The 141,996-nt window shown below is 45.8% G+C and overlaps 3 protein-coding genes across 11 annotated transcripts; 1 reads left to right on the forward strand and 2 right to left on the reverse strand.

Moving 5' to 3' along the window:
- Nucleotides 1-3,088: 3,088 nt before the first annotated feature.
- LOC139682095 (uncharacterized) lies at nt 3,089-4,013 on the reverse strand. The gene is made up of 2 exons (XM_071576074.1): nt 3,850-4,013; nt 3,089-3,659 (listed from the first exon to the last, which is right to left on the reverse strand). Exons 1-2 carry the CDS (start codon nt 4,011-4,013, stop codon nt 3,089-3,091), a joined length of 735 nt encoding a protein of 244 aa, XP_071432175.1.
- PKNOX2 (PBX/knotted 1 homeobox 2) lies at nt 3,628-87,386 on the forward strand. Of its 6 annotated transcripts, none has more exons than XM_071576091.1 (14): nt 3,628-3,699; nt 43,879-43,940; nt 52,554-52,705; nt 53,021-53,106; nt 61,171-61,279; nt 66,976-67,112; nt 71,385-71,556; nt 74,719-74,907; nt 80,283-80,415; nt 80,494-80,591; nt 82,434-82,553; nt 84,158-84,234; nt 84,731-84,909; nt 85,713-87,386. In XM_071576091.1, the coding sequence occupies exons 5-14, from the start codon at nt 61,196-61,198 to the stop codon at nt 85,961-85,963; spliced, it is 1,440 nt and encodes a 479-aa protein (XP_071432192.1). In that variant the 5' UTR covers nt 3,628-3,699; nt 43,879-43,940; nt 52,554-52,705; nt 53,021-53,106; nt 61,171-61,195; the 3' UTR covers nt 85,964-87,386. The 6 variants fall into 6 exon arrangements, with proteins under 6 accessions (XP_071432192.1, XP_071432195.1, XP_071432191.1 ...); XM_071576092.1 differs by lacking the exon at nt 3,628-3,699 and adding an exon at nt 24,095-24,158; XM_071576094.1 differs by lacking the exon at nt 52,554-52,705.
- Nucleotides 87,387-88,710: 1,324 nt separating this feature from the next.
- On the reverse strand, nt 88,711-102,891 carry FEZ1 (fasciculation and elongation protein zeta 1). Of its 4 annotated transcripts, none has more exons than XM_071576269.1 (10): nt 102,846-102,891; nt 99,255-99,557; nt 95,383-95,479; nt 94,126-94,215; nt 93,093-93,228; nt 91,623-91,894; nt 90,938-91,036; nt 90,486-90,561; nt 89,935-90,000; nt 88,711-88,885 (listed from the first exon to the last, which is right to left on the reverse strand). In XM_071576269.1, exons 2-10 carry the CDS (start codon nt 99,527-99,529, stop codon nt 88,869-88,871), a joined length of 1,128 nt encoding a protein of 375 aa, XP_071432370.1. In that variant the 5' UTR covers nt 99,530-99,557; nt 102,846-102,891; the 3' UTR covers nt 88,711-88,868. The 4 variants fall into 4 exon arrangements, with proteins under 4 accessions (XP_071432370.1, XP_071432367.1, XP_071432368.1 ...); XM_071576266.1 differs by having other exon boundaries at nt 88,712-88,885; nt 93,009-93,228; XM_071576267.1 differs by lacking the exon at nt 102,846-102,891 and adding an exon at nt 102,627-102,648 and having other exon boundaries at nt 88,712-88,885; nt 93,009-93,228.
- Nucleotides 102,892-141,996: the final 39,105 nt, after the last annotated feature.

The following is a 141,996-nucleotide window of genomic DNA, read 5'->3' on the forward strand; positions in this document are numbered from 1 at the left end:
ATCGTTGAATAATTTACTTGGCTTTGCTCTTATGTGTCTTGTGGAGAATCCCGTCAAGTTTTCTCAGAGAAATCCAACACAGGCAATAATGCAATCTTGGAAAGAGAATTGAATTATTTATGGAGGAGCAGTCAAATGACGGAGAATAAACCACTATATTTTATGTAATTTGTTTTCTCCTGAAGCCCGTTATGTAAAAATGTAAATATTGCTGGTTATATATGTTGCTGCTGTTTAATATTTTAGCAAACCTGCTCCGAGTACTCATTGCTTTTCAAAAGGAACAGTCTGTGTCCTCTTGAATACGCGCTGATGAGTTTGTGGCAATTACATATTGATGTCACTTACTTTACACATGCAAAAAATGTACCCCTGGGGTGTCCATGCCCCAGCCTGGGGCAGGGAAATGGCATGACCCCCAGAATTTGGGAGATTAATTAGGCAGAGAGGGTTTAATTTCAGGGAGGTTTTCCAGCAATCTGGGCCAGGATAAGGATGGAATAAGGTGTCTGATACAGGGCTTTCTAGTTTAGGGGTTTGGACATCCCTTCCAGCTGCAGTCACTTGAGGGTGGCCCAGGGTGGGAAGAAATACCCAAACTCTGTTCAAGTAGGAATGTTGCTGAGCATCCTCAGTCCTGGAGATCTGCAGAACCAGGGCTGGTGGGATGAGACATGACCATAAAAAGATCATCCAGGGGTGACCTGTTGCAGCACAAAAATACCTTTTTTTCTGGGGAAAAGAACTCCAGGACTGAGTGTGAGAGAATTTTAATTTACCATCAAAAAAAATTCCAGCAAGCTCCCATGGCTGGATGATGAAGCAGCCAATCCAACTGGGAAATAAGACACCATGTTTTTTTTAATCAGGGATAATAATTAACCTCTGGAAAAACTCTCCAAAGAAGCTTTTGCATTTATGAAGGAAAAACCCGGGCCTGGATACTTTTCCTGGAGTTTGAGCATGAGATTCCAAAACTGGTGGAGGAATCTCTTTGGTGATTGACAATGGGAAATGGGGAAGAGGAATGAGGGATGCTCGAGGAATGAATGTGGGATATTCAAGGAACAAATGTGGGATGCTTGAGGAATGAAATTGGGATGCTTGAGGAGTGAACATGAGGTGCTCACTGCTACTGGCTCCAGAAGAAATATCCCTGCACCAGGAGAACCCTAAAATTCTGAGCACTTGGATATTTTTGGCAATGATGCAGTGTAAAATATGCCCCATGTGTGCCTTCTGTCTTTACATCCCTGTTTTCCAAGATGACGTATAAGCAACATGAGAGGCCACGCACAAATGATTGCGTGGTCCTTTGACACCACAGCGATGGAGTTTCCATCTGCCTCCCCTTTGCTCCTCCATTCCAATTCTCCAGCTTCTGAAAAACCCCAAATATTTTCTGCCCAGCATCTCCAGCTGGCTGAAACACCCAGCGACAGCTTTATGGCTCCTCGTCTTTGCTTGCTTCTGTGGAATAGTAATGAGGGAGGGGAAAAATGTCCCGTTGGCTGATTTACAAGGCACGGCAAGAAATTCCTATAAATCATTCCAACATCTCCACGGGACTGGAGGGATGCTCTGAGTTCTTGCTTGTTGTCCCAGCAATGCAATGCAGTGATGCTTTTTCATTGGAGCTGGTGGGTGGGATGCATCCCAACCACTCACTGCATTTCTCCATTATTTTATTGATGGATTCCAAATGGAAGCCATCTATTTTCTGTTGTTTTCCAATGACCAGTCCAAGGACATCGACATATGTTAGAAGTTGCTCCCAAGTAGGAAGCGCAAAATATTTCCTGGATGGACTTTTTTTGGGATAAGCTGGAAATCAGGATTTAGGAATGGGAATTTGCAAGCACTTGCCTGTCCTGGGAAACTGAAGAGGAAAAATTAGGGGTGTTTTGGGTTCCTGGACTATAAATTTAAGCTCATTTTTCCATCTTTTCCATGGCATCCCTGGCCCTACAGCCATTCCTTATGCACCATTTAGTGCTGCTGCCTTGTCCATCCTGCTGTAAGACTTTGGAGCCAGTTTTAACCCATCCCAAAGGAATTCCAGGGCTGTTTTGAGTGACTCTCTTCCCCACTCAATATTCCTTCGGAATTGGGTAGAAATTCAGCATTTCTTATTAAACCCATTTTTGATGGCATTTTTTATCAGGGAAGGGATTGGAAATTTGGGAGAAACCAAACTGTGGCTGGGCTAATCCAGAAAAATGCTTCCCTGTGGCTTTTACAATAAAATATGGGAAAATTTGGCTGCAGGACCCAGTTCTCCCAGTTCACCCAGTGCTACCAGTGAAAGTGACTCCAGGGAAACCTCATCTTTGTGAGAGAGGAGTGTGGTTAATGTCTCATGAGGACCAAAATTTGAGTGGCGGGAGCTTGGTCAGAAAGCCTTTACACCAAATTAACAATAATTAGTAGATGCTTCCAAAATATGAGTGTTTTACCTGGGTGATAATCCCACAGGAAGGGCTTGGTGTGGGATACTATGGGGTGCCTTAAATGTTAAGGTTGGGGGGCAGATGGAGGGGGCTTGTGACCCCCTGCAGGGCGTTGGTGAGCTGGATTGGGGGGGCGCTCTGAGGGAGCCCAGGGCGGGGATCAGAGGCCACTGAGGTTGGCTCTGAAGGTGTCTGGGGAGCAAAAGCGCTGCAGGTGGAAATATGGGGGGGCTCAAATGCTGTTGGGGTGGCAAATGCGTTTGGGGGCAATACAGCTGTGAGGGGGCAAAGCCCCTGGGGGGGGAAGGGCAGACGGGGGAGGTCTGAGCCATGCCCTGGGGGGCACCAGGTGACGAGGGGTCCTCACAGAGTCTGGGGGGATAGGTCGGTGCGAGGGGCAGTCAGTTCGGGGACGGTCAGTTCGGGGGTCGGTCAGTTCGGGGGTCGGTCGGGTCGGGGGCGGTCGGTTCGGAGGCTGTCGGTTCGGGGATCGGTCGGTTCGGGGGCCGTTGGTTTGGGGGTCGGTCCGTTCGGGGGTCGGTCGGTTCGGGGATAGGTCAGTTCGGGGGTCGGTCAGTTCGGGGGTCGGTCAGTTCGGGGTCGGTCGGTTCGGGTCGGTCGGTTCGGGGTCGGTCGGTTCAGGGGTCGGTCGGTTCGGGGGCGGTCGGTTCGGGGTCGGTCGGTTCGGGGTCGGTCGGTTCGTGGGTCGGTCGGTTCAGGGGTCGGTCGGTTCGGGGGCGGTCGGTTCGTGGGTCGGTCGGTTCAGGGGTCGGTCGGTTCGGGTCGGTCGGTTCGGGGTCGGTCGGTTCGGGGGTCGGTCGGTTCGGGTCGGTCGGTTCGGGGGTCGGTCGGCTCGGGGGCGGTCGGTTCAGGGGGCGGTCGGTTCGGGGGTCGGTCGGTTCGGGAGCGGTCGGTTCAGGGGGCGGTCGGTTCGGGGTCGGTCGGTTCAGGGGTCGGTCGGTTCGGGGGTCGGTCGGTTCGGGGGTCGGTCGGTTCGGGGGTCCCCGAAGCGGGGGCCAGCAGGGGGCGCTGCGGGGCACGGCGAGGGGGCGTGGCCGGAGCGGACAAAGGGGCGGGACTTCGCTCGTGGGCGTGTCCAGGGCGGTGGGCGTGGCCGGCGGTGGGCGTGGCCGCGCGGCGGCGCGGGGCGGGGCGTGTCGGCGGCGCGGCGGGGCCGGGCGGGCGGGCGGGCGGCGAGCGGCGGCCGCGCTGTCAGGCCGGTGTCGGTGTGATGAAGATTGGCGGGCAGGTAGGGCTGTCACTCACGGCGGGGCCGCCGCGCGGGGGCGGGCGGAGCCGCGGAGCCCGGCGGACAAAGCGGCGCGGGCGGCGGGGCACGTGCGGCGGCGGCGGGGACAGGGACACCTCCCCTCCCATCCCCTCCGGTGAGGGAACTAACTTGCCGTTCCCGCCGCCTCCCCGCCAGTGCGGGGCCGGGGCAGCGCGGCTGTCCGTGTCCGGTTCCCCCTCCGGGCTGACCTCCGGCTCCCGCCGTGCCCCCCGGCCGGGCGCGGGGACGGACTCGGGGGCTGCGGCGGCTCGGGGGGAGCGTCCCCTCCCCATCGGCCCGCGGTCCCAGCGCTGCGGGGGCGGCTCGCAGCCCCCCGATGGGTCACAGCCCTGCCGGGGCTGCAGCCCCCGCTGCTCGGCCGCACAGCCCCCCGGGGGCTGCGGTGCTTTTAGAGGGGCTGCAGCCACTGCCCCCTCCCCGAGCGGTGCCCGCGCCCCTCCGGCGGCCGCAGCCCCCTGGGGCAGCTGCAGTGCCCTCGGACTGGCTGCCGACCTCCAAGCGCTTGGATTGCCCCCCACCCGGGGGTGGTTCCCGCCCCCCCCAGCCGGCTGGAGCCCCCCTGGGGGGTTTGGAGCCCTCCCAGCGCAGGGGCCTCCCCGTCCCCTCCCAAGGCTGCAGCGGCTCCCGGGGGAGCTTTGCAGCCCCCCAGCTCATCGCATTTGGCAGCTGGGAAGTTGCCCCCCGTGCAGCCGCGTTGGGGGCTGCTGCTGGCACGGGGGGAAGGGGGGCACTTTACCTGCAACCGAGCAGCTTTGCCAAGCATCCAGTCACCTCGGGGTGCCCCCGCAGGGCACCCTCCGGGGCCGGGGGGCACCGTAGCCGCCCCTCGGGGCCCCAGGCGGGCTCAGCGCCAGAGCGCGGCCCTCGCCGGGAATGCCGCACCCGGCACCTCTCCCGGGATAACCCCCCGGGATAACCCCCCGGGCACCCCCAGTGCCCCGTTCTGCCCCATCTCCCGGTGCCCCTCATTTTCCTCAGGGCACACAGTTTTCTCCAAAACACTTCATGGGACCCTCTGGTTTATCCTTCCCATCCCGCAGGGTTGGATGAATACTCCACACTTTTAGTGGCTCTGCAGCGATGCAGAGTGGGCTTTTTATTAATAATAATTATTATTTTTAATTTACCCTCGAATTTTTAGCGCATTTCCATCTGTGGGAGGGTGGCTCTGTCGGCAGCATTGTGCAACTCAGAAAGTTTTGATGAGGGATTGGGGTGTCCCCCAACTTCATCCCGATCTTTGCTGGGCGTCAAAGCTCAGCTTGGGCTCCGGCTCTTTGTTTGGGCTCTTCCCGGTTTTTCTCACTCCCAAGGATCTTTTTTCCCCACTATCTCGCTGCCCGACGGGTAACGGGAAACCTTAAACCCGGCAGGATATTTTCAAACTCCCAGCCGGGGAGATTAGATTGAGGAGAGGGGGGGATGGATTATTTTTGGCTGAGATGCAGGGCAGCTGTCTGTTGGGGAAAAGCAGAAAATAGGAGAGGAAATGGCTTAAATTGTCTGTTTTTTTGACTTATTTTACCTTTAAATCGTCAGAGATTTTGGGGTTGGAGAGGGGAGAAGTGGTGCTTGGCTCGGTGGACCCGGCGTCGGTGAAACTTTCGGGAGTTGCGCCTCCAAAAGTGCTGACTCGATGTGTTTGGCATCATCCCACGTCAGAAAAGTGTGTGTTCCCCCCCAAAAAAACCCCAAATCTTTGGGGTCTGATATTTAGGGGGCTGCTTCTGGCCTCTTGTGTATGGGGAGAGGGATTTGAGTGACTTAATTGGATTTTGGGTGATTTTGGGGAAAAAATAACACTGTGTTTTGTGTTTAAGTCATTTGGAGCAGAAGGATGATGGGATCAGGATTTCCCCTTATTTTCCCCCCTTCTCCCCCCCGCCTTCTATTTTATGTAAATCCCCACACTGAGATCCCTTCGTTGGGGGCAAAAGTTAATTGTTTGAGGCTAATTACGGGAGAGGTTAATAAAGGAACTGGCAGTGTCGGGAAGGGGAAGAAATGCTGTGTTCCTCAGCATCCCAAAATTGGGCTTTTTAAGGCATTTTGCAGCCCTGGCCTCCCAAATTAGCACTGGGGTCCTGTGACCCCCTGCATTTTAACTTGAGATCCATACATTATATAATATATATGTGTAAGATTAAACACCCCCCTGATATCATGGGGAAAGGGAAAAAACACGGGAGAGGAGTGATGCTGAACTGCCCCACTGCGCTTGCAGAAACATATTCCATTCTCCTTCCATCATTTTTGGGAGAGGGAAATAAAAGAAATCTCATTTTTTAGAGAAATCTCCCTTTCATTATGGAAATTGCCTTTTTTTTTAAGAGAAGTTACCCCTTTGTAAGGGAAATATCTTGTTTAGGTAATAGTGGGTTTTTTTTAAAGGAAATCACCTTTATTTTAAAGAAATCTCTTTTTTTTTTTTTTTAAGGAAATTTTCTTTTTTGAATTCAATGCATAAAGTTGTATGGGGAGAAGAAAGTTTTATCCCACTGGCACATCAGGAAGAACTTTTGCTTAACTCAGGGATAAATGAGTCCCTCAAGGGACAGGTTTAGATTTTGGATGATTTTGGCTTTTCCGGTGAACTTCTGAATTACTTCATGTCTTTTTTTCCAAGCTGATTGAGGACATCAGTAAGTCTCTGAGCAATAATAGAGCATTTTTGTCCTCCCAGAAAACTTAAATATTGGCCTGGTCCTGCTGGGAAAAGCATCCTTCACCCATCTATCCTCATCCTCAGGGATGCAGGGGCTGGACCTCTGGGTACCATCCTCATCCTGCTTGGGTTTGAGATATGTGATGGATTCCTGGGATATTTCCGAAGGATATGGAGAAAATTAACCTGGGATGTTGGGACACCTCACTTTTGCAGAATTTATTTTCCTGGGAGCTGCTCTGGCTGAAAGTAGTAAAATGAGTCAGAGACATGGGATGGGGTGGCTGACAAGTGGATGGGCAGGATGCAGGGAGCAAGGAGCTGTGCTTCCCGAAGTCAGGAGGAAACTTCTGCCACAATTAAGTTTAAATTAAGAGAGAGCTGACATCCCCAGTCATGGTGGGAAAGCTGGACTGAGCATAAATACCATCTTTATTTTAGGTGGGGGGTACCCCTGATGTATCTCAGCATTCTGTCTCCAGTTATTCCCCATCCTTATTTTACTCCAGCATGTGGAAAGCTGCTTTTGTTGGGTGTTAGAGTGATTATTTACTTAATCCAGACAATTCCCAGTTGCATTTAATATCCCACACACTATCGAATAACTTGATTCCCGAATAATTTTTGCTGCCACAGAAGAGGGTGTTAACAAATGCCCTCTAATTAGCCCAAAAATAAATTAATTCCCAGCGTCGTTAGTCGCATCGTTAAGATGCCAGCTCCAAATAATAATCTGGAGGGATGGGAATTAATCCTCAACTAAATTTAAACTCGAGTTTATCCCTGCCTCCAGCCTTGGAAGGACTGAGGTGACGTTCCACGTGATCCCCATGGGAAAACCTCCCCAGCCGGGATGGAATGGAGCTGTGATCCTGGCGGGATGGAGCTGTGATCCTGGCGGGATGAGGTGGCCTTTGCCCAGCTGTGATTTGCAGCTGTATAAATAAGATGGGAATTTGGCCTCAGTTCTTCCCAACTGCTTGATTATATCCTATTTTTTTGGCTTTTCTTCTTCCAAATGGGAACACAAACCATGGGTAGTCCTCGCTCCGATTAATTGGTGTCTGTTTAGTACTTGGGTTGGAAAAGACCTTTAAGACCAATTGCCAAATCCACAACTAAGTCATATCCCAAAGCACTGTGTCTGCACATTATTTATTACTTATTTATTACTTATTTTAATTTTATTTTTATTTTAATTTAGTTTATTTTTATATTATTTATTATTTAATATTTTATCTTTTTCCTTTTCTTCTAGATCACATGTTTTATTTTTGGTTTATTGTTGAATTTTTTCTTTAATTTTTATTTTTTATTTTATTTTCTCTGCATTATCACTATTTTTATTTTTTTTACCTTGACTCTCATTTTCCATGCCATGCTTCCTCCATCTTTCAGCATCTTGTGCCACCTGTTCCTTCCCATCTATACCAAATATAATCCAGGCAGGAAAATCCCAAATATCCAGATTGTCACACCAGAAGGCCATAAAACATCAGGTTTAGGGATACAGCACTGCTGATGCTCCCCAAAAACAGGTTATTTTGGTGCAGGTGGAGGAAAAAGTGAAACCCAGTTTGGGAGAGAGAAGGAAAAACTTTCCCATTAATGTTCAATCTGGAGCTTTCAGCTTTAACAAGGTGTTACAAAAACTATGAAAAAAGTTATAACTGAACCCACAGTTTTTGGCCAGGTTTTCCCTTCCCCGGCTGTGCTGTCTGGTTGGATCCCTGCCAGAAATCCCAGAAAGCCAATTACAAATAATCCCAATTTTGGACCAGTTTTGGGAGGCTTCTATTTTATTTCTTCTGCTGTTTTGTGGTTTTTTGAAGTTGTGTTTGGGAATGGAATTTGGAGTGGGAAAATCCCATCCCGTCCCATCAGGGAGCAGGAACAGCTGCCGCAGGACCCAGGAACTTCTTCAGGCTTCCAGTTTGGGTTAGAGCTTGAGCCCCCTGGAAATATTTCCATTTTGGGAAAAGCTGCTCTTGTTTTCCTTTTTTCCACCCTTTCCTGCCTTTCTTCCCCATTTTTCTACCTTTTTTCCTTTTTCCTTTTTTTCCCTTTTTTTCCATTCTTTCTCCCTTTCTTTTTCATTTCTTTTCTCCTTTTTTTTCCCTCCATTTCTTTCCTCCTTTTTTTCTTTTAATATTTTCCTTTTTCTTTTTTCCTTTATTTTCCTGGGTTTTATTTTTTGTTTTAATTTTTTTTCTTTTTCCATTTTCCCCTTGTTTTTAATTTTTACCTTTTTATCCCTTCCCCACTAAAAAGCACTTTTCCCCTTGATCTATCTTTCTTTCTTTCTTTCTTTCTTTCTTTCTTTCTTTCTTTCTTTCTTTCTTTCTTTCTTTCTTTCTTTCTTTCTTTCTTTCTTTCTTTCTTTCTTTCTTTCTTTCTTTCTTTCTTTCTTTCTTTCTTTCTTTCTTTCCTTCTTTCTTTCTTCCTTTCTTTCTTTCTTTCTTTCTTTCTTTCTTTCTTTCTTTCTTTCTTTCTTTCTTTCTTTCTTTCTTTCTTTCTTTCTTTCTTTCTTTCTTTCTTTCTTTCTTTCTTTCTTTCTTTCTTTCTTTCTTTCTTTCTTTCTTTCTTTCTTTCTTTCTTTCTTTCTTTCTTTCTTTCTTTCTTTCTTCTCTCTTTCTCTCTCTCTTTCTCTCTCTTCTTTTTCTTTTCTTTTTCTTTCTTTCTCCATTTTCCCCCCTTTTTTATTTTCTTTTTGTCCTTTTCCCCCTTCCCTTTTCTCTTTCCCTTCTCTTTCCCCTTCTTCTTTTTCCTTTTTTCTTCTCTTTTTTATTTCTTTTGTTTTTGTTTATTTGTTTGTTTGTTTAATTACTATATTTTCCCATTTCCCCCACCATTTTTGGTGCCCAGCCCTGTCCTGGCAGCAAACGGGCCTGTGCTCTCTGGGCTCCCTCTCCAGTGCTCCCCCCGAAGCACCACGAAGCCAAACTGCCACCCCCAGCCCAGCAGTGAGACAAAACTTGTCCAAATAATTGAAAATAATTTAGAATATTTAATTGTAGCAGTTTCCTTTCCCATTATTGGATCAGCAGTGTGTTATTCCTGGGATTATTTGATGGAGGCAGGACGAGCCTCTCCCAGCTCTGTCACTCCGAGGTACATTGAAGGCACTTTATGGCTTTATAAAGCCCTTAAAATGTTTGGGTTTTTTTTTTTTAAACACTACTCGAAGCTTCCAAGGCAAGTTTGAGAATAGCAATTACCAGCTCCTGGATCCCTGGGCAAATTCCCATGGTGATGGTGGATGTAAACCACTTTAGACATTTTTAATGCTCCCAAGCAATAAATTTAGAAGGGAATTTATTGTTCCAAGCTGCTAATTTCTTCATACAAATGCCACTGCCTGTTGCTGGTGCTGATTCTGAGGACAGCCAGGAGCTGGGTTGGAGATTTTAGTGCTATCCCAAAACAAAAAGTCTTGTACCTGCTTGATTTTTCTCCTTTCCTCCCTATTTTCTATATTCCCTCTATTTCCACTATTTTTCTGCTGCCTTTTTCCAAAGAGAAGGCCCCTGGTGAGCGAGACTGATGAGCTGAGCACTCTCCAGGTCCTGTATTTTATTTTCCTTGTGATCATCTCATAATAAATAATTATAAATAATCAGCTTGGAGATGGTGGTTGGGGGTCTCCCCTCCGGAGCATCCTACGCTCTCCATCTCTCCTCTTGCATCCTGCATCCCCTCCCTGACCCTGCTCATCCTATTGGCTCACCCAATTGAGGTAAAATTATTTAAAAAAACCCAAAATCTGGGTTGTGAGGAGATGAACTTTTCTGGAGGAGTTAAAAAACAATAAATAAGTTATTATTAATATTATTATTGCTACTACTACTACTATTTATTATCTCAATCACAAAGAAAGTAGTGCCTGGAAAGGTCCTTTAATGCATTGCTCTAAAACAAAAATAATGAAGTGAGGTACTTTGTCAGTGGGATAGCAAAGAACAAACTTAACTATCATAAAAATGAACAATAAAAATTAAATAATAATAAATACTCAGTAAACAGTAAAAAGTAAATAATAATTGATTAAAGATAATAATATGAAATAAATACTAAAGGGTGCTGTAGGTTTATTTTCCTATGAGGTTTCAGTGTGTAATATGATGGGTAAAATAAACCAGGATTAAGAGATTTCGAGGCAGAGTCTTAACGGAATTTAATCTCTCTCAAATCTTAGGCCTGACTTTATTTTCTAGGTTCAGGCCGTTTCAGTAACACAAGTGGTGCATAGTGGGATGAGGATGCTGAACTATCCACATTCTGACATACATTTAAGAAAAATCCATTTTTATATATGTGTTCTCCAGGAGATGTGCGACTTCCTTCTCCTCCATCCATAGCTTTTCCCAGGATAGGAACTGGGAAATCCTTGGCTGGTGGCCACCTTCCCTTCTTGCTGTGGTGATCGGGGGTGTTCCCGCCGGGTCCCGCTGGGTGTGGGTTCAGCTCCCTCCCGGACTGCAGCGATGCTCGGCTGGCTGAAGCTCCATCCCATAAGGGCACTGTTCCTAACGAGCCTGTGATTAACACCCGTCTCGCTGCCGCAGCCGCCCCCACCGTCACATTTCCCGCTTGCCCCTCGATCCAGGGATGCTGGGACAGCTTTAGGAATGTTTCTGCAGTTTGGAAGTTAGCGGTGGAATTTTTAGGGATGGTGGTGCAGTTTTAGTGATGCTGGTGCGATTTTAGGGATGGTGATCGAATTTTAGGGATGCTGGTGTGATTTTAGTGATGCTCATCCAACTTCAGGGTTGCTGGTGCCGTTTTAGGAATGCTGGTACTGTTCTTAGAGATGCTGGTTCAACTTTGGGCATGCTGACACAATTTTGGGGATGCTCATCCACTTCTAGTGTTGCTCATCCAATTTTAGTGATGCTGGTGCAGTTTTAGGGATGCTCATGTGATATTAGTGATGCTCATCCAGTTTTGGTGAGACTCATCCAGTTCTGGGGCCGCTCAGGGAACTGGTGCATTTTTAATCCTGCCCGTCTCTTTCTAGCAATGCTCTTCCAGCTCCTGGCTGGGACTCCCCCCAGACCAGTCCCCATCATGGGACATATTCCCTGTTCCCACTATTTTCCCCCATGCAAACTTGAACCCTCCAACCCTGCTGTCTAAACCGTCACTTTTTGTCGAGTTGTCTTTCACTCTTTTTGAGCATTTCAGCATTTTTACCTCCTCTCAGGAGCCACCTCTCACTGTTGGGGTCCTTTTCCTTCTTTTCAACATGACCTTTGCCATCTTAATCCCATCCTACACTGTGATAAATTATTCTTCCTTTCCTAAACATCCTCCAAAAGCTTAAGGTTTTTTTTTTTTTAACTCTTCTTCCCCTTTTAAATTTAACACCCCAAACAGTGGAGCTGAAGGACGCGGGGAGAATATTTATGCTAAATCCACTAAATAAAGTGATTTAGTAGTATCTTTAATAGCTGAGCACCTGGCAAGTGGCCAAGGTTATCTCAAGGTAGAAACATCGGGGGGTTTTATTTTCCCTGCAACCACTTATATTGGGATTTGGCTCGACAGGAGGAAAGCCAGAGAAATTCCCAGTGCTGTTATCCCTGCAGGAACTACCCGGAGTGTTTTCACCCTGAATTAATCGTGCTCGGAGAGGAGCTCGGTGCAGCAGTTCCCTCGCTCTCCTGGGATGAGTTAGGAAGGGCTCAGGGATTGGGAAGTGGCTCAGTCGGCATCCCGACCTCTGGTTTGGGTGTGCTGCGAGTGAATCTGGGAAGTGATGAGGCCGAGACCCGCCCCAAGGTGGGATTTGCAGAACTCCCTAAGCAAGACCTCCATCCCCCGGTACCCAGCGCCGCGCTAGGGGGCTCTTCCCCCGTGCGGTGGCATCGCTGTCACGGTGCGGGGACACCCCCGGCCCCGCTCCCGCGCCTGGCGGGACACACAGCACCCTTGAGCCAAGCAGACAGAATTCCACCCTTTGTTTCCTGTTCGCCGGCTCGACTTCGGGAGGCTGGAGCTCTCAACAAGCCCCTCTTTGTGCTAATTTAATTAATCGCCGGGGCCGAGGGCGGTGGGGATGAGACGCGCGGCTATAAATACCTGCCTGGGGGGATGCAGGGCGGCCTCGAGCCCAGCGGCGACTGAACCCAAACCTAATTAAACTCAATTTAATTCAAATTGACGTAGAATAAAACCCTATTGATTGATTGATTTATACTAGAAAGTCGTGGGTTGATTGGCTTATAATAAATTATTGACTGATTTGGGATAGAAAATCATGGGTTGATTGATTTCTCATGGAAAATTATTGATTGATTCATAATAGAAAAGAATGGGTTGATTGGTTAATAATGAAAAATTATAGATTATTTTATACTAGAAAATTATTAATGGGTTCATAGCAGAAAATCGTGGGTTGAGTAGTTTATAATAGCAAATTATTGATTGATTGATCTATAATAGAAAAACATTGATTGATTTATAATAGAAAATTATCAATGAGTTGATTGATAATAGGGAATTATTAAGCTGGAGAGCAGCACAAGTGCTGGGTATGTCTTATCCTCCCCACCACAGTTTTGTAGGAGGAAAATCATCGTGTCCCTCATGAGCAAAGTGCAGCTGGTACCTACTCAGGTACTCCCAAAGGAAAATGACTTTTCCGATGTGAATTAAATATCCCAGTGGCGATTTCCAGGGAAAAACACTGCTTGGATACACGTGCATACACTCCTGGTGCACCTCCATCCAGTGTTCAAGTGCATGAGGGTGGTGGGTGCTCAACATCCTGGAAAATTCCTTGTCCTTTGGTTACAACCCGAATTTCAAACTTTACATCTCATTGGCAAGCGAGGAAAGGGATGTGGGTTCCCTAAAGCTGCAGAAGGAGAGTCTAAAAGAACTTTGAGACTTGCTGCCAGGTGAATTTTAGCTGCCAGAAATGATGTTAATCTTGTATGGGAGATGCAGGTGATTTTTCCAGATGATAAACGGTAGTTTTCAATCAAGAGATTGGGATATTTTAGCAAAATTCTGTAATATAATATAGTATAATATATAGAATATAAGAATAAAGACAATACATAATAAATACAATTAATAGAAATATAAATAATACAAGAAATTAAGCAGGGATATGGCTGCAAGAATGGAGATAATCTGAAATCAGAGATTTTTGGCCCCAAACACACAAAAATCCCCATTGGACTCATTGCATAATAAAACAAAATCAGTGAACAATAATTTTACCCAAAATTTTTTGCTACTTTAGTACATTGGAACATCCATCTTCACTGTGGCTCTGGGTAAGGAGACCTGAGCGTGCCACTGTCAAGCATCATGTGATGATTATTATCTATTTATTTTTCATGTCCGTGGGAAAGCTCCCCAAATACAATAGGTACATCCACCAACTCTCTCCACAATCCCAAGCTCTGGATCTCAGCTGCATCTGTGTGTGCACTGCACCTTTAATTAACGGGATTTCCAATTATTTGCTGAAATCCAAAGTGCTTTTTGCCCTCAGCATGCTTTTTTATTCCTTCATAAAAATAACTTTAAATAAGACAAGTCATTAACACCAAGGTTAAACATTTCTATTTCTCTTTCCTTTAAGATGGGGAGCGGTCCTGGTTTATTTTAGGGATGCTGGGCCCATGTCACATGAAACTGAGAGAAATTGTTGGTGAAATGATATCCCCATCTCAAAATAGCTGCATTCCAGCTCGGCCGTCATCCCCTCCGCGAGGCTGGATCCTGCAACACGAGCGCTGGAGTGCGACCAGGCCAGTGTATCCCTTGGTCATATCCCAGGTTTATTTACATGAGCCTGCTCCTCCTTTGGCTTTGGGGGAATCAGAACATCTTATGCCTCCAATCCTGGTTGAGCTTTCCGTATGAATAGCCTGAATCCATGCAGGAAATATCTGGGAGTTGAGTATATCCATGTTTGGTGCTTAATTTCCCCCCTGTGTACAGGGAGCTGCAGCATCCCTGAGCATCCCTGAGCATTCCTGATCCAGCCTGGGATGATCCCTGTGTCCTTGCTTGCGCTGTGTACAGGAAGCTGGACTATCCCTGAGCATCCCTGGTCCAGCCAGTATGATCCCTGTATCCTTTCTCACTGTGTGCACAGGGAGCTGCACCGTCCCTGGTCCAGCCTGGGATGATCCATCATTCCCATCCTTTTCAGCCCTGGAGTGGCTTCTGAACAACAGGAGCATTTTTTGAATAATTATTCCCCTACTTGGCATTTTTAGGGGAAAAAATTGGGATTTTCACATAGGAAAAAGCTCTCCAGCCTCCGGTGGGATTTGGCATCATTGGAGGGAACCATTCCAAATGGGAGATGGGAGTGGAGCCTGTCTGCGGGATGTTGGTGGAGTGGCCACCTCACATTCCCAGTGTGACCTGGGACATTAAGACAAACCATTGGGTCTTACTGGGGTTATATTGGGGCTTTTTTGACTCGAGGTGGGGCATTTTGATTGGAAAACACAGATCTTTCTTGTTACATAGTTTAGGTTTTTCCAAGTGCTGGTGACATCTGCTGCGACTTGTATTTGTACAACTTCATAGAAATACTCCCCATCCACTTTTAATCCCAGTTTTCTGAGAATGAAGACTTTTGCTCTTTCTCAAACTTTTCTGGGTGGAAGTTTTTTGTGTAGTTTTTTTTCAGTCTAAAGGGAAGGTCTGGGATGAGTGTCCTCTCCATCCTTCTCTGCCAGGAATGGGGATATTTGTACACTTGGGCTTTTGTCCCAGGGCAAGTGAAAATCCCCAAATAATTAAATTTCTATGGGGATGAAGCAGGGCTGGGTAAAAGAATTGGATGGGAAGTACTGAAAACAGGGATTGGGAATCCCTAGGCACTGTCCCACACCAGCATCCATACCTTGCTGTGGATGCTTGTGGGTTAGATGTTTAGGTGGGGCTTTCCCTGCTATGTGGTGTGAGAATTGTTTTTTATTTTCTTCAGGGGAAAATAAAAAGAAAAAAATGTTTAAAAAAGAAATAAAAAGAAAGAAAAAGGGTAATGAAAACATGGGGAAAAAAGAAGACAATAGAAGTGAAAGGAAAATTGGTAAAAAAAGAAAAATTGGGGAAAAAGATAAAAGGAAATACAAAGAAAATGGAAAATAGGAAGGAAAAGGAAAATTAGTTAAAAACAAAGATGATAATAAAGGAAAATTGGAATAAAGAAAAAAACAAAAAGGGAAAATGGGAAAAAAAAGGAAAAGAAAACTTAGTGAGAAAAGGAAATACACAGAAAAGGGAAAATGGGGTAAAAAGGAAAAGGAAAATTGGTTAAAAAGAAAATAGATAATTAAGGAAAATCAGACTAAAGAAAAACAGATTAAAAAGAAAAGGGAATATGGGGGAAAAAGAAAAAATAAAAAAAGAAAAAATTGCTAAAAGAAAAGCAAACTGGAAAAATAAAAAATAAAAAATTATTAAGAAAAGAGAAAATTGGAAAGGAGAAAATGGAAATAAGAGTGAAATTGAAAAAAATAATTTAAAAAAGGAGATAAAAAGCGGATGCCCCCTAGTTTCAGAGCTCCAGGAAGATGTTTCCCAGCAGCGTTGCCCCTTCTCCTCCGATGGAAGTTATCCCTCCCTCCTGCTGCCTGCCACATTCCCAGGCACTGGACAGATGCTCCTGCTCTCTCCTCTTGCCTCCCCAAATCCTGCTGCCCTGGGGCTGGGGCAGAGTGCGCTGCTCCGTGTCTGACAGGCGGCCCAGGAGCGACCCCGGGATGGAGCAGCCCCCCTCGGTGTTCCATGATTCTATTAGAGTTCCAGAGCTGGGATTAAGTGGACATGATTTCTTCCCACGGCCCATTAATTTTGGTTTATTGCTGGCCTGATGGCCATTACCCTTTTTTTCCCTGCCAGCTCCTTCCCCCATTAGGTTTGTACAATTAGCACAGTATGAGCCGTGGGCGCGGGGCGGGGGCTGCACACGGGAGCTTGGGATGCTCTGATGTCCCATGAGCTGCCCCCGCAAGGATGTGCATTATGTGCTCCTCACAGGACTTCAGGGTGCAAAGCCATCCCTTTTGGTGAGGGAAGGATGCAGCTGCATCCTGCCTGGTGCTATGCTTGCCCAGGGAACATTCTGGAATGAGGCAGGAGCGATGCCACCTCTGTAGCATCTTTCTGTGTCACCTGCTGCTCGTGACACAGAGAGCAAAGGTGCCACCAGGTACCCAAAATCAGCCAAGATCCCTTCAGGGAAGGACTTCAACAGAGCACCCAAACTGGCAGAGATCATGGGATGGCACCCAAATTAGCAAAGACCCTTACAGGACATCCTAATTAGCAAAGATGCTTACAGGACACCCAAAATAAAGACCCCAGCAGGGTACCCAAATCAGCAAAACTAATTAGCAAAGACCGTGGTGTGACACCTGCATTGGCGAGATGGTGGGATAGGACCCGAATTAGTGAAGATACTCTCAGGGTGTGCAGATCAGGCAAGGTCCTTACAGGGCACCCAAATTAATGAGCTGAATGGGGCACCCAAATTTAAAAAGCTCTTTGCAGAGCACTCTATTTAGCAAAGACCCTAATGTGTCACCCAGCTTAGCTACAACCCTGGTGTGGCATCTCAGTTGGCAAAGACCATGGGGTGGGACCCAAACTTACTGAAGATGCTCATAGGGCATCCAAGTCTAATGCCTGAGCAGGGCACCCTAATTAGCAGATCCTAATGGAGTGCCCTAATTAACAGAGACCCTGGCATCCCACCATAATTGCAAAGACTGTGGGTTGGTACCCAGATCATCAAAGGTGCTCGCAGGGCACCCAAATTAAAGACTCCAGCTGGGCACCCTAATTAGCAAAGTCACTTTTAGGGCCCCCAATTTAGCCATGGTCCTGATGGAGCATTTTAATTAGCAAAGGTGCTCACAGGGCACCTGAATTAAAGCCCCCAGCAGTGCACCCACATCAGCCAAGGCCAGGGTGGGACACCTGAATTCAGACCCCAGTAGCTGCATTCTCACTTTTAGCATGGAAATTCCCCAAAACCCGTCCAAAAGGCTCCTCTCCACAAGTGCCAAACTTCCTGTGCTGTTGAGCTGGTTGGTCCCATCTCATCTGCAAATGGATTTTGGGATGTCTGATGCCCAAGGGCCATAGTCCTCATCCATGCTTGGTGCCTGTCAATGGTTTTCATTAAAAACAGAGCTTTTCAATGCAATCCATCTTTCCAATGAAACCAGGTCTCAAATAAAAGCACATTTTTCAATGTTTTTTTGTGTCACAAGAGTGGGACCTGGTGAGCATCATTAAAGGATAAAACCCCTCTTGCCTGAAAACAAAAATAATGGGATTTTGCTAAAAACTCTTGGCAAATATGGGACAGAAATGGGACAACAGTGAGCTGAGCTCAAGAGGTGGAAAAAATTGATGGATATGGCAAAAAAATTCAAATAATTGCATTAATTGCAGCTGCTGAGTCACTTCAAAATTAAGAGCAGTGGAAATAATGTAATATTGTATTATGCAGATAGATAGATAGAGAGATAGATAGATATGGGAATATAAAATAGATAATACTGGGGAATATATTGAGAATATAAAAATTTGGGGACTATTATATGTATTGAAGAATATTAGATAATATTAGAAAATAGTCCCGTGTATATTGAGAAACAGAGTATTGGGGAATACAGTGGTACAATGTATTTGGAATGTCATATATAGGGGAATATATATATTGGGCTCTGCCAGCAAGGATTTAATTGGGATTTCTTAGTTATCTTGCTCTGTCTGACATCAGGTGGGGCATTCCTTCAGTACCCATTGTCACCCTGCTCCACTGTCTTGCTCCTCCTGGGGTAGATTTTGATGAGCTCATCTTCACCTCACATCTAAAAAAACCCCAAATCTCCCAATTTTTTGGATGGTGATGGCAATATTGTGTCTTTCTTCCAGGTGTCACTTGGGAACTGATGAGGGTGGGAAGCATCATTTTAGGGATGCTCAAACGTGGAGTTGGAGAATTCTACTGGGGGGAGGTTCCCAGTGGAACTGAAGTCCCCAGGGAATCCTCTTGAACAGGAGATATATAAATACAGTTATAGGGCAAAAGCCATGAGTGTTCACTGGGTACTGATTTTACGAGGTTTTGGCTTTTCCCCCCCAGTTTTTAAGGCATCCTGGAACACTTCTTGGCAATGGGAAGACTTCCCTTGACCTTAATTGATTTTTTATAGGTGGCTCTATGATATCCTATGAAATCAAAAGGTTAAAAGAACAGTGGGTTCCTGCTGCTCCTGTGGCTGGTTGTTATCACCTCCAAGGTTCAATCCCAGGGAATTCTGAGCTGCAGCAGCCTGTGCTGTCAGCAGTTTTAGCTGTCCCTGTAGGTTCATGCTGCCTCAATGAAGGCGGTGAGCTTCGGCACCTGGAGGCCTCGGTGCTCCCGGGTGTCACTCGAGACTGGTGTGAACACGCCTGCAGCCTTAGGGTGAAAACGCCCTGTGTAACAGGTGGAAGTAACAGCAAAATAACTTACAAAAATTGCATTTGATCACTTAGTGCTCAGCAGTGGGATGTGGGCTCATCATCATATGGGTACCAATCTGATCCCTCCAAATTTTGGGGCTTGCTGTGCCTGCACCTCCAAAATATGGGTTTTTTTGCTCTTTTCTGGGGTGATGAAACAAAAAAACTAATTGCAATTTGCATGATGCAATCAAGGTGTGCTGATGAGATGTTCAAGGGCTTCTCAGTGAGCACGGGGAGGGAGTGTGTGGGCCTCCCCCAAAGAAGGATCCCCCCCTGCAGCCAAACTGCCTGTTGGAGCACTGCTCTCGATTAATGGCTCTGGTTAATCACCCCCCCTGTCCAGAGCAGGATTGTCTTACGGATAATTTCGTTTGCCTAACGACATTTTCGCTAATTAAATCTCCCTTCGGTTGGTGCCATTCTCCCTGCTGGATAAGGGGAAATGTTTGTGAAGCCAGTGCTGCTCCTGGCTAAATAAACCTTTCCACTTGGCTACCGAAAAATTCCCACTGGGAATGCAAGATGCAAACATTGCTTTGGCAAATTAATTAATTCTTTCAACCCTAAAAACGCTTTTCCTTCCCCCAAAAATATAGGGGAGTTGCTCCCTACATCCCCTTTTTTGAGCATGCATAGGGATGCTCACCCATCAAAAATTAGTTGGATTTCTAGTGCGAAGTACCAAATTCAGAAAGGTTTTGGCTTATCTGAGTCATTGAAAGGTGGATTTATTGAAGAATAAATTGGATTTTCTCCAAAGAGCCACAGTGCCAGGATAGTGAAATCCTGCACAATCAGGAAATTTAAGAACATGAAACCAGGAAATTCAGGAAAATTTATTCAGGAAAATAATGAAATTCAGGAAAATAAATTGAGGAAATTCAGGCAGGAAGTTCTTCCAAGTTCTGGAAAATCCCATTCACTCCCAAGTTGCACATCTCAATAGTGTCAGTTTTTCTCCTAAAAATCCCTATTTCTGCTGGCCTTCATGGGAATCTCTGAGGAAATTGCCTTTGAATTAAATAGAGTACAATGGAATAGAATAGATTCTTGTAAATGGCATATTCCCAAATACTTCAAATATTCTTTTTTCTCAATAAGTGTTGCTTGAGGTCTGAAATGGAGATCTATTCCATTCCAAATATTATTCTGAATTTTTGGCCAATCAGAAATGGTCCCTCAGTTTTTTTTTTTTTGCAGCTTTTTGGGTGTCTTTAGAGGTTGAAATTAAAATATATAAAATTATATTAATTTTATATAAAGTAGTGGTGGAACCAGGGTTTTTCACAAAATACATATTTTACATGTATTTACGTAATAATATAATATGATATATGATGTGGCATAAAATATCTGTGATATAGGATGTAATATATAATTTATGATGATATAGATTATAATAGGTTATGTAAAATATGTGAGAGCTATAGGATATATAATAGGTATGATGATAGGTGGTGCTAATAGATATATCTGTTATATATAATAGAGTATACATTATAGGATAAGATATATTGTCTTTGTATATTTAGTATATATAATAAAATATAAATAACAATTATATCATGTGTATATAGAAAAAGAAACTATGCTATATTTATAATGTATAGGATATATAGTTAAAACATATAATATAGGTAATATATTTAAATATTATAAATACAGAGTTTTTAATATATATAATATATACTTTATATATTTATAATTTTATACTTAAATATAATATATTATTAAGTGAATTTTCCCAATTCCAGCAAATCTAATGGGTTTTGAATGGGAGGGAGACACACAAGCTCCCTTGCTCAGCCCTGGGCACACTCCCAGCTCCCATGCACGCTCCCTGTGTGTATCTTGTAAGCTCCTGAGCACATTCTTGGCACTCTCCCTGCACTCTCTCCCTGCACACTCCCTTGCACTGTTCTGCTCATCCTTCCACGCATGTCCCCCTGCACTCTGCCCTGCTCGCTTCAGGATCCTGCTCATCCTGCCGTGCGCTCTCTGCTCGCTTCCTGGGCACTTCTTTGACAGCTCAGGCTCCCGTTCGTTCTCCTGTGTGTGTTCCCCCTCGGCGCTCCCAGCACACTTCCCTCACACCGCAGGCTCCTGTTCATCCTCCCGTGCACCCCTCCATGCTCACTCCATGCCCTTTCCCTGCTCATTCCCTGCACACTCCCCATACACTTTCTTGCGTGCTTCCAGCTCCTGTTCCTCGTTCCATGCACTCTCCCTGCTCACTCCCTTTCACGGCCCATTCTCCCATGCACTCTCTGTGCTTACTCCCTTCACACTCATTTTCACACTGCCTCTTACACCCCATCTCCCATTCATCCTCCCACACACTGACCCACACAGGCTCCCACCACACTCCACAGCTGCCTCCCTCTTCGTCCTCCACCAGCAGTGAGATTGTATTTTTGTATGGCCAGACTTCACGAATGAAGATTTGGGCAGGGCTCTCCCCACATGGTGTGCCCTTCCAGCCTGGATTTGGGAAGGGCTCTCCCCACATGGTGTGCCCTTCCAGCCTGGATTTGGGAAGGGCTCTCCCCACATGCTGTGCCCTTCCAGCCTGGATTTGGGAAGGGCTCTCCCCACATGGTGTGCCCTTCCAGCCTGGATTTGGGAAGGGCTCTCCCCACATGCTGTGCCCTTCCAGCCTGGATTTGGGAAGGGCTCTCCCCACATGGTGTGCCCTTCCAGCCTGGATTTGGGCAGGGCTCTCCCCACATGGTGAGCCCTTCCAGCCTGGATTTGGGAAGGGCTCTCCCCACATGGTGTGCCCTTCCAGCCTGGATTTGGGAAGGGCTCTCCCCAGATGGTGTGCCCTTCCAGCCTGGATTTGGGAAGGGCTTTCCCCACATGGTGTGCCCTTCCAGCCTGGATTTGGGAAGGGCTCTCCCCACATGGTGTGCCCTTCCAGCCTGGGCAGTGGATGTTTTAGGTGAGGCTCAGCGTGCACAGAACTGGCCCCACCGTTTCAGTCCTGAGGTCCATCTGCCATGGCCGAGCGAGCTTGGACAGTGACAGGGAAGTCGTCGGGACTGTCACAGCACCCGGTACCAACCGGAGCTGACCCCGCTGAGAATCCGAGATCTGACAGGATTGGATGGCAGGGAGGGATTGAACTGCCAGAGGATGATCCCTACACTGAGACTTGAACTCAGGTCCCTGGGATTTGGAGTCCAGAGTGCTCTCCATTACACCACAGGAGTGCCCTACCAGCAGTGATATAAAACACTCCAAAATAGCACAGTTTTCCCCCAGTTTTCCAGAGCTTTGCCCAACACCTTCCCATCAGGACTCAGCCCGCTGGTACCCAGTGCAGCATCCCAGCCCAGTGACGGAGGCATTTCACAGCTCCTAAATATTTGTGCATGTGGCTTTGCAGTACATTGAATAAGATCGAATAATATCTTATACTATTCAATGATATTGAACGGATTTCAAAGAATTTAAAATAATTTATTATTTTTTAGTATTATTTAATAACGCATTATTGTGGCGTGAGCATCACCTGTGGCTTATGGAAGGCACTGAGGCTAACAAAGTTACAGGGAGGAGAATTGTAATAATCCCTTTGGGAGCACAATAATTGGTGACTGAGGACAAATATGGAAAAGTAAAATAAAGTAAAATAAATTAACAAAAAAACTGTGTATTAACGAAACATTAACTCCCAACATGAGCTGACTTCCATGGGAGCTGGAGGAGGGGATGCACCGCTAAAAAATTGCACTAGAAGGAAAAGAAAAGAAAATAAAAATGTTTTATCTCCGCTCTCATTCTGTGATAATGATCTTAACGGAGTTGGGAACTGGCAAGGAAAAAAACGTGCATGGTTTTTAAATGAAAGTTGCCTCTGCTCCAGAGGGCTGGGGCAGAGGTTTGGGGTATTTCATACTTTATGGGCATTTTCTTATTTATTTGGGAGTATTTTATTATGTTTTGGGGTATTTTTATTATTGGGGATGTATTTTATGAATTTGGGGGCTATTTTATTATTTTGGGAGCATTCCTGTCAGGGCTTGGGATGCTCCCAGCATTGTTTGCTTATCCCACCTGCCCCAGTAGGATTACAGAGACCCCAAGTAAGAATGAAATTATAAAAAGAAATAGAATTCCCTTGGGGGTATTTCACTTGTCTTCGGGAAAACACTTGCTGTGATGAGCCAGGGATTTAATCCAACCCTTTGGAACACTCTCATCACCTGCCAGAGATGGATTTTGGGACAAATATTGCATGCCCAGAGAATGGGAGCAGAGAGGGAAGATGCTGAGGGAGCTTCTTGCTTGCAGTCCCTGGTTTAAGTCCTTTTTAAAGGTGCAAACACCTGTTTGAAAGCCCATTTTGGCTATAACCCCCCGTTTAAAGTGGGGTTTGGTGCTAAGCTGGTTGTTTGGAGGGCTGTTTTGGTGCAAGCACCCATTTAAAGGATATTTTATGGTGGAAAAGCTGTTTGAAGGACTGTGTTTGATGCAAACCCCCTGCTTTAAGGGCTTTTATTTTTTTTCTGCAAACCTGTTCTTGAAGGACGTTTTTTGGGGTGCAAACCCCTGCACTAAGACACTGTCTGAAGGACATTTTTTCTGCAAAGCTCTGTTTTAAGGACTAGTTTTTCCTGAAAACCCCTGTTAAGAGTACATTTTTCGATGCAAGCTCCTGTTTTAAGGACTTTTTTGAGTACAACGCCCTGCTTGAAGGACCTTTTTGGCTTCAAATCCTTGCTTGAATGGCTTTACCCCCCAATTTAAAGGCCTTTTTTGCTGCAAACTGTTTTGAAGAAGTTGCTAAAGCAACACTGGAGTGGGATGAGGATGGGGACAGAGCATGGATGTTTGTGCTGGGGACTGGACTTACTTAGGGGGAAACCCCAGAATTTTAGGACCAAGGAAGGAAGCCACCAACAGCTGCTTGTGTTGGGTTTTCAATGTGATTTAACCCTTTTTCATAAGGAAAATACCCTCCAAATCCCCACCCACAATGCTTTTTGTTCTTAAGGATAATGTAAATAGTAGAGGTTTTGCAAAGATAATTGTATTTGCCATGTAAAATAACCCCCTCTGATGCAGAAAAATTCCTGTTACCCAATGATGCTCCTCAATGACATCCTGTGAGCAAAACCATCTCCCATTTAAGCTTTTATTTGGCTTTAATTCCAGCCTGGACCAGGTGATGGAGGAGCATCACAGGCATCCCTGTGGACAGCATCTCCCATTCCAGCCAGTTTTTGCTCCTGTTGGCTGCGTACAGGTGGGAAAAATACTTTTCCTGCTGTTTTTTGGGTAAAAAATGAAGTTTTCTCCACTTTCCCCCCTCTCCTCCGTGCCGAGCGCTTGCCACCCCGCTGTCTGTTTTTCCTCGCTGAGGTTCAGTTCTAATTATGTTGATTTTCTCCAGCCCACCCCCCTCCTGGCAAGCTTATTAGGGGGAATATTTTTATTTATTATCATTTCGCCCAACTCCCGCCAGCATTTCCAATTACTCTCGCCGCTTCCTTGTAATTGTCTTTCCGTAATGGCTGCGAAACAATTGCGCTAAATGAGGTGGCTCCGGCAAGATGAGGGTTTCACTTCATTAAAGGCTAATGGATTCCCAGCTCCAGCTCTGTGGGCAAAAAAAGAAGGAAAAAAAAAGAGATTTAAACAACTTCTTTTATCTTATTGGGATAACTTGCCCTGGTGTGGTGGGGTTTGAGTGGGTATGGGCTTGGGTGCGTGTTGATGGCCCCTCTGTTTGCAGCATTGCTGAGCTGTAAGTGGGTTTTCCACAAAATATTTTGGGAGTTTTGGGGACTTAAAAATATTATTTTCTCTAAATTCCTGATGGATTGCAAAAACTGGCTTCCACCTTTTTTTTTTTCCTGTGTGTATATAGATACACTGTATTTATTGTCATAAATATACATTTATTTATTATAGAAATGATACATAGCAATAGAATAACATTGATACGTAATATGTGAATAGAATGCACATGTACTTTCAAATAATTAAATAACTACATTACATAATCCTATATTATAGAAGTATGTAATATACTGATTGATATATTCACATTGATAGATTGGTTTATAATGCTTGATATATAGTGATATACTGATTATAGAATATATTACATTGATCTTTATGGATCTGTTGATTACAGAATATATATTAGATTGATATATAATGCTTGATATCTAGTGATATACTGCTATGTATTATATAGTGTATATTATTTATAAGGGCATTAATCATATTGCTATGTATATATAGCTATATATATGTATCTGTACCCTCTGTGTATTGCTATAAGATACCATTTGTGCTACTGGAACTTGGCCCCACAGGCAGGGGTAGAGACCAAGCTTTTGGAGATTTTGGTGGAATTTTGAAATCTTGTTGGGTAGTAGGTTTGCTCCTCAAGCAGATATTATTTCAGTGTTATTTTCATTTGGGAAAATCTTTTAAGTGTGAGATTTCTCCCATTTTCCCCATCCTTCCACTGGCTTTTTCCTTCTTTTGCTGGATGTGGAAGTGCTCCAGGTGCTGGGACAGAGCTGGGTTCCATCCTGGTACCCTGTGGAGTCAGGTGTCATAGCTCAGGAAAAGAACCTATTTTATTTTTTTAAAAAAATCAATTCCCACAAGGATTTTATTTATTTATTTATGTATGTATGTATGTATGTATGTATGTATTTATTTATTTATTTTCCTGAAAAGGAGAAAAAGCAAAACCAAACTCTTGGCCACAGTGTGATGCTTGGGGCTGAAGTGCCCTGACACGGACAATGGAGTGGGTCTTCACAACAAGGGAAAATTCACTTGGGAACTTATGAAAAACCCTTAATTAAAGTAAAATTCCCAGAGAGGTGCAATACTCAGAGCCAGATTCACCCTCACAATTAGCAGGTGCTTGGGTAGATGTCTAAAAATGGGTAAACCCCAGGTTGGAATGGCCAGTTTGATTTCTTAAACGTCATGCTGGGTGCTTCTCCAGAAAAAGCTAATTTTGGCAACAAGGTGCACCCCAAAATGGAGGGGAAAATATTTCAATCTGAGAATTGCCTGTCACAGGAAATTATCCCCATTGTGGGCGAGGGGGAAAGCAAAAATTTTTGAGAAAAGTTTTTTTTTTTTTGAGAAAACAAAGTTTCATAAATAGATTAAAAGCAGTAGCAGAAAGAGTTAATTCTTATGGAAGGTGGGATGTATGTATTAGATATACAGGTTATAGTATCTATATTACATTATATCTGTCCACTGGATCTTTATATTGGATGAATTTGTTGGATGTTATATTTGGGTACACATTGGATACACATTGAATGTTTTTGAATGTATACAATATAAATATACAATGTACACATTGAATGTATATTACATTGTATCCATCCATTGGATATATTATATTGGATTGGATATAGTGTAGCCATATAATGTAGCCGTTAATGCATCAATGGATATATACAGTCTAATATATTTGATATATTAATCCAATAGATACATATATTTTTTATAAATATCCTCTCTTCCTCCCTATAGCTTCTCTCTTTATATATATAGGATGGATATATAAATGTTCTTTTAATGTCAAATATATGTAGGACTTCATGCACATTATCCAGTTATATCCATGAAATATATATATAAAATGATCCTATTATTGATGTCTTGGATGGATTTAATTGGATAATGTGGATGAAGGTATGTATATGTATCTAACAGATATCTCTAATATATGTATACTATTTGAGCAATCTGTCTGTTGAATTATTGGATGGATGTGATTGGCTAATGTGAATGCAGACACACACGTGTACATATATAGTCATCCAGTTGTCTATAAATGTAGTAATCCAGTATCCAATTATAGTTGGATAAGGCAGATGAAAACATATATATTTAATGCACACACAAAGTGGAAGGTGTCTGTGGCTGTTGGGGATCGGTGGCTGGATGGGAAGGGCAGCACAGGGGCTCCCACTGGTCCTTTGGGCACCAGGATGCTCTTTGCATATTCATTGTGCCAGAGAGCTCTGACTCTTCTGAGTGTTAAACCACTGGAATATGGACTTACCCACCAAACCAGGGGAGCAAATCTTGTAATATCTCAGGGAAATCCCTTTTTTATTTAAAATGCCACTGGACACCTCTTCGCCACCACCACATCCTTCATCAGTCATCACATCCCATGGTTTTGTTTAGCTCCATCTTGAACACGTCCAGTGTCTCCATCAGAAACAACCTGTAGAAAGGGGGGGATAATAATTTTGGACACATGTTTCTCTTTCTGCATAAGAGTGTAAATACTGACCTATCCATCTTCCAGGATCTCTGAGAGACTCCCTTGTGCCATCCCCACCCCTGAGCCCGTCACTCTTATTCCACCTAAGAAACATAAGGAAAGAAAATGCACTGAAATGCTGCAAAATATATCTTTTAAAGAAACTACCTGACCTCCAATCCTTACCTTCCAGCACAGTGCATGTGGAATGATTTGTCTTAGAAAGATGGCACTTAAAGACACTTCTTGAAACTGTGTTAAGGTACCAACTGGCTTTGCAAAACTGGGGTGGCTTCTGATGAGGGTACCTTAGATTTGATTTAACCAACTGGAGGTTCAGAGAGCAGAAAGGCACATACAACTGGGATGGCAAAAATGGGGGCAGTGGCGGTGGTGGCAGCTGCACCAGATGATGCTGAAGCTATGTCTTTTTGCATCTCACTTGGGGCAAAATCCCGGATTTTTCACCAAAGCAGCTGCCAGCTGCTTCTGCAGAGCTCCATTAACCCAGCGCTGGATGCCACCAGACCTCCGTTTCAGTTACTTGATGACTCGTGCTAATTTTCGCCCTGTCCTTTCGGGGCTCCTCGCCATGTGGCACCCAGCCAGGATGGATGCATGCCATTGCCTTCATCCTTATTTTTCAAGCATCCTCATCCTCATCATATTTAACATCTGAGCTTGAGAGATGCATCCCTCTAAGCTTTCAGCCCTCCTTTATTTCCAAGGATTTTAAGAGCATCTGTATTTTTCCACGTGCTTTTCTTTCCCTGGAAATGCCAGTTTGTTCGTCAGAATAATTCAGGATGTTGTTTGGGATTGTTTCAGCACAGAGCCCTGATGGGGCCAGGCTGGTGCAACCCGATGAGCTGAAATCCTTAATTATTGCAGATGTGACCTTGTTGGGATGAGCAACCAGACGGCCAGGGATGTTCACTTCCCAAAAAAACCTAGGGCAGACTTGACACAGGGTCTCCTGACAAAGTCAGCACTCCCTGACTTTAATTAGGTGCCCCTCATTAAGCACAGATCTCATATAACTGTGGCCCAAACTTCCCCAGCGCTGGACTGTGACATTATGGCACTTAAATGCATGGAGGAAAAGGCCAAAGTGGTTGCAGAGCATCACATCTCACCCTACCAGAGCTGCATCCTTATTAAAGTAATTAGAAAACCATTTTGCAATTAATATTTTTTTAGGATGCAGCATTGAATGGGGCTTCAGTGACACTCAGGGCTTAATTTATCTTCATCGTAGTGCAGAAAAATGTTGTGATGTGGCTTCCTTGGCTTCAAAGCTCAGCAGAGAATTATTTGCTGCCCTGTTTGGAAACTGGGTGTAATTTGGGCAGGTGGCTGGGGACTGGGTTTTTCCTCCAGCTGTTGTATTGCTATTAGGTTTGCAGGAAAACCACCATTTTTTGCAGCTTTCTCTGTCCTGGTGTTCTGGGGATTAGCTCTGTTGTGCTGAGAGAGTAATGAAAAATCTTACGTTTCTAGGAAAAATCACTTTTTTTGTAAAAAATGCAAAAGAGAAATAAAAAAGCAGTGAACTGAATTGCAAACCATGAGGTTTATTTATTTTAAATTTTGAGACTGAGTCAATAACTGGATTACTCTGCACTTTGGACAGCTGATTTACCAGTGCAAACAGGTGTCAAAAAACCCCTCCAAAATGCAAAAAAACACCCAAATCTTGAGGTTTTCTCATGAGCTTGGGAACAAAATACAGAGTTTGAGGAAGAATTTGGTTGGTTTGGGGTTGTTGCAAGCCTTAGTTAAAAGCTGAATATCCCTTAATAGAAGCATCACCATTTAACAGCCAAGCCCTGTGCTTGGTGCAGAAGCTATTGGATGTGTGCTTTGCAAGAAATATTTGACAGAGAGCATTTTTAAGCAAAATATCACTGAATTTGTGTGCTGAGGCACTGTCATGAGTTAAACAGCAGCAGCAAATGATTTTTGCAGAAAAAACACACCATAGTTAGTAATAGCCCATGGGCTTTTGGGGACTTGAATGGACTTCCAGGCATGCCTGTACCATGCAGGCAGTGGGATGCAGACAGCCCCAGGCTGCCCTTGGCTCTGGGATCCAAACTGTGCCAGGCAGTGTCTCTTTTTCCCAACTAGTTTAGTCAGGTTAATAAAAAACACCATCGCTGCCTCACCAGAGGGGCTTTGGAGTGGTGCAGAGTGTTGCTGGGCTTCTGGCAGCCTGGGAGATGTCAAAATTAGCATTTTTAAGAGATGGCTGAAAGTGGAATGTGGCTAAGCTTTGCTTTTAGCCACTGTCTTTGCTTTGGTCCTGGCCAACATCTTCACTTTGCTCTGTTAGTGGCCTCAGTTCATTTCGTGCCAGCATCCCTGGTTTGATTCCAGCTGCCATCCCTGGTTTGGTCTCAGCCGGGATCTTTGGTTTGATTTTAGCCATCATAGAATCCCATAATGGTTTCGGTTGGAAGGGATCCTAAAGACCATCTCATTCCACTCCCCTACCATGGGCAGGGCACCTTCCACTAGACCAGGTTGCTCCAAGCCCGGAACACTCCAGGTGTGGGGCAACCACAGCTTCTCTGGGCAACCTGTGCCAGGGCCTCACCATCCTCACAGGGAAGACTTTCTCTCCAGTATCCCATCCAGCCCTGCCAAACCCAGTGGCAAACCATTCCCCCTTGTTCTGTCCCTTCAGATCCTGTTCCAAGTCTCCCTCTAGCTCTCTTGGAGCCTCTTTAGGCACTGGAAGGGGCTTTAAGGTCTCCCCAGAGCCTTCTCCAGGCCAAACACCCCCAGCTGTCCCAGCCTGTCTCCAGAGCAGAGCTGCTTCAGCCCTCGAAACATCTCTATGGTCTCCTCTGGACTTGCTGCAGCAGCTCCACGTCCTTCCTGTGCTGGCCCCCAGGGCTGGAGGCAGCTCTGCAGGGGGGTCTCACCTGAGCAGACAGAGGGACAGAGTCCCCCCTGCCCTGCTGCCCACGCTGTGGGATCAGCCCAAGACGTGGGGGGTTTCTGGGTGCCATTGCACACAGGTGGGGCATGTGCAGCTTCTTACCCACCTGCACCCCAACATCCTTCTCTTCTGGTTATACTTCTCCTTTTCCATTGAGTGGGAACTTTGCAGGACTGCCACTTCTCAAATATGATGGATAGTGGCTCAACCTCAGGACCAGAAAATGCATCTCATCAGGTCCCATGGACTTGTGTACCTTCAGGTTCCCTGGATGTGCTTGACTCTGGTCTTTTACAGCAAGCAGTTGGCATCCTGGTGCAATCTTAGCCAGATCCTTGCTTTGGCTCTTCTGAGCATCCCTGGTTTGTGCTCAGGTAGAAGTCTTAGTTTGGTAGAAGCAGCATCCATGTCATGATCCTAGTATCCTTGAGCTTATCCTACCTAGCATCCTTGATTTGGTCTTTTCCAGCATCCCTGACTCGATCCTCACCATCCCCCCACTTTGATTTCAAACTTATTTGGCTCCTTATCAGCATCCTCTGTTTAAATTAATGCAATTTTCAGCTTATATATGCAAATACGTAAATAGCTATATAGGGGCAATTTTTCTGCCCATTCCCATATTTTTTCAGCAATTTTTTCAGAGGGATCATCCCAGTGAGTGATAGGTGGCAGCTCCCAGCTGGTCCTAAAGCGGGGGGGGATGATGGTCACATGTGTGGTGAGACCTGACCAGGTTAAGTCAAGAGTTTGTTTTTCTTAAATGTCAGAGATAAAAATTACCAAAAAGTTGCATTTTACCCAGGTGAATCAGGGTGGGCATCCCAAACCCCATGGCAGTGCTGCCACATTTCAACACTTGACTGAAAATTCAAGGAAAACTTGGCAAAAAGAGTCTTTTTTTCTGTTTTTTTTTGGATGCTCTAGCTTCAACGTGGGAATGTTGGCACATCTCCATTCCTGCATCCCTGGAAAGCTGCACCAGCCAGTTACGTACTTGGGTTGTAAAGATAATTAAGTTGCATTTCTGTGTGTTGTTTACTGTTCCTCTGATCCAACAGTTCCCCCGAGACTTCAGCTCAGGGTTCGTTTTTGTTTTGCAAACCTCCTCCTGCTTCAGGAACAATTTTAATTTTACTATTATTAAACCATCCCAGACGTTGCCTTATTATGTGCCTTGGAGCTGAAATTCCTGAAGGGGCGGGGGAACACGACTCACATCTGGGCTTGTTCTGCAGATGTTTGCTCTGCTGGAGAAAGGAGCAGACATTCAAACCCGATGTCAGACTAATTTTGCCCCAGGATGGGTTTGCAAAGGTCAGCATGGGATGGGAATGGCTTTGGTACAAAGAGGAACCCCAAAACTTAGTTCATCCCTTGCAGGAGACAGGTGTGAGAAGAGCTTGTCTTGGCTTTTTTGAAAATAAATTAATAATTTTAAGCCTGGGGGGAAAAATAAAAAGGGAATAATAATAAATAAAATTATTAGGAGCATTCTGCACTGCTCACCTGCTGAGCCAAAAACTGTAATTTTGGCACCACTCTGTGATCAAACCCTATTCTGCACTTTTTAAACTCTGATGTGGGAGCCCAAGGTCACCCCAGGTGCCTGGGAATGCCACGTGGGGCCTGGACAGCTTGGGATGCAGGAAGGGTGGATGTTGCCAGGAGGACTCCATGGGGCTGCAGGGGCGTGTTTGTGTGGCCAGACTCATCTTTACACGTGCATGCACAAGTTCCCACGTGCGTTTGCATGTTTGCCTGTGTTTGCGTGTGCACACGTGCCCATGTGTGTTGCATTTGCCTGTGCCTGTTGCATTTGCATGTTCACAGTGTGCTCTTGCCTGTTCCAGTGCGGGTTTGTGTGTTTGCACGAGGCTGTGCCCATTGCCACGTGCGTTTGCAGGTGCGTGTTTGCACATCACACACATTTCCAGTTTTCCCTGTGCATTTGCACATTTCCATGTACACACACATTTGTGTATATGCAAACACATACACAGGCGCATAAGACTGCATGGGAAAATATATCCTTGTTTTGCCCACTAAGACCCAGCAAGGCAGGGCCGTGTGCTCTGAGCAGTCTCACACAGAGCTCTGACCTCCACACGCTGCTCTCCCAATTTACACACTCTCAATAACTTTGTTCCCATTATCCCTAACCCATAGACTCTGGGAAGTTTAATTTCTTCTCTCTAGTAATCACCATTAAATAGAAATTGTCTTTTTCTGTGTAAACATGTCATTAGTGAAGCTGCTTTCTGCAGGGTCCAGATTTCATTTTTATTAAAATGAAACATTTTTCCGACTCCTCACTGTGTCCGGAGATGAAGAGGATAATTTTAACCCATTGGGTTGGCCACAGATAATTGCGCCAGTGTTTGATTGGGGCGATTAGGGAAATATCCTTTTTTCATGCAGAATTTGCATTTTCCCCCCTTGCTTCTCAGGAGCAGAGTCGTGCTTTTCTACCCAGCCAGTTTTAATGAGCGTTGTCAGTCCTAACAAATAGCTTTTCATCTCACTTTGTTGACTTGTTTTTGAGCTAGGTTGGGCTGAAAAAAAAGACGAGATGAAAACTCAGAGTGGGGAAAGGCACCAAAGTTCAGCTCCTCTTGGGAGGTTGGTGCTCAGTGAGGAAAATCTCTTTTTTCTGCCGCTGAAATGATGCAATGAGGTTTTGGGTGAGAAGAGAGGTGAATTTTGTGCCAGGGGTTGCAAACAGCTGTCAGCACCTTCCCCTGCCTGTTGTGCAAGGGGCACGTTTGCCCTAAATGTACTTTCTGCAGCACATTTTTGGTGGTCCTGGTGGGCTACCTCTGCAGGCACCACTGGGAAAAGACCTTTTCCCCACTAAATACCCAAGAAAGTACGGAAGCTCACACGTAAATAAATCTGTCTATATGATACATCTGGCATCACATATATAATGTAATATATGGGGATAATATATATTAGAATAATACATAATATATGTTATTCCCATCAGATCATGGGAAGAAGATACATATAAGGATTTAATAGGAAATAGATAATTTGTTGTTCCCATATATTATAATAAGTATTGTATCAAATTGATTGGATTAATGTATATTATTGGAATGATAACTAATACATATTATTCAATATCTTAGGTAACCTGTATATATAGATACCTGTATATATAGATAACATTTAGCATCTGTAACATGTAATATTAGAGAACACCTGTAACTTCTACAAATGTAATATATAACATAAAACATACATAACATGATACGTGATATATAATGGCAGTAAGTGATGGGTTGCCCTCCCCCCTGTCCCTCTGCCATAACCAGATCTCGAATTTCCAACTGGATTACTAAAATAAGAGAACTTAGTTCTGAATATACATATGTGTCCCATGTACAGTCCATTCACTCCCTTTGCCTTTGAAAACCAAACTTCCCCTTCCCGTGCTACCTGGAAAATTGTATTTTCAGACATGGGGAAGGAATAGATCCCTCCACTGAGGGGGCACCTCTCAGTGTCCCCAAAAAGCAGATTCCCTGCTGGGATGGGGTCCAGGCTCTCCCCCTGCCCTCGCTTGCAGCTGATTTCCCATATTTATTTAAGATCCCAGCTCGGGGGAGCGTGGCTGGAGTTGGCCGTGCTGTTGCGATGCTGTTTGCACAAGCCCACTGGGGGCCAGCGAGGGATTATGGGGCGGGAAAGCTGCTCTGCAAGGCTCATTCCAAGCTCTTTTTCCCCAACTGCTCCAACGAGCTTGCTTTTTGTGGGCCTTTTTTTTGTGGGCCTTTCCTTGCTTTTCTTGATTTTTCACTTTTTTTTTTTTTGCTTTGTTTTTCATCCCTTTTTCCTGCCTTTCTTTTGCTTTTTCACACCCTTTTCTTTTCTTTTTTTTTTTTTTTTTTGTGGAGGCATGTGAGCAGCCAGGCCCACTCTCCCAGCTAGGGATTTGAGGTGAAAAATGCCCTTTTGGAGCACAAAGGCTTGTTTTCCCCCCAGTTTGTGGGGGCTTGGGGGCACATTGCCAAAGGAAAGCGTCACCTGGGTAAGTAAATTCCCACGATTAGTTCTGCCCCAAACCAGAGATTTTCTCCTCCAAATGCTTCAGGCTTGGTTCTTTAGAGAAATGAAATTACTTTGAACCTATTTTGGGAAAAGGGACAGTGGGAATAGTTATTTGTGGGAGCACCAGGGTGCCACGTTGTCTCTGTCACCTGGAGTTTTGCAGCAGGGACTAGTGGGGGTTTCCAAAGCATCAGCCTGAGTGGTGCAGGACATTTAACTCGTGTTACACAGATGGATGAACTGATTCAGCACTTGAAAAGCTGCAAACACGTTGGATTCTGTTGGAAAAACGTGAGCCAAACCCCTATTTCCCAAGGCAAACCCTTCCAACCCACACTGCTCCTCTGGTTCTGGGGTAGAGTCATTTTCTTGCTGTTGCAAACAAATTAGTTCCAGTAATTCCATGTTTTTCTGATACCAGAAATGAATTCCCTCTTTTGTTTTTCCTTTGGAAGCTCGAGTTTAATGATGGAAATCTTCCTTTGTGTTGAGTATTATTCATTCCCCCTCTTAACTCATCATCCTTTTATTACCACTTAACTTTTCCTAGGTGACTGATCCCTTGCTTGTGATCCCAAATTTGCTCCTTATGAATAAGTAAAATATTTATTTTCCTTTGAGTGTGGCTTTTCCATCATTGGGCTGAGCAGTTTCGCTCAACACCAGCTCCAAAAGTTGCTTTAAGCTGTTGGAAGCTCTTGGTGCCACCAAACAGAGGATGCTCTGCCCGGGCATTATTAGCACTGGGGCTTGATTATAAAAATTTCATATTTCTTGAGTGATTGCAATGTATTTTGAGCAAATGAAATTAAGTCTCAGAAGTGTTTTGTGTTTTTTTGAATAAGGTGCAGAAATGTGCCTGTTAGCCCTGTATACTCAACCTCATGCCCCAAGGCCAGGAAGTGTCTGTGGGGCCGATTCAAGGCTGGATGGTGAGAGGGAATTCCACAAGATGGGATTAATCCTTATTTTTAATTTAAAAATTACCTAGGTTATTAAGTCATAAAACAATTGATATTATTAAAATATAATTTTTATTAAAGTACAAAATAATTTATACTTTAAATTTAATTCCAAATTTTAATTTTAAAATGTGTGAGTTTATTCCTAGTTTGGGATGCATCCAGCTGTCAGAAACATCTGTAAGGTTGGTAAACCTTTGCGGAATTCTTGGAATTTAGGGTTGTCTGCCCTCAAACCCTCAGACCCATCAAAACATGGATGCAAAAACTGGGATTTAAGGACCAAAATTAGTGTAAGGTTTAATTCTGGTATTTTCAGACTCTAGAGTTTATGTTCCCATGGCAACCAGTATTTTTATCCTCTTGGTTTGGCGCCTTGCGAGATGGAGCCATTGGGAAATATCTTCCCTCCTGGGAGCCACAAAGGTGTTGGGGTCGGGTCAGAAGGAAAACAAATCCACAACTGCCAATGAAAAGAGTATGCAGGAATGATGACATTGTCCCTCTCTCAACAAGCCAAACCCCCCCAGTTTTGGGGATGTTTCAACCAACAGGGCACAGGTCCTTGTGCTGCTCTTCAAAACCCACCAAACCCCCCAAAATTCTTCTGGAAAAACCTCATTTTTCCATCTCTCTATCATTTTTACATGCTCTGATCTGGGATGATCTTTATGGGCTGAATTGAAACTTAAGGAATTGAAAAAAGTGAGGGAAAATGGAGTAGCACTATCTAGACCCAAAAGAATCTTTATCTGTGAAAAGTTACTTACATTGAGCATCTTTTACTTGGTCAAATCTCATCACCACTTTATTACCCAACATTGTTTGCTTGATGCATATTATATTAATAAGGTTTTTTTGAGTTTGGGTCTGGTATTCATTATCTTAATTATCTTTTTTTTTCTTTTTTTTTCCCCATTGGAGATGACCTACTTGCTGGAATTCCCTAAAAATCAGTGAAAATGGAAAAAATATTGGGAGTCTGACTTCTCCATAATTGGACTTTTTGTTAGGAACTGATACCAGTGGGTTATGTTGGCAGGATGAGATGGAGCAGGAGAAAGAAATGCATGTATTAAGATGAAAAGGACCTTAAAATGGTAAGATTTTGCTCCTAAACACCAAAACAAGGGGAATTTCACCCAAAAACCAATTCCAGGAGTTTAGGCAAAATATAAACTGGGTCAAGGTTACTGTGCTCTCCCTTAATATTCAAATCCTAGACATTATTAATTTTAATACTATTTTTTTCCTATGATGAGAGTGTTTCTAGCATCATCTGGCTCCTGACCATGGGTGAAAATTTCGAATTAAGGAAAAATTACAGATTATTGTGCTGTATTTTTTCTCTTGCCTGACTCAAACAATGCTGTTGGCATAGAAACAGCCTTTTGTGGAAAGGTCACCTGCAAGGAGGGTGGTTGAGGTGTAATTCAAAGAGATTACAGGGGATTAGGCTACGCTTATATATATTTTTTTTTGTAGAGAGGGTATGTGCATATCCCAGTGTCCATATGTATATTCATGGCGCTTGCATAGCTGCACATAAATATATATATTTATATATATATTTTAAAAGGAAATGTGATAAAGGAGCAATATCTGGGAAGGTTTACTGAATTAAAAAGTGGATGATGAAGGTTTTATTTTTCCCTGTTTTTTGGCCCCTCCCCACCGCATGCAGTGGGGTGATATCGGAACCCAGCGCTGCTCCTCTGTGTTTTTCACTTGGCTTTAATTAAACCTCGGGCAGAGCTGGAAAAATGTGGCGAGACGAGATAATTGCGCTTATTCCCTGCGCGGGGCTGTAGCCTGGGCTCAGAAAAAAATGAGAAAAAGAGGAATTTGGAGGAGATGTAAAGGTGCTGGAGGATGGCTCAGCTGCGCCGTCAAGGGTGATGGAGCTACAAGATTTGGGAAAAGAAACTTGGCCAGTCATGATTCCAAAACTTCCGGTTTTCATCTCATTTTGCAATGCTGCATGTTTACACTCTGCTCCTGGGACCAGAAAAATTAGTACAATTCTTTATTTTTACTGCAACTGCCCTGAATTGCTTGCCTGTTATTTGCTTTCTTTTCGCATTTTTTTTCTGTTTGTTTTTCTGGCAATGCATGAACAAGGCAGGAATTTAAAAGGTGAGATCACTGGATAATTGAATATATATTGGCTAATAATCCCACACCCCATGCACGTGTTCCCTGCAGACAGCACAATCACAGTAAAAACCTCACAGTTCCACTTCTTCCCCAGTTCCCCCAAACTGATAGGGGTGAGGTGTCATCAAAGCAAAATATGAAGAAAATTCCCCCCAAATTCAAATGTTTCCTTTTTAAAGGAGAAAATAATTTTTGGAGGCTTTTTTCTCCACTATTAAGGAAAATCAGTGTGTGGGAAATGGTTCTAGATGGTAGAAAAAGCTTCCTGCACCCTGGAAATAACTGGTGAAAAAAGGGTTCAGAGGGCCTAAAATACCAAAAATCCCTTTCTCTTCTCTTCCCATGGAGCTATAACAGACCATGATAGCAAATATTTGGCTCAGATTGCTTTTTGTGATTACAGTTTGTCAGAAAATATTGTTTGCATCCTGGAGGAAATATTTTAGCTTTGTTTTCATTACAAGAAGTCAAAATATTGATTTTCTATATTTATATATATATTTTTTTAATTTTTTTTTATTCCATGATAAAGTTCCAAAGGCATTTTCTGTTTGGACACATGGAAGCAAAAAAAATATCAGCACCGTCTGCAGATTTGAAATGTTTTGACATTTTAAAATGTTAGTTTCCAATTGACATTTCAACATAAAATAGCATTAAAATGGCACCGAGTGAAGCTGTTGATTCAAACCAAAAATTAAATTTCATTGAGGCATTTCAAAACTGAATGTTTTTCTCCATTCTGAACTAGCACTTTGGGAAAAGGAGTACTTATTGCTGAAGAAATAAAATATTTCCTGCCAGTTTTGGTATTAAACAGTCCTGACCCACTTTGCTGTGGGATGGTGCTCACTGCACTGGACGACCTTGAGCTGCTCACTTAGGTGGGGATGAAGCAGCAAAGAAAGAGTTTTTCCATGTAATTGCAGTTTGGGATAAATCACCACGTATGCCTCAGCCAAAAAGAAAAAATCCCCAGATAATTCACATCATCTGAAAAACAAACCAAACTTGTATTTGTTCCTCCACTGGTTGATGGCCAGCGGCACTGGAGGTGGAATGTGTCTGTTCAGCAGGGAGCAGCTGTGTAGGACATCCGCCAGTAATATCTCATCAGGGAGCTGAAAAGTTACAGTGACCCTCAATATCCCTTTTATTTCTCTCAGTCCTTGCAGCTCCCATTTCTTGGGAAATTAATGGGGGCAAATGTGGAGCACCAGTAAACCAACCATGTCCAGCATAGGCGGCCAAATGGCAAGCTGGTTTTGTGGCATGTTGACTTGCCGTGGCTCCCAGTTTACTAATTAGTTGTGTTTCTCATTGATTTCAGGGTTTTTTTGCAGGTCATGATTTTGGGCAGGTTTTGGGCATCTTGGAGGATCCTCCAGGGAAAGGGGAAAGCCAGAGAGGCATGTGCAAATTGCGGTGATTTGGGCGTTTTCTCTGGTGCTGATGAAAGGGTGGAGGCAAGGTGCTCTCTTTTCACTCATCATCGTTGGAAGTGGTGGTGAGGAGTCTTCTTGTGGTTTGGCAGCATTTTGGTTGGAGAAACAGCATTTCTGAATGCCCAAAAGGTGGTGAGATCTACATCTGGAGTAGACGGAAGAAGGTATTGCTTCCTCTCATGGTCCTTCTTCCATCAGTCCAGCAAAGAAAGACAAAGTCCTCCTTTTGTAGGGTTTGTCTTTGGGTCCTCCAGTGGTGCCAATCAGCATCTCTTGAGTGGAAATCCTCCTATTTTTTCCCTGAGAAGTTTTTGCTCTCTGATTTCATCTCACAAGCTACTCCTCTTGGAATAGACTTTGTGGCCTCTTTCCACAAGTCAGAACAAAGAAGTATTTAATAAAGAGGTGATTTAAGCTTTGGGAGAATTTCCATATGAAAAATTGCCACTTTCACTTTGTCATGCAATGGCTCTTTAGAAAGATCTTGAATTTGACCAGAATTGATGGCCAGGGCTAAAACTGCAGAATGCTCTTTTCACCCGAATTGCCAAATGGGGTTATAATTAGTCTCTTTCTGGAGACTTCTTGCAGTATCTGAAGTCACTTCACTATGAAGTCACTGTAGTGGCATTTGATTCTTATGGCATCTTTAGGCAGTTGGCTTGAGTCCTGCTTCTGTGTAGCTTTGTCATCAACTTGGGGCTGGGGCTTCTCTTTAGGATCAACACTTTGCTCGTTGCCATTGTCATCATCAGTGCAGGGTTGGGTCTTCTTTGAAGGGTTACTCTGTTACCTGCTGCTGTTGTAAGTCATCAACCCAGCCGAGTCTTCTCTGAAGGGTCAATGTGTTGCTCGTTGTGTTGCTCATTGATGTTGTTTAATAACTGCTCAAATTGTATGAGTAAAGGCTTCACAACCATCGTTTCTTGGGGAAGCAGAGCATCTGCTTACAAGTTCTTTCCACAGTTTGCCCTTTTGTTGCTTGGAATTTGATTAAAAGTAGGGAAATTCTCAAATTGCTTGGAAATGAAAGTATCAAAACACAGTTATCTGGGAACATCCAGCTGTTGCATTCTTGGACATGAACTTTTTGGTTTCCATTCATTTTCTTTCAATATTAATCAACATAAGTTAATGAGTCAATGGTGTGGGTTGACACCTCACCGAACAGTCCACAAGGTAAATGCCACATCCACACTTGCTCTCAAACTGCCAGCTTTCATTTTGATGGAAAAAATCCTGAAAAGATGCATCTTTCCACGAGAAACACCAGATTTTGTGGAACCTGCCTTTTTTATAGAAAACCTCTGTGATTTTTTTCCAGGTGCATTGAATGTGGACATTGGTAATAAAACCTGTACCGAGGGGCACAGATCACATGCAGCTCAAATCTATCATAGCCTTCCTGCAGGCTATTAATAGTTTATTAACTCCATTTAAACTCTGCCTTAATGCTCCTGGTGTGCCAAGTGTCTCTGTGTAGAAATTATTAAGAAAAGATGGTTTTAATTGAATTATGGAGTGGTGTTGGGGCACATTTGCAACCTGTGCTGTGCCCTGCATAGCCACATTTCTGCAAATACTCTGTACATTTGCGTGCAATATAATATTGGTGAATCTGAAGGGATGTGTTCCCTGGTCACATAGGGATCAAGCCATCCCTGGAAAAAGGTGCTTCTCAGGAGATTGTTTCCAGCAGCATTTCTTGCTGAGCCAACCCCAAGCCTGGGGTTTTGCACGAGCAGCCAAAAGTGGGATGAAGTTTGCAGGCATGAATATTTGAAGCCTTGGAGTAATTCTGGTAAGGGGAAAGCCCTAAGCTTTAGAAATCTATTCCCATCACAAGAAAAGAAGAATTTTTCCAGTCTGTTCCTACCTGCGGGGAACCTCAAAGTTTGAGGAAGGGCATATGGATGGTGAAAAATTCTGCACTGCTGGAAGATTTAATGCCTCAGAGATGGGAACTTACAATTTATATTTGCTCTTATTGCTGATCCTCTCATTTAGTCTCAAGCACTCCCTTCCTGCCCAAACACAGAAAAATACTTTTAAAATTCATTTTCTGCCCCTCTTTTCACTTTGCTGTGATGTTTCTTTGTCTCTCGTTGGTCCCCGGGTACTGAGAGTCAAGCCGGGACATTAATATTGATGCCAACCTCAGTTATTAGGAGCTGCATTTCCGAGTGTGCCGGCAGCATATAAATACTATTACTGGGTAATTAGTGAGCATCAAGCTGAGGTTGGATTGAGCTTGGCTTGGTGTCCTACTTCTGTTTTTTTTTAATTTCTTTTTTTCATTGGGTTCTTGGGGTTTTGCCCCAAGAAGGAGCCAGAAAAATGGAAATCCCAGCTCAGGAGCACCTGGATGCTCAGTGAAACAGAAAGAAGCAAAACAAAGGAAAAACAGAAGAAAAAATATCTTCCAGGGCTTTTACTTTTTGAAAACCTCTTGTATTTGAAATGCAAAATCATTTTTGAGTTTCTTATTAATTTTCCTTTTTTTTCGCCCTCTTGATTGCTTCTATCCCTTCTTGCTGCAATTCTTGGTTTGCAATTTCTCTTCTAATGCCCCACTTTAATTTTGCTTCTCTAGTACTATAAAAGTTTGGAAAAGCTTCAGTGTTATCAGAGACCAAATGCAACCGGAATACTCTGGTTGGATGCACCTGAAAAATAGGTGCTCTTTGCTTTCCTCATTCTCCAGCCCTTTCTGCTTGTGGGAAACCCTTTATTTCATCCTCTCTCCCATTCAGTTCACCCCAGTAAATACAAGAAGGGTTTTTCTATCCAAACAGGGGTGAGGAGACATCCCAGGATCAGCAGATCCTCCCCTTTGTCCCATAGCGGGGCTTTGATTGAAAGGCAATGTGAATAATTTAGGTGCATTTTGCATCTTTTATACCTCTGAACTTGCACTGAAAGGTGTTTTGAGTTGCTGCTGCTGGCGAAATAGTGTCTGAAGGTGAACAACCCCTCAATTTTGCATGAGCTAAAATGGGATGGGAAGGTGGGCTTTGCCTCTGAGTGTGGGGAGGTTTAATGCATAAATTTCTTGTATTAACATGGGAGCAAAGCAGAGGCTCCCTGCTTTGGAGGGTAAATCACTGCAGCTCACTGCACTCAGGGGTGCAAGCCCAACTTCTTTCCCCATGTTACTGTCCTCTTTTTCAGTTGCAGAGTATTAGCCAGCTCTCCTTCTGCGTGGGGATGTTTTGTGTCAGATCTTCCCATTTTCAGACCTTTTCATCGGTTGAGGCTCTTAATGTTTGCTCAGGGAAGGTGCAGCCTCGTTAGTGGCGTGCTAATGGGAACATGCCTCCATCCCCCACTTTTGGATGCTTGCAGAGGACTTTAATAGTGCTAAACTGAAAGAGAATACGTTTAGATATTAGGAAGGAATTCTTCCCTCTGAGCTTGGTGAAGCCGTGGCAGAGGTTGCCAAGATAACATTCCTGGAAATGTCTGAGGCCAAACTAGACTGGGCTTGGAGAAATGTGGTTTAATGGAAGGTGTCCCTGCCTATGGCAGAGGGTTAGAATTAAATCATCTTGAAGATCCCTTCAAACCCAGAACATTCTGGGATTCTGTGTTTCTTTGACTTTTCCTTTTGGGGCCGATTGCCTCCCAGGCTGCGTGAGCATCAATATGTGCCTTTGACAGGGTGTCTGCATCAAGCTGCTGGAAAAGATTTTAAATTCCGACTAATTTCTTTTCTGTGAAACAAATGAATCTTTAGAAGGGCCTTTCCTCACAGCTGCTAAGCCATTTAATTTATCTGAGTCATTTACAATTTGTGATAGGGCTGTTAATAGCCTGATGTGGGGATCAACACCACTTAGACACAGGGCTTGGTTTCTTTCTCTCTCTCTCTTTTTTTTTTTTTTTTGGTATTTCAGGTTTTAATTTCTAGTTGGATTTGCCCCTAGAGGCACAGAGCAGTGTTTGGAAAACGTCAGCTCTGTCTCCCCAGCCCCTTTGTCATGCCGGGGCAGCTCGGGCTGAAAGCGCAAACCGCAGCCCACCCATGGGGACGTGCTGCCCTGCTGCTACTTAACTACTTCAAAGTACCTGTCTGTGATATGAAACATGCCATAAAATGAATATATTCCAGATGTTCCAGCAAATTCCCCTTAGCTTCGCCAGCCACCTGAAGGCAGCCGACACAAGTGAGGTTCCTGAGTCCCTGCTGCCTCACTTACTGCCAAAGGGATCAAATGGTGGCTCATTTGGGGTTACAGTCTGGGACGTGGCCATTCTCGGACCAAAGTAGTGCCCCATGTGCTGCCCAGTGCAGTGGGGGGTGAAGACTCCAGCCACTGATGTTCCAGGGAGTGATTGCCCTCCCCGGGACTGGGGAAGATGGGATTTGCATCCTTGGATTTGGGGGGGATCTTTGTTCTCATGGCGGGAGTCTCTCCGTGGAAGTTCTCCATTCTTGGGCTGGGGGATCTCCATCTTTGGAGTCTGCAGAATCTCCATCCTCAGGGTTGTGAGTGTCCTTGGGTTTGAGGATCTGCATTGTCAATGTTGGGGGATCCCAATACTCAGCATTAGGAGGACCTCCATCCTTGAGGTTTATGAGTCTCCATCCTTGGGTTGGGGGATTCCCACCCTTGTGGTTTGGGAGATTCCCATCCTTGAGGTTAGGTGGATCCATCCTTGTGTTTGATAGAGCTCCATCCTTGAGGCTTGGGCATCTTCAGAGCTGGGGAGGTGTCTCCATCTGTGAGTTATGGGAATCTTCTTCCTTGGGTTTGGGTGGGTATATTCATCCTTAGGGTTGGCAGATCTCCATCCTTGAAGGTTCTCCATCCTGAGGGTTGGGGGGTCTCCACCCACCTCTGTCCTCTGTCCTGGAGGAAGCCATGACCCACAACCTCCTTCACATCACAACATACCCCTTGCATAGGAGCTATGGAGAGGTTTAGCCAGGCTCATACTCTTGGACAACGCCTGTTTTGGGATGTTTGGAACCTCTGTGAGCAGACCAGGTTCCCAACCTTCCAGCCAGCTCAGCAATTACGACCTTAATTTATTTGAAAGCTCCAGAGAGAACACATTGGGATATGTGTTTGCTGTTGAATTGGGTATTTCCAGGACATACAGCCAATAATTCTTTTTGTTATGCTCTGTATTAGGTACTCGTTGGCTGGAAGGACCATGGAAAAGCTGGAATAATAACCATGTAAAAGGCAATGAAGTAGGTACAAAAGCTAAAATTACTATTCATCACTAATATGTTGCATGGCACTAATTAATTTTTAAACAGCCTTGCTGGGGACTTCATTGCTAAAACATGATGTTTTCTCCTCCGGCACCATAACTGTTAACTCAAAACAAAGCAGAAGGATGTCAGGAAGGGTGAGGAACTGTGGGTCCATCACACTGCATCCAAATTGCCTGCTCTGATGGTCAAATCCTGACACTGTGCCTGGGAGGACCCTCTGTTACACCCCTCCAAAGGGATTTTTTGAGGATGGGAAGTCAAATCCATCTTCCTGGGAGTGCAGAAATGTTGTCTGAACTGTGAGCATGTTGGGAGACAGGGAAAAGCTATTTTTGACTCTGCTCTCACCTGTCTCACTTTACCTGAGTGTGGCTTTCTCTGAATATTTTTAGCCATGTTTTGTTACTGGTCTCACAAACCTCAAACTGGGGGGTTATTGTCATTGCCCTCACTCATGTGTAGGTTATGTAATTCAGTCATTGTGAGTGCTAAGAATGTTGCTGCTGACATCTAGATCAACACCCAAATATATTTATTTGACATTTCCCATCACTCAGTCTATGAATTATTGCTCCTAAAGTGGCCTGAGCTGGTAATGCTTTATCTTCCACTTATGTTTAATTATTCTTTAATTATTTGGACACTTTTCTCATCACCCCCTTGAATTCTCCTATTAATTACACCCCTTTCAGTTTCCTCTTCTGCAAAAGAAGGGAAATTTAGCAACATTCTGTGAAGTTTATTTAAAAAAAGAGGTCAAGTTCAATGGTTTTATTTTCACCTCTCTGTTTACCTTTTTCATTTTAAAATTAGGAAATGTGGTGGCTTGGGGCAAATCTTCCCTGCTGTTCTGTGGGGCTGATGGTACCAGGATCTGACCTGGTCCAGGCTGAGTGTGAAAAATTACAATTGCACCATTGAAAAGACTTTTTTTTGCTGTTGGGGAGGGGCTTTGCCATGTGCTGGTAGCAACCCCAGGGTCATGGAGGGCTGCGACGGAGGGGAGTACGTGCACCCTCAGATGGGGCCATTTCTGTTTCCATATGGAAAAGGGATGTGGCATCTGGTTTCACTCCCAGCAGCTGGCAGCTTGAAGCCTGTGTTTTGCATGGTGTGGAGTAAAGAGAAAATAAAGTGTCGAATTGTTTGGCATTATCAAGGATTTCTGCTCCCCAGGACTCCTGCATAAAGAGATGGAAATTTTAGCTACTGGAGCCAAGAAACACACAGAAGTATATGAATTTATTACATTTTATCTCATTCCCCTGCTAACAGCGCTGGAAATGTCAAAAGATCATCTATTGTTTCATCGTTTAGAAAGAATTTTTGTTTTTCAGTTGTAATTTCTTTGATGCTTGGCTGTGGGGAAGGAAGAGAAATTGGAGCAGTAGCTGGCAGGGCTATGGCAGGTTGAACGTGCAGGTTTGTCTGGCTATGGAGCTACATGCATTTAAATTTCTCACATCCTGGGTTTTTAATTTAACAAATGTAATTAAGACTGGGGTAGGTACTCGGATTATTCATTTACTCCAGATGGAAAAAATTAAATTGAATGCAAATTCCGTAATCAGACATGAAGTTGAGGATGTCAGACGTGATGGGGAAGTGTCAGCACGTTAATCGGACTGCTTTCTCTAAACAGCACCCGAATCCAAGAGCCAGGGATTATTTGAATAATTGAGGTGGCATTTGATAAGATACCTGATTGCTGATATCTCCTTAAGATGGAGTCCTAATTGTAATTCTCCATCAAGAAGGATTAATCTGTGTAACAGGGTGCCCAGGGAATATTGTGGTGTCAGGCTCCCTCCCCTGAGTTTTGGTTCTTTATCAAGGGCTGCCATGCCCAGGGAAGGTGCCAAAGAGATTTATTCCTTCTCCTATTACTTTATATGTGAGCCGTGAGGTCATCTGGTAACACAGCTTGGCACCGGCAATCCAGACATTCAAGGCTGCCTGAGTCCCACAGCCTCCAGCAGTGGATCTGTATTTTGGAGGTACCTCCAATCACTGGAGAAGGATGCATTGTTGCATCTTGATGTCACTTCTTTGTGTCTTCTGGGCACAGTTAGACCCTTTTTCCCATGTAAAATGGAGACAAACTGTCCTTACTTGAACAGAAAACCTTATTGGAGGACTATGACTCCATCCACAACATCCTTTGATGGGATCCAACCCTGATGCTCTTGGAAAACTGTTGGGAGTTGATGGACATTGACTCCTAACTCAGCCTTGGCTGGGGTGATGTTATGTTTTACGAATGGTACTCCCCACTTTAGTGCTTCTATTGAGACTCTCCAAACCAGGCTTGCTCACCCCTCCCCTCCCCTCTGGAAGACTGGAGAGGAGAACTGGAAAAACAACATGCAAAGATGTCAAGTTGACATAAGAACAATTTACTGGAAACACCAATGAGATAAGAAAGAGAACAGTAAGGCAACAATGTTATTAATAAAAATGTACAAGAAAAAGAATGATTCATGTGCAGAAATGCTCACCACAGGGCACAACCTAGCTGCAGAGATGACACCCCAACTGCTCCCTGTGGCTCGGGATCAGCACCAGGCTTACATGACCAGAAGAAATCCCTTCTTCCCGGAAAAGAGTCCCTTCCCCTGCCCCTGGGGATGATGTGAGGTGATATAGAATAACCTCCAGGTCCTGGCCACGACCTCTCCCAGCAACTGCAAAAGTTAACCTTGTCCTGGCTGGAACCAGGACAGGTAGCAGGAAGCAGATGACACTTGGCTATAGTCACAGAAAGATTTCTTGTGGAGTCCTTTTAACTGCCAGCACCATTGGGTTCTCTTAAATCCAGAAGGTGGGGAGATAGGGGTGGACTTTCCTTCCTGAATCCCACACCCTGGGTGAGATTAGGAATGATTTAAAGTAGTGAAAATGACAAGTAAACAAAAAAGAAATTAATATATCCGTGTTAAAGATCCAGTCTTACAAACAAATAATCATGGTCTTTCCTTCCCTCCTGTATCTAGCAGCAAATGAAAAAAGGAAAAAGGGGAAAAGAGATGAAAGAAGGCAAAGGGATAAAGAGTTTGCTGATGGGATTTTTGGATTTTTTTCTTTTTTTAGGGATTGAATACTTTGAAACAAAATGTGAATTCTTCCCTGTGAGGGTAGAGGGTTCCTGGCACAGGTTGGGCAGAGAAGCTGTGGCTGCGACATCCCTGAAAGCGTCCAAGGCCAGGTTGGACAGGGCTTGGAGCAAACTGGTCTAGTGGAAGGTGTCCTTGCCCATGGCAGGGAGTGGAATGTGATAGAATTTAAGGTCCCTTCCAGCCCTAATCATTCTGGGATTCTGTGAATTCTATGTAATAAAAAAAAAGGGAATGTTTGGAAGAAAATAATCCTTAGCCCTCCTGCAATCAGTGAGTGGCCCAGCAGTGATGAGGATTTGTTGCCTATTTCCTGTCTCTAAAGTAAAGCCAAATGCAGATTTCTCATTTCTTCTTTTTGTCCTGCCATCCCACCTCCTCCTGTGACGGTGCCAGCAGCCGCTCCTGATAAATGGGTGATTTTAGCCAAGCTCTGGGCAGTGCATTTGCAACCAGAAAGGTGTGATTTCCCATTAAAAAAAATAAATCCCAACTTAAATCACTTGAGATAAGTTGAGTGTTATCTTAAGGTTGCAAATTGCTTGTTTGCTCCTCCAGCTGGAGCTGTTAATTCAGAACGATTAACACACCCTTTAAAACACAGACAAAGCATATGGAGGTGGTCCTGAGGAAAAGAGCCTGTTTGGGATGTAGTCCCTCAGTGTTTGTGAAATTGGATGGATAACTCCAATTTGTCTTTTCTTTGAGATCCTGGCAGGTGTTATGGAGAATGATATGAATACCGGGAAGTTGAGCCCCCCAGAACTCCTGCTGAATCCTAAGTTGAGTGATGCTCAAAGCAATGGCCAACTGAGTCTTTAGGCCCAAGCAGAAATAAAGTGCTGACATTTGTTGCTGGGATGAACTGAGAGAGTGGTGTCACCACCCTGCCCATTCTTCAAATGTTTCTTCTTGATGAAGAAATAATGAATCCTGGAGTGAATCCTAAAATAATGGATAGATTTTTTCATGAGCCCCATTGCAATGCTGTGAAACACCTCCCTAGCTGCATCCTTCAAGACTTTTTGAGGGATCATCTTGAACACCTGCCATCTGTTTTCTCAGGTTCCCTTTTGAATTTTGATGCAGGTGATGAGCAAAAGCCTAAATCTGGAAATGAACCCCAAATCTGCTTAAAATACTGAGGTGAGCTCAACCTGCTTAAAATATCCCTGGGCCAAGGAGCAAGGAGGTGAGCTAGTGGTTTTTTGGCAAGGACATAAAGCACTGTTAGACTTTTATGGGATGCTGTGCAAAATACTGCAGCAGTTGTTGCATTTTTGCAGCCCAGTGTTGTCTTATGGGATGATCCATCCTTACTTCTGCCCTTGCCTGCATGCATCCATGCATCCTTTCACCCATGTACGTGCCTGTCCATCCATGCATCCTTGCATCCATATGACCAGGTGCACAGGATGATCCTGTGCATCCCTACATTTCTGCATCCATGCATGTCTAAATACATGCATCCTTGCATTTGTGCATCCTTGCATTGGTCCATCCATCATTTTTGGTCCTGTACCTCTGACCAGAATTGCACTCAAATTGTATTGATAGCACCCAACACTTTGTCTCTGACATGGAAAAACCCCCTCACATCCAAATATTTTCTGCTGAGCCTTTACAAGAATTGACATGGCTCAACATGCAGCAGTTTTTTTCATCCCCCACAAATGATGGGAAAATGTGCTTTTCTACCCCAAAGCTGGCAATAGGATTTTGGGCTTGGGGATGCCTGTATCATAAGCCCCCCAAAACCTGTGTCTGCCTGAGCTGTGAAAGCCAAGCAGGTTGTCTTTAAGAGCTTTTTCTGCAAACCCTTTCCCATGATTCCCCCATCTGAGGATGGATGTAGGCAGCATCGGCAAATCTGAATAACTAATCAGAGTCCTCATTAACCCCCCGCCGAGATGCTCAAACATTCACTTTGCTGTTTGTGAAGCAGGAAAAAAAAAAAAGGAAAAAACCGCACAAGCCACCCTGCATTAAAATTGATGTGTTATTAATCCCACTGTTCCAAACCTCGCGGGTACCGAATTCTCCCCTGTCTCGCCCAGGGCCGAACAGTGTGGTGCTGTTCCTGCAGGGCACTTTGCCTTCCCATTATTTATCAACGTGGTGTAGTGAGGCCGCTTGTGTTCCCCGGATCCAGATGTGTTCACATATGCACATCCAGGGTCCAGTATTTCCCTACATGCCCACTTTAGATGATGTGAGTCGCCTGGGGTGGGGCTCCACCAATGGACTTGTCTCTCCCAGCCATGTTTTGCCTCAAAGCAGCTTTGCTTTTGCAGAAATACAGAAACATTGCACGTGTATGGGCATGCCTCAGATCTTTCACTGTCTGTGAAGGGGTGGGGTCTGTGCAGCACCGATTTTAACTTGTGGGAGTGGGTAGGATGGAAATGCTGTATTCCTCTTTGCCCCTTTGAGCATCCCCAGTACCCAGGCCCAGCCCTTACCCAGAAGCTGGTGATGCTGCAGAAAGTGCTCTGTGGGGACAAAAACTCAATACACCAAAGGATTTAATCACAGCAGTCCTCTTCACAGGTGGCAGCAAGTGTTACCAAAGTATTTGGAGAGTTACCATCACCCGTTTTGCTCCTTAAAGGATTAACTGAAATTTGAGCTTTGATTTCTGCATTTATACTGTTTTTCACACATGGTTTCTTCGGTTGTCCCCAAGGGTGTGGAGTTTGGGGCCAGTACAGCTTGCTATTGGGCATAGTGTGGGGTATAAAAATAATTCAGCAAACCCCAGTGTTACTGAGGATTTCACCGTTTGTGATTTCCACTCAATTCAGAGCAGCTGGCATTAAATTTATTAAAAAATGATAGTCACAATTAAATGTCATTGACATGATGGGATTGAAAACATCATGGTCTGCTCACATTGGAACAAAGTGACATGCCAGGAAAAGCCTTGCTTCAAAATCTTAGACTTTTTGCAAAAATCCTGGATTTTGTGTTGCTAAATGTCAGCTTTATTATCATTCCCTTACACTTCATTAAATCTTTATTAAGAGGGCTGCCCTTGGCTTTTTGCAGTTGGGAAACAGGCTGAGATCCCAGGATACTGGCCTCCCATCTCTGCTCTTGGATGCTATTCAGGTCAACCAGAGGAGGATTTAGGGCATTTGGGAGGGCATTGATGACTTGTCAGAAATGGTGTCTCATTTATGATCCTCGGGCAGCTGCTGAATTCAGCTGTGGGTGCACAGGACACCGTGTGTCTGCTTGGCTTGTGTCGCCTGCGGTGGAGCGTCGTGGAGGAGGCATCTCCTTCATTCCCTTTTGCATCAGGAGCACTTCAAAGGCCCTTGCTAAACTTCAAAGGATGCCTTTTGAAGTTGCTAAAAGTGTGTGCCAGCTCAAAAAGCCTTCTCTGCCTCTGCAGGGATGTTCAGGGAGATGTCCCTGGTGGGGTTGGATCCTGGTGCTCTTCGTGATGGGGACAAAAATGGCATCATTTGTGCAGAAGTTGCACAATATTTTTTCTCCTACACTCATGCAGCACCCAGAACTTCATCCCTGATTACCTCCAAGCATGAAAATCAGTCTACTAGAGCTCTTTTAACACTGACAGAGCCTTACTTTTCTGCTCTTTTTCCTCCAGTCCTCATGTTTTGTTCACACAGCAAGCCCAGATGACAAAAGTCTTTCCTGTGGGATAGAAAAAGTTCTTCATAGGGATGAAGGATTGCTGCAAAACAGGAGCTTTTTCATCATGATGTCAGGACAAATCCACTGAAAATCAAGTCCCGGGTTCTCAATATGTATTTGGCATTAGCCCATGCATGCTCCTCCAAGGTTTGAGCCTTAATTCTTTATCATAATAAATCTTAATATTTTACCTGCTGCTGTGGTGGAAAAGTTTTGTACTCAGGCCCTTCTGAGCATTTACCATATCCCAGATGAGTTCGCTAAAACTCTTGGCAGGACCTACAGTGGCCTGAGAAATCAAGAGGCACCTTGACCTTTTGTCCCTTTCACTGAATTTTCTGTGTTTGGGGGTTTCTGCCCTGTTTTACCCTGAAATCACCCAGTTGTTTCCATATCCTTCTTTGGGCAATGACCTTGGTGACGTCCAGCTTTCCAGAAATGACACTTGCTGTGCGAGCTTCCCCATGTAACGCTGTCTCTTGGACCCATGTTCCCAGCTGAGATGGTGGACACAGGCTCTGGGGGCACAAAAATGCTCATGTTGCTATTACAAGGGCTTTGGGATGGAATTAAATCCGGGGAAACAGTTCTCATGCATCTGCCATCTGGCCTTACCATGTAAGACATAACTCTGCTGGTAACATACAGCAGAGATGAGGTGTATCTTGGGGATCCAAGGAGCTCTCTGGAGGTGCTCTTCATATTGGTAGGTATATCAGATGCATATTGGGTATCTGAGGAGCTCTCTAGAGGTGGTGTGTAGCTAGAGGTGCATATATGAGATGTTCATTCAAATCAGCACTTCAGCACATCAAGGTGTACATACATATATATATTAGACATATATCAGCAGTCTGAGCATCTCTGTAACGATTATATATTTCAAGGTAGGTATATCAGGTGTATATTGAAAATCTGAGGAGCTCTCTGGAGGTGATGTGTATCAAGAGGCATATATCAGACATCTGTCAGAGCTCTGAGGTGCTCTCTGGAGGTGACGTGTACCATGCCAGAGGTATCAGATACCTAATGGAGATTTGAGGAGCTCCAGCTAGGTGACATATATCAGAGATGCACATGTCAGATGAGAAGGTGAGGAGCTATATTGGTGAGGAGATGACTTGAACTGGTTTGTATCAGGGTAGATATATCAGCTGTAGACTGAAGATTGGCAGAGATTATGTGTATCAAGAGACATATATCAGACATATATTGGAGACCTGAGGAGCTTTCTACCAGGTGATATATATCAAGGTAGATATATCAGACATATATTGGAGATCTCAGGTGATGTTTTTCACCTGACAAAGAGGTAATATCTGGAGGTGATGTATGTTGAGGGACATTTATTAGTTAGATATTGGAGATCTGAGGGTCTTGCTAGAGGTGATGTATATTGAGAGATCTGGTGAATTTTATCTCTTTTATTCCTTTTCTTACAGTCAAACACAAACCACCCCTGTGTCAGTGGCTGTGCTCATCCTTGCTTAGCCCATCTTCATTTTTTCCACTGAAACTGCTGAAATGGGTCTAGAAATCCTGACCTCTTAAAGGCCAGTTTTTTGGTAGTTGTAACATCATCTCCAGCATCTGTGTGGATTTTTCCTTATTAATTAGTAGCTGGGAGCTCCCCCATTTCTGAGTTAATGGCTCTTCCCCAGTTCACTCTGTTTCAGCCTAAGTATAAAAGCACATTTACACTTAAGTGAAGATTATAATTAACCAGGAAATTGCAACAGCCACTGTGAAATGCGGGCAAGGCCAATAGCAATGTGGTTTTGTTGCTTTTTCCCTTTTTTCTCCTTTTCAGACCTGGACTGTAGCAGTAACCCTCAGTGAGATCTTGTACCGAGGATTCACCATCCCCCAGGAGTTGAAAAGGACAGGATAGGACTGTGTTGACCCTCATCCTGTGTGGATAGACCACCAACAGACACACCTTCGTTTTCTGGACACCTCTCGGTTCGATCTCTAAAAATTTGATTTTTTTTTGTCTTTCTTGGAGATGTTCAAACCCACAGGGGCAAAACCCTGATCTAGCTTAGACATCAGTCCTACTTTCACCTCCTGGGAATATTTCCACCTAAGTTTTCCTTGATTCCTTCTATTTTCCCCATCATCCTTTAAAAAAATGTATTAAGAGTGGACTTGCCCACCATGACTTTGCTGCCACTGCCAAAAAAACCTTTCCTAGGTGTTTGTCCTCTGCTTATTCTTTGCCTTCTTGTTTCATCATTTTTTATCAATATTCAAATATTTCATCCTTTGCTTTCCCAGGCTGTGATTCCTACCCAGAAAATCTAGTTTTTGAGGCAGTGGGAGGACAATTCCAGGGCAGTGGCTCCTCGAGCACCCCCCAAAAAGTAAGGCTTCTCTTTATATTAATTAAGCAATTATAGATATTAATTATGCAGTAATATATATTAATTGTGTAGGATATGTTGAGTCATGACCTCAGTGTGGCTTTATTTGGGGAATTCATGCTGCTTTCTGGTACACTTAAATTGTATCAACCCTTCCCTAAATGTAGTGAGGGGAAAATTACACTTTTGTACTGTTTTTTTTCTTTAGAAATCAGTCTGTGCAGGGAGTCCTGATTTAAAGCTCAAGTGTCGATAACATATTGTTAAGAGCCCTACAAGCCATAGCCAGCCTGGAGGAAAACACAGATATATTTTTGTGAAAATACTCTGAAATATGGGCTGTTATTACTGCGAAATTTTGGCACAGCCAGCAGCGAATGCAGAGGAATGGTCACCAGCTAAAAATAACTGAAATGCAGAGCTTAAAATAAGATGTACTTGAAACCAAGGGTCTCACAGTCCTTTAGTCAACCCCTATCACTAAAATTAGGGCTTGACAGAGTGACCAATGTCACTGTGCCAAAACTGGAGGCATCCTGCAGGTGACAAAGAAAATAAATCCCTGTTGGTTGCAAAATTCCCCCTGTAGGAGCAAAGATAAATCTTTGGTCACTGAAAATGGAGGTGCTGCCTTCAATTCATGCAAATGCCCCACAAAAGTGCCCGGTGTCTTCTTAAACTGGTGATATTTAGAGTGGGATATTCTCAGGGGAAACCCCAAAACCTTCATTCCATCCATGGCACAGCAGAGCATCTTTACTTTTGAGTATTTTCTTTTTAGTCTTGTCTCCTCTGAAAGTCCCTTTTAATAAAAAGTAGCCAGTAAGGGCAGGATTATTTCTCTCAGGCTGCCCTTTCAGCCCTGATTCTTGCTGGTGACCTTCCTTTGGCCAAAGAAAACCACATGATGAAGGAAGCGATGGATTTCCCCTTAGTCTGATTTTGCCCCCATTCTGATAAAGGTGTGTGTTGGGTTCACTTTGAAATGACTTTTCTGGTGAGTCTGTGGGGGCCTGGGGTCACCACGACAACCACTTTTTGGGGGGATCCTCCCTGCCTTGATGCCCTCTTTCCAATCTGTATTTCAATGTGAGCTGCATGGTGCTTGCATGGAAGGACTTGGTACCCTGCCATCTATTTTGGGCACATTGTGTTGTTCTCTTTGGTGGAAACTGAGCCTGTGGAGAACACGAGCATATGACTGTGGACACAGGTGCCACTTGGCCTGGAAGTATCTCCAGAAGACCAAATGAGAACAGCTCGACAGATTGTGCCAACAAGGTCTAAGCACCTGTCACTGAAGACAGAAAGATGTGATGGTGAATGTCCACCTAATTACCTTCTGGAACACAGAGCTGGCATTGCTCTAAGTGGTGAAGGATAGAAATTACCTATCCTGAAGACTTCTTCTGAGAGAGAAACAACTTGGTTCCCCTTGGATTTCTATACCTTTTGTGTTGGTCTCCCAAATTTCCAGGGACAAAACTATTTCAGCTTTCCTTCTCCTGAAGCCCATGTGACCAGGGAGATGCACCTCTGAGGCCAGGCCATATCTTTTGTCACTGTGGAAAAAAAGTTGTGAATAAATTTGGCACATCTGTCTCACACCATGAACACTTCCTAGTCCTTTTTTGACCCCAATTTCCTGATTGTGTTGAGTTCAGACCAGGCTGAGATTTACTCTCACTCGGAGTAATGGAGAAGGCAGTGTTATTAACCATCATTAAAGGAGTTTGAAACCAACCCCTTGTAATTCCCTAACTGGCTGGAGCTTGTATAAACCACCATGTCACATCTCAGACTTCTCTTTTGTCATCAAGGTTGGAAATATGGCAAAAAAATGGCTTTCAAATGGGCAAGTGAAGGTTGTTTCAATTGAGGTGATTAATTTAGGGGCTCTCATTGCAATCCTTAGTGTCTTGGCTCGGGCTAAGGAACAACTTGATGCAGATACCAGAAAGCCTGGCATGCCTCAATGAAAACCTTATTTTTTGTCTTCTGGTTGGTAGAGTCTTTTTTCATAGGGAATTTTACATTTTAAAAGGAAATTCAGGGAGGAGGAAGACCTGGAGGAGAGAGAGAACTGCAAGACAGGGATGTGAAGCGGAAACTCGGCGAGTCAGCAGCTCTGATTTATTTGCCATATGGGAAAGAGGAAAACAGCCAGCTCCAGAGGGATTTCTTTCCCTCTCCCAAAGCGAAAATTTCCAAGTGTGATAGCAACATATAGCGAGAAATGAGGCAGATTTAAGGGAGGAGAGGGTTTTATTAGATGTGTTGCAGCATTGCTGGTTTTGGGGCTTCCCCACGAGCGGGGAGCTCTTTGCACACTCCCACACACATCTCACCTGTGTTTCTGTGGTTGGGTGGGCTCTGCTGCCTTTAGCCCAATTCCTGCAAGTCCACTAAAAAGCAGGTTTCTGTCTGTGTTTAGCTGGTGCTACTCATGCATGTGTTGGGAGATTTGCATGAAGCCTGTGAGCTTTGCTTTGCAAAATAAAAACCCCAAAAGGGCACTAAAATTAAAATTATATCTAAAATATGAAAAACTGCAGTATTGGTCATGGAATGTTTATGGGCTGCAGCAACAGTTACAAGAAGTCCTTGCATGGTATTATTTTGCAGTCATCTTTTTTATCCTCTGAGAAGCTCCTCTGAACCTGGCAGGAACTGTAGGGATGGGATCTTCCCATTGCAAAGCTAGTGTGAGACTGAGATTTGGTGTTTGCATGATGGAAATGGGGATGCTCTTTTATTCCTTACTCATGGAATTAGCAGGTTGTGATGAAAAATGAAGAGCACAAGCCAAAGTCGAAAGCACAGGGCAAGATTCTGGACATAAATGATTCACTGGTAATTGCTTACAGAGAAGAACTGTTGGACAATTCACCTGCTGGCTGTTTTTTACAAGCACTCTCAAGGCAAACAGAAATTTTTTAGACATTTTTTCACCAGCAAGAGGAAGTTTCTTCATTTTTGGGTTTCCTCAGCTATGCTTCACTTCAAAGCTTTCTGATTTGCCCTGTGAAAAAATTCACAGCTTTCTCTTTTGGGAACTTTTCTTGGGCCAAGGGCTGGGTTGCACAAAATGCAAGTATTTTCAGGTTACTTTGAAGAGGCGTCTTTGATGTTTCCCTATGCCAGTTTGTTTTGGAAGGTGCTTTAATGGTCTTCCCCTATAAAAATAACACTTCAAAATGTATGTAGGTATCTCAGCTCTCCACTTAAAAAAATGAGGGAAGTTGTTTAATGTTGTCGTTCAAGGTACATTAACCTTGTCTACTAAAGCTCTGACTGGCTCTTGCAGGTTTTATTCTCATGTTTATGTTGCAGAGATATCCCTGGAGCCTTTTAGGGATGGGTATCTTTGGAGAGGAGAGAAATATTTAGCAGTAATTGTTGTTCTCATTGGAAATTCGCTGTAGCAGCTCCCTCCTTTGTATGGAGCTAGAACTGGGAGGAGGATTGGGAAATATTAAATAAATATATGCAAATGATGAAGAAATACCTGCAAATATTAAATAAATAAAAAAATATTAAATACTCAGGTGAAAATATTAAATAAGTAAATGCTCCTTTCCCCTGTGCCCAGGGCTCATCCAGGGATGTTCCAAACTGGTGCTTGGCAAGAGTTTTTTGATGTTGTCTGACACAGAGTTTCCTTCTCTTTTTGTCCCAATTGTTTATGCATTGACCTACTGCTTTTTTAGAGAAAAATAGAAAAGGGGTCCAGAGTTTATTATTCAGAAGTATCAAATTTCCGTCTGCTTTAACCCACAGTTGTAGCAGAATCACAGGATCAATTCATCCTTTTTTTTAGCTTGATAACTGGATGCTGGGAAGGATACAAAGCCAGCATTTGGAAAATGCATCATCTTGGTCGAGAGGAAGGATGCTCCCAATGCAAAACTTTTGGGTTTGGATAGAGGGAATTTGGCTACCAAATATTCCTAAAATGTTAAAACTGTTTGGTGGTGCAGTGGTATGTCTTGCACAAATGCTCCTGATCTCCCCAGATAAGGCATTGCATGAGCCTTCTTGGAAGCAACCTTGAACATGAGGAATGGTCAAGATTGGGTTCTGTCTTGAAAAATTGGATTCTTCCTTAGTTTTGACTATTTTGATAGTAATTGGTTTATTTTTAATGAGCTCAGTTCCTTTAGCATCTTGTGAAAACTGGTGTTCATCTTTTAGGGTAACACATGAATTTTGGTAAAAACAAGCAAAAGGGAAGATTGGTGGATAGAAATGAGATGTTGAAGAGCAAGAGGGTAGCTCTTAATTCACTTTATGGCCAATCAAGAGTTGGCATCACCTGCCGAGAGCAAACCTGTCCTCGCTGTGCCGAGTGAGATGTGTCGTCCTCTGGAGGAGCCTCTCCCTCCCCGCTCTGCTGTATTTCTTCATTTTAACTTAGATGAATGCATGCATATATCATAAACTTCAGCCTGCACAGACCCTCTGTGACGATGGTGACATAAAAACTGTGGAGGGAACATGACTGAAATGGCATCATTGCAAACCCCACAGCATGTCCTCTTCAAAAAAATCGCCTTTGGAAAAGGCAATCTTCCCTTAATACAGAAAAATACCTTCCATGGCTGGAAAAAAACATCCTCAAGTATCTCTAGTAATTTTGAAGCCTCAGGTGGAGAAGAAGAAATGCCTGAAAAGTTCGATTTCTGATTTCTCTCATTGAATCCTCCATTATCAATTGCACATGTTGCTGCAGGGCAAAAATTGCTGAATGAGCTAGAAAAAATTATCCCCATTTTCCAACTGGTTTGGAAACAAGAGTTGTGCTTTGCAAATCAAATACTAATATTTTTCTTTGAAAATGGTGATGTGGAGTCCAGAAATGTGATTTGTAATTTTGTTTTTCTTTTTCACATTCAGTCCTACTTCTAATATGGTTTTATGTCTGTTTTATTTATCAAGAAGGTCATATTCACCTATGGGGTGGTGAGTGACTGACAGTACTTTGATTTTTAAAATGTTTTAAGTCATCAGTGACCACGTGGATAAAATGCTGACTTCTCAACTTATTCATTAATTATTTTTACTTGAAGAGGTATTTAATATATTGTTGGCAAAAAAAAGCAGTCTGTAAGTCTGAGGCTCTTTTAGATAGGCACAAACTCTTTGGGAAGTACATTTCCAACATAATGGCAACGTTTCAGTGATAGATGAAATAATTTTATTTTATAAGGAAATTTAGGATACTTTGATCTCAAGTCATTGCCAAAATGTAAAGTATTGCTGCTTCCGGAAATGAAAGATCCTTTGTAGGTTCTACTGTCACCTTTTCATTCCTCTGTGCAAATGCCCCAGGAGTTGGCTGCAATTCCTGCCCTCCTCGGTCTCCAGCCCCCCAAAATTCACTCTTCACCCAAGATTTGAGGATTGCCATGAGCCGAGCTGGAAGGGTTTGGTGATGCTCTGCTCCTTTTGGCATCTGGATGCCTGTGGTCAAATGTTCATGCAACTGAACTGACTTAAGAAGTGGAAGTGGGGAAAAAAAAGAAAAAAGAGGGTATTACTGAATAAAATAAAAAAAAGGAAGGATTAATACATAAAATAGCAGCTTTTGACCCTCCCTTGTGCAGACTGCTGATAAATCCATTGGGTTAACAGCTTTGCACTGTTATCCTGAGGTTCATGGCCAGGGGTTCCCACATGAAACACCTGCCCAGCTTTTCCTGCAGGCACCAATGCATTTTCCCCTCAAGATAAATATAGTGCTATTGGCAACAGCTGTCTCTCACTTTTATCCTTTTTTTATTTTTCATATTTGAATATGAGTCCTATTCTCCAAACAAATCAACACCTGTAAACCTCAATGAGCTACTTGATCGGAGCAGCTTAGATGTTATTCAGCAATTAAATTGGGCTCTGGACTGCCACCTTCTGGGAATGTATTCACCCAAAACCTCACCCCCCCAGTAAATCACCACATGCTGTCTGTAGGCTCATTCCTGGCAGGAACAATAGATGCCAAGCAGGGTATTTTTTACCCAAAACAACATCTTTTTTTTTTTAAGCTTCCCACCCAGATGGCCAGACTGTTGCAATGCTAAATTCTGCTTTTCCCCAGCTGCAGCTATTTCTGGTGGGGAGGTTTTCCCGTTGGTGTTACCCCCTGAGGACACAGATATTCACGTGCCTGCAGCTGCAAGCGAGTTATCACACTGGACACCAAAGATTTTAAGTGGCAAGTTCACTCAAGAGCAGATAATTTTGCCTCCTGCTATTTTGCTGCTGGGGAAAAAAAAGATGAAAAGCATAATTTTAATCCCATAAATGCAGTATCCTCTCTGCGAGAGGTCTGTGTCATGCAAGAACCCTGATCTACCTTCACAACACACAGGATTTTGGATGTGACCTCTTAATACTCAGCTCATGGGCTGTCCATATTTGTGCAAAGTAAAAGAAAGAATAACCTCATTTATTCATGCAAAATAAATGAGTGGTGGATACTCCATGTGCATATGGTACATTTGTGACCTTGATGCCTGGTGGTTCTTGTAAAGCCTAAAGCCTTGAGGAGAAGACCAGAATATTGTGGCTCTTCCCCCCAAAAAGTGAGGACCTCATGGAAAAGACCAGAATACTGTGAGTCTTTCACAAAGATTACCAAATGTGCATCAGGTTTGACTGAGCTCATCAGTGTCCCTGTTCCTCTGCCTTGCACTTTTCTGCATCTCATCGTTTCATGGCAAAAGCCACACTGGCACTGTTATATCCCCTCGCAACATCAGAGGACTTTGCATAACTTTTTGCATTTCCTCCTGGGATGGCACCATGACTCTTCTCCAGGAAAGAAGCCAATGAAGAAGCCAATGCACTGATGGCCATCATAAAGGAGTGAACCCTTTGAGAGATGTCATTTCCTACAAAAAATGAGGCATTGCAGAAAAAAATGCACTTCTGGAACATCTGAAAAGATTTTGCTTGGTAGCTTTGTGAGTTGTCCCAAAACAGAGCTCAGAACTGCAGAGAGGACAGGGCAAGGTTTTTTCAAGGATTTAAGCAAGGCTGTTGGCTTTTCTTCTAAACGCAACCCCATAGCTGCAGTAAAATAATGGGAGACGAGATATTTCAGGACCAAGAGTTGCTTTTGGGTCACATCCACCACCAGGTCTATCCTTAGGGACTTCTCCCAGCCAAGTATTCCACTACAAATCTGTCCCTTCCTGGTGCCCCTCTTTTTTGCCCATCTCCTTTGGCCCTGGAGATACAAAATAATTTGTCTGTTTCCCCCTGAAATAACTGCATTTATAGAAAGCAGCAACTTCCAGAGAGGTTGAGGGTGGCATGAGGATTGCCTCCTCTGTTTATGGGCCACACAAAATCCAGGTTTGCTTCCTGGTTAACAAGCAAGAGTTTCCACATTTCTGTGTGTTCAGTCACAACGGGATTAGTCACCTCAGTGTAGGAGTCAATTGGGTTTGGACAGCACAGCATGGGAATCAGCTCCACACTGGATACTCAATGTCCTTTCTGGAATGGGCAGTGCTTGATGATGTGACCCTGTGGTGGTCAAAGGCAAAGAGACACATAGTTTTGGAGGGATTTGGAGTATAATTTCAGAAAATGGCAAGCATTTATGATTTGTCTTCCTGCTTCCAGAAAGAAGAAATAGCTGGAGAGGGGATGGAAATCTCCATTCAGGCACTGCGATTAGGCGTTAAGGGTGGAAAGAAAATGCCCTTTCTGCACCAGGGTTCAGAGGGGGAAAATACACTGAGGGTTACCACCAGCAGCTATCATCTCCGAGAGCCTCCTTTGCCTGGCTGCTACCCAGTGAAGATCTCCTTGCCAGTGGCCTGCTTCACTTTGGCCCTAATGCATTCCTTATCCAAAATCACAAATCTCAAATGATCATCAGAGCATGATAAGGGTCATCAAATCATCTTGAGTTTCTCCCAGGGACTGCATGGTGGAGTGCTGTGCTGGAGTGCTCATGCGAGGAATGTCATTTCTCCTTTCTGTCTTTTCCTTTTATGTGCAATTGTTTTTGGGGAGAAATCCCTCTTAATCCAGCAGCTCCTCTCCTGCCTGCAGGTTCTCAATGTGACTCCCACCCAGGATGCACCATGTCTCCCCAGCACCGGCTTTGACAATGATGGCCACCCAGACAGTGCCTCCTCCTCCCTACCAAGACACCCCACAGGTGAGTGTCCTCCAGCACCCATGGGCTCCTCCAGACCCCTGGAGACCTCCAACTCCTGCATTAATTACCCTGCCTTCCTAAACAATGGCATTACAAAGCATTTCACCCCAGAATGTTCATGTGAGAGACTGGCGAAACTGAGCTCCCTCTTAACACAGTCTCCAAGATTGAAAGGTTTTGGGTCAAACTATGTTTTTTTCCCCTTTCAGTCTTATTTTGAGGTCATTGAATCTTGTTGGAAAGCCAACACAGTGACATGTTTGCAACCAGCAGGTTAATTAGGTGGAAAATGAAACATTGGACTAAACCGGGATGGGTTTAGCCAGATAAATGGCCTTTTGATTTATTTCAGTGGCAGTTTTTAATAACTTGTGGCAGAGGAGAAAAAAGATTTCATCTTCAATGGTGCTCTAAGGGTCAAATAACTTTTCTAAGCATCATTATGGAGTTATTATAAGTGGAGAAGTTTGTCCAAGAGAACCTCTACTGGAGCACCCCCATAGGCTGGACTTGGTGTTTGGGATTGGATTTCAGAAATGGTCCTACCCATTGTGGCCCATCCCAAGATTTTTTAGGGTCAAATTTATATGATGTTTCCACTTTCCCAGCTACAATGACCTAACTAGGATGATCCACAGAGCCAGCTCCGTTTTCAAAGCTGCTTTATTTTTTATTCTCATGAAAGACTTTGAGTTTTTCCCCATTTGCTGCTTCTTTCATTTGCAAAAGCAGAAAAATCTCCCCTCCCAGGGCAAAAACCCAACAAAACCCCCAAGCCTGTTCTCTGCACGCTAAGATAAATAAATTGACTTTTACACCCTCCTTGAAGCCACCTGGGTCTCCTTGCTGCTCGTTTCCTTCGGTGGGAAAAGGTCACTTCGCACAAACGACACCTCGGTGGGGTTTTTATGGCTCCTCCAACTTCTGTGTCATCATTTACTCGCTTCGCTGCTTCGCTCCGAGTAGGGCTTTTCTTCCCAATGTTTTTTTCCTTTCTCGCCTGCGCAGCAGGAAACTGCAGCGCGGCTTTAGTCCTAATGGGCAATTTAAGGGACTTGGAAAATAGCTGGCATTTGCCATGGCATCCTACAGTGACATCCCCTCCACCTTCTTCGTCCTGTCCCTTAGCTGCCCCCTCTTTTAATACATTGAATTCTGGGGACCCTCAGGAGCATCGTTGACCAAATCCTTCCTTTTTTCCCTTATCAAGGGGGTTGCTCCAGTGTTTTTCTTTCTGTTAGTGGGTTTGAAGGAAAAGCTTAGCCAAGGGTTGATTTCTTTGGCTCATCTGTGACTGCTGTAAACTTTTCACCTGAAAATTTTGGTTTTCTAGGGGTTGGAAAAGCAAATTGCACAAATTTCTTCTTCCCAGAGGTGGGGAAGAGATAAGAAGGACTGGTGATAAAAAAATTATGAATTATTAGAGCTACAATGAGCTCCTCCTCATGAAAGGAATAATTTTGGGCAGAAGAGTGCTAAAAAAAGGGATTTGGGGAGCTTTGCACTCATGCTTTACAGTAGAGGCTCTGTAAGCTGTTGCCCTCTCTGTCAGAAATGAGCAAAAACGAAGCAGAAATTATGAGACAAACTGCCTTTTGAAGGAAAAAAAATGCTTTATTCATCACCTGAATCTGTTAGAGGGGTGTAACCTGGAGCATCTTTTATACTGAGCATAGGCATGCTGTGTGAGCACTCTACCTGTTGAAAATTAAGAAGTCTGAATAAAAATCTATATGTTTTCCATAATAAATTAAACCAAAAAGGAAAAGAAGAGTCTTCACTCATTTCATTGGCAAAGTTAGCAAAAAGAGGTTGTTTTAAAAATAGGTATTTCCAGCACTGAAAGTGATGAAAGCAGCTTTAACCTCCCAAAAAAGTGCTTCTTAGGTGGTTACAACAGGGATGAAAAGGGAGAGGGAGAAGAAATTGTTAATTAATTTATTTATTAAAATACATATTTAAGAAAGATTATTAAAAATTGGGTGAAGATGCTAATTTTTCATAAATTTCAGCACAGAAGGGGCTAAAAAGCATCTTCTCCCCTGCCCCTCAAAGGGGGTTACAATATGAACAAAAGGGACAAATAAATAAATAATTATTATAGAAATGTATTTTGAAAAATAATTTAAAATTGGATAGAGAAGTTGATTTTTTACAATTTTCAGCACAGATAATGATAAAAGCATCTTTGCTTCCTGTCTTCCCTCCCTTCCCAAAGTGCTTTTTAGGTGGTTTTAACAAAGACAAAAATGGAAAATTATGAACATAGTTCTATTTTTTAATCATAAAATTATTTTTTAAAAAGTCACAGATGAAAAACTGGATGGAGATCATGATTTTTTCAGTAGGAGCCACCCCCCTGCCCCCGTTCCAGGTGTCCTTAGCAGGTTTTTGGGCTCAGAACTGCTGTTTTCAGCACACCTGATGGTGATGGAGGGATTTCCCAGCGAAATGCTAAGGAATAGGGGAAATATTGCTGATTTAGGGGATCTGCTCTCTGGGCTTGATGTCTTTGGCCATAGTCTTCAAAAAAACACCTAAAGAAGGGGAATTATGACATTTAAACCTGTGGGAAGCCCCTCCCAGAGCCCAGGAGCACCAGCAGAGGATTTCCTTCCAAAAGAAACAAAAATCCAGAAATATCATCCCCAAAGCCCAAAATGTGATCCCCCAAACCCAGAAATATCATACCCAGCTCAAACAGCACCAAGCAAGTAGCACCTCAAAAATATCTTTTTTACCCAGGAGCCTTGTAAAAACACATGGATTTTTAAATCTTTCTTTACTATTTCTTTGCTATTTTCTAAATTTTATTTTTACATTTTTTAAAAAATTTTTTTTGCATCTTCAAAAAAAATTTGACTTTTTAAAAAGTTTTACATTTTAAACACATTTTAAAGAAATTTTAAACATGATTTTACAACTTTTAAAATGTTTTAACATTTAACATTAAATGTTTTAACATTTTAATGTATTTTCTGCATTTTAAAACATTTTAGTTTTTTACGTTTGTAAACATAGTTTTTACATTTTTCATGTTTTAAATACATTTGTATTGTAATTTGTAAACATTTTAAAATTTTTATCTTTGAATGTGTTTTCTATATTTTAAAACTTTACTTTCCCCAATGTATTTGTAAACATATTTTGAATAGTTTTACGTTTTTATATATCTTTACAGATTTAAAAAATATTTTAACATTTTTAAATAGTTTATATAATTATTTTTATTATTATATATAATTTTTAACCTTTTTTCCCTACACTTTTAAACGTGTTTTTGTACTTTGTTTTTTTTTTTAACTTTTTTGTTTACCTTTCTTTTCTCCCTGCAACTCTTTTTGGACATTTTCCAGGGAAAAAAACCCAAAACTCTGCATTGTTTTCAATTCCTGCAACTTTCATAGCCAAATCTCTCACCCTGTTTCCCTGTTTTCTCACTGCCAGGAACCTGCTGCCTTTTCCTTCCCTTCCCCTCCCCACCTGCTCCCTCTAAAGTGGTTTTTGGCTACATTTTTGCCCTCCTCCCTACGCACCTGCAAATCCCCCCATCCCAGCATCATCTCACCTCTTTTTCCATGGACTTGGAATTATTTTACTGACTTTTTATTCTTTTCTTTAGTCCAGGGTGAGGTAATGGCTTCGAGGTAAAAGCCCCAGAGGAGGCTTTTTTTGGGTAATTGCTCAATTAGTTGCAGACTTGGCTGGAAATATTCAACTTGGCAGGATTTGGAGGCAGGATGCAAAAAGAGCTTTGGAATCCTGGTACAGGAGCGTGATGAGAGGGAGGAAAAAAGGAAAAGATTGGGCAAAAAACCATTTTCCCCCACTCAGCTGTAATTTTCAAGGGAGATAATGGTGGAGGGGGGAAAGGTGGAAAAGGGAAGGAGGTTGGGAAGATACTCAGTGGCATGGCTGGAACATCCCAATATCTGCTGGCATTTTGGTTTTCGATGGAAAATGAGGGGGGGAAAAGGAAAATCCAATCTGCTGGGATTAGAAGGGAAAGTGAAGCCTGAATTTCTCTCTTTTCTTTAACACCAAGGAAGGGAAGAAGGACAGAAATCAAATCAGCTGCTCAGTTGGGAGAGCTGGAAATTAAATAGTGCCGTGTGAATTTGCAGGTGCTGCAGCCAAACTTCGGAGTTATGAACAATACAGGAGATTGAAAAAGAAAAGAGGAAAAAAGCGACAGTGAAAGGTCAGGCAGGAGATATTAAAGGCAAACATTTTAAAAGCAAAAGGAGTCATGGTTCTAGTCCAGCTTGGATTTACAAAGCTTTATATATAAAAACATATATAATAATTAATAACATAATAATTTATGTATATGAACAGTTTTATATATTAATAATCACAAATAAATATAGAGACATATCAGACAAAAAATAAATAATACAGACAAAAATACATGTAAATCCAATTCTATATAAATAAACACAGAAATAAATATGTGTGTCATACAAATAAATATTTATGTTGAAATCAACACAGAAATGGAGAAACATTATACAAAGATAGATAATATAGAATAACATATAGACACAGAAATAAGTACATATAAGTATGTTAGACAATAAATAACTTGTAAATCCATTATTTAGCAAGAGTCAGAGCTTCCTTTTGCTCCCCACCTTAAGGGAGGATTGAACATTTACTGGTGAAAACAGGCTAATACTTATTTTTTACAAATTTTGGCAGCAAAGCAGGTGAAACAACCACTTCACATTAATTTTGTACTGAGATTTTAGGCCAGTCCCACTGGCTTTGGGGCACTGCTGCATTTGAACTCTGATAGCTCCAAATTCTCCCTGGATTTTTTTAGTGGAATCTTGTGATGGTAACGTGGAGCCTCTGTCTGAAGCCTGGCAGCAAATAATTCCAATTTTTAAAATGGAGTTGTTAGTTTTAAGCGAAAATTGCCCCTAAATAGCTGTTATCCTGTACCAGAAGGTGACAGTTTTGGGGTGATGCTGGAAGGATGTGCAGGGATTTGCAGGAGCATCATCAAGGGCACATCTCACATCTTAAAGACCTAAAATAATGGCAGTTTTTAAACAAAGCACAGTGTTTGTTCATGTTTGTTGTCAGGTTGCTTGCTTACTCAGCAGAGTCTCAGGATGTCAGTGTTCTGGAGCAGCACTGGGGCTAAAGTTGGGTGATTTGGGCATGAGCACCAAAAAAAAGTTGAGTTTTTTTTTTGGCTGTCTTCTTGCAGTGCCAAGATGACTCATTGCTGGGCTTGGCAGGTTGGAAGAGGCACACCCAATTTTGGGATAAAGTTGAAAATGAGTGTGTCTAGACAGTAATACCTGCTTTGAAAAAACTCTTGGCAAGCTTCAGTGTTGCAGCTGATTTAATCTGGGACTTCTTCAAAACATCCCTTCTGAAATTACTCCATGCAAGAAGGATGGTGGGACTTTTTTCTGTATTTTCCCCAAGTGAAAAGTGAAAAAAAGTGGGAAAAAAATGTGGTAAAACCCTAAACCTGCTCTTTCCAGGCCAAGATGAAATGCAAACACATATTTTACCTCCCCCAAACCACGCTGCTCAGAGCCCCATCACAATGCTGCCTCCTCCTGAGTTTCCAAAATTCCATGCAGGAGGCTGCAAAACTCACCAGAAAAGTGCAACAAACACTATTTTTGTTTTATTTTCTTCTCTTCTCCCCTCTCCTTATTCCCTCCCCTTCCCAGATGACTGCCACAGCCCAGCAGCCCACCAAGGCACAGCCTGTGCATCTCACCACGCCGGCGGCTGCCAACACGCCGGTGCCGGCCACGGCCGGCGACCCCCAGGCACAGCTGGAGGCCGACAAGAGGGCTGTCTACAGGTGATGCAAGCTAATTGCAGTGTGCATTCATTAATTAATGCACTCATTAATGCAGTTTAATTAATGGCTCATTATTGTAATGCACGATTATTGCATCAATTCGGTGATGCATTAATTAATGCAGGGGTTACTGCATCGATCCTTTGATGCATTCATTATTATAATGCTTTATTAATCTGCTATTCTTCTAATGTGTTAATTAACACACACGAAAGAGGGAATTAGCAATTAGCTCCTTTTTAGCAATGATAACTATTGATCACAACACATGGTGGTGGAGCTCCTTGGTGTACTTCAGTTTGCAACATCTCCCCCTCTCAAAATATTCACCCTCAAACCCCCACCAGATTAGCCTTTCTGGGGGCAAAGCTCTGGGATGTGGAGCTAAACAAGGAGTAAAGTCACATATTAACCTGAAATGTGCCGTTTGTGCATCTGTACAGGATGCAGGCAGTGATGGGCAAGGAATGGGTGACTCCTTCAGTCCCCTTTTTATGTCACTTTGGGGATAATGATCTATAATATTGTAATATATGCAGTAATGTTATTGTATAATTGCTGTAAGTAATATTCTAATTATGTAAATAGTATAATTATATAAGCAATATATAATTATATAAGGGATATGTGATTATTTACAATATTAGAATATACAGTAATGATGCAACAGTCACAATATTCTAATATAATTAGGATTAAGGTTTAAGGTTAAGGATTAACCCCCTTTCAATGGCCAGGGCTGCAGGGGCTTGTTGACCAAAAACTGCACCTTAAATTAGATTAAAGTATTTGTTCTCCAAATATTCAAATGTGAGGCTGAAAGGTCTGAAAAGGCAGATGAAAGTGTGGAATAAGCTCAGTTTTTCCCAGGAAAATTCAAAGGATTATTCACCGTGGGTTTCCCAATGCTGAAAATCATTTTCCCAAAGCAAAAGAAGCCATTTGAGGACAAAACCCCCTTCTCTTTGCCCTTCCATGAGGAGTTTTGCAGCATTTGGGGGATAAGGAAAGCAAAATACCACACCTCTGGAATTTTCACAGCCATAACTTGAATGTCAAAAACATGTGAAAAATACCTTATGGGAGGTATTGCCCACCAGAAAAGTGGGGGGAAATTTGCTGCCTAGTCCCATGTGTGGACTCATTGCCTAAACCTGTATGGTTATTTTTGGGTACCAGTCAAACAACCATCCAAATAAATTTTTGTCCCTAAAATGAGCCTTTTTTGGGTGAATATTACCATATCCAGCAGTTAATATGGACGGTGTATTTGCCATTTGGTATCAGATGCACACCAGGATTTTCTCAGCCCTCCTGGGTCTATTCCCTCTACCCAAAACAATGGATTTTTGTTACTTTTCAGTAATTGCACCCAAGGCACGGGCATTAGCTGTGGGTGACTGTTGATCAACCTGACGGAAAATGCTGGCAAAATGTGATGGGAAATATAAAAAACTATGGATAAGTCACCGCGACAGGTTTTATGCTTTTACAGGAGGTTGATCACCAATTAAAAAAATAGAAAAAAAAATGAATACTCCCCTCCCTGCTTGGTGTGGGAGCAGCTTGGCCAAGACTGGCCCAGCAGCGTCTCTTCTCAGCTGCAATGTTTTCCCAGCTAAAGTGTTTTCTTGACTTTATGCAACGGTGGGGCTGGAACTTCCCAGTGGATTTTGGACCAGAAAAAATGATGCTTCTGAAGGGAAATGGTGCTTAAACCAACTGAACACTGCAAATTGGATTTTTCCAAGTGGGAAATGGCTGGATTTCTTTCTATGAAGTTTATTTTCTTTTTTCTTTCTTCCTTTTTCTTTCTTTTTTGAGGGGAGAAGTCGTGAAAAAAAATAAAATTCCTGTTGTGATGTTCCCACAGTGCTGCTGGCTCGAGCCTGGCTGAAGGTGGGAAATTAGACCATTAGAGGAATTCATTCCTCTTTATTAGCCCATGTCGAATCCTTTTTATTAGTGGCTGCAAACGACCTCTCTCCTGCAGGAAAATGTCAGGGCTGGTTTAGCCCTTTCATTTGGAGGATTCCCTGGGAAAAAAAAAATAACACGGGCTTTTTTTTGTAAAACCATATTCAGCAAAAGCAAATTTTTCCACCCCAAAACTGTCCTTCATGGCATAGGGGTGGTTTTCCACATCCATAGCATCCACACTGAGGAAAATGCTTCTGTTTTCCCTGTGCATTCTGGATATCCATCTATTCCTTCCACTGCAAATTTCAGAGCAAGAAGGGGCTCCAGATCTCATTTTTCTTACGCCACAACCTCCACCTGCAAACCCCTGTGGTGGACCACAGAAAGGCTGGAAATGGAGAAAATGGGTGGTTAGGCTTGGGGGTTTTCCCATGCAAAAATACCCCCCCCCCAAAAAAAATGTAACAATTCAGCATATAGCTCATGGCAAACCCCCAGTGTCCTTGACATTGTGCTCAGAGTGCCCTCAGTGCTCTACCTTAACCCATCCCTGGGGGTTTTGTCCCCCTGGTTTCCCCCTGTGTTATTATATTTTATTATTTTGTTTAATGTTATTTTATGTTAATTTTGTTCAGTGTTTTTTTCTATTATTTGGTTTCATTTTATTTATTGATGGATTTGGTTGGATGGTATTCTACTTTGTTTCATTTTAATTTAATTTAATTTATTTTATTTTATTTTATTTTATTTTATTTTATTTTATTTTGTTTTGTTTAGTTTAGTTTAGTTTAGTTTAGTTTAGTTTAGTTCATTTTAGTTTAGTTTAGTTTACTTTAGTGTAGTTTAGTTTAGTTTCAACTGAAAAGCAAACCATTCTCCCCTCAGCCACGTGCCTCCCCCTCCTCCTCTCCAGCTCCTAAACATTCCTGGGATCCATAGCAGCACTGCCCCCATTATTAATACTGAAGAGCACAGGGTGATGCCAGCACGGACTTAATCCCCCCTTGATCGATACAACCCCTCAAAGCAAAGGGGCTACAAATTGCTCAGGGGCTGCCATCCCCTTCTCCCCTCCCCAGACCCCCATCCTTGGGGTAATCCCATGCCTTTGCTCCTAATTGATGAAGTGGCTCTGGAAATGGTAGCAGGCACCTGCTGCGGTGCCACCAGTTCATAAGTCCCAATAATTCAACCTGTGCCTGGAATTTGCCTTTCATATCCCTCGGCTAAGCCCCAGCAGGGCTGCTGAAATTATGAAATGATTTCCCCTCCTCGCCATTCTGCTCTCCAACCTCAGTGAATCTTGCATTAAACCGGGATCAGGACAGATTAAACTATAATATGCTGTGGTATTAACGGCTGCAAATGAAGACTTAGCTGAGGGGTTTAACCCCTTCACCTGACTCTGATTCAAAAAGACTGTCAGGAAATGATTCATAATCATCTTTTGGGACATCTTTTGGAGATAAAATGGTGGAGCCAATCCCATTGTGCTGGGATAACTGGAGTGCTGTGGGAGACCATTTCTGCAGCACCACTTTGCATTTCTGCCCTGAAAGACTCCATAAAACTTTTTGATTTTAATTTGCACAGCTGGAGAAGCTCACTGAGGCTTGCACTGACCCATAGTCTTCATATTCTCCACATGCTTTGGTGCTATATGTGTAGTTGCATTTTAAATTGCATCGATTTAGCAACCTCCTGGGAGAGAATCATGAATTTCAAGAAGAACTATAAATCTTTGTTTTCAAGAGTCCTCTCATGGTAAGAAGGAAGTGGGATTTGACTCATCTTTTTGGACTTGACAGAAGTGCAGAGGCCTCTTGGTGGAGGAGCAACCCAAAGCAAGGTTGGTCCATAGGGTGTTGCAGGCACATAGAAGTCCCCACCCATCATCTCCAACAAACAGAGACAATTTTATGGAAAATATTACCATCAATGAGCAGGTGCTGATGTGGATACTTGAAAGGCAAAGCCACCAGGACAGCAGATGGCTCCGAGACATCCACCTCAAAGCCAAGCCTTTTTGTCTATGGTAAAATATTTAGGAAATGCTGACTTTGGTGCAGCGATGGAAAACACCAAGACATTGGGAGAAGTCATTGCTTGACACGGGAGATGGTGAATTTTGCAATTTTTATGCATTTTTTGTTGTTGTTGGCAAAGGTCTAGAGGGAACACTTCCAGTGTGGCTTGGAAGTGAGGTTTGCACAACTAGGTTCTTACAAACTGGGAGGGAAACGGATGCATGGATGGATAGATTGGATGGATAGATGGATGGATGGATTGGATGGATTATGTGGGGTAAAGATGGACATGGGACCTAAAATAGTGGGCATTTGTCCTCTGCAGGCACCCACTGTTCCCGCTGCTGACATTGCTCTTTGAGAAGTGTGAGCAGGCAACACAGGGCTCTGAGTGCATCACCTCAGCCAGCTTCGACGTCGACATTGAGAACTTTGTCCACCAGCAGGAACAGGAGCACAAGCCCTTCTTCAGTGATGATCCCGAGCTGGACAACCTGGTAGAGGCAGTTGGGGCTTAGCAGATGATTTCTGGGGGGGTGGCAAGAAGGTAGGGGGTGAGGAACAAGTGAAGATCTACATCTACAACTATGTCTTTGGGCTCTGTACTGTTGGTCATCTTGGCAATGTTGTCCATAGACCTTGTGATATCTTCTCGAGTACCTTCTCCAAGACCTTTTCCAGAAGATCCTCTGTGAGAACAAACCCCTACCCCATTTTTGACTAGTTTTCCCACACAAATCCATGGGGTCAGTGAGGTTCCTGGAAACAGGCAAGGTCACAGGATGGTTTGTGCCCCAAAACTTGCAGTCTCTGTGGGTGTTACTGCTCTTCAGTGCAACATGCAACAGCATCAGCATTCTTGTTTAGCACCATCTTGTTTGAAGTGTGATGGTCAGCTCTTGTCCTAGAAGCAGGGCAAAATAAGAGCTTTTTCCATAAAGGGAAAATGGTTTGGGACACACTGGACCAGTTTCGGTGGCAACCCAAATTTCCTACTGTACCAATTGCTGCCAGAAGGTGCCTCAAAAGATTCTGCTTGGGATGGAGCTTTTCTCTTGTGCAAACCTCAGGAACCACCCCTCGATCCCATTATTTTATCTAGAAGGCATCCATATATGGTCTCCATTGCAAGTGTGTGGGTAGACAGGTCCATGGCAGGATCCTGATGCTCTGCAAGCAAATTGTCAAGGTCTTAAGGGGTAGTTTTGCCCACCTCTGATGATGCAAATAGCAAAACACCTTCCCTGGGGGTTGGTGTGTCCCCTGGGATATATAGAAGAGGGATTTCCCTCCAAGTAAAGAAGTAAAATCAGACAACTCAAAGGCAGCTTTTTCTAAGTATTACAGATACCAAGGAGGTGATTTTGGATGATGATCTGTCATAATGGGAAGAAGAATGAGCAAAACTCATCTAGGAGCAAGTACTACTGCTTTCCTAAAAAAAGCAAGAGGTGGTTTCAAGATGGAGTAAATTCCTGCACCTTTTGTGCCTGATTTCAGCTTGTAGAGGAGAGTTTTGCAACACTCCTTTGCAAAGTCCTTTTGCCGGTTACTAAACCCATTTTGCAGTCACTTATATTCAAGAACAGAAATCACTCTGGGAGAAGCAATCAAAAAAACCCCAAACCAAACAATGTTTTGGATTATTTCAGTTTTGAGACTAAGCATGCATCTGATGCTGTGGTACACCAAAAAGACCCCATTGCATTAAATTATGTAAAAATGGGTGTAATGATCTAGCAGGAGGAGTGAAATGCAGCCAGGTGAAGTAGAAAAAAATCTAAAATTTTTGGGAAGGAAAACCTATTTCTACACATATCAAGGTGAAACATCCTCAGCAAATAGTGCAGGAAAGTATCCACACTGATTATTTTCACTGGGGTTTTTTGTGATTTCTTAAAAAAACAAACCACACCAATCATGTTCTTTGGGCATATTTTGGAGCAGCTCTTGCTGCCAAGGTGAAATTTGGCCATGGGCAGTTGCACTGATCCCATGCATAACCTTGCAGCACTCAATATACTCATATTTATCTAGAGCAATATCTTTGTATATCTATATCTGTAGCTGTAGCTGTATCTCTGTATATGTGGGTTTGCCCTATTTCTAGTGCATATCTGTATGTGTATGTTCTCTCCAGTACCCAGAACTCCTCCAAAAGCCATCCAGATTGGTCAGTGTGGACCACCTGCATCAAGACAGAGGAGACATTTAATATGATGCTGAAGCACCACCATTCCTGTTGGTTGGAGGCACTAAATTAAGGCAATTTTGAGTGAAGAAGTCTCACACTACTCAAACACAACATTTCAAGCTGTTTGTGAGCTGGCACTTTCTCCTGTTTACATTGTCCTTTTTTTTTGTTATTTTTTCAGTGTTATTTTAATGACACCAATTCGCTGAAAATTGGAGATGGCAAAGCAGGGATGAAAAGGCCAGTGGCATTAGCTATCATTAGAATAAGAGTCATGTATTCCTCACTGCCAAGATTCACATAATTAGAAATTAGAAAAAGGTCAGATCTCACCATTATCAACTCAATCAGCTGCCGAGTGCCACACAGTCAATTAATTCAGCATCTGTATTTTTTACAACCCCGCGCACGTACGCCGTCGGACTGTAACTCTTTATCCGGACAGATATACGATGCAGCAGAGCAGGGACATAAAATGAGACCCTAAGCAAATGAGCTGAGATAATTGAGAGATTTATTTTTTATACATATATGTGTCAGGTCTTCTTGCCTTTGCCCTTGAATATTGACATTCATGGCCGTTGAGCCCTGGGACGATGCGGAAAGCTGGGGCACGACACCTCCACCTTGTGCTTTGCCTGTGCCACCTGCAGAGGAGGGGAAAAAACAGGAAAAAAGAGAAGGGGGAAAAATCTTTGAATCTGCAAGCCATATCCCTGTTATTTGCCAACCAAAAAGTGACTTTCTCCATCACGGAGCCACCACTGGAGTTTCACCCTGGATCTTTCGGGATGTTTCCCAACCATGGCAACTTGCAGTTTGTAAAGATGACCACTAAAATTTGCAAGTTAAAAACACCCTTTGAAATGCAAAGGTGCTTTGTTACATGAAACAGGATTTATTGCCCCAGAGTGAATAGCTGAAATTTTATATATTATGCAAGATTTCAAACAGCAGCTATAAAACTTAAGGTTTCAGCTCGGCGAGAGGAATGTTTTATGTGTAAATTTTTTAAGGTTTATGGGGTACATTTTAATGAGGCCCAGGCTTTGCACCAGCAACAGCTCACGGCTGAGTTGCAGCCCCGTAATCTTGTTAGAGGAAGTGCCCTCTGGAGAATAACCGAACACTTTTCAACATTCAGGGTTTTGGCTTCGACATGTTTTTGGGTATGGGAAGCAATTCCCATGAGGGCAATAGTGAATTTGGTGGGTTTTTTACCTCTTGGAATTTTAGGGTTATGATTGATGGTGAAGAAAAAGAAATGCAGATGTGCAGAGGGATGGGGTCTGGGATGGGTTTGGGGAAAAATATTTTTTTTTGTGTGTGTTGAGAGAGGAAATTAATTTATTTCTACCATAGGGATCAGTTCCACATTAGATTTTGGTGAGAATATTGATTTTTTGTTTTTTTTTTCCCAAGGGAAAGAATAATTTTAACTTTGCCATTGTGTGCCCCTGTGTAGATGGTGAAGGCAATCCAGGTGCTGCGCATCCACCTCCTGGAGTTAGAGAAGGTCAATGAGTTGTGCAAGGACTTTTGCAACCGCTACATCACCTGCCTCAAAACCAAGATGCACAGTGACAACCTACTCAGGAATGACCTGGGGGGGCCCTACTCCCCCAACCCCTCCTCCATCAGCCTCCACACCCAGGTAAGGCCTTAAAATTCATCTCTAGCCACCATCGTTGCATGTTGGCAAACGGGCAAGTTGGGCTAACAAGGTTTTAGAGTTGCTCTATAGCAGTTGGAGCTCCTGAAAATCCATCCCCACTAATGATAAAACCACCCCTTATCTTGCTTATATAGTGTAATAAATGATGTTGTGATTTTTTTCTGTATTTTCAATTTTTATGGCCTTTTTTCATGGGTTTGGTAGAGCTGCAACCCTTATGTTTGTGACTGTGCAAAAAGGAGAGTGGAGGACTTCTCCTGAACTCTCATATCAATATCATCAAGAAATTAGCACTTTTTTCATGAAAAAAATAGTATTTATTGGCAGAAGGGACAGAAACATCTTCATTTTCTTCACTGCTTCTCCTTCCTGTTTGTTTCAAGACAGCTCAACAGATTTTGAGTCTCAGATAACCCTTTTTGGCTTCACTGCTCCTTTTTGGGCCTCAGCACACCTTGCAGTTCTCCCTCCGCGTGGTCGACATTCCCTTCACTTCCTTTTTGCATGATTTGGATTTTAGCTGCGAGAAGAAAATATTTGGTGCCTCAAGCGTAGTGGAAGAGTACAAGGAAATGTTCCGTTTCTGAGAATTGCAGAAATATCAACTGAAATGGCCAAACCAAGCTGCACCTTGGTGGCTTTTGAGGCAAAATAAGGGATTGTAACTTAATATGTGGAAGTTACCCATGGGTTAGGTTTTTCACGTGCATCTGCAGTGCAGGGAATAAATCTTGGCTGGTTGCATCTCAAAAACCTTGATGCTGTATTGTGTGTCCCTGGGGCATATGTCTCTCTCAAACACTCAGCTTTTGGGGAAAGAAAAATGAAATTTAGTGTTGTACAATCCCACCAGAAATAACTGCAGCCAACCCAAAATAACCAGGCAACTGCTGGGGTTCTCCCTAAATAGGAGACAGGTGATGGTGGCTTTTTAGGGCTTTTCAGGACATTTTTAAGAAAGAAAAAAACCCCCTGTTTTTAGTAGCTCATCTCCAGGTGCTGCAGAGTTTGAAGCTCCCAATATGATGAGTGAAAAGCCCCCCAGAAAAGTTCCATTTCTTATTTGGGTTCCCTGAAAGCACCAGACCACTTAATCATTGATCTAAAAAACCCCATCTTCATTCTATTTTCTAATAATCTCTAGAAGTGGACTTATTATCCCTTCGCTGCTTTACGGTAGCATTCCTTATGATCAAAATTAGCAAGACACTTGCATAAAAGAGAACAATAATTGCTCAACGAGCATCTCGTTTGTAATTTATTAGTTTCTATTATTGTGCATTGCCATGGCAACAGCTCACATCCCGGGTGATGAGAGAGATGTTAGATATGAGCTGACGAAGCTCCCGGTCTCAGCAAATGGAGAGGCACGTTTTTTATCAGTAATTTTCATGAAAATAATAAGTGAGGGAGTTAATGAGATGGAAAGCCTTCCTGTGGCTATTGTGATTTTTTTTTCCTCCCCCTTTTTTTTTTTTTTCACAAAGTGTTGATCTAATTAGAATGCATCGGTCAGGAAAAGTAATGAGGATTTAGTGCCTCACAAAGAGGTGGGGATCATATCAGAAAATTAGCACAAGTCTTTGGAAAATACTCAGGCCTGTGGAGAGGTGCCAAGTGTCTCTGATTCCTGCAAACCCAAAGCTGCTGGTGTTTCCCTTCCAGGCAAGAATTGCAAGTTGAGGAATTCAAGTAAGGATTTGGAGGCAGTTGCTGAATAAATGGGAACACACACAGAAAAGACCCAGCTGGAGGGGAAATGTTCACTCAGTGAGTAAGGGATTTTCAGCAGGCTACAGGAGCTGACATATTTGCAGTGATGGACCAGAAGGAGCCACTATCTCATGTGGTTATTGGATGAGGATGACATGCTGATGGCAATACAACAGCAAATGTTTTTTAAGTATCCAGCCATCAACGTCAAGTGCCTGAGTGCTTTAACTCATTGAGGATACCTTAGTTTGCATGCATAAGGTTTAAAAAAGTAGGGTGAAATTACTGTAGATCCATCACTTGAGTTTTAAGGACTGAGGATGCACCAGTAAGCTGAAAAATTATGGGGATCAGTGTTTAAAAAATGGCAAGTGGGATGATTTCTCTATCGACCTATTTGTCTCATGCTGTGCTTAAATAGGTACTTTCAGGACAGCATTTCTTCTTCTCAAACTCCTTCTCCATAGAATGGTTTGGGTTGGAAGGGACCTTAAAGTTCATCGCATGGGTGGGCACACCTTGCACTAGACCAGGGTGCTGGTTGTTGGAGCTGATGGTTGGGTTGGTAAAACTCATTGCAGTGCTTTGCTGTACAGATCTCAATTTATCTAAGTTTGCCCTGTGGACAAGCCTGTATTTCTCTCTTATTTAAAGCCAACTTTTTTCTCATCTCCATCCACCCATCTGTTCATGAAGGAGCCTTACGAAGCATCTTGCATGACATTGAGTTTGGCCAGCTTATTCTCAGCAAACCCATGGGTTTCTCTTTTCTCCAAATAATCCCAATTACCCTCAACACAAATAATTTTCAAAAAGTTAGGATGAGGTAGATATTTTTAGGCATTGTGTGTCAACCAGAAATAAATGTGTCATAAAGCACAAGGGGAAAGACAGCAGCTCAAGGAGCACTGAATTTTAGCACTTACTTACGCTTGAGCACTTGGACATTTGCCTTATTATAAGAAAGGGGTTTTTTGTGCAATGCAATATGTTCCAGGTCTTTTTCTTCATCAAAGTGACTTTTAATTTGGAGAAATCATGTTTTGCCATTGGTCAGTGCTGAGATGTGGATCTACAGAGACACCTAGTGATGCATTTTTTCATGCTCATGTTTCAAAATTGACAAAAACATTTCAACATTAAAGTGGTGTGGTACCAGCACAGGTTGTCCAGAGCAGCTGTGGCTGCCCCACCCCTAGAAGTATCCAAGGCCAGGTCGGATGGGGCTTGGAGCAACCTGGGCTGGTGGAAGGTGTCCCTGCCCATGGCAGCGGGTTGGAACAAGGTGGGCTTTAAGTTCCTTTCCAACCTAAACCATTCTGGGATTCCATGAACTTCTCTGAGTCTCAAAATATAAAATATTTTCCACTGCAGCAAAACTGCCAAGCGTAATAGAATTTGGCTGGCATTTGCAATCTGAGGCAATTAGTATGCAGAATATATTTTTTAAATCTTCTTGGAGATATCTATCTGTATTTATTTTAAGGCAGAGCCTCCACTTCCATTGGGTCCCCTTGGTTTCACAGTTCTGTTGCAGAAACACCATGGATTCCTTCAATGTCTTTTTCTAATAATTGCCATTATTCTGCCTTTTTGGACATCACTGAGATAGTGTTTTGGGACAGTTTTTCTCCACACCACAAAAAAAAGCAATTTTTGTCATCGTAAAATGCTACTGAAAATGGCTTTGACCACTGTATCTGGAAACAGCAGTTTCTTTGTTCCAATTTTCTGATATTCAAATTATTTCTTACCAATGTACTTCCAAAAATGGTCTTCCAGATGCCCTTCTTTAGAATAATCATGGGAAAACAAGGCAGGAGAGGAAAGCTAGAGGTCTACAGGCTGCTCCAAATCTCTTGGCTGTTTTCTGGCTGCTTTTTGAGGATCTCCTGAACCATGCTTGGTTCTCTATGAATATTTCCACCATGTTTGTTAGTCAGATGCTTAGCAAGAGCCAAGTCCAAGTGCTTGCAAAAGAGACTGCTTTTTGGTCTCTGTATACTGAGACATCCTCATTTTTCAGACTGAAACCCACGTCCCCCAGAGGACTGGAGGTGGGGAAGGGACACTAAAAATGAAGTACAAGCATTTTATGGTCATATTTGCATTTTTAAAATTAATTCATTTATGAAAAGGAATGTCTGGGAGGTGAATGAAAAATTCACAGCAATTGCAGCAAGATTTCCAGATAAATTCAGATCATCAATGAGGAGGACAAAAATAATATGTAGCAGAGGTGTCGGGTCCAAAGTTTTGGGCTCAGCATCACAGGTGGGCAAAATGCAGTAAGGAGGTTTTAACAGCAAAAGCATGATGTTTATTGAGAACCATTGCACAGACGAAGTGGTGGTTACTGATAGGGAAAAAGCTGCATGAATGTGATGGGGGAAAGGAGAAAAAAGAAACAGATCTCACATTTCCCACCCCCTCCCCCCGCAACTGGAAATGCATCAACATGGACACAGAGTACCCAAGCTCCCTGTGGAATGACACACCCAGGTCTTGATGTGAAATGAATTGATTGGTACATTCAGATTCCCATCTCTGTAGTTCTGTTGCATTTGCAGCTTTTTTCACCCTCACCATATTTGTACGATCACCTTTTCCAGTGTCATTGCACATCTCTAGTCCAGAGAAATTCTCTTTTCTTAGCCCAAATAATAAGTTTCCTGAAGAAATGCATCAAAATGTAGGAAAAAATGAATAAAAAGGTGGAAAAAATCCCCTTTGTTGACATTTTGTTCAACACTTGAGAACCAGCTGGACACCAGGGAAGAGATGCAGAATGGGTAAATGGATAGGAAAGGGAAAAAAAAAAGTGCAGTTTTATTTCCATTCCAGCTGGGTGAATCAGAGATATATGGGTATCTTGGGCTTATGTTGAAATGATCATTATATCAATGTTATTTGCAAAGTCCAGCCTATCTGAGAGGTCAGGGTAAGTTGTCCTGTGTTCCCCTATACTGTCAAATACGGCACTCTTTCCTTCTCAAAATGTCACATTAAATACTCAAGCAATCATTTAAATATTCAAATAAATAATAAAATAGTCAAATAAATAATCAAATAATCCTCCACTTTGGTATTTTGCTATTGGTACTCACATGCAAGGGCTGCTCCAGAGACAGAGCTGATAATAAAATTACAGCTTTTGGCTAAAAAATGTCCATTCTTGCAAGAAATTAGCTTAAAGCTGGAAGGAATGATATCAAATGGGGTTATATTATTATTAATGTAACTATTTTACTTTTATTTTGGCAAAGCAAAACTGTGGTTCTCACCTGGACTTACAGCAAATGCTGCATCATCCAGTCCTGGTCAAAGCACCAAAAAATAGAAATATTTAGAAAGAAAAAGATTAAAGGAATTCCTTCTGGTCTATCATGATCTTTTTTTTCCCTTTCATTTTTCTGTATGGGAAGCAGTGGCTACACAAAGAAAGTGAGTTTGGGGAAGGTGCTAAGTCGGAGCTTTGCAGAGGATAAATCCTTATGTTTCCATCTTTTTTTGCAATTGCACCAAACTGAAAAATGCCTTTTTCTGCAACTTTGCCTGTTAAACCAATGGAATTAAAAGAGCAACAGGGCAGATTTATCCCACGTGTTAAATATGATGGCTTACTGTCTTTCTTCCCGCAGGAGATGCTGCAGAGCTCTCCAGCAGCGCTGCCGCCTGCGTCCAACCCCCCGCCGGGCATCGTGGTGCCGGCAGCCGCGCTGCCACCGGGCAACCTGGCCATGAGCACCGGCAGCGGCTCGCCCGCCGTGCCAGGTACGGCCCACAGGGAGGGCTGAGGCGTGGGCAGAAATCTGGGGGCTTCAGTACCCCCACAAGTCTTTTTTTCCATAGGTGGAGCCTTGTACCAGCCAGTGACGATGGTGACGTCACAGGGCCAGGTCCTTGCCCAAGCCATCGCCCCTGGAGCCCTGCAGATCCCCAACGCCCAGGTAAGGCCTTCCCACCCCAAATTTTTGTTTAACCCAATACTTTGCACTGCAACAAGCAGAGTCCCCAAGTTTCTCCATAAATTCACAGAATCACAGAATATGCTGAGTTGGAATTCAACCCTTGAAGTATCCTAAATTTTTAATTAGCAAGAAATGTTGATTAAATCCATCTGCCAGATGCCCTTGGGGTACCCAATCAATTATAGCAACAATCTAATGAGTTATAAATGCCTATAATATTTTTATAAAATATTAGAATATATAACAACATACGTAATATTATATTGTGTAATATAATAATAATAAACAATATCGTATATATTATAATGTAATAGAATATTCCATTCTATTCTATATGCTATATTATATATTCTATATTAATTTTATACTATATATTATAGGATAGGATAGGATAGGATAGTATGGGATGGGATAGGATAGGATAGACATTATTGCTGATATATTTTATCAGCAGTATATTGTAACAGTGATCTGTGTGGTGAGCTGGGATCACTGGCATTGCCTGTCCTGTATGGCAACCACAGCTTGTGAGAAAGGCTCATTTTTCCCCTTGCTTTCTGGATTTGGGAATACTTTTTAGCCATTTGCTCTGGTTTTATTCTGGTTTTGTTCTTGGCTTTGGGTTTTTTTCTGACATTGCCAGTAACTCTGCAGCATTTCCTTGCATTCTTGCAATAAAGCAATGATTTGGAGCAGAAACGGATTTGTTAGCACAACTTGTCCATGATTTCTTCCTAACACCCATTCCCCAGGAATTTGGAAAAAAACCCATCAGTTTCTGTTGTGCTGCTTCCCGGGGGCAGAGCAGCAAAAGTTCTCCCCCATTTTTTCTGAAATGCTCCATTTTAACTGCAGGAGCCTCTTATAAAACAATCAATAAATGGCACTTTGGAAAGGGGTGACACCTCCTGGCAGGTTTTATTGCCTGCACAATGCTTTAAAACAATTTCTTTCTTTAATATCTCTCCATCTCAGGTTTAAATCTTGCAGCAAAACCCTCTGTGGTGGGAAAAACATGCACACAGGGAATATTGGGGCAGGGAGAGAGCCCCAGACAAGCACCTTCGGATGCTCTTCCTGTGCTGCCAGCATGATTTATTCAGCTGGAGCCCAGGGGAATCACAGGGACCTGCTGGCCTGATGTTTAATTCATCCAGGAGAAGTGTTTTGATGAAGAGCTGGAAAAGAAAATCCCTTTTTAACTCAAGTGCTTAGACTTCAGTATGCTTCTTGCATGCTCATTAAAACTTCTCTTGCAGCAAGATGCTTATTTTTAATTTTAGGGGAGGGAAAAAGCAAATTTTGGCTCAATGGACATCTTCCTCCTTGTGGTGGGAACAGGCATCTTTCTTGTGGTGGGAATCAGCTGGGTGAGAACCACGGATATGCAAGGGGCTAGTGAGTGGCAGGTTTGAACTTTCGGTTGAGCAAGTAATTTTTTATGAGGTTTGGGGTTTTCTTTGCATTGCTTTTTTAAGTGTTTTTTTTTCTGAATCACTCACTGAAATTGGCTGTGGCTTCATCCCTACAGTCCCCAACTGTGCCATTGCCCTTACGAACTGTTGACAAAAAGGTGGAGACAAAAAATACAGATCCTGGGAGAAAATGTGTGTTTAATGAAAATTTCATGGAGGGAGGAAATGGGTTTTAGATGCTCCCTGTAAGTGCTGGTTTTTTTGTAGTTGTCCCACCTCCAATTTTGGTTGGTTTTGCTCATTTCTTTTATTGGTTTTGCTCATTTTTTGAGTTGGTTTTCCTCATGTCTTGGGTTGCAAATGGACATTTTCAACCAGTTCTCTCCCCATTCTTGTCCCCTGATAGGTGAACCTGGATCTCACCTCCCTCCTTGATGGTGAAGACAAGAAATCCAAGAACAAACGGGGTGTCCTGCCCAAACATGCCACCAACATCATGCGCTCATGGCTCTTCCAGCATCTCATGGTAAGCACCACAGTCGCCAAAACAGCCTGCAAGCTGGGGAACAAAAAAGAAAGAAAGCCCCCCAAAAGTTCTCGAATTCAGGTGGTGGTTTGTCTGAATTTGTATTCGAAGGCACAAATTGCTTTGCTTGTATTTTTGTATTATTCTGGGCATGACCATTTTCACTGCAGGTGAGAAAAATACTCCTTTAAGGTGCGAAGAAGCAAACAAAACTAGAAGGGGACTTCTATGAATTTTTGCAGATGGATAATAGAGCATTTTTTTGCAGTTATCAGCTCCAAAATACCCTTTTCTATCAAAGTGAAATGTGAAAGCTGCGTCACAGGTAGAGCTGTGGCATATCAGCTATCAGTGAAAATACTAAAAATTCCACCCCTTTTTCCTGCATAATTCAGCCAAGAAGTCACTTGGAAACTGGTTGCAGTCTTGCTCTCCAGGAAAGTGGGAGATCCCCAAGGCCTCTACAATGCAGAGAACAGCAGCTTCAAGGAGCAACTTGCAGGAAAACCTCAGCCAGGACATGGAGCAGCAGCTGCTTGGGCATTTCTCAGCATTTTTTTTAATGGGAAATTTTGGATTTAGTGGATTGAGGACAAGAGTGTCACAGTGTTGGGCTGCCATCCCCAGATGCGTTGTGATCTCCTGTGCTGCTGGAGGGCAGAACTGCAGATTTGCAAACACAAAAAGGATTTGGAAGACCAGAAACTGAGAAGCCATTTCCTGCCAGGTGCAGGGAGAACCCCAAAGTCTGAGATTTACAAAGCAGGATTGAAAAACTAAAAGAAATTCTCCTACTGGATGGTTGGACCTTTGCTCTCAGCTTGATCCCTGTGGTCAGAAGAAACTTGGACTTCCCCATAGGATTTCTCCATCTGGCATCATGGATAATGTGTATTTTAATCAAATAGTGTCTGTGCTCTATTGAAAGTTTTGGAGCACCAGCAGGAAGAAAGAATACTGGAAATAATGTACCAAAAATGTGCCAAAAGGAGCTATTTTATACCAGTGAGACTCTGGAGGGATGTGAGTCTACAGTGTGTGTTGACTTCAGGTGGTTTTGTCAAGGAAATCGCACTGTTTTGGGGGCTAACAGCTGGAAAACAAGTCACTGCAATCAACACTGTCACTGGCTTGAGGCTCCAAAAAATGACATGTGGTGCTGGTTTGATAATTTCATTTTTGGGGTTGGAAAGGAGGATTTTAGCATGGTTGGGAGGAGTTTGCTGAAGCTTTGAGTGCAAATGTTTAAGTGTTTTATTGATGCCTCTAACAATAAGCATTGTAGGTCATGGTGGGTTTTGAAGCCCAAAGCTCACCTTTACCAACAACCATCATTAGAAAATTGCTAAAATTTTAAAAAAATCAACATTTTCCTTGAAGGAAAAGCCTTTGATGGGAAGTCTTGGAAAAGCCCTAAGGACAACGAGAGAATCTTGATGCTCTTGGATGCCATCCTTCAACCTTTCATCTTGCACATGCAAGAACCCACCAAATTTAGGGTGGAAAAATAAAAAAACAGGCAGGTCTTCATTATTTTTTCACTTGAGGCCGCTGGTTTTCATGCAGGGATGTAATTTTGCTGCCCCATCTCTCTTTTTTCCCAGCACCCCTACCCCACAGAAGATGAGAAGAGGCAAATCGCAGCCCAAACCAATCTCACCCTCTTGCAAGTCAACAACTGGTGAGTGTATTGGTGGCCTGTGCAGTCATCTTGCTGGCTTTGGGACTTTTTTTCACACTATTTTGATGTTGTATACTACTTTTTTGGGGGTAACTTCAGTGGTTGGGGCCGATTCTTGGGGTGTCCTGCATAGGGCCAAGAGTTGGACTTGATGATCCTGATGGTTTCCTTCCAACTCAGCATGTTCTGATTCTGATTTCTGGGAGACAAGCTTGGTTGTGTTTAATGTGGTGTTGGTTTGCGAGGTCTCAGTGCCCTCTCCTGGCAAATCCAGTGTGTAGCCTCTTCCCACTCAGCTGGAAAAATTAATGCAGTGGTGTATGTGCCACAGGCAAATGAAATAGAGTAAAAAAACTCAGACTTTTTAACCATGAAGCTACTTTTGAAACAGTTTCATACTGCAATTCAATGATTTGCTCTAATGTCTATTGTTTTAACTCAGTACTGCTGTTAATGACTCGTATTTACTCCGATGTTCTCCCTTTTCCCTGGAAAGGTTCATAAATGCCCGGCGGCGCATCCTGCAGCCCATGCTCGATGCCAGCAACCCGGATCCAGCACCCAAAGCAAAGAAAATCAAATCCCAGCACCGGCCCACCCAGCGGTTCTGGCCCAACTCCATCGCCGCCGGGGTCCTGCAGCAGCAGGGCGGCAATTCAGGGACAAATCCTGATGGTAAGGACAAACACCTGTGGCTGCTGCCCTTTCAGGAAGAGGGGCCACACATTAAATTATGCCCTTAATTAGAAATTAAGGCTTTCTAGAGCCCTTTATCACCCTGTGGGGAAAAACATGTGGCCTGTGGAAGAAGTTCCTTCCAATTGGCCATCACAAGGCACTGGCAATGGGGCACTCCCATTGCCTTGGCACAGAAACAGCCCTCCACAATCACCCACTATGGGGCATGACTTGGGATATCTCCTGAGGTGCTGTGAAGGGGGAAAAGGAGAAACGAGGAGGGGAGGGGAGAGGAGAGATGATGGAGAGATAGAAGGAGAGATGGAGATGAGAAGGCAGATGAGACTAAATGGGAAGAGAGAAGATGAAGAGAACAGATGATGAAAATTAAGATTAGAGAAGATTAAGAACAGATGACAGATTAGACAAGGTGGGAAGAGAAATGAACAGAGAACAGACAAGGAAAATGAAGAGAAGGTGAAGATAGCAGAGATGAGCATAGACCAGAGAAGATGAAGATATGAAGAGAAGGAAATGTGGGAATTAAGAGATGAAGAGAAGATCTGCCCAACCATTATGGGCATCCACTTGCTCAGAAGTGAAGGTCTCTTGTTATTTAATGATGATACATTAGCTAGAAAAATGAAGGGTTGGACACTGGAGAGTGACTGGGGCAGGTGGGACACTTTACAGGGTGCTCTCTGACCTTTTCACTCAATGAACACTTGGGTTTTGTACTCTTTTGGTCTTTTTTTTATTGGCTGGGAAATCCTTATTTCTTTATTTTTTTTTAATTTCAGTCTCACTCAGCATGGACAACCTCCAACCCCTCTCATCAGCAACGGCCACCATGGCCATGCAGCAGGCAATGCTGGCAGCCCACGATGACTCCCTTGATGGCACTGAGGAAGAGGAGGAGGATGAGGAGGATGAGGACGAGATGGAGGAGGAGGAGGAGGAAGAGGAGGAAGAGCTCGAGGAAGAGCCTGGCGGCCTCCCAGCAGCACCTGGCACTGACCTTGGCTTGGATCACAGTGACTCACTGGAATAGCTCCTCCTGCACCCTCCCCAAATCATTGACAGCACCAGATACAAAATCCCCCCCCAAATGCCAAAAAAGGAAAGGCAAGAACAAAAACTTCTGTGAGAAGAAAGCAAACTGGCAGTGCTGGCAGATGCCCCAGCTGCCCATGGGAGTGTGGGGACCACCATGTCAGCGCGTGGAAGTGAAGGACACATGTTTACAAGGCACATATTGTGGCCAAGTTTATCTTTTATTTCAGGTTTTACTCTTCTTTTTCCCTGAATTTTCTGGTAAGCAAAAGCATTTTTAGGGAATGGTGTTGTCCCTACGTGATGCTTGGATGCTGTTGGGTAACGGTGGGTTTTCACTGTGGGCCACTGCATCTGTCCCTTGCATTTCTTGGCACCAAGAAAAAACAAAACCAACCCCAGGACTTGATGCTTTTTGGGTTTTCCCCCAAGAAGATTATTCACAGGCATAACTATCAGCACAAAGGGGGAAGAAAAATAATCAGCGAGTGCAGCGTTCTGCTGGATCTGAGGAGGGTTTGGTGCTGAAGCCACTGGATTGCCCAAATCTCCCCACTTTGCCCCCGATGCTGTGGCTGTTTGGTGACTCCGGACATAACTTTCTGGAAAAGGGAGGAAATTCATCCAAATCCTTTAATTTATGTGCTAAAATCACATTGAATCTGGAAAATAACCAACTCGCCCCATTCTTGTCCTTAATGGCTGAGACTGGATGCAGAGTGGGGGCAAAGGCTGCCAGGAGTGGAACTTTTCCAAGGAGCTTTGGCACTGATTCAGGAAAAAATGGGTGGAAAAAAAAGAGTTTAAAAAATGCAAGATTTCACCCAAAACTGAATGGCAACCCCCAAGATTTGCACGGGTGGAAGGAATCTCAATATTGTTGCTTGAAAGATGGTTTCCTCCTGAAATTGTCTCTCCACATGGGAAAATGGTGGAGTTTTAGCACCATGTGGGAGGGCAACTGCCAAACTCCCTGAATTTTGGGGTTATTTTAAATGCTAACAAAAGGGTGTATTTCGCCTTAAAACATGTTGTGGGAGGAAATGCAAAAGCAGACCAGGGCAAAAATAAAGGAATTTTCTTCTGCAGGTTCCTGCTCTAAATGTAGGAATCCATAAGGAAGGATCATTTTCCTTGTGGCTTTTTGCCCATATTGTCCTTTTTTTCCTTTTTTCTTTGGCTCTTGAAGACTTTGTAAAGAAACCCAAACAGGAGCCAGGGAAAAGCCCATTAGTGATAGAATAGGCAAAAGTGCCTATTTTTCAATACTGATCTGGCGTGAATGTAATCTGTAATTTCATAAAAGGTTCATTGTAATTTAGTATTAATTCCTGGCCATTTATTATAAAGTGCTACAAGATGAGGGGTAGCAGCTGTATTTTCTTGGCAGCTTCTTCCTGTGAGCATGTAAGAACCAAAATGCTGGAATAACTCTTCCCCCAAAATGGGGGAATGGACCCAAACTGGTAATTAAGTGATGTGGAGAAAATTGGATTTATACTTTCAAAAGTGACAGTCTCCTAAAAATTATTTGCTCCTCCACTCCAAACGAGCTCCAATGGCATTTTGCACAGAAATGAATGATACCTCCCCTGCCAAATCAGTGATGCTTACCCCAAAATGAGCTGTGTTCTCCAAAAATGAGTGATTCTCCCTCAAAATGAGTGATGCTTCCCCAAAATGTTACACACAACCCCAAAATGGGTAATGCTCACTCCAAAATGTTATGGTCTCCAAAAATGAGGGGTGCTCCTCAAAATCCAGTGGTGACCCAGAAGGGGCAAATCTCCCTGTGAAATGAGTGATTATGCCTCAAAATGAGTGCTCACCCCAGAATGTGTGATGTTTACTCCAAAATGAATTGTATTCTCCAAAAAAAGAGTTATTCTCCCACAAAAAAAAAGTGCTGCTTCCCAAAGAGGAGTGACCCACCCCAGAATGGGTGATGCTGCACCAAAATGTGTTGTGCTTTTTAAAATTGGGGATGTGTCCCAAAATTGTGTCCCCGTCCCCTTAAAAAAGTAACACTTCCCAAAAATGAATGAAGCTCTACCCAAAAGAGGGATCGTCTTCCAAAATTAAGGCATTTTTTTGAAGTAGTGCCCAAATATGATCTTCTCAAAACCATGATGCTCCCCACCATGTTTCCCAGTGTTTCCCCCAAATGAACAATTGTCCCCCTAAATAAGCAATAATCCCCCAAATAAGTGACATGCTCCCAAAACTGGGGATCGTCCTAGAAATGAGTGACTCTCTTCAAAATAAGTGACTTCCCCCAAAATGACTGAATTTGCCACAAAATGAATGACATTCTCTAAAAATGAGCAATGACCCCCCCAAATTAGGCACTATCCCCCAAAGATGAATGACAAAGCCAAAACAGAGCAATTCTCCCCCACAAACAGAAGACCCCCTCATTCCCTAACCCATTGCTCTTTAATGGGTTGATATTCTGGGGGAAAAAAGGTGAGTTTTGCACAATTTTTAGCAGAAAATGGGGCTGCAGAAAAGTGAAAAAAAATGGGAAAAATTCGTAAGAATAGAATTTAGAGTTGAATTCACCCTCGGGATGCTGGCAGCTGCAGCCACCTCTGAGCACCCAGTAGCTTGGTTAGCCAAAAATGTGCATATTTTATAGATTCTGAAATACTCGTGAGCACTGCAGCAAAGTCCATGTTGGAATTTTTTGCTTTAAAAGATTTTTCTATCAAAAGGTTGCAAAGCACCATCACAAGCAGAGAGGATGCAGACACTGGAGGCCAGTTGCCTAATTCATGTACGGAATCCTTTATTCCCAGCTGTGCAAAGGGAGGAGTGCGGGGGGGGCCAACAGGCGACCCATTTTCCTCGGGTTTGGCCCCATTTTGGGGGCGCCGGGGTGGGGGTGCGAGGGCAGCACTACATCAGGTCGGGCAGAGCACTGTAAAGAGAGAAAGAGAGGCCTGGGGAGGCACCACATGGGGGGCTCTGTGGGCACAGTGAGGCCCGAGCGTGCATGGGGATGCATCAGGGCGCACTATGATGCACAAGCGTGTACAAGGATGCACAGGGATGCACAGGGATGCACAGGGATGCACAGGGATGCACAGGGATGCACAGGGATACAGAAGTGTGCATGAGGATGTGTGCACAGGGATAGCACAGTGTGCATGGGGATGCAGGAGGATGAACATGTGTGCACAGGGCTGCACAAGGGTGCACAATGGTGCACAAGAACACCTGGGGGTTGCTTAAGGACATGAGTATGCACAGGGATGCCTGGGGGTGCACAAGGCTGCACACATGTGCTCACACGGGCACAAGGGTTCATGAGCAGAAAGGCTGCACAAGCATGAATGAAGCACATGGGCACACAAGGATGCAGGAGGAACACAGAAGGGATGCAAAAGGAATGCATGAGGACTCAGGAGGCTTCATGAGAGATGAACAAGAGGTGTGCAGGAGATGCACAGGGATGCCCAAGGATACTCAGGACATACATGGAAGATGCCTGAGGGATGCAGAGGAGAGGTTCCCAGAGGGTCATGGGGGCTGAGAAGAGGTACAGAGGGTGGTAGATTGTGTGGAAGAAGCAGATGGGCCCCAGGATGGTGCAGGGAGGTGCACAGGTACCTCCAGAGGTGTATCAAGACAGAAGGCCTAAATAAAGAATGCCTAAGGGATGCACAGGAGATGCACCCAGGATTCCTAAGGGATGCATGGAGGAGGCACAAAGGATGCACCAGATATGCAGGAGGAATGCACATGGGACATATCCAGGATTCTCCAAGGATGCATGGAGGATGCACAAGAAAAGCATAAGGGATACATGAAGTCGCATGAGGGATGGGCAAAGGATACACAAAGGGCACAAGGGAACAGCAGGAGGAGGATGCAGAAGGGATCTACAGTGGAAGCACAAGGGCTGCACGGGAACTGTTTTAAGAATGCACAAGGTGTGTATGCGGCAGGCAGGAGGGGAGCAGGTACCTTTGAGGATGTAATCAGTGAGCAGTGTGGGCACCTTCTCATTCCCCTCCTTCATGGCAAAGAGGACTGTGAGGGAGAATGGAGCTGTAAGCCCATCCCTGCTGCCCCACAAATGTCATTTTCCCCCCCAAACCAGCCCCAAAGCTGCTACAGAATTTCCCACAATGCAGCAGGCCTGGAAGCATTAAAAATAAAAGAACTTTCACCCCCAATTAGCCAATCCATGGCAATGCAGAACAGGTGATTTAGCCCCAAATCAGTGCTGGTATAAGGTGCATAAATCAGAGGGGAGGTGTTGGCTGCAAACCAGCTGTGCTACCAAGATGCAGAACTGGTATTTCCCTACAAAATAGGTTTATTGTAATGATGATGCAACACAGGGGGTAGCACCTCAATTTGCCTATGCTGCAACAATGCAAAGAAAGGGGCACCATCCCCCAAACTGGCTGCACTCCAATGATACCCCAAATCACAGCTGCTGCAGCAATGCAAATGTGCCTTTGTGTCCCCAAAACATCTGCCCCAAAATGGCAGCTTGAAGGAATACTCACTGTTGGTGAGCATCTGCAGGTCCTCGACAGAGGGTGGTGATCCCTTCTTCTCATAGGGAATCACGGTGTTCAGGTACTGCAAAAAAAAAAGCCACCCCAAAAAAAGCACCCAGATGGCACAACACTGCCTATTTTTTGCACTGCTTTGAGACAAATTGTCCCAAATTCATGCAAAAATAGAGTATTTATGCAAAATTCCTACAAGTTTGGGGAGTACTGAATAAACTGGGTGCTGCAAACTCCACCCAAATCCATCCCTGCTCAGGGAGGAGTTTTTGGGGTGAAAACACATGATTTTTGCAAGATGGATTAACGGGGTGTATGGGATGAAGCAGGGTTGTAAAACTTAAAATCATTTTAAAAGGCGGTTGAAGGATGCTAGGAAATGGGGAATGCAGAGATGGGGAGTGAAAGGTAACAAATTTGGGCAATTTTTTCAGGGAAAAGGGCACCTGCTTCTCGTTGGTGGCAGGACCAAAAGTCTGGCGCAGGCCGGAGTGCAGGATGCTGGAGATGCCCTCCATGCTGAAGCGCTGGGGGAACACGTCACCCTGTCACCTCCCAGGGACAGCAACATCACTCATGGCACCTCCTCTGGCACCAGTGCTCCCCGAGCTCCCTGACTCCCATCTGCATCCCTTGTATTTCCCGGTTCCACATCCCCCACTCCCTATGTCCCCACGTCCCCTTGCCCCAGCCCCTGCCCTGTAACCACATGTCTCCCACACATGCCCCACTACGTTTCTCTATCCCATCCTGTCCCCTCAATCCACTGCTTCCACAACCACACCCTGTCCATGTCCCTCTTTTATATTCCTCCCATCCCTCTGCTCCATATCCCCATCCTGTATCCCCTCATCCCCCTACTCCATGTCACCCTGTCCCATGTCCTCCCCATCCCCCTACTCCACGGCCCCCTGTCCCTCTGCCCCATCCCCATATTCCCCTGTTCCATGTCCCTCTGTCCAAGCCTGTCACCATTCCCCACCTTATCCTATTCCATCCTATCCCTCATCCTCGTCCCTCTGCCCCACTTGTCCTCACAGCTCCCTACCCTATAGCCCCATCTCCACATCCCCCATGCCTGCCCAGCCCAAATATCCCCATCCCTGTCCCGTTGGCCGCCGTGTCCCCCACCTTCCTGGGCATGTGGTTCCCACGCTCGGGACGCGCCCCTTGCAGGCTCAGCCCCTTGTCCCGACGGCGGCGCCGGGCGGCCTCTCGCTGCTCGCGCTGCTCCCCCTGCACGGCCAGCAGCGCCCCGATGAACGCCGTCTTCACCTCCTTCTCGAACGCCAGCTCGTCCCGTCGTGCCAGCTGCGCCACCAGCTCTGCCGACAGTGCCCGGCTCGCCGCCTCGGCCCGGCCCGCCGCCGCCGCCAGCTCCCGCGCCGACAGCCGCCCCAGCCCTGCGCCGGGGTCGGGTTAGAGACGGGAACGCGCCCAGGGCAAAATCCCAGAATGGTTTGGGCTGGAAAGGACCTTAAAATCCATCTCGTTCCAAGTCTCTGCCATGGGCAGGGACACGTTCCACCAGCCCAGGTTGCTCCAAGCCCTGTCCAACCTGGCCTTGGACACTCCCAGGGATGGGGCAGTCACAGCTTCGCTGGGCAACCTGTGCCAGGGTCTGCCCACCCTCACAGTGAAGAATTTCTTCCCAATATCCAATATAACCCTGTCAGGGTGGAGCTATTCCCTCTTGTCCTGTCCCTCCATGCCCTTGTCCCAAGTCCCTTTCCAGCTCTCCTGTAGCCCCTTTATGTCCTGGAAGGGGCTCTCGGGTCTCCCTGGAGCCTTCTCTTCTCCAGGCTGAACAGCCCCAACTCTCCCAGCCTGGCTCCATAACACAGATGCTCCAGCCCTGAGGATATCTCTGCAGCCTCCTCTGGACTTGGTGCAGCCAGAGACATGCACAATGAACCCGGGGAATGCCTGGTGCAATCAGTGACACAGCCAGGGCAATCAGAGACATGCACACTGCAGCCATTAAAATGCATCTCGTGCTGAGCAAGATGTGCTCTGCATTTCCTGAGCCACCAAGAAATAAACTGATAGAGCAATTACTCATAGACACTGTGCTCAGAGGAATCACAGAAGTGCCTGGCACTGTTACTGGCATATAAGATGCACTTGGTGATAATTCACAGAGCAATTAGTGATGTGCATGGTGCGATTGATCAGCGACATGTATGGTGCGATTAGTGACATGCATGATGCGACCAGTGACGTGTAGAGTGATAAAGGGGCTCTATAATTAGGGGAGTGAGCAGAGCAATTAGTGAAATGCCTGGTGTGATCAGTGACACACCCTGTGCCACTAGGGACAATCTCATGCACGTGGTGCACTCTGTGTGGAACACAAAGGCTCCTGGCGAACCCTGTATACCTTTCAATACCAAAAGACAGATCCCTCTGTTCTTCAGTTTGTGCCAAGGGCCCCACTGGCCAAGCCCCTGAACAAGCCAGTTGTCCAATTTGGAATTGTCCCTCAAAAGTGACTGGCCTCAGCTTTGCTGGCTGTACCTTCGTGGGAGCAATTGTTGTTGAAGGCAGGGGAGAAAGCACGCAGCTTCCGCAGCAGGATGGGTTCTGTGCCCCCACCATCACCTTTGCCTTCAGCATCAACCTCAGCAGCTTCAGTTTCTTCCTGCTCGTCCTCTTCCTCCTCCTCTTCCTCTTCACCCTCAGGGTCAGCCTCAGGGTCAGGTGAACTCTGCATCAGCTCCTCCAGCTCCTCGATGACCTGCGGGGCATCAGTGTCCTCCATCTGCACCTGCACTCTGCATCCCCCAGATGCATCCTGCCCTTGCATCCCCATCCTGCACCCACATCTGCACCTGCACCCAGAATCCGTGTCCTGCACCCATATCTGCAACTTGCTCCCTTCATTCGGCACCTGCATCCTCCAACTGCATTACCATCCTGCATCGTGCACCTGCATTCTCCATCCTTATCAGCACCCGCATCCTCCATCTGCATGCTCCCTTCTTATTGACATTAAGTATCCTGCACCTGCATCCTCTATCCTCCGCTTCATCCCCCATCCGCATCCTGCATCCACACTTGCGTTGACGTTCATTTGTACCTTGGGTCCTCCATTTGCATCCTTCATTCGCATCCCACATTTCCATCTGCATCCAAGTCCCGCATTCCACAAGCACTCCGGACCTGCATCTCCATCTAAATCTGCATCCTGCACCTGTCTGCATGCTGCTCCCTGCACCCACCTCCTCATCCTGCATCCTGGATTCTGTACTTGTACCTGCATCTGCATTCTCTATCCAGCCTCCATAGCCTGCAGCTGCCTCAGTATCCCCCTCCCCACACCTGTACGCTGCATCCCACATCTGCATTCTGCACTCCACATCCATATCCTGCATCCTCACCAGCATCCTGTAGCTGCATCCCACCTCTGCCCCCCCTTCACTCTTCCCATGCCACCCATTTTATCCAGCAGCACCTGCACCCCAATCTCGCATCAGCACCCACAGTCTGCACTTCCCATTTACATCCACATCCATGTGATGGATGGGATTTGGCCTTTTCTTGTGCTTTCAGCACATGGCCATGGGGCTGGGGGAGCAAAGCCTGGCTTTTGGGTGATGGACAGGGATTCAGATGCCCACGGGGCTGGGGATACCTGCTCAGCTGTCAGCAGCGGCTCCTCGTTGATGCCCGAGTCCTGCTCACTCCTCTCAGTGAGTTCCTCCTCCTCCTCCTTCCCACCGAGCTGCAGGAGACACAGGCTGGGCAGCCTTGGTGGCCCTGCAGGCCCAGCCCAGTGCGGGCATGACCCAGCATGAACACAGGCATGACCCTGGCCCTGGCACAGGGAGAGCCACCACAGAACTCTGGCTCAGGGGGACATGCTGCATGTGGGTGGCATGAGGAGACACTGGATGGGGACATGTTGGATTGAGGGTATTGGATGGAGATGCTGGATGGGGATGTTGAATGGGAGGATGTTCAACAGAGACACTAGATGGAGATGGATAGAGATGTTGGATGGTGAAGTGTTGGATGGGGATGTTGGATAGAGACATTGGAGATAGATGATGAACAGGGAAGCACTGGAGGAGGAGGTGTTGCAAGGAGATGTATAGAGACGTTGGATAGGGAGATACTCCAGCTGTTTGCTGGAGACATTGGACTAGGAAGAAGGCAGGGAGAAGTATAGGTCTGTTGGATGGAGATGCTGGAGGTAGAGATGTTTTAATGAATATATGGGATGAGGAGGTGCTAGAGATGCTGGATGGAAATGCTGGGGATGTCGAATGGGGAGGTGATGGACAGTGAAGCTGAATGGAGAGAGGTCTGATGGAGACACTGGGTGGGGACATGAGAAGGGGAGATGGCAGAGGGGACGGCTGAATAGGGAAGAGATGGATGTAGACATCAAATGGAGATGTCAAAAGAGGAGGAATCTTCTTTTCTACCACCTGTCAGTCTTTTTCACCTTTCCAGAAGCAAATAACCTGAGAAAGTTATCTTCTCTTCCCTCTTCAGCAACAGGTTGTGTTACATCCAAATGGGCTAAATTCCATGGATTCTGGAGCATTTTTACAACCCCAAAAAGCAGCTATTGGCAGCACAAACTCACTACAACAATGAAAACACTATTTTCTACCCCCAAAACCATCCCACCCCATCCTGACATGGGGACAAATCGGCAAAGACCAGATTGTCAAACTAAACACTTAATCTTGCTCGTTTCCGTGTGATTTCACCCTAAAATGCAGACACTCACTCCATTGGTGCTGCGGCACCCCAAACCCACCATTTCTGAGTAGTTTGCAGTGCCCTGATGGTCACTGAGCCTTGGGGATGATTGACAGCTGTCAAGCATCACCAGGGTGTCATGTGAGGAGAGGGGGATTCTGGAGAGCCACAGCCGTACCTGGGGGTTGGTGCTGTCAGGGACCTCATTCTCAGGGAGCAGCCATGGCTGGGGGGAGCTCCGGGGGGCAAAGCCATCAGTGAGAGCATCCCAGACCCTGCAGGGAGGTGGGTGATGAGTGGCAATCCCAAAACACTGCCTCTCAGAGAGCCATCTCAAAAATGGCATGCCATGATGCCTCAAAACATCCCAAAATGCAGCCCCAGAAACAACCTGAAATGCTCTCAAAAAATCCCAAATCACCACTGAGATGCCTGAAACATCCCAAACCACCCCAAATAATATACTAGAGGATGCCAAATACTGCCCTAGAAGACCCAAAAGTTCTCAAAATAGCATCATGAAATACTGTCCTGAAATACCTCAAAATGCTGCTTTAGCACGTGGGATGCCCTCAAACAGCATTTTGAAATGCTGCCATCAAAACATTGCCACAAGGCCACTGTCATGTTCCAAAAGGCCTCCAGTTGACCCAAAAGACTACCCTGAAATGCCCCAAAATGACACTCAAAAACATCACCACAATGCCCTGAAATGGCCCAAAGCACCATCCTAAAACACTGCCCCAAGGCCCCAAGCCCCCAAGACTCTCTAAAAGGCCCCAAACCACCTCAAAATGTTGCCTTGAAACAGCCCAAAATGTCCCCAAATGTTCCCCTGCAATATCCCCAAATGTCCCAAAGCTCCAAAATGCCACCCTGAAAAGGAACCCCGAAATGTCACTTTTGAACACACAGAAATGCCCTAAAATGCTTTTCTGAAATACTGACCAAAATGCTCCAACAAAATTCTGCTCCAGAACATGTTGAAACATCTCATAATGCTGTCCTCAAACTCCACCCCAAAAAGGTTTCCAATGCCTCCAAATACTGCTGTGACATCTCAAAACACCCCAAAATGCTGCCTTGATACATTGCCCAGAAACCCCACAAAATGCCTCAAAAAGCTGCTCTGCTTTTTAAAATACCCCAAAATGCTGCTGCAATGCTCCAGAACATCCCTCAATTGTGCAACACACTAAAATGCTTCCAAAATGCCCCAAATACCTGAAAACTCCTCAAAATGTTGAGCTGGAACATACTGAAAAACCTCACAATGCAGTCACAACACCCAAAAATGCCACCCTGAAACACCCCAAACTGTCACCTTGAGACAGCCCTGAAACACCCCAAAGCTGCCCTGAAAGGCCCTAAAATATATCCCTGGAGCATACAAAAATTTTGTTCTGAAATATGCCCCAAAACACCCCAAAGTTTCCCAAAATACAGTCCTAAAATACCTAGAAACAACCACAAAAGTTCCCCAAACCATGGCCCTGTTATCCCAAAACACACCAAAATCCCCCAGAATTACCCAGAATCCCCCTAAACCTCCCCACCCCGTGTCATTATTGGGGGTATCTGGTTCTACCCTGCAGGGCTGGACCCATTTTGCCCAATTTCACCTCAATGAAATTGCACAAGGGAGGGGGAACAGACAGAGGGAAAAAGAGTGAGAAAATGGAGAAAAAATGTTAAAAATAGCTCAAAAAATGACAAGGAGGAAAAAAGGGTGAAAAGGGAATGAATGGGGGAAAAATGAAAAAAAATTGAATTAAAAGTGAAAAAAGGTTAAAAAGGGGGGGGAAGAGGAAGAGGAGGAAAAAGGAGAGGGGAAAGGAGGGAAAAGGAAAGAAGGGCAAAGGGGAAAACAAAAGAAAAAAGAGAAAAATGCTATAAAGAAGATGGAGCAAAAGGGGAAAAGGGGGGGAAAGTGAGAAAATGGGGGAAAGGAAATTTGGGTAAAAGAGGGGAAATGGAAGAAAATGAGAAAGAGGGAAAAGAAGGAAAAAGAGGGAAATGGAGCAAGATGAGAAAAAAGGGGAGATGGGAAATATGGTAAAAATAGGGAATAGGGAAAGAAGGAAAAGGGCCAAAAGAAGGGAAAAAGGAAAAGTTGGGAGAAAAAGGAAATGGGAAGAAAGAGAATGGAAGAAAAAACAGGGAATGAGGAGGAAAATGGGGGAAAAGGAAGAAATGGAGGAGGAAGAGAGAAAACAGGAGAAAAGAGCTGAAAAATGACAACATTGAGAGAAAGGTCAAAAATGGGAGAAAAGGCACAAACGAGATTTTCTCCCCAACTCAGGCAAACTCACCCATTTTCCTACCAGAAACGGGTTTAATCCAACATGGTGACACATCCTAATTCCCTGAAAATCATCCCAAAATTGCCGCTCCCTTCCCAATCCCAAAACTCCTCATTTTTGGGCATTTATCTCCTCACCAGAGCTGAATTCCTCTTGAAATTAAAGATTTCACTAACTAACACAGAAAAATGCAGATGGCAAACCCCCGTATTCCAAATTTTTAACAAAAATGCAGCAAATTATTCATTATCCCCCAAAATTGGCTTTTATCCCCTGCTCTTAAAGGGCCAGCACCCCACAGGGGCAGGGCAGGAGCAGCAGCAATTTCTGGGTTAATTATGGCAAGAAATGGTTAATAATTGGGGAAATCCAGTGTGTGTAAGGCCCCTGCCCCTCCCCCGCCCTGCACACAGGGCTCATTCAAGGAAGAATAAAAAAAAAGCCCTGTTTTGCCCAAACTGACCCAAAAAAGAGACAATGAGCGGCACAAAGCGGCGACAGCGCGGCAGCCTCGGCGCGTGGCCAAGCTGCGTTTTGCTCTGAAAAGCCACCAGTTTGGCTGAGTGCGAGAATCAACTCGGCCTCAGCTGCTTTTGGTGAAAAACCCCAACAACAACCCAACAAAATGAAAAAATCAACAGATTCAGGTCTTTTTGGGTTGAAAACAACCCCTTTGCCTGGTGAGAATAAGGATTAGCAATTGTGGCCTTGGGAACAATCCTAATTAAACACACCAAAAAGCCATAGAAGTGTGACAGAGGATAAACACCACAGGGAAAAAAAGCCCATGGATTTAGGGAAAAAATGGCATTTTGCAACAAAGGAAGGTTTTTAATGCAACTGTCAAATTTAACGCAAAAGGCACAATGTTTACTGGAGGATCTGGGGGGAATTTGACCCCAAACTAGCTCTCCCCTGGCATGGTATACAGGAGGTGGCTAAGCTCTACTCACACCTTACTCGAGGTTTATGCTTAACCCTCGGGGCTCTCCTTGCTTAAAGGGAGCCATGACTACCCTGCAATACAACATGGGACATGCTGTGACACCTCTTAGGATGCTACACCAGGGATCCCATGCAGCTACTCCAAAGATCCTACACAGCTACTCCAAGGTGCTGCATGATCATGCCACAGTCCAGGCACTGATTTGCATGTGGTAGGAGCTTAGAAGCATGCAAAAAGGTGCAATAGGTCCCAGAAGGGTGTTAGTCATAAGATACTATACCAGCACTCTGAAGCGCCACACAGTCATGTTGCAATAGGTTAGCTGGACTGCATGCTGTGGGAAGAGGGTGTACTTCATGGCCATGCAAGGAGGCGTGCAGGACCAATCATAGGGCCTACTCATATGATCCTATACAGCTACTCTTGGGATCCTACACAGCTAGTCACAGGATACCGCACAGCTACTCCAGTGTGCGTGACTGTACCATGATGCAAGGGGATGAGGTGCATGCTAGCAAGGTGGCAGGCAGACCCCAAAGATGTCCTTTTTCATGGGATACTACAGTGCTATTCCTGACATGGAGCATGACCATGTCTCAATGCAGGGAGCTGGTCAGGGAAATCTTTCAAGGGTGCAAGGAGGCACACCGGCTTTGAGAGGGTTTACTCACAGCTTACTACAGCATTGCTTTGACATGCTGCATAACCATGCTGCAATGCTGGGAGCCAGTTTGCACTGTAGGTGGGTTTTCAGGGGTGCAAGGAGGCACATGTCCCTAGAAGCAGGGAGGCCTTACTCACTCCTCATCCTGGAGGCGCTCCTCCTCCTCCTGTGCCTGGAGATGCCCCCTCACAGGGGCCAGGCCCTCAGTGGCAGCATCGTAGTTCCGGAAGCAGACCGTGAGCTTCTCATCGAACTCCTGCACCAGGTCCTCCATCGACTTGAAGCTCATCATCTCGGCCGAGAAGCTCTCCAGCTCAGCCAGCGCTGGGTCCGCAGGGCACTGCAGGGTCCCCCCATCATCCCCGGTCCCCTCCTCGAACTCCTCCTCCAGGCTAACCAAGGGTGCCTCCATCCTTCTCAACACCGATGTGCCACCTTAGCTGCAGGGAGAGGGTGCCTGTGAGGCCCCAGGCTACTAACAGGTTATACCATGCTCCCCATTTCCTTTGCTGCTGCTGTGCAGACTGAAACCCTACTGCCAGGACTATGACACAACCAGCAGTATCTCTGCAGCATACTACTACCATCCTGTCTTCATAAAAATTTGCTGATACCCTAACATTATTCTAGCAGTAATTTACTAGTAGCAACAAAGTGCTGATAGTGGTCCAAGTAGCTAAGTGCTACTCTGATAGTATGTAAAAAAACTGACAAAACATTACCTTTTTTCCTGAAGTGGTAACATCTTAATGGTGTCCTTATACTGTATCACTACTATCTTAGGAGTGGCTTGAAAGCATTATACTAGTATCAGTAATGGGCTGATAGTATCCCAAAAGTTTGAGTGTTGCCCTGATAGCATGCCAGAACTATCTTACCACTATCCTTTCTAGTGTCTTTGTAGTATCTTGGAAGTATCCTACTGATATTCCACTTGCATCCTGAGAGCATCCTACTGAAAAATGACTACTGTCCTGATAGCATCTTAGTAGTATCTTGATAGTGCCTTATTGGCATTGTGAAAGTATCCAGACAGCATCCTGATAACATCTTAGCAGCATCCTGATAGCACCTTTCTGCTACACTGAGACTATCATAGTAGCAGCCACTGAGTAGCTCAGCATTGCCCTGATGTTGTACTAGCACAGGCAGGAATATCCTGATACTATGTCAGGAGCATCCCAATAGCATCCTAGTTACAGACTTTACAGTGCCCTGATCGTATCACAGTATTTAAGTATATAAGGAGTGTCCTGACAGGATCCTAGTAGTGGTGTAATGGCACACAGCTATTATCTGTACAGTGTCCTGGTATCTTGGTAGTGCAAAGTCATATCCAGATATTATCTTACTGCCATGTAACTATGTTGAGAGCAACTTAAACATATCCTGAGAGTAACTGGATAGTATGTGAGCTGCTCCAGTGATACCATCATGTAAGTATTTCAGTATCAGCCCTGGAAATATGCTGGGAGTATCTCAGTAGTGTCCCGATAGCATCCTGCTACTGCCCTGATAGTACCTTAGCAGAGTCCTCACAGCATCCCACTATCATCCACGTAGTACCTTGAGAATCTTAGTGCCACCCTGTAAATTCCTTACTACAGGCTGCAGAGTAATGTGTCCACATTCTAGTAAACTCATGATGGTATCTTAGTAGCATCCCAGCAGTACCTCAGCTGTGTCTAGATAGTATTTCACTATCTCAGTAACTCAGAAGGTTACTGAGAGTATCCTGGTAATACCTTAGCATAGGTAACCTGGTAGTAGGCCAGGAATAGCCCAGTAAAGGCATCACTACCCTGACTAGTTCCCCCAGCCCTGGTGGCGCTTCCCTGGGGAGGAGAGCAAAAACATCACAGCTCTGAGGTGAAACCTGGCCAGACATGGGCTTTGAGTAGCGCCCGTGCACACGTGCTTCTGCACCCTCATGCAGCACAGCCACACACCCTGTGCACACGTGTGCTCCACTGGGTGTGCACGGGGCTGCACGTGCTCTGTGCACGCATAACCCTGCATGCATATGGAGTGCAGGTACTCCCTGTGCGAGTGCATCTGAGGGTGAGCCCATGCCGGTGCACAGATCTGCTGCACACACACCATGGGGCATGTGTGCGAGAGGTGCAAGAACACACAGAATGGTGCCCGTGCTGGCATCGTGCCTGACGCACCCCAGGCACATGCACTCCATGAAACGCTCAGAGTGCAAACACACAGCAGTGCACATGAACACAGGATGTTTGCAGACAGATGACAAACACACATGCTGCAGACACACTGCACATGTTCTGGCAGTGCACACATGCCGAAGTGCGTGTGTGCACAGTGGGCAAGCACATGCTGCACACACGTGCACCCCCGCCGCACACGTGCCCGTGGATGCACACCCCTCACTCTGTGCGAGTGTGCAGGCATGCACAGCTTTGCAAGCTTGCATCCACACACACTGCATCTGTGCACAGCTGCATCCTCACACACACCACGTGCACGTGTGCACACCTGCACCCTCACGTACACACTCCGCGCATGTGTGCACTCCTGTGCACTCACGCATCCCCACATGCACCTCTGGTCATGCCTTCACCCCCACCTACACACTGTACACCGCTGTGCACGTGTCCCCACACACACATCCCAAACTTGCACCATGGACACCATTACACCTGCACCACCCACAGACACTTGGCTCCAGGCCCCACAAATGCCAGCTCCTTAACTGCATGCACACAACATGCCTGCTCATGCACACGCCTGCACACACACGTGTGCACACACCTGGTCACACACATGCACATGTGCACACACACATGGCTGCACATACACACACCTGCACAAACTTGCAGCTGCACACACACCCCTTCACATGAACACGCACTTGCACATACACACTTGCATATGTACAGCCATCTGCAACCATACACACCTCTTCACATGCCTGCACATGCACATGCACCCTGCCACCTGCACACCCCCCTGCACAATGCAGAGACACACACACCTGTGCACATCCCCCTGCTCGTGCATATACCTGCACATCCACACACCCCCCTGCACACATCCACACGCATACACATCCCCCTGCACACGCACACACCCTGCACACGCACACACCGCTGCACACCCGCACACACCCTGCACACGCACACACACCCGCACACACGCACACACCCTGCACACGCACACACACCCGCACACACCCTGCACACGCACACACATGCATTCCGCTGCACATACACGCATACACACACCTGCACACGCACACACATCTGCACACACACGCACATCCCTACAGACACGTCCTCGCTGCGCTCGCTGCCCCCGCTCCGCCTCTCCCCGCAGGCGCACACCTCGCAGCCCCCTGCAGATCCCGCAAACGCCCCCGCAGCCTGAGCGCATCCCCCCCCCCGCAGAGCCCCCGCCGCCCCTCCCGCAGCGCCCCCACCCCCTGCAACGTCCACGCAGCGCCCGCCGCGTCCCCAGAGCCCCCGCGCGTTCGGCCCGCGATGCACCCCCAAAAGCAGCAAAACGCTCGCAAATCCCGCGCCCCCCGCACGCAGTCCAGAGGTGCCGCATCCCCGTGTGACCCTCGCCTGCGCCCCAAGATCCGCGCCCCCCGCCCGCCCGCCCGGACAGCATCACCCTCCGCCTCCCCCGGCTCATCCCCCCCCCCAGTCCCGTCATCCCCCCGCCCCTCACCGCAGTCCCCGCACCCCCAGCCCCGCACCCACCTGCGGCCCCGCATACTCCGCGCCGCGCCGGGGGGGGGGGGGGGGGGGGGGCGGGGGCGGTGCACTACGCACGCGCGGAGGAGAGCGGGTGACGTCACCAGGACGGGGGATGCGGACGGTGGTCTGGCAGCAGTGACGTCATCTGTCCTCTCGGGGAGGGGTCCAACCTTTTTCTATTCCTAAAACATGGTTGAGCCCCCGCCATGGCCATCCATTCATTTACACACGAGGGTCTGTACGAATCGGGGACACTGAGGGATAAAGGAAAAAATAATTGTAAACATGGAAATAAAAATAGAAATTTGTAAGTAGAAAATTAAAAAAGATGAGATAAAAGAGAAATCGTAGATCCAAAAATTATTTCCTTTATAAATTAGAAGTCTATTTATAAAATAAAAATCAAAAAACCTTTTGCTTCTGAAAAATTAATAATCACAAAAAATGAGTAGCTTTTTCTAATATTTTTCAGCTTTAATTTTTAAAATTTCTTCATTATTAACAATTTAAACAATTGTTTTAGAAGAACGTTTTCATGTGTGCTGGCTTTTTTTCCTTTCGAAATCTGGGCTTAACAGTTCACCGCCGGCTGGAACATTTGGGTTCAAACTCAGTTTCCCAGATCCTGGCTTTAAGCTCAGTCTCCCTGATCCTAGGTTTAGGATCAGTTTGCCAGATACTGGACTTAAGGTGTGGTCTTGCAGCCGCGGATGTAGAGAAAGGACAGGCACTGCCTCCTGCGCTCGCTGGCTCTGTCTCCAGGCTGGTTTTCCATGCAGTGGGATAGGAGAATGGTTTCCCCACTGGCAGAGGCTTCAGGTTGTTCCTATAAAGGAAAAAACCTCGAAGCTGTGAAGTGGTTGTTGTCAAGTTTAATGAAATTTTGCCAAGTCCTGGCTGGAGCATCACATGCTTTGGCACAATGCTGAAGAATTCCTAGAATCCCAGAATAGTTTGTGCTGGAAGGGACCTTAAAGCTCATCTTGTTCTAAGGGCTTGGACTAAGTCACTCCAAGCCCCACCTAACCTGGCCTTGAACGCTACGTGGGATGGGACAGCCACAGCTTCTCTGGGCAACCTATGCCAGGGCCTCACCATTCTCAAAGGGAAGAATTTCTTCCCAATATCCCATCTAACCTTCTCTGTTATTGGGAAGCCATTCCCTTTGTCCTGTCCTTCAAGACCCTTGTCCCAAGCCCCTTAGGTGATTCATGCCATGTTAGTTAAAGAGGCAGGATCAATCCTCCTCCCACTCAAAGCAACAATTTGACAATATAATGAGGATATTCTGCTCTGGGAACCAAATGATGGAATGCTTGGTCAAACTATGAATATTTTTGTCCAGCATTTACAGGATTTAAATATTCACATTCCTGACTCAACATTGCAAGGACCAAGGGAAGAGGGTACATTTTTTAGGCATCTGATGATTAGGAGGATGGAAAACATTGCTGTGTGGCACAGAAGAAGGAGGGAAGAAGAAAAGAGGAAATGAGGAGATAAAGAAGAAAGCAGAAAAGAAGAAAACCCCAGTGTGGAATTAGGTCAGAAAAATCATAAAGCAACACCTGTTTCAATTATTGTGGGACCAACTACCCCATGTGGGGGTGTACCCACCATCCTTCACACCTGTTTACACAACATAGGACACAGGTGATCAGGGATACCAAAGGGGATGGCAGCAAGATATGGAAGGTAGAAAGGATTCCTCGTTACTTTTGGCTCTAAATCCTGGCAAGGCTCCCACAGGAAATACACTCCACTTTTAAAAAGTGCCGCCACTGGCAAAGGGCTGATGGCCATGGAGTCAGTATCTCTTGAAAGATAAAGTGTGTGCTTATTCGTATTTTAAAATTGATTTTAACTAGGTGCAGCACAAAAACCTTTGATACAGTGCTGACCCTTGTGTACAACTCCTCACCTGAGAGACAAGTGATGGGAAAAACATGGAAAGCAAGCTACAGGAATGCATAGAACAAATTGGGATGCCAGTGGAGTACTCCCAGCCACACTCCTCCCTGATAACTAGTAGAGACCAGGCAGAGCTCAGAGCAGGAGGATGACCCTTGTGCCAGGATCCACGTGTGTCTATACATAGATTCCTATACCATACGGGCAGATGCCACCAGTGAAAAAACAATGAACTTGGGAAGAGCCAAATTCCAGTTGTTTAAAGAATTAGTGGATGAGATTCCCTGAGAAACTGTCCTTAGGGACAGGGGAACTGACCAGAGCTGGACACTCTTTAAGGCCACTTTTCTTTGGGCACAAGAGCTCTTCATCCTCATGGGTAAGAAATCATGGCTGAGCAAGGATCTGCTCCTCACTCCAAGGAGAAAGAAGGAAATGTACAGCCACTGGAAGCAAGGACTTGTGGCCTGGGAATAGTACAGGGACACAGTTTGAATATGTAGGTATGGGATCAGGAAAGCCAAGGCACAGATGAAATGGGACTTGGCAAGGGATGAGAAGAATTACAAGAAGGGATTTTCTAAGGACATTGGTCAGAAAAGAAGGGCCAAGGGGAGTGTAACCCCTGATGAGCAAGAAGAGAGAACTGGAGACAACATATAAAAAAGGCTGAGGTACTCATTGAGTTCTTCCCTTCAGCCTGCGCTGGCCATCAAGTTTCCTAGGTCTCTTGAGTTCCAGAACCTCCAGGTGGGGGTTGGTGAAGTCCCACCCCCACAAGCAAAGAGCAGGTTCAAGAGCACCTGATGGCACTGTGCCTGGGAAGACCACAGAGCAGATCTTCAAAAAAGTAATGCTAAGGTATGTGCAAGACGAGGTCACCTGATGCAGCCAGAAGGGCTTTACTAAGGGCAAATTGTGCCTGATCAGTCTGGTGGCCTTCTGTGATGGAGTGACTGCCATGGTTGACAAGAAGAGATCAACCGAAGTCATCTGCCTACTCTTCTGTAAAGCCTTTGATGTTCCACATAAATCGTTATCTCCAAACTGGAGAGACATGGATTTGATGGATGGACTACTCAGTGGATACGGAATTGGCTGGATGGGTGCAGCCAGAGAGCTGTGGTCAATGACTCCATGTCCAGGTGAAAGCTGATGACAAGGGGTGTCCCTCAGCGCTCTGCCTTGTAACCACAGGTCTTCAGTCTCTTTATCAATGACACAGGGGCATTGAGCACACCCTCAGCAAATTTGCAGATAGCATTAAGATGAGTGATGCAGTTGGCATAACAGAGGATCTGGGACATCCAGAGGGGCCTGGACAAACTTGAGAAGCAGGACCACGAGAACCTCATGAAGTTCAAGTCCAAGGGCAGAGTGCTGTATCTGGTTGGGGCAAACCCAGATGTGAGCATAGACTGGGAGAAGAATCCTGCAAAGGACGATGTGGGGGTTCTCAAAAAGAGTTGGACATGAGCCAACAGTGAGTACTCGCACCCCAGATGCCCAGTAGCATTCTGGCTCTACCTGAGCCTCTGCCCTGGAGCCAGGGGAGATCTTTCCAGCCCAGCCCTCCTCATACACCAAGCCCCAGGACATGGGAGCTCTCACCCACTTCCATGATGGCAAAACAATGCCCTGTGGGGAAACTGAGGCACAAACCACCACCAGCATGGCAATGGTTACCCACCACTGGTGCAACATGACAATGGCCATGTTCAGTGTCCTGAGTCCTAAGAGCTGCTCCCAGCCCTGGGAATGCCCATGGCCTGGACAGGTGTACCCTCTGCTGGGTCAGGAGCTGGCTGGAGAGCCCAGAGAGTGCTGGTGAATGGAGCTGTGTCCAGCTGGCGGCCGGTCACCGGTGGTGTTCCCCAGGGGTCAGTGTTGGGTCCAGTCCTGTTTAACATCTTTATTGATGATTTAGATGAGGGAATTGAGTCCATCATCAGCAAATTTGCTGATGACCCCAAGTTGGGAGGGAGTGTCGACCTGCTGGAAGGCAGGAGGGCTCTGCAGAGGGATCTGGATAGACTTGAGAGATGGGCTGATTCCAAAAGGATGCAGTTCAACAAGGCCAAATGCAGGTCCTGCCCTTTGGCCACAACAACCCCCTGCAGCGCTCCAGGCTGGGCACAGAGTGGCTGGAGAGCAGCCAGGCAGAGGGACCTGGGGGGACTGATTGACAGGAAGCTCAACAGGAGCCAACAGTGTGCCCAGGTGGCCAAGAAGGCCAATGGGATCCTGGCCTGGATCAAAAATAGCATGGCCAGCAGGCCCAGGGCAGTGACCCTTCCCCTGCACTCAGCTCTGGGGAGGCCACACCTTGAGTGTTGTGTTCAGTTCTGGGCCCCTCAGTTGAGGAAAGAGATTGAGGGGCTGGAGCGGGGCCAGAGAAGAGCAACGAGGCTGGAGAAGGGACTGGAGCACAAGTGCTGTGGGGAGAGGCTGAGGGAGCTGGGGGTGTTCAGCCTGGAGAAGAGGAGGCTCAGAGGTGACCTCAGCACTGTCTGGAACTGCCTGAAGGGAAGTTGTGGCCAGGTGGGGGTTGGTCTCTTCTCCCAGGCACTCAGCAATAGGACAAGGGGGCACGATGGGCTCAAGCTCTGCCAGGGGAAATTGAAGTTGGAGATCAGAAAAAAATTCTTTCCAGAGAGAGTGCTCAGGCATTGGAATGGGCTGCCCAGAGAGGGGGTGGATTCCCCATCCCTGGAGGTTTTTAAAGTGAGCTTGGCCGTGGCACTGAGTGCCATGATCTGGTAAAGGGACTGGAGTTGGACCAAGGATTGGACTCGATGATCTCGGAGGGCTTTCCCAACCTAATTCATTCTGTGATTCCATGGGCAGGGACACCTCCCACCAGTCCAGGTTGCTCCAAGCCTTGTCCAACCCGGCCTTGGACACTTCCAGGGATGGGGCAGCCACAGCTTCTGTGGACAGGGTCCATAGAGTGGAACATTGAGGATCTAACCCACGGTGTGATCTCTGATTCCATGGGACTCCATTTGCCAGGGATGCTCCACATCCCCCATGCCCAGGGTGTTTGGGGTGTGGGTGCCCCCTCCCCATCCCACCCTGTTCTAACCACACTCTTTCTCTTGGCACCATCTAGTGGCAACTGGTGCAAAGATACCTCCTCTACTCGGGTTGGGGTCAACTGGCCCCTTCCTCTACTTCCTGCTCCTCCAGCCTGGCTGCTCCCCTTCGGGATGCCTTTGGGGCTGCTGGAAGAGTGAAGGCCATGCCCTCAGAGATGAAGAGTCTGAGGGAAAAAGGAAGATATTTCCAGGAGAGCCAAGTGGTTGCCTGGTGGGAAACCCTTGGGTTTGGGAACGCTGCCTTTGCTCTTCCCCATGAAGAAATTCTTGCTGATTCCTTCAGGAATAAAGTTTCCACATGGATAACCACTTCAAATTGTGTTTTCCCTGGGGTTTTTTGTCCAGACTAGTGCAGGGTCCCTTCAGCACCTGCACAGCCCAGCCCAGCCCTCACTGCCTCATCCAGGGCATCTTAAACATCAAAAAAAAAAAGCACTTTCCACCACCCAGTGCTGAATTCTGTCCTTCCAGGGTTGTTTTCTGTTAAATTAAAATAACCCCCCCAGCCCCCGCCTTGTAAAGAGAATTCCTTGGATCCAATGTTTGCCAGTTTAGGAGCCAGAAAATGAGGCTCTTAGAAGAGTTTACATAAAATGCTGCTTTTTTGCATCTTTTTAAATGAAACCTTTCAAATCTTCCATCAAAAAAATCCAGGATTTTCCTTAAAAACACCGAAGTGAAGGTATCAGTGATAATTCTTCAGCCCCTGGCCATGGGTTTCTTTGCTCCTCTCAGGAAAGTCCAGATGTAGGAACACATTTCACTGAGGGCATAAAAGCCAAATGTGGAAGAGAAAATTGCTTGAAAATGTTCATTTGGAACCGCCCAAGTCTCTATTTCTTATAATCCTTGGAAAGAACTTCCACTTATCCCTGGAAAGGTGTAGGGATGCATTTCCAGCTGCCCTGACATCCTCCAGGCACACAATCCATGTTCGCTGTGAGCACCCAAAAATCCCCCATGGACAGAGAGCTGATGGTGGGAATGTTTGTAAGGGAAGGATTTTTTTTTAAGGGAAAATGGAATTTCTGTTGGATGTGAGGAAGAGCAGCTCTGGCTGGGGCTTGGAGGGGAGGGAGGGGATTAGCTGAGTGTCTGCAAGGCCTCAGGAGGAGCTGTGGGCAGAGGGGCTCCTGAGGGGGTGGATTTGCTGGATCCGGGGTGATGGATGGATGGAGGTGGCTCAGGCTGTCTGGGAAACCTTCAGGAGGGTTTTCCTCCCAATCCCTGCACTCTGAATAACCCAAAAACTCCTTCCTGTTCCCCTCCAGACAGGGAGGAGCAGGCAGGGAAGGTGGGGGAGAATACCCTTCATTCACATCCCAAAACAAGGCAAATCAGATCCCACTGCCCATCCCCTTCCCTGCCCTTCCTCCCAGATTATTTCAATCAGCCACTAAAATGTGGCAGAAAAACCCTTCCCCCAATCTCACCTTTTTGTGTTATTCAAAAATAAAAAACAAATGTTGGCCCAGGGTTCAGCTCAGGGGAAAATCCACAAATCTTGGGCCGTCTGGGAGCTTTTGTTTTTTGCTGCACTTAATCCCATATTTTGGGTCTCCCGAGCTCAGGCTCCAAGGAAAGATAAATGAGGTGAGTCAGAAACTCACCTGATTAACTTGGCTAATTCAATGGGGTTATTCTTTCCCAAGGAGGAATTTGGGAGTGCAGAGATGCAGCCTCGGGAAGGCAAAGAAAAAGGGCTTTTGGCTTGTTCTTTATTTGCAGGGAGGACTCAACAAAAACCTCTTGAAAATGTGGTTTTTCCCCTGGGTTTTCATGATGGGTCAGATTTGCCCAGTCAGTGCTTTGTGCTGCCAACCCCCAAACCAGCAGCTTTTTCCACAGATGGCCATGAAATGTGGGATTTAGTCAGAGCTCACCTGTGCAATGTCACATCCACCCTCTTTCCTCTGCTTTTTCTGGGATAAAATGGAAAAAGGAAATCTTGCTGTGCTTTTGGAAGGGCTTTTTTTTTTTGTAGGACACAGCCCTGCATGGAGATTCCTGGCACCCCAAAATCCTGCTCTGCATGGACATCCAGCATTCCTGGCACCCCAAAATCCTGCTCTGGATGAACATCCAGCATTCCTGGCACCCCAAAATCCTGCTCTGCATGGACATCCAGCATTCCTGGCACCCCAAAATCCTGCTCTACATGGACATCCAGCATTCCTGGCACCGCAAAATCCTGCTCTGGATGGACATCCAGCATTCCTGGCACCCCAAAATCATTCCCTGCTTCCTGGCACCCCAAAATCCTTCCCTACATGGAGATCCAGCATTCCTGACACCCCAAAATCCTGCTCTGCATGGACATCCAGCATTCCTGACCCTCCAAAATCCCTCCCTGAATGAAGATGCAGCATTCCTGGCACCTCCAATTCTTTCCCAGCCTTCCTGGCCCCCCAAAATCCTGCCCTGCATGTCCAAACCAAGGAGTGGAGTTCAGCTGGGCACTGCCTCCCATCCCAGCCACAGAATCCCCACATTTTCCCCAGGACTGAGGGCTGCAGGACTTCTCCTTGTGTTTTTTCCCAGTAAATCCGAGCCTGGCAGGGAGGAGGAGGAGGAGGGAGGTTGTGTCTGTCCCGTTCCTGCTGAGGGTGAGGGACGAGGGGAATTGGAAGGGCAGCTCTGGGGTGTGTCAAACATGCCCTGAGCTGGGGCTGGAAAGGAGAGTGGATTAACCTCCTTCCAGGATGGACCAACCCCTTGCAGACCCCTGTGTGTGTTTTCAGGCATCCCTGCAAATTTTTATCTCAAATTTTATCCCCTTCCCTGGGCCATCTCTGCTCCCTTTTGCACATGATCTGTTTTAATCACTTTATCTCCCTGGAAAGAGCTCCCCCTCCATCTGCCTTGCGTTAGGGCTCTGTCTGCCCAATGTTTCTGTGGGAGGAGGCTCCAAATCCTTCCCTCCTGGAGCACCAGGAGCCTGGAATTGCTTCTGGGGCTCTCACCCCTTGTGGTGCCCTGTCCAACATCTGCTTCCAATCCTCCTCTGCCCAGTGCTGGGAAAACCAACATTTCAGGATCTCAAAGACACACAACCCCCACCCTGGGCCTGCTCTGGAGATATCCAGGTTGAAAATCCCACTCCAGCAGGATTTTCCTGGTATTTAACAGCAAATCAGATCTTTTTACTCCAGGTGAGCAACACAGAACTGGGATTTCCTAAAAAAAAAATCAGCTTTGTGATGGGTGAGTGATGCACGTGGCCAAGCAGCATTTGTGCCTTTGGAAATCCTCAAGGACAATCCTGGGTTGTCCCTAAAGGACCAATGTGTGTCCTGACAACCTTTTTGTGCTCAACCCAACCTGAGGAGCCAAAAGCAGCTTCCCAGCTCCTTCCAGAGAGCCCCTGGGAAGCTTTTCCAGGCCTGGCACAAGAGGGAGACAAAAAGCCAAGAGCAGCTCTGGATTTGGGTTGAAAACCTGGTTTTATGGGAAAAAAAGGGGAAATGTTGCATTTCTGTGATGAGAAGCACATTTCAGCTCTTGGGAAATGGACCCTGGAATTCAATGCTCTTTTCCCACTTTTTTCCCTTGATGGATTTGTCTCTTGGCGAGTTCAATCCCTTCCCTGAGCAGCTCAGGAATCTGATCCAACAGCCAGAGGTGCCCAAAGCAGGTGGCTGTGCCAGGGTGTGCTGGTTTAAAGGTGAACCAGCAGGGGAAATGAACTCACCACGAGAGAGATATTATAAGTCAGACCTAAAATTTAATAATAATATTACAATAAAAACACTGACACAAAAGGGAAATTGCTTTCAACTCACAAAACCCCAGCAGTATAACCCAGTGTCCTGGGGCACAAACCCAAGGGGGTTTGTTTGCCCTTGTGCTGAGACCCCTGTGGCTCCCCCAAGTCCAGAGCAAAAGGAAAAGAAAAACCTGTTGGTGCAGGCGAGGGCTGTGGTCTGGGCGAGAGCGGGGATCTCCTGCTGTCGAGGTCCTGCTGCTCCTCTGGATCGAACGGGAAGTTACCAAAGTCTTCTTACCCCCCACTTATGTACCCTCAGGGAGCACCCAGTCCCTCCCCCTGGGCGGGGACTCACACAATGGGTGATTAACTCTGGGAGCCAGGGGGTGTTGAACTGTTGATGGCCCATTAGCAGCTCTGCCCCCTCAGGCTGGGTGTGAAGGTGATAATGGCTCCCTGGGCAGCTGCTGCTAATGGCCCATTGTCCTTGGGGAATGAATAGAGGGGGTAGAATACACAGCTTTGTTCACCCTTACACAGTGTCAGCTGGTCCCTCCTGCTGAACTAGGACACAGGACTGCACTCCTTGATGCCCTTTGCACCCATCCCATGGTGGCTCCCACTCCATGTGCCAGATCCCAAACCACAATGATCCCAAATTCCTGCAGCACTGAAAGCTGGAGAGAGCATAAAAGAGGCATCTTTAAAGCACTAAGATGTGCTCAAAGTGTGGCTGCAACGAGCTGTGAAATCTCAGCACAGAGCCAGGGCTGGGAAAAAAAGGAGAAAATCTCTTCCAGAGGTTCAGAGAGGCCAAAACTGTCATGGTAAAGAGAAGAACAGGGAGTGATTCCACAGCAGGGAAACTCTTTCTTCCCTCCACAAGTGGGATTAAGTCCCAGAGGAAATTTCTGGTGGGGTTGGTTGCTAAAATTACCCTGGAGAAAGTCTGGGAGATGGGAGAAGATACACCTGAGAGGCTGAGCTGGTCATGGGCTTTGTGTGTGGGTTCCAAGAGGGGATTGAGCCACTTGAGCTGGCAAATTTTGCTCTATTTACCCCAATAATCCAAAGCCAGCACACACCTGGTCCTACCCACCACCTGCCTGGGAGCCAGGGGGGGAGAATTACTGTGGATATTGAAGCCTGCCCTGGATTTCAACTTGCTGACACTGTGAAGATGGTTTTAATTAAAACTCATTAGCGGCAACCTGTTCCTGAAATGAGCGTAGTTAACCCAATTAAGAAGCTGCTTCCTTGAGGATGCTGCTCTTCCCAGAAGCCCCTCCTGGCCCCACGTGCAAATCCTCACCCTGCTCCTGTTTCCAGTGCTGCAGAGGGTGGCAATCCCCAAAGGAAAGCTGGAAGGTTGGAGTGTTGTGTGGCTTTGGGGTGCTGGAGCACAGGGTGTTGTGGCATCCAAAGGACAATCCTCTCCTGGCAGATCTGTGCCCTGGGACCAGGTCTCCAGCCTAGAATTGGAGACGGACGAAGATTCCTCCCATGGAAAGGTGCCAGGACAGAAAGCCATTGCTCCTTTTCTAGTGTTAATGGGGCCACATCAGTGGCAGCTGAGAGCCCAAGGCTGCCACCTTTTCTCTTGGCACAAAGCTCAGTCCTTCCTTGGCACCAGTGGGTCCGGGAAATTGCCATTTTCCAGCCAAGAATTGAAGACGGACCAAGATCCCTCTTGGAAAAGGAATCCAAAGAGGAAAGGTGCCAGCCCACAAAGGGCAGGCCTAGTTCTCTCTCTTCTGCCACACTCCCACCTCTCTCCACTGCCGACTCCTGGTTTAGGTTTACTCTTAGAGTTACGATTAGGATTAGGGTTAAGGTTAAGGTTAGGCTTGTCTTTTGTTTTAGGATTAGGGTTAGGGTTAGGGTTAGGTTTAGGCGCCATTAGGGTTAGGGTTAGGGTTAGGGTTAAGGGTAGGGTTAGGGTTAGGTTTGGGTTAGGCTTAGGGTTAGGTTTAGGTTTAGGCTTAGGGTTAGGGTTAGGGTTAGGTTTAGGTTTAGGGTTAGGGTTAGGGTTAGGGTCAATGTTAGGTTTAAAGTTAGGGTTAGGTTTAGGGTTAGGGTTAGGGTTAGGGTAAGGGTTAGTTTTAGGGTTAGGGTTAGGGTTAGGGCTAGGGTTAGGGTGAGGGTTAGGGTGAGGGACCCCCATGGTTTAGGGTAAGAACTAGAGTTAGGGTTTTAGTTAGATTTAAGATTGTGGTTAGGATTAGCGTTAGGATTATAATTAGGGCTAAGGTAACGTTTAGGGAACCCCTACATTTAGGCTTAGGGTTAGGTTTAGGATTCGGGTTAGGATTATGGTTGTGGTTAGGGTTATGTTTAGGGTTAGACTTATCCTTAGGGTTAGGGTTAGGGTTAGCATTACGGTTAGCATTACTGTTAGGGTCAGGGTTCAGGTTAGGGTTAGGGTTAGGGTTCGAGTTCGGTTTAGGGTTAGGATTAGGGCACCATTAGGGTTAGGGTTAGGGTTAGGTTTAATTTTAGGGGTCGGGTTAGGGTTAGGGTTAGGGTTAGGGTTAGGATTGGGGTTAGGGTTAGGGTTCAGGTTTGAGTTCGGTTTAGTGTTAGGATTAGGGTTAGGGTCAGGGTTCGGGTTAGGGGTAGGGTTAGGTTTAGAGTTAGGGTTAGGCTTAGGCTTAGGGTTAGGCTTACGGTTCGGTTTCAGGTTCGGGTTCGTGTTAGGGTTAGGATTAAGGTGCCATTAGGTTTAGGGTTAGCGTTAGGTTTAGGTTTCGGGTTAAGGTTAGGGTTAGGGTTAGGGTAAGGGTTAGTTTTAGGGTTAGGGTTAGGGTTAGGGTTAGGGTCAATGTTAGGTTTAAAGTTAGGGTTACGTTTAGGGTTAGGGTTAGGGTTAGTTTTAGGGTTAGTTTTAGGGTTAGGGTTAGGGTTAGGGTTAGGGTTAGGGTTAGGGTTAGAGTTAGGGTTTGAGTTAGGCTGAGGTTTAGTCTTAGAGGCAGGGTTAGGGTTAGGATTAGGGTCAGAGCAGTTTTGGGTCAATTATGGGTCAGTTTTGGGGTAGTTGTGTATAATCTTTCGGCAGTTATCGGTTAATTTTGCAGCAATTTTGTGGCACTTTTGGGTGAATTTTGGGACAGTTTTGGGGCATATTTCAGGCAGTTTTGGGGCAGTTGTGGGTTTATTTTGAGGGAATTTTGTATCAATTTTGGGGCAGTTTTGGGTAAAATTTGGGGGTGTTTTGTGGCAGTTTTTGGTTGATTTTGGGGTATTTTAGGGTCAATTTTAGGGCATTTATTTGTAATTTTTGGGTCAATTTTGGGTAAGTATTTGGGCAGTTTTGGGTCAATTTTGGGGCACTTTTGGGGGAGATTTTAGAGCTGTTTTGGGGCAGTTCTGGATCACTTTTGAGGGAATTTTGGATCAATTTTGGGGCAGTTTTGGGTAAAATTTGGGGCAGTTTTGTGGTAGGTTTTGGTTAATTTTGGGTCAGCTTTGGAGCAGTTTTGGGGTAGTTTTGGGGCAGTTTTGGGGCAGTTTTGGGGCAGTTTTGGGGCAGTATTTGGTCAATTTTGGGTCAATTTTGAGTCAATATTGGAGCAGTTTTGGGCAGTTTTGTATGAATTTTGGGCTAATTTATGGGCAGTTTTGGGGCAGTTTTGTGTAAATTTTGGGTCAATTTTTTGGCAGTTTTGGGTGAATTTTGGACCAATTTTTGGGCAGTTTTGGGTCAATTTTGGGACAGTTTTGTGTCAAATTTGGGGCAGTTTTGGGTCAATTTTGGAGCAGTTTTTGATCAATTGTGGGGCAGTTTGGGGTCAATTTTAGGGCAGTTTTGGGGTCATTTTTTGGGCAGTTTTGGGGCAATTTTGAGGCAGTTTTGGGATAGTTTTTGGTCAATTTTGAAGCAGCTTTGGGTTAATTTTGCACTAATTTTTGGGCACTTTGCGGGAGTTTTGGGGCAGTTTTGGGGCAGTTTTTTGACTGTTTTGGGTAAATTTTGGTCAATTGTGGGGAAGTTTATGGTGAATTTTGAGTCAATTTAGGGTCAATTTTGGGTTAGTTTTAGGTTAGGGTTAGGGTTAGGGTTAGGGTAAGGGTTAGTGTTAGGGTTAGGGTTAGGGTTAGGTTTAGGGTTAGGGTTAGGGTTAGGGTGAGGGACCCCCATGGTTTAGGGTAAGAACTAGAGTTAGGGTTTTAGTTAGATTTAAGATTGTGGTTAGGATCAGCATCTGGATTATAATTAGGGCTAAGGTAACCTTTAGGGACCCCCTTCATTTAGGCTTAGGGTTAGGTTTAGGATTCGGGTTAGGATTATGGTTGTGGTTAGGGTTATGTTTAGGGTTAGGCTTATCCTTAGGGTTAGGGTTAGGGTTAGTGTTACGGTTAGCATTACTGTTAGGGTCAGGGTTCAGGTTAGGGTTAGGCTTAGGGTTAGGGTTAGGGTTCGAGTTCGGTTTAGGGTTAGGATTAGGGCACCATTAGGGTTAGGGTTAGGGTTAGGTTTAATTTTAGGGGTCGGGTTAGGGTTAGGGGCAGGGTTAGGGTTAGGATTGGGGTTAGGGTTAGGGTTCGGGTTTGAGTTCGGTTTAGTGTTAGGATTAGGGTTAGGGTCAGGGTTCGGGTTAGGGGTAGGGTTAGGTTTAGAGTTAGGGTTAGGCTTAGGCTTAGGGTTAGGCTTACGGTTCGGTTTCAGGTTCGGGTTCGTGTTAGGGTTAGGATTAAGGTGCCATTAGGTTTAGGGTTAGTGTTAGGTTTAGGTTTCGGGTTAAGGTTAGGGTTAGGGTTAGGGTAAGGGTTAGTTTTAGGGTTAGGGTTAGGGTTAGGGTTAGGGTCAATGTTAGGTTTAAAGTTAGGGTTACGTTTAGGGTTAGGGTTAGGGTTAGTTTTAGGGTTAGTTTTAGGGTTAGGGTTAGGGTTAGGGTTAGGGTTAGGGTTAGAGTTAGGGTTTGAGTTAGGCTGAGGTTTAGTCTTAGAGGCAGGGTTAGGGTTAGGATTAGGGTCAGAGCAGTTTTGGGTCAATTATGGGTCAGTTTTGGGGTAGTTGTGTATAATCTTTCGTCAGTTATCGGTCAATTTTGCAGCAATTTTGTGGCACTTTTGGGTGAATTTTGGGACAGTTTTGGGGCATATTTCAGGCAGTTTTGGGGCAGTTGTGGGTTTATTTTGAGGGAATTTTGTATCAATTTCGGGCAGTTTTGGGTAAAATTTGGGGGTGTTTTGTGGCAGTTTTTGGTTGATTTTGGGGTATTTTAGGGTCAATTTTAGGGCATTTATTTGTAATTTTTGGGTCAATTTTGGGTAAGTATTTGGGCAGTTTTGGGTCAATTTTGGGGCACTTTTGGGGGAGATTTTAGAGCTGTTTTGGGGCAGTTCTGGATCACTTTTGAGGGAATTTTGGATCAATTTTGGGGCAGTTTTGGGTAAAATTTGGGGCAGTTTTGTGGTAGGTTTTGGTTAATTTTGGGTCAGCTTTGGAGCAGTTTTGGGGTAGTTTTGGGGCAGTTTTGGGGCAGTTTTGGGGCAGTTTTGGGGCAGTTTTGGGGCAGTATTTGGTCAATTTTGGGTCAATTTTGAGTCAATATTGGAGCAGTTTTGGGCAGTTTTGTATGAATTTTGGGCTAATTTATGGGCAGTTTTGGGGCAGTTTTGTGTAAATTTTGGGTCAATTTTTTGGCAGTTTTGGGTGAATTTTGGACCAATTTTTGGGCAGTTTTGGGTCAATTTTGGGACAGTTTTGTGTCAATTTTGGGCAGTTTTGGGTCAATTTTGGAGCAGTTTTTGATCAATTGTGGGGCAGTTTGGGGTCAATTTTAGGGCAGTTTTGGGGCAATTTTGAGGCAGTTTTGGGATAGTTTTTGGTCAATTTTGAAGCAGCTTTGGGTTAATTTTGCACTAATTTTTGGGCACTTTGCGGGAGTTTTGGGGCAGTTTTGGGGCAGTTTTTTGACTGTTTTGGGTAAATTTTGGTCAATTGTGGGGAAGTTTATGGTGAATTTTGAGTCAATTTAGGGTCAATTTTGGGTTAGTTTTAGGTTAGGGTTAGGGTTAGGGTTAGGGTAAGGGTTAGTGTTAGGGTTAGGGTTAGGGTTAGGTTTAGGGTTAGGGTTAGGGTTAGGGTGAGGGACCCCCATGGTTTAGGGTAAGAACTAGAGTTAGGGTTTTAGTTAGATTTAAGATTGTGGTTAGGATCAGCATCTGGATTATAATTAGGGCTAAGGTAACCTTTAGGGACCCCCTTCATTTAGGCTTAGGGTTAGGTTTAGGATTCGGGTTAGGATTATGGTTGTGGTTAGGGTTATGTTTAGGGTTAGGCTTATCCTTAGGGTTAGGGTTAGGGTTAGTGTTACGGTTAGCATTACTGTTAGGGTCAGGGTTCAGGTTAGGGTTAGGCTTAGGGTTAGGGTTAGGCTTAGGGTTAGGCTTAGGGTTAGGGTTCGGGTTCGAGTTCGGTTTAGGGTTAGGATTAGGGCACCATTAGGGTTCGGGTTAGGGTTAGGTTCAGTTTTAGGGGTCGGGTTAGGGTTAGGGGCAGGGTTAGGGTTAGGATTGGGGTTAGGATTAGGGTTAGGTTTAGGGGCAGGGTTAGGGTTAGGATTGGGGTTAGGGTTAGGGTTCGGGTTTGAATTCGGTTTAGTGTTAGGATTAGGGTTAGGGTCAGGGTTCGGGTTAGGGGTAGGGTTAGGTTTAGAGTTAGGGTTAGGCTTAGGCTTAGGGTTATGCTTACGGTTCGGTTTCAGGTTCGGGTTCGGGTTAGGGTTAGGATTAGGGTAAGGGTTAGGGTTAGGTTTAGGGTTAGGGTTAGAGTTGGGGTTAGGCGCCATCAGGGTTAGGGTTAGGGTTAGGGTTAGGGGCCATCAGGGTTAGGGTTAGGGTTAGGGTTAGGGTTAGGGTTAGGGTTAGGGTTAGGGTTAGGGTAAGGGCTACGGTTAGGGTGAGGGTTAGGGTGAGGGTTAGGGTTAGGGTTAGGGTGAGGGACCCTCATGGTTTAGGGTAAGAACTAGAGTTAGGGTTTTAGTTAGATTTAAGATTGTGGTTAGGATTAGCGTTAGGTTTATAATTAGGGCTAAGGAAACTTTTAGGGACCCCCTTCATTTAGGCTTAGGGTTAGGTTTGGGATTCGGGTTAGGATTATGGTTGTGGTTAGGGTTATGTTTAGGGTTAGGCTTATCCTTAGGGTTAGGGTTAGGGTTAGTGTTACGGTTAGCATTACTGTTAGGGTCAGGGTTCAGGTTAGGCTTAGGATTAGGGTTAGGCTTAGGGTTAGTTTTAGGGTTAGTGTTAGGGGTAGGCTTAGGCTTAGGCTTAGGGTACGGGTACGAATTCAGTTTAGGGTTAGGATTAGGGCACCATTAGGGTTAGGGTTAGGGTTAGGTTTAGTTTTAGGGGTAGGGTTAGGGTTAGGGTTAGGGTTAGGGTTAGGGTTAGGCTTAGGGGTAGGGTTAGGGTTAGGCTTAGGAGTAGGGTTAGGGTGAGGGTTAGGGTGAGGTTTAGGGTGAGGGACCCCCGTGGTTTAGGGTAAGAACTAGAGTTAGGGTTTTAGTTAGATTTAAGATTGTGGTTAGGATCAGCGTTAGAATTATAATTAGGGCTAAGGTAACCTTTAGGGACCCCCTTCATTTAGGCTTAGGGTTAGGTTTAGGATTCGGTTTAGGATTATGGTTGTGGTTAGGGTTATGTTTAGGGTTAGGCTTATCCTTAGGGTTAGGGTTAGGGTTAGTGTTACGGTTAGCGTTACGGTTAGCATTACTGTTAGGGTCAGGGTTCAGGTTAGGGTTAGTGTTAGGGTTAGTGTTAGGGTTAGGGTTCGGGTTCAAGTTCGGTTTAGGGTTAGGATTAGGGTACCATTAGGGTTTGGGTTAAGGTTTGGTTTAGTTTTAGGGGTCGGGTTAGGGTTAGGGTTAGGTTTAGGGTTAGGTTTAGGGTTAGGGTTAGGGTTAGGCGCCATCAGGGTTAGGGTTAGGTTTAGGGTTAGGATTATGCTTAGGGTTAGGGTTAGGGTTAGTTTTAAGGTTAGGGTTAGGGTTAGGGTTAGGGTCAATGTTAGGTTTAAAGTTAGGGTTAGGTTTAGGATTAGGTTTAGGGTTAGGGTTAGGGTTAGGGTTAGGCGCCATCAGGGTTAGGGTTAGGGTTAGGGTTAGGGTTAGGGTTAGGGTTAGGGTTAGGGTTAGGGTTAGGGTTAGGGTTAGGATTAGGGTTAGAGTTAGGGTTTGAGTTAGGCTGAGGTTTAGTCTTAGAGGCAGGGTTAGGGTTAGGATTAGGGTCAGAGCAGTTTTGGGTCAATTATGGGTCAGTTTTGGGGTAGTTGTGTATAATCTTTCGTCAGTTATCGGGTTAGGGTTAGGGTTAGGGTTAGGGTTAGGGTTAGGGTTAGGGTTAGGGTTAGGGTTAGGGTTAGGGTTAGGGTGAGGGACCCCCATGGTTTAGGGTAAGAACTAGAGTTAGGGTTTTAGTTAGATTTAAGATTGTGGTTAGGATCAGCATCTGGATTATAATTAGGGCTAAGGTAACCTTTAGGGACCCCCTTCATTTAGGCTTAGGGTTAGGTTTAGGATTCGGGTTAGGATTATGGTTGTGGTTAGGGTTATGTTTAGGGTTAGGCTTATCCTTAGGGTTAGGGTTAGGGTTAGTGTTACGGTTAGCATTACTGTTAGGGTCAGGGTTCAGGTTAGGGTTAGGCTTAGGGTTAGGGTTAGGGTTCGAGTTCGGTTTAGGGTTAGGATTAGGGCACCATTAGGGTTAGGGTTAGGGTTAGGTTTAATTTTAGGGGTCGGGTTAGGGTTAGGGGCAGGGTTAGGGTTAGGATTGGGGTTAGGGTTAGGGTTCGGGTTTGAGTTCGGTTTAGTGTTAGGATTAGGGTTAGGGTCAGGGTTCGGGTTAGGGGTAGGGTTAGGTTTAGAGTTAGGGTTAGGCTTAGGCTTAGGGTTAGGCTTACGGTTCGGTTTCAGGTTCGGGTTCGTGTTAGGGTTAGGATTAAGGTGCCATTAGGTTTAGGGTTAGTGTTAGGTTTAGGTTTCGGGTTAAGGTTAGGGTTAGGGTTAGGGTAAGGGTTAGTTTTAGGGTTAGGGTTAGGGTTAGGGTTAGGGTCAATGTTAGGTTTAAAGTTAGGGTTACGTTTAGGGTTAGGGTTAGGGTTAGTTTTAGGGTTAGTTTTAGGGTTAGGGTTAGGGTTAGGGTTAGGGTTAGGGTTAGAGTTAGGGTTTGAGTTAGGCTGAGGTTTAGTCTTAGAGGCAGGGTTAGGGTTAGGATTAGGGTCAGAGCAGTTTTGGGTCAATTATGGGTCAGTTTTGGGGTAGTTGTGTATAATCTTTCGTCAGTTATCGGTCAATTTTGCAGCAATTTTGTGGCACTTTTGGGTGAATTTTGGGACAGTTTTGGGGCATATTTCAGGCAGTTTTGGGGCAGTTGTGGGTTTATTTTGAGGGAATTTTGTATCAATTTCGGGCAGTTTTGGGTAAAATTTGGGGGTGTTTTGTGGCAGTTTTTGGTTGATTTTGGGGTATTTTAGGGTCAATTTTAGGGCATTTATTTGTAATTTTTGGGTCAATTTTGGGTAAGTATTTGGGCAGTTTTGGGTCAATTTTGGGGCACTTTTGGGGGAGATTTTAGAGCTGTTTTGGGGCAGTTCTGGATCACTTTTGAGGGAATTTTGGATCAATTTTGGGGCAGTTTTGGGTAAAATTTGGGGCAGTTTTGTGGTAGGTTTTGGTTAATTTTGGGTCAGCTTTGGAGCAGTTTTGGGGTAGTTTTGGGGCAGTTTTGGGGCAGTTTTGGGGCAGTTTTGGGGCAGTATTTGGTCAATTTTGGGTCAATTTTGAGTCAATATTGGAGCAGTTTTGGGCAGTTTTGTATGAATTTTGGGCTAATTTATGGGCAGTTTTGGGGCAGTTTTGTGTAAATTTTGGGTCAATTTTTTGGCAGTTTTGGGTGAATTTTGGACCAATTTTTGGGCAGTTTTGGGTCAATTTTGGGACAGTTTTGTGTCAATTTTGGGCAGTTTTGGGTCAATTTTGGAGCAGTTTTTGATCAATTGTGGGGCAGTTTGGGGTCAATTTTAGGGCAGTTTTGGGGCAATTTTGAGGCAGTTTTGGGATAGTTTTTGGTCAATTTTGGGGCAGTTTTGGGTTAATTTTGCACTAATTTTTGGGCACTTTGCGGGAGTTTTGGGGCAGTTTTTTGACTGTTTTGGGTAAATTTTGGTCAATTGTGGGGCAGTTTTTGGTGAATTTGAGTCATTTTAGGGTCTATTTTGGGTTAGTTTTAGGTTAGGGTTAGGGTTAGGGTTAGGGTTAGTTTTAGGGTTAGGGTTAGGGTTAGGGTTAGGTTTAGGGTTAGGGTTACGGTTAGGGTTAGGGGTAGGGTTAGGGTGAGGTTTAGGGTGAGGGACCCCCATGGTTTAGGGTAAGAACTAGAGTTAGGATTTTAGTTAAATTTAAGATTGTGGTTAGGATTAGCATTAGGATTATAATTAGGGCTAAGGTAACCTTTAGGTATCCCCTTCATTTAGGCTTAGGGTTAGGTTTAGGATTCGGTTTAGGATTATGGTTGTGGTTAGGGTTATGTTTAGGGTTAGGCTTATCCTTAGGGTTAGGGTTAGGGTTAGTGTTACGGTTAGCATTACTGTTAGGGTCAGGGTTCAGGTTAGGGTTAGGTTTAGAGTTAGGGTTAGGGTTAGGGTTAGTCTTCGGGTTCGAGTTCAGTTTAGGCTTAGGATTAGGGTACCATAGGGTTAGGGTTAAGATTAGGTTTAGTTTTAGGGGTCGGGTTAGTGTTAGGGTTAGGGTTAGGGTTAGGTTTAGGTTTAGGGTTAGGGTTAGGGTTAGGGTTAGGGTTAGGTGCCATCAGGGTTAGGGTCAGGGTTAGGGTTAGGGTTAGGGTTAGGGTTAGGGTTAGGGTTAGGGTTAGTTTTAGGGTTAGGGTTAGGGTTAGGGTTAGGGTCAATGTTAGGGTTAGGGTTAGGGTTAGGGTTAGGGTTAGGGTTAGGGTGAGGGTTAGGGCTAGGGTTAGGGCTAGGGTTAGGGTTAGGTTTAGGGTGAGGGACCCCCGTGGTTTAGGGTAAGAACTAGAGTTAGGGTCTTAGTTAGATTTAAGATTTTGGTTAGGATCAGCGTTAGGATTATAATTAGGGCTAAGGTAACCTTTAGGGACCCCTTTCATTTAGGCTTAGGGTTAGGTTTAGGATTCGGGTTAGGATTATGGTTGTGGTTAGGGTTATGTTTAGGGTTAGGCTTATCCTTCGGGTTAGGGTTAGTGTTACAGTTAGCAATACTGTTAGTGTCAGGGTTCAGGTTAGGGTTAGGGTTAGGGTTAGGCTTAGGTTTAGGGTTCGGGTTCGAGTTCAGTTTAGGGTTAGGATTAGGGCACCATTAGGTTTAGGCTTAGGGTTAGGTTTAGTTTTAGGAGTAGGGTTAGGGTTAGGGTAGGGTTAGGGTTAGGGTTAAGGTTAGGGTTAGGGTTAGGGTTAGGGTTAGGTTTAGGGGTAGGCTTAGGGTTAGGTTTAGGCTTAGAGTTAGGGTTAGGCTTAGGGTTAGGTTTCGGGTTCGAGTTCGGTTTAGGGTTAGGATAAGGGTACCATTAGGGTTAGGGTTAAGGTTAGGTTTAGTTTTAGGGTTCGGGTTATGGTTAGGGTTTGGGTTAGGGTTAGGGTTAGGGTTAGGGTTAGGCGCCATCAGAGTTAGGGTTAGGGTTAGGGTTAGGGTTAGGGTTAGGGTTAGGGTTAGGGTTAGGGTTAGGGTTAGGGTTAGGTTTAGGTTTAGGGTTAGGTTTAGGGTTAAGATTAGGGTTAGGGTTAGGGTTAGGGTTAGGGTTTGGCGCCATCAGGGTTAGGGTTAGGGATAGGGTTAGGCACCATCAGGGTTAGGGTTAGGGTTAGGGTTAGGGTTAGGGTTAGGGTTGGGGTAAGGGTTAGGGTTAGGGTGAGGCTTAGGGTTAGGGATCGGGTTCGAGTTAGGGTTAGGGTTAGGGTTAGGGTTAGGTTTAGGGTTTAGTGTTATGATTATGTTTATGTTAGGGTTAGGGTTAGAATTAGAGTTAGGGTTTGAGTTAGGCTGAGGTTTAGGCTTAGAGGCAGGGTTAGGGTTAGGATTAGGGTTAGAGCAGTTTTGGGTCAATTATGGGTCAGTTTTGGGGTAGTTGTGTATAATCTTTCGGCAGTTATCGGTTAATTTTGCAGCAATTTTGTGGCACTTTTGGGTGAATTTTGGGACAGTTTTGGGGCATATTTCAGGCAGTTTTGGGGCAGTTGTGGGTTAATTTTGAGGGAATTTTGTATCAATTTTGGGTCAGTTTTGGGTAAAATTTGGGGTTGTTTTGTGGCAGTTTTTGGTCGATTTTGGGGTATTTTAAGGTCAATTTTAGGGCATTTATTTGTAATTTTTGGGTCAATTTTGGGTAAGTATTTGGGCAGTTTTGGGTCAATTTTGGGGCACTTTTGGGGGAGATTTTAGAGCTGTTTTGGGGCAGTTCTGGATCACTTTTGAGGGAATTTTGGATCAATTTTGGGGCAGTTTTGGGTAAAATTTGGGGCAGTTTTGTGGTAGGTTTTGGTTAATTTTGGGTCAGCTTTGGAGCAGTTTTGGGGTAGTTTTGGGGCAGTTTTGGGGCAGTTTTGGGGCAGTTTTGGGGCAGTATTTGGTCAATTTTGGGTCAATTTTGAGTCAATATTGGAGCAGTTTTGGGGCAGTTTTGTATGAATTTTGGGCTAATTTATGGGCAATTTTGGGGCAGTTTTGTGTAAATTTTGGGTCAATTTTTTGGCAGTTTTGGGTGAATTTTGGACCAATTTTTGGGCAGTTTTGGGTCAATTTTGGGACAGTTTTGTGTCAATTTTGGGCAGTTTTTGGTCAATTTTGGAGCAGTTTTTGATCAATTGTGGGGCAGTTTGGGGTCAATTTTAGGGCAGTTTTGGAGCAATTTTGAGGCAGTTTTGGGATAGTTTTTGGTCAATTTTGGGGCAGTTTTGGGTTAATTTTGCACTAATTTTTGGGCACTTTGCGGGAGTTTTGGGGCAGTTTTGGGGCAGTTTTTTGACTGTTTTGGGTAAATTTTGGTCAATTGTGGGGCAGTTTTTGGTGAATTTGAGTCAATTTAGGGTCAATTTTGGGTTAGTTTTAGGTTAGGGTTAGGGTTAGGGTTAGGGTTAGGGTTAGGTTTAGGCTTAGGGTTAGGGTTAGGGTTAGTGTTAGGTTTAGGGTTAGGGTTAGGGTTAGGGTTAGGGTTAGGGGTAGGGTGAGGTTTAGGGTGAGGGACCCCCGTGGTTTAGGGTAAGAACTAGAGTTAGGATTTTAGTTAGATTTAAGATTGTGGTTAGGATTAGCGTTAGGATTATAATTAGGGCTAAGGTAACCTTTAGGTATCCCCTTCATTTAGGCTTAGGGTTAGGTTTAGGATTCGGTTTAGGATTATGGTTGTGGTTAGGGTTATGTTTAGGGTTAGGCTTATCCTTAGGGTTAGGGTTAGGGTTAGTGTTACGGTTAGCATTACTGTTAGGGTCAGGGTTCAGGTTAGGGTTAGGTTTAGAGTTAGGGTTAGGGTTAGGGTTAGGGTTAGTCTTCGGGTTCGAGTTCGGTTTAGGGTTAGGATTAGGGTACCATAGGGTTAGGGTTAAGATTAGGTTTAGTTTTAGGGGTCGGGTTAGTGTTAGGGTTAGGGTTAGGGTTAGGCGCCATCAGGGTTAGGGTCAGGGTTAGGGTTAGGGTTAGGGTTAGTTTTAGGGTTAGGGTTAGGGTTAGGGTTAGGGTCAATGTTAGGTTATAAGTTAGGGTTAGGGTTAGGGTTAGGGTTAGGGTTAGGGTTAGGGTTAGGGTTAGGGTGAGGGTTAGAGCTAGGGTTAGGGTTAGGTTTAGGGTGAGGGACCCCCGTGGTTTAGGGTAAGAACTAGAGTTAGGGTTTTAGTTAGATTTAAGATTGTGGTTAGGATAAGCGTTAGGATTATAATTAGGGCTAAGGTAACCTTTAGGGACCCCTTTCATTTAGGCTTAGGGTTAGGTTTAGAATTCGGGTTAGGATTATGGTTGTGGTTAGGGTTATGTTTAGGGTTAGGCTTATCCTTAGGGTTAGGGTCAGTGTTACGGTTAGCAATACTGTTAGGGTCAGGGTTCAGGTTAGGGTTAGGTTTAGAGTTAGGGTTAGGGTTAGGGTGCAAAGCTCGACGGTGCATACCCTGTGCGGGTCCGGGAAAGGGCTGTTTTTCAGCCCAGAATTCCCGACGGAAGTTGATTCCTCTCTGAAAAAGGTGTCAGGACAGAAAGCCATTGTGCCTTTTCTAGGGGTAATGGGGCCCCATCCTTGGCACCTGAGAACCCAAGGCTGCCACCTTTTCCCTGGGCGCAAATGTCGACGGCGCGTGCCACTTGCAAGTCCGGGAATGTGCCGTTTCTCATGCCAGAATTCCAGGCCAGCGAAGATTTCTCCCAGGGAAAAGGTGCCAGGACAGAAAGCCATTGTGCCTTTTCTAGGGTTAATGGGACCCCAAAATTGGCAGCTGAGAGCCCAAGGCTGCCACCTTTTCCCTGGGCGCAAAGCTCGACGGTGCGTGCCACATGCGGGTGAGGGAAAGAGCCGTTTTCAGCCCAGAATTCCAGACCAATGAAGATTCCTCCCAGGGAAAAGGTTGCAGGACAGAAAGTGATTGTTCTTTATCTAGGGGTAAAGGGGCCCCATCATTGGCACCTGAGAGCCCAAGGCTGCCACCTTTTGCCTGGGCACAAAGCTCGATGGTGCGTTCCACTTGCAGTTCCCGGGAACTGCCGTTTTTCAGCCCAGAATTCCAGATGGATAAAAATTCCTCCCAGGGAAAAGGTGCCAGGACAGAAAGCCATTGTTATTTATCTAGTGTTAACGGGGACCCATCATTGGCACCTGAGAGCCCAAGGCTGCCACCTTTTCCCTGGGCACAAAGCTAGATGGTGCCTGCCACGTGCAGGTCAGAGAAAGTGCTTTGTTCAGCCCAGGATTCCAGACGGATGACGACTCCTCCCATGGAAAGGGCTCCCAGGACAGAAAGCGATTGTTCCATTTCTAGTGTTAATGGGGGCCCGTCATTGGCATCTGAGAGCCAGAGGTTGCCTCCTTTTCCCTGGGCGCAAAGCACGACAGTGCGTGCCACGTGCTGGTTCCAGAAAGTGCCATTTTACAGCCCAGAATTCCAGACCAATGAAGACTCCTCCCAGGGAAAAGGTGCCAGGACAGAAAGCCATTGTGCTTTTTGTAAAGGTAATGGAGCCCCATCATTGGCACCTGAGAGCCCAAGACTGCCACCTTTTCCCTGGACGCAAAGCTCGATGGTGCGTTCCACTTGCGGGTCCAGGAAATGCCGATTCTCAGACTGATGAAGATTCCTCCCTGGGAAAAGGTGCCAGGACAGAAAGCCATTGTGCATTTTGTAGGGTCAATGGTGCCCCATCATTGGCACCTGAGAGCCCAAGGTTGCCTCCTATAACCTGGGCACAAAGCTCGACCATGCGTGCTACGTGAGGGTCCGGGAAATTGCCGTTTCTCATTCCAGAATTCCAAACCGATGAAGATTCCTCCCTGGGAAAAGGTGCCAGGACAGGAATGGATTTCTCCTTTTTCTAGGGTTAATGGGGACCCATCATTGGCACTTGAGAGCCGAAGGCTGCAACCTTTTCCCTGAGCGCAAAGCTCGATGGTGCGAGCCACATGCGGGTAAGGAATGTGCTGTTTCTCATCCCAGAATTCGAGGCCGATGAAGATTTCTCTCAGGGAAAAGGGGCCAGGACAGAAAGCAATTGTGCCTTTCCTAGGGTTAATGGGGCCCCAAAATTGACACCTGAGAGCCCAAGGCTGCCACCTTTTCCCTGGGCGCAAAGCTCAACGGAGCGTTCCACGTGCGTGTCGGGGAAAGTGCCATTTTTCAGCCCAGAATTCCAGACCTATGAAGATTCCTCAGAGGGAAAAGGTACCAGGAGACAAAGCCACTGTGTATTTTGTAATGCTAATTGGGCCCCATCATTGGCACCTGAGAGCCCAAGGCTGCCACCTTTTCCCTGGTGCAAAGCTCGACGGTGCATACCCTGTGCGGGTCCGGGAAAGGGCCGTTTTTCAGCCCAGAATTCCAGACAGAAGTCGATTCCTCTCTGGGAAAAGGTGTCAGGACAGAAAGCCATTGTGCCTTTTCTAGGGGTAATGGGACCTCATCTTTGGAACCTGAGAGCCCAAGGCTGCCACCTTTTCCCTGGGTGCAAATGTCGACGGCACGTGCCACTTGCAAGTCCGGGAATGTGCCGTTTCTCATCCCAGAATTCCAGGCCAGCGAAGATTTCTCCCTGGGAAAAGGTGCCAGGACAGAAAGCCATTGTGCCTTTTCTAGGGTTAATGGGGCCCCAAAATTGGCAGCTGAGAGCCCAGGGCTGCCACCTTTTCCCTGGGCGCAAAGCTCGACGGTGCGTGCCACATGCGGGTAAGGGAAAGAGCCGTTTTCAGCCCAGAATTCCAGACCAATGAAGATTCCTCCCTGGGAAAAGGTGCCAGGACAGAAAGCGATTGTTCTTTTCCTAGGGGTAATGGGGCCCCATCATTGGCACCTGAGAGCCCAAGGCTGCCACTTTTTGCCTGGGCGCAAAGCTCGACGCTGCGTTCCACTTGCAGGTCCGGGGAAGTGCCGTTTTTCAGCCCAGAATTCCAGACAGACGAAAATTCCTCCCAAGGAAAAGGTGCCAGGACAGAAAGCCATTGTTATTTATCTAGTGTTAACGGGGACCCATCATTGGCACCTGAGAGCCCAAGGCTGCCACCTTTTCCCTGGGCACAAAGCTAGATGGTGCCTGCCACGTGCAGGTCAGAGTAAGACCGTTGTTCAGCACAGAATTCCAGACCTATGAAGATTCCTCAGAGGGAAAAGGTACCAGGAGACAAAGCCATTGTGTATTTTGTAATGCTAATTGGGCCCCATCATTGGCACCTGAGAGCCCAAGGCTGCCACCTTTTCCCTGGGTGCAAAGCTCGACGGTGCATACCCTGTGCGGGTCCGGGAAAGGGCCGTTTTTCAGCCCAGAATTCCAGACGGAAGTCGATTCCTCTCTGGGAAAAAGTGTCAGGACAGAAAGCCATTGTGCCTTTTCTAGGGTAATGGGGCCCCATCTTTGGCATCTGAGAGCCCAAGGCTGCCACCTTTTCCCTGGGCGCAAAGCTAGATGGTGCCTGCCACGTGCAGGTCAGAGAAAGACCTTTGTTCAGCCCAGAATTCCAGATGGATGACGACTCCTCCCAGGGAAAAGGCTCCCAGGACAGAAAGCGATTGTTCCATTTCTAGTGTTAATGGGGGCCCGTCATTGGCATCTGAGAGCCAGAGGTTGCCTCCTTTTCCCTGGGCGCAAAGCACGACAGTGCGTGCCACGTGCTGGTCCCAGAAAGTGCCGTTTTACAGCCCAGAATTCCAGACCAATGAAAACTCCTCCCAGGGAAAAGGTGCCAGGACAGAAAGCCATTGTGCTTTTTGTAAAGGTAATGGGGCCCCATCATTGGCACCTGAGAGCCCAAGACTGCCACCTTTTCGCTGGACGCAAAGCTCCATGGTGCGTTCCACTTGCGGGTCCAGGAAAGTGCCGATTCTCAGACCAGAATTCCAAACCGATGAAGATTCCTCCCTGGGAAAAGGTGCAAGGACAGAAAGCCATTGTGCCTTTTGTAGGGGTAATGGGGCACCATCATTGGCACCTGAGAGCCCAAGGCTGCCACCTTTTCCCTGGGCGCAAAGCTCGACGGTGTGTACCTTGTGCGGGTTTGGGGCAGTGCCATTTTTGAACCCAAATTTCCAGACGGACGAAGATTCCTCCCAGGGAAAAGGTGCCAGGACAGAAAGCAAGTGTTATTTTTCTAGGGTTATCGGGGCCCCATCATTGGCACCTGAGAGCCCAAGGCTGCCACCTTTTGCCTGGGCGCAAATGTCGACGGCGCGTGCCACTTGCGGGTCCGGGGAAGTGCCATTTTTCAGCCCAGAATTCCAGACGGACGAAGACACCTCCCAGGGAAAAGGTGCCAGGTCAGAAATCGAATTGTCCTTTTCTAGGGTCAATGGTGCCCCATCATTGGCACCTCAGAGTTCAAGGCTGCCACCTTTTCCGTGGGCGCAAACATCAACGGAGCGTACCACTTTCTTGTCCGGGAAATTGCCGTTTTTCAGCCCTGAATTCCAGACGGATGAAGACTCCTCACAGGGAAGAGGCTCCCAGGACAGAAAGCGATTGTTCCATTTCTAGGGTTAATCGGGCCCCATCATTGGCACCTGAGAGCCCAAGGTTGCCTCCTATACCCTGGGCGCAAAGCTCGACCATGCGTGCTACGTGAGGGTCCGGGAAATTGCCGTTTCTCATGCCAGAATTCCAGACCGATGAAGATTCCTCCCTGGGAAAAGGTGCCAGGACAGGAATCGATTTCTCCTTTTCCAGGAATAATGGGGACCCATCATTGGCACCTGAGAGCCGAAGGCTGCAACCTTTTCCCTGAGCGCAAAGCTCGACGGTGCGTGCCACTTGCGGGTCCAGGAATGTGCTGTTTCTCATCCCAGTATTCGAGGCCGATGAAGATTTCTCCCAGGGAAAAGGGGCCAGGACAGAAAGCAATTGTGCCTTTTCTAGGGTTAATGGGGCCCCAAAATTGACACCTGAGAGCCCAAGGCTGCCACCTTTTCCCTGGGCGCAAAGCTCGACGGAGCGTTCCACGTACGGGTCCGGGAAAGTGCCATTTTTCAGCCCAGAATTCCAGACCTATGAAGATTCCTCAGAGGGAAAAGGTACCAGGAGACAAAGCCATTGTGTATTTTGTAATGCTAATTGGGCCCCATCATTGGCACCTGAGAGCCCAAGGCTGCCACCTTTTGCCTGGGTGCAAAGCTCGACGGTGCATACCCTGTGCGGGTCCGGGAAAGGGCCGTTTTTCAGCCCAGAATTCCAGACGGAAGTCGATTCCTCTCTGGGAAAAGGTGTCAGGACAGAAAGCCATTGTGCCTTTTCTAGGGGTAATGGGGCCCCAAAATGGACACCTGAGAGCCCAAGGCTGCCACCTTTTCCCTGGGCGCAAATGTCGACGGCGCGTGCCACTTGCAAGTCCGGGAATGTGCCGTTTCTCATCCCAGAATTCCAGGCCAGCGAAGATTTCTCCCTGGGAAAAGGTGCCAGGACAGAAAGCCATTGTGCCTTTTCTAGGGTTAATGGGGCCCCAAAATTGGCAGCTGAGAGCCCAGGGCTGCCACCTTTTCCCTGGGCGCAGAGCTCGACGGTGCGTGCCACATGCGGGTAAGGGAAAGAGCCGTTTTCAGCCCAGAATTCCAGACGGACGAAAATTCCTCCCAGGGAAAAGGTGCCAGGACAGAAAGCGATTCTTATTTATCTAGTGTTAACGGGGACCCATCATTGGCACCTGAGAGCCCAAGGCTGCCACCTTTTGCCTGGGCGCAAAGCTAGATGGTGCCTGCCACGTGCAGGTCAGAGAAAGTGCTTTGTTCAACCCAGGATTCCAGACGGATGACGACTCCTCCCAGGGAAAGGGCTCCCAGGACAGAAAGCGATTGTTCCATTTCTAGTTTTAATGGGGGCCCGTCATTGGCATCTGAGAGCCAGAGGTTGCCTCCTTTTGCCTGGGTGCAAAGCTCGATGGTGCGTGCCACGTGCTGGTCCCAGAAAGTGCCATTTTACAGCCCAGAATTCCAGACCAATGAAGACTCCTCCCAGAGAAAAGGTGCCAGGACAGAAAGCCATTGTGCTTTTTGTAAAGGTAATGGGGCCCCATCATTGGCACCTGAGAGCCCAAGACTGCCACCTTTTCCTTGGACGCAAAGCTCGATGGTGCGTTCCACTTGCGGGTCCAGGAAAGTGCCGATTCTCAGACCAGAATTCCAAACCGATGAAGATTCCTCCCTGGGAAAAGGTGCCAGGACAGAAAGCCATTGTGCCTTTTGTAGGGGTAATGGGGCACCATCATTGGCACCTGAGAGCCCAAGGCTGCCCCTTTTTCCCTGGGCGCAAAGCTCGACGGTGTGTACCTTGTGCGGGTTTGGGGCAGTGCCATTTTTGAACCCAGATTTCCAGACGGACGAAGATTCCTCCCTGGGAAAAGGTGCCAGGACAGAAAGCAAGTGTTATTTTTCTAGTCTTAACGGGGCCCCATCATTGGCACCTGAGAGCCCAAGGCTGCCACCTTTTCCCTAAGCGCAAAGCTAGATGGTGCCTGCCACGTGCAGGTCAGAGAAAGTGCTTTGTTCAGCCCAGGATTCCAGACGGCTGACGACTCCTCCCAGGGAAAGGGCTCCCAGGACAGAAAGCGATTGTTCCATTTCTAGTGTTAATGGGGGCCCGTCATTGGCATCTGAGAGCCAGAGGTTGCCTCCTTTTCCCTGGGCGCAAAGCACGACAGTGCGTGCCACGTGCTGATCCCAGAAAGTGCCATTTTACAGCCCAGAATTCCAGACCAATGAAGATTCCTCCCTGGGAAAAGGTGCCAGGACAGAAAGCCATTGTGCTTTTTGTAAAGGTAATGGGGCCCCATCACTGGCACCTGAGAGCCCAAGGCTGCCCCCTTTTCCCTGGGCGCAAAGCTCGACGGTGTGTACCTTGTGCGGGTTTGGGGCAGTGCCATTTTTGAACGCAGATTTCCAGACGGACGAAGATTCCTCCCTGGGAGGAGGTGCAAGGAAAGAAAATAAGTGTTATTTTTCTTGTGTTTACAGGGCCCCATCATTGGCACCTGAGAGCCCAAGGCTGCCACCTTTTCCGTGGGCGCAAACATCAACGGCATGTACCACTTTCTTGTCCGGAAAAGTGCCATTTTTCAGCCCAGAATTCCCGACGGACGAAGACACCTCCCAGGGAAAAGGTGCCAGGTCAGAATTCGAACTGTCCTTTTCTAGGGTCAATGGTGCCCCATCATTGGCACCTCAGAGTTCAAGGCTGCCACCTTTTCCCTGGGCGCAAACATCAACGGCGCGTACCACTTTCTTGTCTGGCAAAGTGCCGTTTTTCAGCCCTGAATTCCAGACGGATGAAGACTCCTCACAGGGAAGAGGCTCCCAGGACAGAAAGCGATTGTTCCATTTCTAGGGTTAATCGGGCTCCATCATTGGCACCTGAGAGCCCAAGGTTGCGTCCTATACCCTGGGCGCAAAGCTCGACCATGCGTGCTACGTGAGGGTCTGGAAAATTGCCGTTTCTCATTCCAGAATTCCAGACCGATGAAAATTCCTCCCTGGGAAAAGGTGCCAGGACAGGAATGGATTTCTCCTTTTCTAGGAGTAATGGCGACCCATCATTGGCACCTGAGAGCCGAAGGCTGCAACCTTTTCCCTGAGCGCAAAGCTCGACGGTGCATGCCACTTGCGGGTCCAGGAATGTGCTGTTTCTCATCCCAGAATTCGAGGCCGATGAAGATTTCTCCCAGGGAAAAGGGGCCAGGACAGAAAGCAATTGTGCCTTTTCTAGGGTTAATGGGGCCCCAAAATTGACACCTGAGAGCCCAGGGCTGCCACCTTTTCCCTGGGCGCAAAGCTCGACGGAGCGTTCCACGTGCGGGTCGGGGAAAGTGCCATTTTTCAGCCCAGAATTCCAGACCTATGAAGATTCCTCAGAGGGAAAAGGTACCAGGAGACAAAGCCATTGTGTATTTTGTAATGCTAATTGGGCCCCATCATTGGCACCTGAGAGCACAAGGCTGCCACCTTTTCCCTGGGCGCAAATGTCGACAGCATGTACCACTTGCAAGTCCGGGAATGTACCGTTTCTCATCCCAGAATTCCAGGCCAGCGAAGATTTCTCCCTGGGAAAAGGTGCCAGGACAGAAAGCCATTGTGCCTTCTCTAAGGTTAATGGGGCCCCATCTTTGGCACCTGAGAGCCCAGGGCTGCCACCTTTTCCCTGGGCGCAAAGCTCGACGGTGCGTGCCACATGCGGGTAAGGGAAAGAGCCGTTTTCAGCCCAGAATTCCAGACCAATGAAGATTCCTCCCAGGGAAAAGGTGGCAGGACAGAAAGCGATTGTTCTTTTTCTAGGGGGAATGGGGCCCCATCATTGGCACCTCAGAGCCCAAGGCTGCCACCTTTTCCCTGGGCGCAAAGCTCGACGGTGCGTTCCACTTGCAGGTCCGGGGAAGTGCCGTTTTTCAGCCCAGAATTCCAGATGGATGAAAATTCCTCCCAGGGAAAAGGTGCCAGGACAGAAAGCCATTGTTATTTATCTAGTGTTAACGGGGACCGAAAATTGGCACCTGAGAGCCCAAGGCTGCCACCTTTTCCCTGGGCGCAAAGCTAGATGGTGCCTGCCACGTGCAGGTCAGAGAAAGTGCTTTGTTCAGTCCTGAATTCCAGACGGATGACGACTCCTCCCAGGGAAAAGGCTCCCAGGACAAAAGGCGATTGTTCCATTTCTAGGGTTAATGGGTGCCCGTCATTGGCATCTGAGAGCCAGAGGTTGCCTCCTTTTCCCTGGGCGCAAAGCACGACAGTGCGTGCCACGTGCTGGTCCCAGAAAGTGCCATTTTACAGCCCAGAATTCCAGACCAATGAAGACTCCTCCCAGGGAAAGAGCTCCCAGGACAGAAAGCCATTGTGCTTTTTGTAAAGGTAGTGGGGCCCCATCATTGGCACCTGAGAGCCCAAGACTGCCACCTTTTCCTTGGACGCAAAGCTCGATGGTGCATTCCACTTGCGGGTCCAGGAAAGTGCCAATTCTCAGACCAGAATTCCAAACCGATGAAGATTCCTCCCTGGGAAAAGGTGCCAGGACAGAAAGCCATTGTGCCTTTTGTAGGGGTAATGGGGCACCATCATTGGCACCTGAGAGCCCAAGGCTGCCACCTTTTCCCTGGGCGCAAAGCTCGACGGTGTGTACCTTGTACGGGTTTGGGGCAGTGCCATTTTTGAACGCAGATTTCCAGACGGACGAAGATTCCTCCCTGGGAAAAGGTGCCAGGACAGAAAGCAAGTGTTTTTTTTCTAGTGTTAACGGGACCCCATCATTGGCACCTGAGAGCCCAAGGCTGCCACCTTTTCCGTTGGCGCAAACATCAACGGCGCGTACCACTTTCTTGTCTGGGAAAGTGCCATTTTTCAGCCCAGAATTCCAGACGGACGAAGACACCTCCCAGGGAAAAGGTGCCAGGTCAGAAATCGAATTGTCCTTTTCTAGGGTCAATGGTGCCCCATCATTGGCACCTCAGAGTTCAAGGCTGCCACCTTTTCCCTGGGCGCAAAGATCAATGGCGCGTATCACTTTTTCTCCAGGAAAGTGCCATTTTTCAGCCCTGAATTCCAGACGGATGAAGACTCCTCACAGGGAAAAGGCTCCCAGGACAGAAAGCAATTGTTTCATTTCTAGGGTTAATCGGGCTCCATCATTGGCAGCTGAGAGCCCAAGGTTGCCTCCTATATCCTGGGCGCAAAGCTCGACCATGCGTGCTACGTGACGGTCTGGAAAATTGCCGTTTCTCATTCCAGAATTCCAGACCGGTGATGGTTCCTCCCTGGGAAAAGGTGCCAGGACAGGAATGGATTTCTCCTTTTCTAGGAGTAATGGGGACCCATCATTGGCATCTGAGAGCCGAAGGCTGCAACCTTTTCCCTGAGCGCAAAGCTCGACGGTGCGTGCCACTTGCGGGTCCAGGAATGTGCTGTTTCTCATCCCAGAATTCGAGGCTGATGAAGATTTCTCCCAGGGAAAAGGGGCCAGGACAGAAAGCAATTGTGCCTTTCCTAGGGTTAATGGGGCCCCAAAATTGACACCTGAGAGCCCAAGGCTGCCACCTTTTCCCTGGGCGCAAAGCTCGACGGAGCGTTCCACGTGTGGGTCCGGGAAAGTGCCATTTTTCAGCCCAGAATTCCAGACCTATGAAGATTCCTCAGAGGGAAAAGGTTCCAGGAGAAAAAACCATTGTGTATTTTGTAATGCTAATTGGGCCCCATCATTGGCACCTGAGAGCCCAAGGCTGCCACCTTTTCCCTGGGTGCAAAGCTCGACGGTGCATACCCTGTGCGGGTCCGGGAAAAAGCCATTTTTCAGCCCAGAATTCCAGACGGAAGTCGATTCCTCTCTGGGAAAAGGTGTCAGGACAGAAAGCGATTGTGCCTTTTCTAGGGGTAATGGGGCCCCAAAATGGACACCTGAGAGCCCAAGGCTGCCACCTTTTCCCTGGGCGCAAAGCTAGATGGTGCCTGCCACATGCAGGTCAGAGAAAGTGCTTTGTTCCGCCCAGGATTCCAGACGGATGACGACTCCTCCCAGGGAAAAGGCTCCCAGGATAGAAAGCGATTGTTCCATTTCTAGTGTTAATGGGGGCCCGTCATTGGCATCTGAGAGCCAGAGGTTGCCTCCTTTTGCCTGGGCACAAAGCTTGACAGTGTGTGCCACGTGCTGGTCCCAGAAAGTTACATTTTACAGCCCAGAATTCCAGACCAATGAAGACTCCTCCCAGAGAAAAGGTGCCAGGACAGAAAGCCATTGTGCTTTTTGTAAAGGTAATGGGGCCCCATCATTGGGACCTGAGAGCCCAAGACTGCCACGTTTTCCCTGGACACAAAGCTCCATGGTGCGTTCCACTTGTGGGTCCAGGAAAGTGCCGATTCTCAGACCAGAATTCCAAACCGATGAAGATTCCTCCCTGGAAAAAGGTATCAGGACAGAAAGCCATTGTGCCTTTTGTAGGGGTAATGGGGCACCATCATTGGCACCTGAGAGCCCAAGTCTGCCGCCTTTTCCCTGGACGCAAAGCTCAACGGTGTGTACCTTGTGCGGGTTTGTGGCAGTGCCATTTTTGAACCCGGACGAAGATTTTTTTCCAGACGGACGAAGATTCCTCGCTGGAAAAAGGTGCCAGGACAGAAAGCAAGTGTTATTTTTCTAGCGTAACGGGGCCCCATCATTGGCACCTGAGAGCCCAAGGCTGCCACCTTTTCCCTGGGCGCAAATGTCGAGGGTGCATGCCACTTTCTTCTCTGGGAAAGTGACATATTTTAGGCCAGAATTCTTGACGGAGGTAGACTCCTACCAGGGAAAAGGTGCCAGGACAGAAAGCGATTGTTCCATTTTCAGGCAAAATCGGGCCCTGTCATTGGCATTTGAGAGCCCAAGTTTCCCTCCTTTGACCTGGCCGCAAAGCTCGACAGTGCATGCTACGTGAGGGTCCGGGAAATTGCCGTTTCTCATTCCAGAATTCCAGACCGATGAGGATATCTCCCAGGGAAAAGGTGCCAGATCAGAATTCGAACTGTCCTTTTCTAGGGTCAATGGTGCCCCATCATTGGCACCTCAGAGTTCAAGGCTGCCACCTTTTCCCTGGGCGCAAACATCAACGGCGCGTACCACTTTCTTGTCTGGCAAAGTGCCGTTTTTCAGCCCTGAATTCCAGACGGATGAAGACTCCTCACAGGGAAGAGGCTCCCAGGACAGAAAGCGATTGTTCCATTTCTAGGGTTAATCGGGCTCCATCATTGGCACCTGAGAGCCCAAGGTTGCGTCCTATACCCTGGGCGCAAAGCTCGACCATGCGTGCTACGTGAGGGTCTGGAAAATTGCCGTTTCTCATTCCAGAATTCCAGACCGATGAAAATTCCTCCCTGGGAAAAGGTGCCAGGACAGGAATCGATTTCTCCTTTTCTAGGAGTAATGGCGACCCATCATTGGCACCTGAGAGCCGAAGGCTGCAACCTTTTCCCTGAGCGCAAAGCTCGACGGTGCATGCCACTTGCGGGTCCAGGAATGTGCTGTTTCTCATCCCAGAATTCGAGGCCGATGAAGATTTCTCCCAGGGAAAAGGGGCCAGGACAGAAAGCAATTGTGCCTTTTCTAGGGTTAATGGGGCCCCAAAATTGACACCTGAGAGCCCAGGGCTGCCACCTTTTCCCTGGGCGCAAAGCTCGACGGAGCGTTCCACGTGCGGGTCGGGGAAAGTGCCATTTTTCAGCCCAGAATTCCAGACCTATGAAGATTCCTCAGAGGGAAAAGGTACCAGGAGACAAAGCCATTGTGTATTTTGTAATGCTAATTGGGCCCCATCATTGGCACCTGAGAGCACAAGGCTGCCACCTTTTCCCTGGGCGCAAATGTCGACAGCATGTACCACTTGCAAGTCCGGGAATGTACCGTTTCTCATCCCAGAATTCCAGGCCAGCGAAGATTTCTCCCTGGGAAAAGGTGCCAGGACAGAAAGCCATTGTGCCTTCTCTAAGGTTAATGGGGCCCCATCTTTGGCACCTGAGAGCCCAGGGCTGCCACCTTTTCCCTGGGCGCAAAGCTCGACGGTGCGTGCCACATGCGGGTAAGGGAAAGAGCCGTTTTCAGCCCAGAATTCCAGACCAATGAAGATTCCTCCCAGGGAAAAGGTGGCAGGACAGAAAGCGATTGTTCTTTTTCTAGGGGGAATGGGGCCCCATCATTGGCACCTCAGAGCCCAAGGCTGCCACCTTTTCCCTGGGCGCAAAGCTCGACGGTGCGTTCCACTTGCAGGTCCGGGGAAGTGCCGTTTTTCAGCCCAGAATTCCAGATGGATGAAAATTCCTCCCAGGGAAAAGGTGCCAGGACAGAAAGCCATTGTTATTTATCTAGTGTTAACGGGGACCGAAAATTGGCACCTGAGAGCCCAAGGCTGCCACCTTTTCCCTGGGCGCAAAGCTAGATGGTGCCTGCCACGTGCAGGTCAGAGAAAGTGCTTTGTTCAGTCCTGAATTCCAGACGGATGACGACTCCTCCCAGGGAAAAGGCTCCCAGGACAAAAGGCGATTGTTCCATTTCTAGGGTTAATGGGTGCCCGTCATTGGCATCTGAGAGCCAGAGGTTGCCTCCTTTTCCCTGGGCGCAAAGCACGACAGTGCGTGCCACGTGCTGGTCCCAGAAAGTGCCATTTTACAGCCCAGAATTCCAGACCAATGAAGACTCCTCCCAGGGAAAGAGCTCCCAGGACAGAAAGCCATTGTGCTTTTTGTAAAGGTAATGGGGCCCCATCATTGGCACCTGAGAGCCCAAGACTGCCACCTTTTCCTTGGACGCAAAGCTCGATGGTGCATTCCACTTGCGGGTCCAGGAAAGTGCCAATTCTCAGACCAGAATTCCAAACCGATGAAGATTCCTCCCTGGGAAAAGGTGCCAGGACAGAAAGCCATTGTGCCTTTTGTAGGGGTAATGGGGCACCATCATTGGCACCTGAGAGCCCAAGGCTGCCACCTTTTCCCTGGGCGCAAAGCTCGACGGTGTGTACCTTGTACGGGTTTGGGGCAGTGCCATTTTTGAACGCAGATTTCCAGACGGACGAAGATTCCTCCCTGGGAAAAGGTGCCAGGACAGAAAGCAAGTGTTTTTTTTCTAGTGTTAACGGGACCCCATCATTGGCACCTGAGAGCCCAAGGCTGCCACCTTTTCCGTTGGCGCAAACATCAACGGCGCGTACCACTTTCTTGTCTGGGAAAGTGCCATTTTTCAGCCCAGAATTCCAGACGGACGAAGACACCTCCCAGGGAAAAGGTGCCAGGTCAGAAATCGAATTGTCCTTTTCTAGGGTCAATGGTGCCCCATCATTGGCACCTCAGAGTTCAAGGCTGCCACCTTTTCCCTGGGCGCAAAGATCAATGGCGCGTATCACTTTTTCTCCAGGAAAGTGCCATTTTTCAGCCCTGAATTCCAGACGGATGAAGACTCCTCACAGGGAAAAGGCTCCCAGGACAGAAAGCAATTGTTTCATTTCTAGGGTTAATCGGGCTCCATCATTGGCAGCTGAGAGCCCAAGGTTGCCTCCTATATCCTGGGCGCAAAGCTCGACCATGCGTGCTACGTGACGGTCTGGAAAATTGCCGTTTCTCATTCCAGAATTCCAGACCGGTGATGGTTCCTCCCTGGGAAAAGGTGCCAGGACAGGAATGGATTTCTCCTTTTCTAGGAGTAATGGGGACCCATCATTGGCATCTGAGAGCCGAAGGCTGCAACCTTTTCCCTGAGCGCAAAGCTCGACGGTGCGTGCCACTTGCGGGTCCAGGAATGTGCTGTTTCTCATCCCAGAATTCGAGGCTGATGAAGATTTCTCCCAGGGAAAAGGGGCCAGGACAGAAAGCAATTGTGCCTTTCCTAGGGTTAATGGGGCCCCAAAATTGACACCTGAGAGCCCAAGGCTGCCACCTTTTCCCTGGGCGCAAAGCTCGACGGAGCGTTCCACGTGTGGGTCCGGGAAAGTGCCATTTTTCAGCCCAGAATTCCAGACCTATGAAGATTCCTCAGAGGGAAAAGGTTCCAGGAGAAAAAACCATTGTGTATTTTGTAATGCTAATTGGGCCCCATCATTGGCACCTGAGAGCCCAAGGCTGCCACCTTTTCCCTGGGTGCAAAGCTCGACGGTGCATACCCTGTGCGGGTCCGGGAAAAAGCCATTTTTCAGCCCAGAATTCCAGACGGAAGTCGATTCCTCTCTGGGAAAAGGTGTCAGGACAGAAAGCGATTGTGCCTTTTCTAGGGGTAATGGGGCCCCAAAATGGACACCTGAGAGCCGAAGGCTGCCACCTTTTCCCTGGGCGCAAAGCTAGATGGTGCCTGCCACATGCAGGTCAGAGAAAGTGCTTTGTTCCGCCCAGGATTCCAGACGGATGACGACTCCTCCCAGGGAAAAGGCTCCCAGGATAGAAAGCGATTGTTCCATTTCTAGTGTTAATGGGGGCCCGTCATTGGCATCTGAGAGCCAGAGGTTGCCTCCTTTTGCCTGGGCACAAAGCTTGACAGTGTGTGCCACGTGCTGGTCCCAGAAAGTTACATTTTACAGCCCAGAATTCCAGACCAATGAAGACTCCTCCCAGAGAAAAGGTGCCAGGACAGAAAGCCATTGTGCTTTTTGTAAAGGTAATGGGGCCCCATCATTGGGACCTGAGAGCCCAAGACTGCCACGTTTTCCCTGGACACAAAGCTCCATGGTGCGTTCCACTTGTGGGTCCAGGAAAGTGCCGATTCTCAGACCAGAATTCCAAACCGATGAAGATTCCTCCCTGGAAAAAGGTATCAGGACAGAAAGCCATTGTGCCTTTTGTAGGGGTAATGGGGCACCATCATTGGCACCTGAGAGCCCAAGTCTGCCGCCTTTTCCCTGGACGCAAAGCTCAACGGTGTGTACCTTGTGCGGGTTTGTGGCAGTGCCATTTTTGAACCCGGACGAAGATTTTTTTCCAGACGGACGAAGATTCCTCGCTGGAAAAAGGTGCCAGGACAGAAAGCAAGTGTTATTTTTCTAGCGTAACGGGGCCCCATCATTGGCACCTGAGAGCCCAAGGCTGCCACCTTTTCCCTGGGCGCAAATGTCGAGGGTGCATGCCACTTTCTTCTCTGGGAAAGTGACATATTTTAGGCCAGAATTCTTGACGGAGGTAGACTCCTACCAGGGAAAAGGTGCCAGGACAGAAAGCGATTGTTCCATTTTCAGGCAAAATCGGGCCCTGTCATTGGCATTTGAGAGCCCAAGTTTCCCTCCTTTGACCTGGCCGCAAAGCTCGACAGTGCATGCTACGTGAGGGTCCGGGAAATTGCCGTTTCTCATTCCAGAATTCCAGACCGATGAGGATATCTCCCAGGGAAAAGGTGCCAGATCAGAATTCGAACTGTCCTTTTCTAGGGTCAATGGTGCCCCATCATTGGCACCTCAGAGTTCAAGGCTGCCACCTTTTCCCTGGGCGCAAACATCAACGGCGCGTACCACTTTCTTGTCTGGCAAAGTGCCGTTTTTCAGCCCTGAATTCCAGACGGATGAAGACTCCTCACAGGGAAGAGGCTCCCAGGACAGAAAGCGATTGTTCCATTTCTAGGGTTAATCGGGCTCCATCATTGGCACCTGAGAGCCCAAGGTTGCCTCCTATACCCTGGGCGCAAAGCTCGACCATGCGTGCTACATGAGGGTCTGGGAAATTGCCATTTCTCATTCCAGAATTCCAGACCGATGAAGATTCCTCCCTGGGAAAAGGTGCCAGGACAGGAATGGATTTCTCCTTTTCTGGGAGTAATGGGGACCCATCATTGACACCTGAGAGCCGAAGGCTGCAATCTTTTCCCGGAGCGCAAAGCTCGACAGTGCGTGCCACTTGCGTGTAAGGAATGTGCTGTTTCTCATCCCAGAATTCGAGGCTGATGAAGATTTCTCCCAGGGAAAAGGCACCAGGACAGAAAGCAATTGTGCCTTTTCTAGGGTTAATGGGGCCCCAAAATTGACACCTGAGAGCCCAAGGCTGCCACCTTTTCCCTGGGCGCAAAGCTCGACGGAGCGTTCCACGTGCGGGTCGGGGAAAGTGCCATTTTTCAGCCCAGAAATCCAGACCTATGAAGATTCCTCAGAGGGAAAAGGTACCAGGAGACAAAGCCATTGTGTATTTTGTAATGCTAATGGGGCCCCATCATTGGCACCTGAGAGCCCAAGGCTGCCACCTTTTCCCTGGGTGCAAAGCTCGACGGTGCATACCCTGTGCGGGTCCGGGAAAGGGCCGTTTTTCAGCCCAGAATTCCAGACAGAAGTC

Source organism: Pithys albifrons, chromosome 23 (genome assembly GCF_047495875.1).
Source record: "Pithys albifrons albifrons isolate INPA30051 chromosome 23, PitAlb_v1, whole genome shotgun sequence".
NCBI lineage: Eukaryota > Metazoa > Chordata > Aves > Passeriformes > Thamnophilidae > Pithys > Pithys albifrons.

Coding starts and splice junctions, on each gene's coding strand:
- PKNOX2 (XM_071576091.1), top strand. CDS start 61,196: ATGCACCATGTCTCCCCAGCACCGGCTTTGACAATGATGGCCACCCAG. Junction 71,557..74,718: donor ATCCCGAGCTGGACAACCTG/GTAGAGGCAGTT, acceptor GCCCCTGTGTAG/ATGGTGAAGGCAATCCAGGT. Junction 82,554..84,157: donor GGCTCTTCCAGCATCTCATG/GTAAGCACCACA, acceptor CTTTTTTCCCAG/CACCCCTACCCCACAGAAGA.
- FEZ1 (XM_071576266.1), bottom strand. CDS start 99,529: ATGGAGGCACCCTTGGTTAGCCTGGAGGAGGAGTTCGAGGAGGGGACC. Junction 95,480..99,254: donor GAGCGCCTCCAGGATGAGGA/GTGAGTAAGGCC, acceptor ACCTCCCTGCAG/GGTCTGGGATGCTCTCACTG. Junction 91,895..93,008: donor CAACAATTGCTCCCACGAAG/GTACAGCCAGCA, acceptor ACCCCGGCGCAG/GGCTGGGGCGGCTGTCGGCG.
- LOC139682095 (XM_071576074.1), bottom strand. CDS start 4,013: ATGGGGAGGGGACGCTCCCCCCGAGCCGCCGCAGCCCCCGAGTCCGTC. Junction 3,660..3,849: donor GGAGGCGGCGGGAACGGCAA/GTTAGTTCCCTC, acceptor CCGGCCTGACAG/CGCGGCCGCCGCTCGCCGCC.